Genomic DNA, 144,179 nt, shown 5'->3' with positions numbered 1-144,179 from the left:
TTAATTTGCAATGTTGTGAATCAAAGCCAGGACTTTGTGCATTCTAGGCAAGGACTCCACCTCTAAGATGCATCTCCAGCCTTGTTCTTTTAGAAGATTTGAAGCTATTGGACTTTTTTTCTTTTCTCTAGAAAGTATGTAATCAAACAACAGAGTAGAAATGTCTTGGTTTCCCCGCATGGTACAAAAATGGAACCAGGGCCTAGTACATACTATGTAAGAGATCTACCACAGAGCTATGTTTCTGGGGCTCTTTTTTACTTTATTTTAAGACAACATCTTGTTAAGTTCCCCAGGCTGGCCTTGAACTTATTCTGCAACCCAGAGTGGCCTTAAACTTTCAATCCTCCTGTATTAGCCTCCTGAGTAGCTGAGACTACAGGTCTATGCCACCAAGCCCAGCTTGAAAGTGCTATTGTCCTAAAGAGACAATGGTATTATCCTGGAGGGGCAGGCTAGATCATCTCAGGCTTAGAAAGTGACCCTAGGGGCATGGTCTTTCAGAATAGGAAAATGACCAAAGAAAGATTGAGAGCTCTGAATGAAGATTCATGAGAAATTTGGGGATGGAAGTGAATGGGAAGAGGGAAGACAAAGAGGAAATGGAGAACCAGGGCAAAATGCAGGGCATGTCCAGCTTTGGACATCTCAACCTATGATGTTCACAGAACTGTGCAACCAATCAAGTTAGGAGAAAAAAACAATGGGGCTGGGGAGCTACACTGGCAAATTGCTTGCTTGGTCATCGTGAGAACTGAGTTCAATCCCAGAACCCACATAAAAGGAATGTCAGGTGTGGTGGCACACACTTGCAAACCCAGCTCCTGTCTGGTGTGGTGGCACACACTTGCAAACACAGCACCTGTCTGGTGTGGTGGCACACACTTGCAAACCCAGCTCCTGTCTGGTGTGGTGGCACACACTTGCAAACCCAGCTCCTCTCTGGTGTGGTGGCACACACTTGCAATCCTATTGCTGGGGAGGCAGAAACAGGCAGACCCCTTAGACTGGTTAACCAGACAGTCTAGCCTACATACAGAATTTCACAACAGTGAGAGACCCTCTTTTCAAAAAACAAAGTGGAGAGCACCTTTGGTACCACATCTGAGGGTGTTCTCTGGCCTCCACATGTACATGAAGACATGTGCACCTACACACACATCATACACAAAAACAAACTTGAAAAATAACCTCAGAATATTTTAAGTTCTATCTTGGGATTCATAGGTATCTTTAGCCTTTGAAGCTTTTGAGTGTTTAGAATTCTCCAGAACTTTTGGAAGAGATATCCAGCACTGACTTTGCACTGTCATTTTTGCAGTAAAGATCATTAGGCCTCCCCAAACCTCCTTAGAATCCCCATGTGTTTGTAAAGGTAGAGTTAAAATGGGAAGTTTGGAGAAAACGACATTTTTTTAAAGAAGGAGAAAATTCCACATCTTTCTAGACAGATATATAAGGAAAGGATAGCGACCTTCAAGATGAACCAATTCAGTGGAAGAAGCAGCTCAAAGGCAGAAATGAGCCTGAGACCTGGTCCCTGAGGAGTCTACAGACAACTGGAGGCATCATTCCTCCATCTGCAGCAAGCAGCAGGGAGCTGTTCCATCTAAGTAGGGTTTGTAGGGCAAGAAGTCCTTACCAGGGCCCTGTGTGTATAAAAGCAGAGATTAACGAAATAATTATCAAAAAATAAAGATTGCAAAGAAACAGCCACAAAGTAGCTGCTTCCTTGGAGGTGTTGATCCTTTCTAATTCCATCTAGAAGAAAATCCCTTGGAGGCATCATGAAGCAGGAGGACCCAGGGAAAGAGGAGTATGGAGCAAGGGCAAATGTAAAACCTGCCCTGAGTTGCAGGGGCTCCTACCCTAGGGAACTTTGCTCCTCTCCCCAGATTTTAACCCAGAATTAGTAAAGAGGCTACCTGTGTGGCCAGCTTCCCCACTTGGGTTCAGAGGATGGGGTCATATGATTTAGATCAAAGACCCCAGGAAAACAAGCACCAAATGGAAAGCCCAGGAGTCGAGCCACCAACTCTCCTGTGCATATGCACATTTGTTTTGCCATATAGCCTAGGCAAGTGGGAGAACACATTGTAGGCGGCAGGAGCCCCCAATCCTCCCAGCCATCCCAAAAGCCGGCCAAGCAAATGAAAGCAGCACTCAGTTCCTAGCAGCAAGGAGAATGGCAGGTGCATCAAAACCTTGGGATCCAGGATTGCTGCCCCTTCTCTGCATGACAGTTTTGGAAGAACAACATGGCTTTATTCTACTCACTACCCAAATAAACAAATAAACAGTGAAGTGTTCACTGCATTACTGAAGTGAGAAGGGAGGGCTCGTCTCAGTGGCCATTTTTCATTCTTTGACTGTTGGAGTAATGAGTTCGCTTTGCTCCAGCTGCCAGAATCATTCAAAGGAGGAAAACACATGGCTGGTAATAAATGCCCTCTTGGAGAAACCATTGCCTTTCCTGTAGCAGGCTAAATCGGTGGGCATGCTGACACCATGCCCCCTTCTGAAACTGAGCTAATGATTGCCCACTGCTACACACACACACCTATGGAGAGACACAACAGAAACATGTCCCGGGAATGTTTAATCTTATGGTACATTGTTACTTGACTACATAAGTTTCATTTGAGTTTCCTCTTTCTCAAAACTGCTTAATAATGTAGTTCAAAATAATGTTCCTCTTGTGACCTCTTTCTGTGGACCCTCTACTCTCATACTTCTACAAATAGACATTTAAAAAGAAAGCAAGCAATCTTACATTTATATACTTCTACAAATAGACATTTAAAATGAAAGCAAGCAATCTTACATTTATATGGTCATGCATTCATTTGAAAGGGGCTTGCTTAATGGCATGCATATGGAGGTCAGAGAACAATCTGTGGGAAGTCCATTGTCTCCTTCTACCATGAGGGTCCTGGGGACTGTCTTCAGGCTTTGTGAAAAGCACTTCTTCTACCCACTGAACCATCCTGCTGGCCCTCAGCTCTGCAAAGTTTGCCTTTCCAGTTATATATTTTGGCATTAGTATATTATGATATTACTCTCTTTGTATCAGTGCTGTGGTGATCCTCTGGTTGTTTTTGTGGGTTGTTGTTTGTTTTTCTCTCAGTCGACTTTTCAGAGTTGAAAGACACATGGAGGATAAATCTATTCTGCTTACACTGCTTTCCTCATTCCTATCATCAGCCCAAAAAGGAGGGGAGGGGGGAAGTTGGAGGGAGGGAGAGAAGGTGGGGGTAAGGAGGGAAGGAAAGAAGGAAGGAAGGAAGGAAAAGAAAAGAAAAAGGAACTTTGAGAGTCATCACTTTATGATTTTACCTTTTGGAATAACTTCCAATTTCATTTTTTGTTTTAATTATAAACATCCCATTGCAACCTTTATATTCCTTGTTCATGATCATCATCTTCCTTTCTTTTTGTTGATCTTGTTGTTTTTTCTTTTTCCGTGAATTGTCCAGACTTAACTCACATAAATGAAGGTTTTTATTAAAAGCCTGTCACCAAGAAAATTATTATTATGTGTCTCCCCAAGCTATTCACCTCCTCATGTGTACAAAAGAGTTAAAGGATCCATTTTACTCTCCCTACGAATCTGAAGATATTAACTTCATTTGACCACAGATGACACAATAACCATCTGAGAGCTGACACAAAGACCCATGTTTGCAATCATTCCACCAATCCCATGCCTCGAGAGCAGGAACTTGGAGATTAAAATCTCATTAAAACAATATTCCTAGATCAGTGGTTATGAAATCTGTTCTCATTGTGGGCCCCCTTGGAAAGCAGAGAAAGTTCTTCCTTCATAGAGAAATGCAGGAACAGCACATATCGAACTTAAACATAGGATGTCAAGGATTGATAGACACACAGAAGCTTTTCCCTAAGCTCGGACTGTGATACATTAGAATATCATAAAACTGATTTAGTCATGAGTAATGTGAAGAAAATAAAAGGTAAAGGGTGGGGAAGAAGGGGGTGAGGAGTCCTGTCTCCTGGCCCTACTGTATGGAGGAGAGGGTGCATTATGCACTTGTGTTGACCAAAGTATAAATGTTCCTCTTCTAGAACACTGCCATCAAAAATGATTTCAAAAAGACTAACCCCTACAGGCTTACAGCACACATGGTGAGAATAAACATGCCTGATCCAAGTGCTTAAGGAGGAGGCTGTCATCTTACTTGGCTGCCCAGAGTCTCAGAAAAGAGAATTGCCTTTCATGTACGTTGTAGCCAGAAGAGTTTGTGCCAAGATAGAGGTGTCAATAGAGTGCCATTGTGATGCCCTCCAAAAAATAAGCAAGCTCTATCGGGTCTGGAAGTGAGGACTAGGGTGGGACCCTGACATCTGGAGCAGACTCCATGCCACAAGTCAAAGGCCAACAACTCCGATGTCAAGGGAACCAGGTCAATGGCACAGTGAGAAGGTTGGAATCTATGGCTGCCTGCAAGGACGTTGTTTATCTAAAGGAACAACTGGACCTGTCAGCTCTTCCCATTGAAGAATACAAGAGCCAAGGACCAAGACTTCTTATTTCCAAAGATAAGCCACTGCTTGAATCCTGATTCAAAATCTGCTTTTAATAAAGGCAAGTTAAGCCCAATGAAAATTGCTTCTAAATATGGCAAGAGCTAATACTTGAGTCAAATAGAACACCTATGGGCTAAGTAAAGCTTTCCCCCTGAGGAAGATGTGATTTGTCTGGTAGTTAAGCGGGAAGATGGGGAGGGTAAATGACTCCACAGTTGAAAGTGCATGCTCTGCAAGCAGGAAGACCTGAGTCCAGATGCCCAGAATCCATACAAATGCCAAGTGGGTATAGTGACCTGGCTGTGAGCCAGCCTGGGAAGGCGAGGCTGGACTCTCGGGACAAGCTGGCTATAAAGACTGGCTATATGGGTGAGGTCTGGTCGGGACTAAAAGACCCACCTCAAAGAAAAAGTAGAAGAGCAATCAAGGAAGAGTCCCATTATCAGCCTCAGCCTACCCCTCTACCGGCTCACACATGCTCATTCACCCACAACCCGGGAACACACGTGTCTTTGTGTTTACACACCCACATGCATATGGAAAGAAGAAAGGAGAAGAAATATATGTAGAAGGTGGACTGGGGTGGAACAAGGATGGAGACTTGAGGAAAGGACAAAGGTGGAGGATGTGCGCACACACACGGTGAACATTAATTAAGGAGTCAGAACCAACAGGACATCTCTGGTTTCTGGCTTGGGTAGCCGAGCAGAGAGGCTCTATTAACAGAGACTGGGTGAGCATCAGGAAGGCCGGACCTGAGCAACAGCTGACTATGAAATAACTGCAGATTATCTTGACTAGAAGCATCGTAAGAGACAGTTCCTGGGAGCACCCTCAAATGACACTAAGTCAATGCAACATAGAGAAAGTCGCTCATCCATGCTCATCCCTGTGCTATTCACAGCCAAGATATAGAATCGGCTTAGCTGTCCATCATCAGATGAGTGGACAGAGAAAATGTGTTACATCTACACAGTGGACTTCTATCCCTCCATAAAAAGTGAAACTGTGTCATTTGCAGGAAAATGGATGGGACAGGGGATCATGCTTAGTAAAATAATCCAGACTCAGAAAGACAAATGTCATGTATATTCTCCCAACTGAAGACTTATATGATCTATAGTTAATATGTATTATGATACAAATTTCTATTGATATAAATATTTAATACATATATAATATATGTGACATAAAAGTAGAAAGAAAACTATGGGAGGGAAGAGGACTAAAAGGAAGGAGTGGAGAAAAGACAAAGATTTTATGTTCTCTCATATATAAGCCTAGATTTAAATACACATGGATTTAAATATATTGTAAAACATATAAAAATGTCATTAAAAATATATCTGGAGGGGGGTAGGGATAAGACTAAGTCACTAAACTGCTTACCTCTCAAGTGTGAGAACCTCAGTTTGACCCCCAGAGCCCACATCCAAGCTGGCATGGAGCCAGCTTGTAATCGCAGCACTGGGAAGTGGAAACAAGGAGGACCCCTGGGGCTTTCTAGATGGTGTGTCCTGGTTGATGGGCTCCAGGTCAATGAGAGACCCTGCCTCAAAGCAGGTGGACAGCATTGCTCAAGGAGATAACCAAAGGAGTACTCTGGCCTATACACAGGCGCATATACATAAAAAGAAAACATTTTATATCACTACTAAGCACAAAAAAAAAGGAGGGGAGCTCTTTTGTAAAGATTCAGCATAGAAAAAATTAAAGAAAGAGGCCAAGAATGTCTGAGACTACAGGAAGAGGGAGGATAGATTATAAAACATGAACCCCAGGGTTGGTGGAACTTAGATGTCATGGAGAGAAAGACTCTAGGTGGTGTTAAATCCTCCACAGATGAAGTCAGGTGCCTGTGAGGTTGGAAGCTAACAGCATCAAGGGGGAGAGAAGGAAAGAGGCTCTGTGGAAAAGGAGGCATTGAATGAAGATAAAAGAATAAAGGTAACGGGGGTGGTGGTGCACGCCTTGTACTCAGGAGGCAGAGGCAGACGGACCTCTGAGAGTTTGAAGCCAACCTGGCCTACATAGAGTTCTAGGCTAGCCAGAGCTACATAGACAGACCCTGTCTTAAAAGAAAGGATGAGCAGGAGGAGGAAAGAAGGAAAGAGTGGGGAAGGGAAGTAGCAAAGAGAACCAGATATGATACTCAACAGCTTCCCACTTGCCACATTCACGTTAATGCCAGAGAGTAAGCCACCTCATCAGGGAACTCAAGTTCAGGAGTTGGATCTTAACGACTACAGTGTTCATCCTACATGCATTCTTCCATTACAATCTAATCTCTCCTTTTTCCTTCTCATCTGCTCAGATGTTGGGTCTCCCTATGATGCACAAAGACCCTGCTATAGGCAGGATCTGTGGACAAGGAGACAGGATACTCAGGTTCTATACTGTGTGAATGACCAAGAGCACATCATCCAATCCCTGTGTCTAAAGCTATCCTCCAACAAAATGAGGCTAACAGTGTTCAATGTCTCTGCCCTAGTTTGGGGTACCTAGAAAGCATGAAAATCAAAACAGAACAATGACTTGTAGGACAATTTAACTCTCACCAATAGTACTTAAAATGAAATACGTTGTGGCTACAATGGGAAAATGATAGAATTTAAATGCTTACATAATACTGAGTCTCAGTATCTTCTCTGAAAAATGGGAGCTATATTAAATTATGGTTACCTGCCTAATCAGCATTTACTGGATTGGCTGGTTGGTTGCTTGCTTGCCTACTTGTCTGGTAAGTTGGTTAGTTGGCTGGTTGGCTGGCTGGCTGGCTACTTGCACATCACCTGGCTGGCTACTTGGTAGGTTAGTTAGCTGCCTGGTCATTGAGTTAGTTGATTGGTTTGTTGGCTGCCTGTCAACCTTCCTGGTTATTTGGTTGGTTAGCTGACTGGTTAGTAGGTTTGCCTCTAAGAGATTCTCTCTGAGCTTCAGTGCCTAGTAGCTCATCTCTGCCAGGGAGTCCCCCTAAACCAGGATGCAGCCTACCATACCACAGGTATTTCCACCCACACCCTAACAATCATACTAGGTACCCAGCACCCACTAAATGCTTGTAGTGCAGGCAAGTGATTTGAGCCTCTTAGATGTGGACAGTAGCTACCCCGGGAAACAGGCTAGACAAAAGCAACACTGCATCTTCAGTGTAGACATTCAACAGTGGCAGCAGAAAAGATGAATGGTATATGAAATTTATTGAAATTTTTAAATTGAGTCTATAGGAGCAGAAATTGCTAACATTCATCTCAGATCTTGTTTTCTGGCACAAATTCATATGAATCCTCTAAAAGATAACTGGAAACCAAAACATTCTTTTCAGTTTTGCTGTCATGAAAAATATAGCGGCCACAAAGTGCAGGGAAAATGATTGGTCCCCTGGACAAACTCATAATTCATCAAGCTCAAAGGGCAAGTTCACAACCATGTCCCACAACCTCTAAATTTTATTTAGATGTGTCTACTGTGTCTACTCAGGCCTATGAGAAGACCAAAGCAGAGTTGGCTCTATCAAAGTATAACTTTTAAAAAAGTCCATAAAAATTCTTCAGAATTCTCACCAGCATATTGGAATCTTAACACAATGGAGGGGAGAGGGAAAGAAGCAAAACAAAATGAAGTTGAGTCTCATATCCTCAGCAACAGCAGATTAGAAGAAAAAATTTCATGATGTCACGTGCCTGTAATCATAGCACCCCAGAAGCAGAGACAGAATTCCCAAGTTTGAGGCCAACCTTACATGTGAGACTCTGTCAACCACCCCCCCAAAAAAGAAATATGGTTTATGTGTTTAAAGACTGAAATAAGGAGACAGAAACAAAGAGATCCACATGGCCCCAGTATGCTCATAGTAGTGCAGGTTGACAGATGTGAAAGGCAGATAACATGTGCCTATCTGACACAACTACCCTATCCCATCCTTGCTCTAGAATATAGATAGCTTCCTTATCAGGGTAGGAGCAGGGATAGTTATACATGATCCTGAACATAGACAGTAGCAGTGCCCTGGCCTTGGGAACAGAGGACAGACCTAACATCCCACTATGTAGACAGAAGCAAATTACATCACCCCCTTTGCTTCCTCATCCATAAAATGCAAATAATTACTGTCTTGTCTCATAAAATAATTGTAAAGATTAAATCCACGACAAACACTCCAGGCACTCTACATAGTGTCAGGAACATAGCAAATGCTGGCAGAAACTGTTCCTTTGACTTCAACTTAGATTTCACAGGCTGTTTGGTAAAGATAGTCTACATTTCCAAAGCAATTTGAGCAAGAACAGCTTCATATCCATTTCCATGCCACAATTTTCACTGTGTCAAGAGTGAGAAAATATTTCCAAGGGAAAATGCCACTTCTCTTTCAGATTGTAGTTGTTGGTTCATGGTCCTCTAACACCTGCTCTGATAAAATCAACAACTCAGAAGTTCTGGGAAAGCCCGAGAGTCCCAGACCATAGACATTCTGTATCTGTTGCTCCTTCAGTCATGTCCTTAGAATGAGGAACTCAAGTTGTCCACTCCCATCACAGTGCAGAGTAAAATGGATGTTGACTGATGGCCCTCTCCATATAGAATAAGGAGAGATCAAGTGGCCACACATGGTGGCATGTGCCTTCAAGTCCAGCACTACAGAGGCAAAGACAGGAGGATCTCTGTGAATAGAAGCCAGCCTGGTCTACATAGTGAGTGACAGGCCAGCTAAGGCTTTAGAATAAGACCTTGTCTACACACACACACAGAGAGAGAGAGGAAGAGAGAGAGAGAGACAGACAGACAGACAGACAGACAGACAAAGACAGAGACAGAGAGAGATGAAGGTCTTTAGCACTCAGTCTCTATACCAATTATTGTATGCCTAAGTGTAATGAGTTTTTCTCTGTCCTACCAGCCAACTCCAAAATAATGACACAGAGACTTATTATTAATTATGAAAGTTAGACCTTAGCTTAGGCTTGTCCCATTACCTCATACAAATTAAATTAACCCATTTATATTAATCTATGTTTTTTTTTTACCTCTCTTTCACCTTACATCTCTGGTTTCCTCTCCATCTCTGGCTGATCACTCCACCCACTCTTCTTCCCAGAATTCTCTCTCTTTGCCCAGACCTCCTCCTACCTAGCCAGCTCTTCATTAAACCATTCCACATTTTCCCTTTTTGTCTAAATAATAAGGAAATGTTTTAACTCTAACACAGCAAAATTATATGCAATAAGGATAATTATCAAGTAAGAATTATATTGACAATATCCAGTTCATTTGGAGAAATTATTATCTAGCTTATCTTGATGATTCCAAAATTTTACACTGAATTCACTTTCTATCCTATCTTGTATTACCAACCCAAAACTATCTTCTTATACCACAAAACATTTTCTTAGAAAAAGAATTTAAGCTTTTATGTCTCTCAGCCTTATATACTTTATATCTCTTTTGTGAGTTTCTTTTCTGAATTTGGTAACAACAAAAAACCTGTAACTATAAATATCTAGTTTTCAACTTCAGAGACCTGAGAAAGATATATTACCTGAGTAAACAGGAAGTACAGAGTGAACATCTTCCAAAACTATAGAAATGACAGAAGCAGCTGGCTACCTGGACAGTCATCCAAGGTTTCTCTGCAATGTTGGGGCATCTATCTTTGGCCCATGGGCCTAGAATATCTGGCAGATTTTTCTATGAAGCAGCAATTTTGAAGGACTGTCATACCTTGTCTTGACAAAGTTTGGCAGTTACCTTCTTTTATGTCCTGCTTATCCAATTTGGATAGTGTTCTGTCATTAGTCAAGGCAAGGGCAAATTCTTGACTAAATGGTTAGCTTTGCCACATTGAAAGAAAACTCTATATGGAGGTTCTTTGAGGCCCATCATCTTTTTTTGAAGTAGATTTATACTGCCAGGAACAGACATGTCTTGCTGTCATGAAAAGCCTTTGGTTATTAAACATCTTAAGTGCCATATTCTGTAGGTTTACTAAGTGTTTGAAGAGCATCTTCCTATTTACAATATATCGGTTTAACATCAAAAACATACCTAACATGACTGCGACTTTTATTATTACTAACCTATATTTCTTAATTACACACTATATTTTTAAATGAGCTACATAGGTACAATACCTTAAACAAGACTAGAAACATAACATACAGTACAATAAGAATAACCTTGAGTGTATATCAATATACAAAGATATCTTAAATAGAAGTAGAAACATATAAAGTATGTTCTAACCAAAAAAAAAACCCCTTCAATCTGTATCAATATACAAAAATACCTTAAATAAGAGTAGTAATATATATAGTGTATATTCTAACAAAAATAACTTTAAATTTGTATCATTATACAAATGCCCACTCCAATGTAAAAGATTTGCTTTTTACTTTAAAGTTGATTCAATAATCTACCCTTTTTATTCTATCCTTCCCATATCCTCCTTTTCCTTTCCAGAAAGAAATTCTTGAATCAAACCTCCTTTGCTTCATTCACTCCCTTCCCATGACCAGTAATAATTTGCAACCAATCCCTCTAAATAATGACAAACCTGCATACCCCACCGAATGGCCAAAAACCATCCACCCCACCTCTTGGGATGTGGGTATCATGTTATCTAGACTGCTTCCTGTTGTTTGGGGCTATGCATCTTTACAGGACCTGAGAAAACTGGGATAATGGTCAAGTCCTGGGATAGCTAGCTGTATTATTTGGTATTTGTATTATTTACACGCTGTGTGATGGGAAAGTATAGCGTTTATCTGAAGTCTTGGCTGGATAGTCTGTGAAGCTGGAACATCACACCTAGCAGCTTTGAAATTGTTCTGGATGCCAAATTTTGAGGAAACTGCAACAGAAGCATTCTGAGAGGCTGGATCACCTGGGCTACTTGTCTTCATTGGTGTCTGGGTCCTTTTTTTCTGAAAACATAAACTTTTAAAGGTAACATCTATATCTGCATTAATGCAAGTATGGAATGTGTGGTGTGTTCAAACCAGCTAAATATGATTTTTTGTTCTTTCTATGTTTAAGCAGGTTAAGAGGTCTCTGTCAACTTTATAAGTCTGTTTGGACTACATAACAAAACTGTGATATAAATCTCTACCATGTTATATGAAAGGATGGCATGTAATAATAAGTCATGAGGACTCTGCAGCCAATAAGATTTATCATACATCATCCAGTCTCAAAGCTGTCCCCATGTTGAGAGATCAGCATATAGATCATCTGTCCTGTAGTCTTTCTTGGCTTTTTCTCTGATGCCTGCAGCCAAGATCTTCAGGAGGTTTCCCATGATCAAATCTGATCTTTATTAATTTTGAAGAGGACCATAACCTTTTGCTTCCTGTGGGAGCAAAGGCATAACTTCTTTCCCATGCAACTTATTTTCTGACTTCCATTTTGAAACTAAGACATTCTTTAAATATATAGGTTGGTTTAATTTAGCAGTTTCCATAATCCAATGTCTCTAAGCAGCTATTCTTCTTGTACATTATCATTTTAAAAATTCAAAGTTAGCCAAGCACCATACAGGATTCAGACACCCTGTGTATTTCCCATCTTTATGTGGATTATTTTTTATATTACTTTACTTTCTCTTTAAAGATTTTTATTATTTTTGAACTATGCCTTTTATGACTGTCTATATCCAGTTTCCTTTTTTCTTCAGCATCTAAGCACATTTTTAAACATGTTGGACCTTTTTAGAGGTTTTCTGTGTCTGGGTCTGGCTTTACTAAGCACCTGCACCTGCAGCATTCTCTGATGGTGTGAGACGTAACTGTCATGTCAGCCACCATGTCCGCTTAGAGCATGGTGCTGGCAGCTGGCTCCAGCCCATGGGCAGCAGCCTGGAGCCATGACTCTGTACACCACAGCCCACCTAAGCAACCACAGGACTAGTAAGCCATGTCTGGCTCTGTGTTTGTGTGTTTGTAGCTTTTCTTCTTAAGCTTTCTCAGGTCCTCTGTGGAAATATTACCCCATGTTAGGCACTATATGTAATGGTCTTTCTCTGTCCCACTGCCAGCTCCCAGATAATGACACTGAGATTTATTATTAATTATGAAAGCTAGGTCTTAGCTTAGGCTTGTCCCACTACCTCTTACAACTCAAATCAACAACATTAATCTATGTTTTGCCTCATGGCTTTTTACATTTCTTTCATCTTGCAACTTTGGTCTCCTCTCTATTTCTGGCTAGACACTTCCCAGAGTTCTCCCTCTCTCTCTCTCTCTCTCTCTCTCTCTCTCTCTCTCTCTCTCTCTCTCTCTCTCTCTCTCTCAAAGTCCTGCCTATACCTCCTCCTGCCTATTGGCCATTCAGCTCTTTTTTAAACCAATCACAGTGACACATCTTCACACAGTGTACAAATTCCACAACACTTAAGTGACTTGCCTTCCACATTCAATTAGTTACTCCATGTAATCGTGTCTGCATATGCTCCTCAAAGGCACTACTGGTACTATTTTGGAAACTTCATCTAGCACCAGTTTTACTGAGCATGTCATGTAAACATTTGACTGGTTAATTTCTACACTCTTGACCCTTAAAGATGAGCCATGTCCAAATGTTTAATAAGACTATCCTCAAAGCCATGTTTCTACTAAAAATACTAACTTCAGAACAGACCATTAAACATCTTTCCTAAACATGCCTGACATTCTTAACTGGAGAGGAATTGCAAGTTCCTTTCCTGTGATACCTAGCTTTCCATCACACTGCTAGTCCCAAAGTTGAGCCTGCAGGTAGATGAGCCACAGCACAGAGACTGGGGACAGAAATGTCACCCAAGCATGGCCACACCCTTCCTCCTTCAGCTCTGCTATTCTGATTCACAACCCTGAATGCTCTCTGGAGCCCTTCCCAAGGTATGGAGAGAATTTTTTTTTAAGACCAAGGTGGGCTCAGGTGACTTAGAAAAATCTCATCATGCAGTACAGAAAGCCAAAATTAAGCCTGGAAGAGTCAGGGAACAGATGGCGGGTGGGCAGCAGGTAAAGCCAGGGGGATTCAGAACCCAGGCCCGCAAGGGGATGTCACTCCACCATGGGAGACGGCTGTTTGTAAAAGATGATGTCCACTTCACCAGATGGCCTGCTCACCTCCCAGGGTCTCAACCACCAGGGAAACTTGATGGCATGTAAGAATCCTATCTTACCTGAACAGAGAAAACTAACAGAAAAATTAAACACTCATGGAATGCAATCCTAGAGTTTAACGAGAATAGACTCCTGAAAGAGTGAAGATTTTTGAGTGTTTTCTAACAGTTCTTGGATGGCTTTGACCACAAACCTGTAAAACTTGAAAATAGTTCCCCTTTACTGCTTCCCAAAATAAAAATCTTAGGGTATTACAGACATTAACTAGATATTAATGAGCTGAAAATTTCTAGGAGGAAATAGAATTAAGAAAAAATAACTGATCTTTTATTTCATTAGTTATTGGCTTATCACACTTTTTTAAAAAGTATGGCATCTCCATACATGTACCATCACACTTTTATGATTACTAATATTTAACACAGAATGCATAGAAAACTCAAAAAATGCAAATACTGTTCAAGCTAGGGGCCTATAAAGATTCAGAAAACAGCCAGGTGGTGGTGGTGCATGCCTTTGATCCCAGAACTTAGGAGGCAGAGGCAGGTGGATCTCTGTGACTTCCAGGTCAGCCTGGCCTACAGAGTGAGTTCCAGCACAGCAAGGGCTACACAGAGAAACCCTGCTTCAAAGGAAAAAAATAGATTCAGAAACCATGATGGACTTGGCCTACAAATGTCTTACACATAACAACAACAATACTAAAGATTCAGGAAAGACACTAAGAAAGGAAGGATACAGGTGCTGTAGGTGACATGTTAGGTTGTTGGAATTACTGGATGCTTTTTCTTTCTAATTAGGCTATGAATGGTTACAAAGTGGTGACAAAGTGGTCACAGAGAGAGCAGTCAGAAAGCAGCAAACAGCATAAAGCTCATACATGGGGAAATACAGGGACTTGCTCATTTGCCATCACCTGCCGTTTTGTGACTTGACAGCTCAGGCTATCTGCCTTATCTCCATGTCAGTCCAGCCACATCCAAACTGCTAAGGGACAAGTCCACCCATCACATGCCCAGATGCCCCACGCATGTCTACAGAGATTGTTATAAACATTTCTAAACATCTAGGTCGAGAGCTAAGCTTACCCCACAGTTAGTACACAGCATGGTCCTATAACACTGGTGTGCAGAGAATGTGGGTTTGCAGTATGTTACTTTTCTCCCTGTGTCAGATCAAACCCAGACTGTCATTCCCCCTCAGAATATGCTCTACCACAGCTACTCATGCCCCCAGCCCGGATGTTACTACTAATTAGCCTGCCTCCATTGAACATTAGTACTCAGCCTGAAAGGGCTTTGTATGGTTGCAACAATAATACAATCTTTGAGTTCTCTCTCTCTCTGTCTCTCTGTCTCCCCTCCTTTTCCCTCCCCTCCACCTCCCCCCCTTAAAGACCATGTTTCATTGTATAGCCAACGATCCATCATGCCCTTCCCTCAAAACTTTATTATTACTACAAGGTTACCTGGGGCTCTCAAGATGGCTAAATGGGTAAAAGGCATTTGCTGAGCAAGCCTGAGGACCAGAGTTCAATTCCCAGAATCCAGATAAAGGAAGAAGGAGAAAACGGCTCCACAAAGTTCTCCTTGATCTCCACACAAATACTGCTGCGGCATATTCACACCTACAATCTAACACATACACAACAATAACAATGATACAAACATTTTTAAAATTAATAAAAGTTGCCAGGCATGGTGGCACACATATTTCATCCCAGAACTCAGGAGTCTGTGAATTTAAGGACAGCCAGGGATACATAGAGAGACCTTGTCTCAAAAACTTAAATGAACAAATAACTTACTAGTAGTGATTAAGTTTAATTTGTAATTTCAAAAATAGAATATATGTCTCACTTTTGGAAGATGATGAAATTTGGAGGGGAACATCTAAAGCAAACATTAATTCATTTTTTGAAACGTTTCCTTGTTTAATTTTTATTTACTTATGTGTATGGGTGTTTTGCTTGCATGTATATCTGCATACCGTGTCCATGCCTGATGCCCTTAGAGTCCAAAAGGCATTGGATCCTCTGGAAGTGGAGACACAGATGGTGTGAGCCACCATGTAGGTACTGGGAACCGAATCTGGATTCTCTGGAAGAGCAACACATGTTTTTAACCACTGAGCCATCTCTCCAGCCCCTGCTGATAGCTTTTCAAAGAACAAAAGTACGGTGCACTAAATAAGGGCACGGGAGGTAAGTTACAGAAAGAAGAAGATGAATAAATTTAACGTGGCTCCCCCTCCCCCATTCACTCCAATTGACCTGTTTAGTCTTTGTTGGGTTACTGTAAGTACAACATTCCGCTTAAGCCAAACTTTTTCATTTCATGCCCACTCAAAGACCTTCAGATTAACCAACCACATCAGAAATGCCACCTGCATGGCCAATATTACCCTTTCCTCTCATAGTGCTTCTATAATATCATATCTGTTTCTTTTGATTACATGAGTATGCCTCTCTCTTACTGTTATATCTTCTTGGGTACTTTCCTGACAAAGGGGACTGAAGTGAGTCCACAAGCAACAAGAAGACTTGCATGCCATTGAGCTGAGGCATACCAACATTCTTCTTGAGGAAGTGAGGCTGTGGTCACATAAGATTCACTTTCTGAAGATGCCCCTCCCCTCCTGCCTGTCACCTGTGTAGGGTGAGGCAGCTGACCCTCCCTCTTACGAGCTGCAGCACTCAGGAAAATGGGCCCTGGACCTTGCCTGGTCAGTACAACAGAGCTGACCCTATGGAAAGGGGTACAGGTGACAGGCCCCAGGAATATGAGTGTGGAGCATCTGACCCCACCCCTCGCCTGCAGTATGGTGGTATGGGTTGGGGAGAGATGCCCTCATGCTCCATCCCACCCCCACCACTCACCAGCTGCAACACTAGGGAAGACCCTGTGCACCTTGCCTGGGCATCACAGTAGAGTTGGTCCTGACGGCCCAAGTGAGGTAGCACTGATCCAGAGGGCATGAAAGCAGAACTGGCCACGCCCCTTGCTCATTGCTGCAGGGGTGAACTAGAGTTGGTGGGCTGACCAAACCTGCAACTACCTAGGCCCAGAACCAGTGTTATGAGCTGCCCCAACCCAACATCCACCCCATACATGACCTGCAGAAGCATGTGAAAGAGCCGCCAGACTTACAGACCCAAAGCCTCAGGCTCTCCACAACACAGGGCAACAACAGAACATCCCAAAGGAATCCCAGTAAGGGCCTAGCATAAATAGTATAGCAGGAACCAGAGGGCTCGAACCAGACCAATGACTTTATGCAATGAATACTTTTGCCAGTAAAGATATATGGACAAAAGGGCTTACCGTGTGGCTCACTGTGTCACATCACTCTACAACTTCCATGAGGAGATTTTTTTCTTTTTTTCTTTCTTTTTTTTCTCTCTTTTCTTTATTTCTCTTAAATTTTATTTTATTGGGTGCGGGGGTGCAAGAGCAGAGGGTAGATATGAAGGGACAGAGAAATGAATGGAATCCATTTCATGATGTAAAGACACAAAGAATTTAAAAAAGAGAAAGAGAAGACGCACTTCCTGTAAAGGGATTCACACTTCCTGCCTCCAGACACAAGTGTCACCACTTTAAACAGTTTGACCCTATACAATAGCAGGCAAAGATGCAGGAGCAGGGGTAGCAAGACATGCGGGAGGGGTTACTGCATTCCTTTGAGAAAGAAGAACAATATAGCCAGTTCCTTCTGCTTTGTCTCAAATGTGTTGCAGAATATTACTTTAACTGTGCAAAGGTGTGTTACATTTGCTTATGATGCAGAATATTTAACTCTGTAGAGGTGTGTTACTTTTGTTTCTGTTGCATGCGTTTAATTATGTAAAGATGTGTCGCATTTGTTTCACCTTGCCTGCCTAAGCCACCTGATTGGTCTAATAAAGAGCTGAATGGTCGCTAGCTAGGCAGAGGAGGGACAGGTCAGGCTGGCAGGCTGAGAGAATACATAGGAGGAGAAATCTAGGGTTGAGAGAGAGGAGAAAGAAGAACAAGAAAAGAAGGGGAGAGAACAAGGGATACACACCCAGGGCTGAAGCCTGGAAGCCTTCAGACAGATAGCAAGAAAGTTAAAAAAAAAAAAAAAAAAAAAAAAGGTTAAAAAAGGTCCATGGCAAAAAGTAGATAAACAGGTTAATTTAAGTTAAAGAAACAGAACTAGCCAGACAGGAGCCTAAGCTAGGCGTCTCTGTGTTGTGATTTGGGAGCTGGCTGGTAGCCTAACAGAAAACACCTGGTACACAAATGTGCCCTAGGATAAATGAGAATCCCAATAGCAACAAAACATGGCATCAAGGAGTACTGCAAGCAACAATTCAAACTCTAGGAATGATTGGTCAGACTTCAGACCTTCTACCCTGTGTGTTGTACAGTGATGAAAGACCTCAAGGTGACATCGAGAAGTAACAGTAAATTTCCTGGCAATGCGAACACAGCCCGTCATGATCCAGTTGGAGTACAGTTGGGTTCAGTGTAATCAAAGATGGTTACATACAAGAAGAAAAATTTTACCCTGTAATAGCAACCATTTATCTACCGAAACTACAAAAGATTGGATACAGTTTTATTCCATGCAAACACTCAGCCAAGAAGAAAATGTGTTACATTTTCTCATCAATTTATCCCTGGAAGGCAGTACCAGAAAAGTACTGAACCTGAGGGTGAAGATGAGATGGAAACGATTTTCACATTCACCTTCTTTCTAACCTTACAACTCCACCACTGCCCAAATCTTAGTGACTGTATCATGAGACAGGACCCAACTTCCCACAGAGGTAAACCCCAAACAAATAAGAGCTGTTGTTGTCTGAGAGTAGAAGGTCATTTATACGGTCAACACCTACTGTGTGACAGACACTGCTGTAGGCACTAAGTGTTGAGCATGAACAGAACTGATTAAGTCCAGGACATGCTGGAGCTGACATTAGAGTTTCTGTAACTCCTAGGCCTGCTGAGGTTAAACCTGGGCTACAACCTCAAATGCCCAAAAGGGCCAAGCAGAGGAAATAAATGAGTTGTGTCTAAAGCCAACTGGCAGATCATCAAACTGTCCCCATTCCTTCTGGAGAACTCTTAATGGTATTCTCCAGCTTTGCAGGCAGGTGTGGCTAAGTGGCAGAGCACTGATTACGCAGAAAGGGAGTAGATGGTCCACTCTAAGCTTCTTCTCCCTCCCATCTGCTAGAAGAGGACCAGTCCAGCAGTCCTGGGACCGCCCATTCCATGAAAGAAGGACCTTAGGTTCCTGAATTATTGCTTGAAAAGACAGCACCCACACAGGAACTCGCACTCAGTGAATGAAAAACTACACTGTGGATTTGGAGAGCTGGCTTGCTATTATAATGTGGCAAGCCACCAGCTAGCCAGGGAGACAATGTGGCTGTGACAGATGTCCTAGTAGGCACCACTGCTCAGCAGCAGCCAACAGTCACGGTGCAGAAATGTCGAACTCTTGTGGTCAATTTTGGAATCATTTCAAGAGAGTCTGGAATTCCTGATATTTGATTGTGGGGAAAACCTTTGACTTTTCTAATGATTTTTCACTTTTGGAACAATGCTTGTCTAATATGTGCAGGCACTATGTTCAATCCCTAGTAGCACACACACACATACACAATTTTGTAATTTTGTGGGACAAGTGCTCAAGTTTTGAAAACATAAATGTGAACTGCAATCAGTTCCCTACACTCCATCCTCCCATCAGAACTATGCTATCCATATATATCTGTTGGCAGAATAAGCATAGGAAGGATATAATAAGTTTTTATGTAGTGAGAACAAACCAGGAAATTCACTTTCTTGCTTCACATACACTCCCATTATCCTGTGTGTGATATGTATGTGCAAGACCTTGTGCTAAGATGAGCCAAGCAAACCCCAGCCTTGACTGTGGCTCTCGTGTGTCTGGAGTTGTCTGCTTGCCTTCACACCCTAAACTTAAGCTGACTCCATGGTTCTCCCACCTGCAAACAGCTGCAGTAGCCCAGCTTCCTGACCACCCCTCCTGAATGGTCTGGGATGTTCAGAAGGTCAAGTGTCTTGGTATTCCTTAGTGCTGGCTTGAATTCACAGTGTATTCTTCCTCCTTTCTCTGAGCAAGCTGTCTCTTTCACATGGCTCCTCATTACCCATGGGCATGGCTGCAACAGTGTGTGCCCACAGTTCTAACAACAACAGCTTATAGTCATGGATCACAGCTCTAGGAGGGCCGCTAGCCCCTCCCCTCCATGTACTTAGAGGATTGCCTTTTAAGAACTACTGCTTGGAGGAGTTCAGTCTGGTTGAGGAGATGGGACAGTGGCCATAGAGGGCGGCCCAGAGAGTTAGCAAACCACATGACATCCAATACCTCCTGGGTCAGAGTGGGTGCCAAGGAAGGCTGCTGGAAGAAGCTACACTTGAGGCCTGGAGGGCAAATGCTAGTCAGGCAGTCAGGGCTGGGAAGGGCTTCTTGGCCAGACAGAATAAAATGGGGCATGAGAGGGCTTTGCAGCAACTGTAAGCCTAGCTGTAGAGAGAAGCATGCGTTAGGGGTGATTTGTCCACAAAGGACCTAGACTGCTCAGCAATGGGATTCGTCTAAGTAATCATTCAGGAGAAGAGGCACTAAAGGCTTGAGGATACTCGTTTTATGAACCAGCTGGCTGGAGGATGAAGCTCGTTTGAAGTCATGAGCCTTCCCCCTGGTTTGGGAATGAAATGTGCTTCCTCCCACCACTGAGAGCAATGCCCATTTCTCCCTTTGGTCAGATGCCTGGCCTGCTTGCCTACTGGCCACCTTTCCCATGTTGGCTTGAATGTCACTTCCTTAGAATAGACTTTCCTGAATGTCACTACTTCAGGATAGCCTTCCCTAACCATCCTTCTCCTCACTCAGCTGGCCAGTCCCCTCCTCCAGCCTTCCCCAGCATCCTGGCCTTCCCTTTCAGAGCGCTCACCTCCACTGGTAATCATGGCTCTGAGTAGATGACTGGTATCAGGAGCAGATGTCACCTAGAGCGAGTACTGGGACAAGGTGGTTAGTGCCTGCCCATGCCAGAGGATCCATAAATTGCCTCCATTAGCACATATAAGGAAATTCACCAGGGAAACAACAAGTTTCATTATTTAAGATTGCATGGGGAGCCCTAGGTAGTGGTACACATCTATAGTCTCAGTACTCACATGGCTGAAGCAGAAGGGTCAGGAATTATAGCCAACCTTGTATACATAAGCAATCTCTCTTAAAAATAATCACAGAGAGAGACAGAGAAACAGAGATGAGAGATAGAAAGACAGAGAGACAGAGTGCACATGAAAATATGAACTCCCAGACAATGGTGCACATGATGAAATGTTTATAGTGAAATACGATGATGTCTGAAACTTACTATGAATATGTAAAGATAACATGAGAAGGCGCATGTGTGTCTAGGGTGGGAGAGTACATGGGAGGCATGCACAAAGCCATGCATTAGATCTCCAGCACCCCATACAATAGGCATAATTCTGCACATTTGTTATCCCAGCAATCAGAAGCTGGAAAAGTAGGAAAATCAGAGAAACACAGACAGACAGAGAGACAGAGGCATCAACACAGAGAGAGGGAAATAAAGTTCTTACTTAGTACACACAGGACCCTGTATTATTCTCTAGAACTCCGGGGGGAGGGGGGAATTAGAATTAATGGATGGATGATATGATAGGGTGAGTTTTGTTTTGTTTTGTTTTTATGTCAATCATACCATACCATCTACATAGTAGCAATATAGGTATTCACTGTATAGTTCTTTCAATTCCTTTCTATCTTTAAAGGCTCAATACAGTGTTAGGTGGGACATGTGATTTGGTAAAACTATAGTTACACCCCAGTCATATCTACTCTCAAATTTCACTTACCTTTAGGCCAGCTGGATTCTTTAATGTCTTCTCAATTCCAGCTTCCTCCAAACACAATGAGGAAGGGTCATCTAATGGTATTGTTGTATGCATTAAAATGAAATAAAACTCTTGACCCAGTGTCTAACAGTAGTAGCTGTTTCACAAGTGTGAGTCCTCCTGTTCTGAAGTCAACAAGTCCACAAACTAGGACAAATCTTGAGTAAGTCATAAAAAAGAAGAATCTTGGTTTTTTTTCCCTCTTGCTGTATCTCAAGGGAAATTAAAAAAATAAATTAATTATGCTATTTTTATAGGTAAAGATAATGACCTTCCAGCAGTAGGACACTGGGGTTGCATGTGTGAAGAAAGTGGCACATGCATACTGCTAACACCTCGTTACCTCCTCTCCCAGTGGCCAGGACTCTCAGCAGCTGGCCAGGATGAGCAACATGGTCATATCAGCATGATGGATGGGGAATGTGGGAAGAATTATATGCAGCACATGGAAGCCAAGGTTCCTGATCAAACACCCAGATGTGCAACAGAAAAGAGCCCCAAGATCTTCAAAGGCAGATGACATGCGTTTAATTAACATCATTATATGAACTGAGATATGGCCTTGGGGTCATGAATAAAAGCTTCCGATTAAGGCTGATTGTACATGTTCAGCTGAAAGTTATCTAATGGGCCACCACAAGCATTTCACATCTCCTATCCCCCCCCCCGAAAAAAGAGCCTGTTGACAGCCCCAAGAGGAGGTGGTGGCATCCAAACTTAAGGAAAAATTACAGCTTTCCATACCACAAGACAAAGCCAATGCTCATTTGAGAAAATGGGGTCCAGCACGTGAAAATTCACGAAAGGGTTATTTATGTGTCTGGAGTGAGACACCAGAATCAGCAGAGATGCAATTTTGTCAAAAGTGTCTCTGTGTACCTATGAGATCGCACACATATGTTGACAAACTTTAAGCTATTTTAGACCGCCTGCACCCTTTCTACCTGGAAACCTCATTCTCTGACATAATTATAAACCTACCTATGTGATTGGCCTATTAAGCCTAGGCTTTGAGCTCCTTTGAGACCTCACACACTACTATATGAGCTGTGCACATGTCGCCTATTTGTGAATAGAAATGTTACTGGGCTGGGACCCATTATTACAGCATTGCAGAGCCAATGGGACATATCACTTCTTGACTCATTGTGGCATCAGTGGCCTGAAATTAGCCACAAGAAGAGTATTTATACCAATACATTAGTCAATGCTGTGAACCCAGCTCCTTACCACTGTTGTTTTTTATAAAGCCAGCTTGGTAATGCATGGTCCTGTTCTTTGTTTTGTGTTGTTTACAACAGTCTCACTATGAAACCCTGACTGTCCTAGAATTTGACATACAGACCTAGCTAAACTCATACTTAGAGCTCTGCCTGCCTCTGCCTCCCAAATGCTGAGATAAAAGATATGTACCACCATATCCAGTGGACCTGTTTACTATTGCTATTTGAGAAGAGACAAATTTGGGATCATTTGACCCATCCTACACACCTTATTTTCAGATAAGTCCTGACTGAAGGTAGAGTCGGGCTAAGAAGCTATTATTGTGCCATATGCCTGTAGCTATCAATTGAAGGATATATCCCTAATTCCATGGGCCAGGCTGTAGCTCCAGAGTCTGCCTCTTAAGAACATGGGCCAGGTCAGAAGCTAGGTAGGTAGGTACTCAAAAGATCAATCCTGTCACCTCTTGCTATGGACAGTACCCCTAGCCACTGGAAAGTCCTATGCATAGGTTCCCTGCTGTGGAACTAAGAAGCTCTGTGAGGGTTCAGCCAAAGCTAGTTGCAGAGGCAGATGGAGCTAGCCGTAGGAAGATGGACTAAGTCCATAACATAGAAAGTCAGTATCCTCAGCCTCTTAACTTTCCAGGATGCCATACAATAAAGGAGTGAGGAAATGGAATAAACTGCCTGGGTTCAAATCCTGCCTCTGACACTTGGCCATGTGAAACTAGAAGAGTCACTATCCAGTCATTTTGTGCCTTGATTTCTTCATCTGAAGCCAAGGGATTAATGACAGAACTTACTTTATAGTTTCGAGAAGTGCATGAACTAAACCCTCACGATGCCAGCTATACATTTTGTTAGTTCTTTAGAGTTTACCTATCCCAGCCATAATTCACTCCTGTTCTGAGTACATCCAGGAGGCTGCCCTGGGGGCTGGAGGCCACACATGAGCTCACACATGAGCTACTTTGAGGAACCAGGTAGACAATCTGTTCCTGAATTGGGGGGGGGGGTTAGTAGGTTCCAGACCATCCTATGTTTCCTGAATATTCTTAGTGCAGTATGAGATTCAAACAGAAAAGAGACCGAAACTTGAATAACTAGGGGGCGTCTGCCAAACTGTAAGGACTGTTTTCTTATAGAAAAAAGTAGCATCATTATAAGAAAGAGGTTCAAAGCACTTGCTGCTCTTCAATTCCTAGCCCTGTGTCAGGTGGCTCACAATATCCTGTAACTCCAGCTCCCAGCCCTCTTCTGGCCTTCAGAGGTATCTGTGCATATGTATGCAAACACACACACACACACACACACACACACACACACACACACACACACACACAAAGTTAAAAAGAAAGAATAGACTTGGGAAAATGGTATTGCTGGACCGGAGGCAAGAAACATTCCCCATACCATCGAAGGTTTGGTGTTGGTGAGACTCATCGTAAGTCAATTAGGAAACTGCTCAAGACAGGCTCCATGGTCCTGATTTTTAATATACTTTCATCCATTTAATTATATTCAGAATAGCTCTCTTAATCCAGATCCTCTCACTCGTTTCAAAACAAAGACTCTTTATTTGATAATGAAGTGTGTAGGTTTCAAGATATTTTTGCTCAGCTCTTTTCGACAAGGGCTTATAGGCTGAACTATTCACTTCAACACATTTTCTTCTCAGACTTCCCATTTTCTTCAGCCTTGCTGAGTTTGCTGTTGACATTTGGTAAATAAAAAGACAAGTGACAGAGCAGCAGCTTTCTCCCCCCCCAAAGCCCCCCCAGGATGGAAGAGGGGCAGCTCTGGCACTCACACCCCTCTGGGCATTTACTCCCTGATTCACAGGAGTAGAGTTAGATACACCCTCGGATTTCGTATTTACTCATATTCTTAAACACCAAAGCCTACTTGTGTTTCTAACATCAGAAGCTGTCTGTTTGTTTGTTTTCCCAGCTAAGAATAGATTGAACATAAATAAATCAAACTCTAGTTCCCCTTGAGGTTAGGACACATTAGTCAAAGCCTTGCCTGAGTGGACTGAAGGCAGGTGCTGCAGTGACCTTGGGCGACACCAGCAGCAGCTACTTGGTTTCATTTACATCCGCATTACTTGGTCTAAACACCACAGTTAGCTGGGAGGGTGATGGCAGCAGCGGTGGCTCATGCCTTTAATCCCAGCATTCCAAGAGGCAGAGGCAGGCAGATCTCTGAGTTCGAGGCCAGCCTGGTCTACAGAATTCCAGGACAGCCAGGGCTACACAGAGGAATCCTGTTCTGAAAAAATAAAACAATAAACAAATAAACAAAACCTACGATGCTTATCCACTTTGTGGTGTTAGAGGATCCATGGTTTCCCTTAAAGACCTGTGGGAGTAATAGATACAGAGGAGTAGGAAAGATGGGAGGAATAATTTAAGAAAATAATACACCAGGTTTGAAATTGGGCTGGGGTCTTGAAGCTACTCTTCCATGGTAAAAATCTTTTTCTTGCTTCCATGAGAATGTTAAATAGTTTGCTACATTAAAAAACAAAAAACCAAAACAAAACAAACAAACAAAAAAAAAAAAGGAAGTGCTCAACATTATATCCTTTACATTCCAGAACAAAGTTGAGCAGAGCTGTGTGTATAGATACAAAGTTCTGTAGAAAAAGTCAGGAAGGACTCAATGCACACTTCAAAGCTCAGCTGTATTGCATAATGAATAATAATGAATCCAACAGAACTGTGCCCTGAGAAAACATCACTCAGAAGCAACTTGGGGAAGAAGTGCTTTATTCCATTTTACAGCTTGTAGGCCATCATCTCAGGAAGCCAGGGCAGGAACTCAAGCAGAAACCCAGAGGCAGTAACTATGCAAAGGCCATGGAGGAGTGTCTCTCATGGGCTTGCTCACCATGGCTTGTTCATCCTACTTTCTTAAACACCCCAGGGGTGGTACTGCCCACAGTGAGGGGGGCCCTCCTATATCACTCAAGACAGTACCCCCACAGACTTGCCTGTAGGCAATACCTCTTGGCATTTTGTCAATTAAGATTGCCTCTTCCCAAATGACTCCAACTTGTGTCAAGCTGACAGAGGTTTAGTCCATTATCATCATGGTGGGACATGGAAGCATGCAGACAGACATGGTGCTGGGAAAAGAACTGAGAATTCTAGATCTTGATCTGCAGGCAGCAGAAAAAGCCTGTCCACACTCAAGCAAAGGAGATCTTACAGCCCACCCCAACATTGACACACTTCCTCCTACAAGGCCATACTTACTCTAACAAAGCCACTCCTTTTGGGGGCCATTTTCTTTCAAAGCACCACAACAGATTAATATCTCTCATGAGTCTCGCACTTGAAATTTCCCTTTTATAACTACTAGAGGAGGGTGGACTGATGGCTCAGTAGTTAAGCTTCTCTTACAGAAGACCCAGATTCAGCTCCCAGCACCCACATGGTGGCTCACAACTATTTCTAACTCCAATGCCTCTTCCAACTCCCAGGGTACTTCACACATACTCAGGCATACATAAAATCAAATAAATATACTTAAGAAAAAACAAATAAATAAAAAAACAAAACTATTCAAATGCCAGACCCAGAAGGAACTCACACCATGGCTAAGCTGGAGTTTATGCCAGTAGCAAAGCATAGCTCAACATCCTAAAATCAGTTATGTTGCCTTTTTACTGGCTAACAAAATTCTTGTGATTGTGTTAATATAGATGAACAAAGCAGTGAACAAAATTCCACACTCATCCATGATAAAAATGCACAGCAAACTAGGCTAAGAAAGGAGCTTCTTCACCCAGATTAAGTGCTCCTGCAAGACAAAGTTGAAACTATACAGCACCGTACATCACAGAGAAAGACTGAATGTGGCCCTCCAGATGGAATCAGTGCAAGGATGCCACACTCCCAATTCCTGGTGAACAGCATGCTATCAGTGCTAGTCAGTGAGTCACGCAAGAATGAAACCCAAAACATACAGATTTAAAAGAAACAAAATTGCCTTTAATCACAGACAGAACGATTTTCCAGTTAGAAAAATCCTCAAAGTTTTACAAAATGCTACTAAAACTAAAGTGAACTTGGGACTATATAATAAAGTTAACTTGTATGCTTGTGTGTGGGGGGTGCTTTGCATGCACATAGATCTACATGCTATGTGTGTACAGTGCCCACAGAGGTCAGAAGAGGGTGTCAGATACCCCGGAATTTGAATTACAGATGTTTCCGGGCTTCAATGTGAGTGCTGGGAATTAACCTGGGTCTTCTGCAAAGCAACCAGTGCTTTTTCCCACTAAGCAAGCTCTCCAGACCAAGAAAATTAATATTCTTGAATCATATTTCTATATGCCAATAAATACATTTAAGTACTACTTAACAAAGCCTTGAAAAACATGAAATACACACACACACACACACACACACACACACACACACACACCACAGATGAAAGAAAAACTTGAATAGATGGAGAACATGTGCCACATAGAGTGGCCCATGCAAGTAATTCTAGCACTCCCAGGACTGCAGCAGAGGAATCACTGTTTGGAGCCAGCCTGATCTATGCAGTGAGTTCCTGACCAGCCTCAGCTAGAGAGTAAAACCCTGTCTCAAAAATCAAATAAACAAACAGTACGCTCACTGTCTGATTCGGAATCTATGAAGCTAGGACAGCAGAACTCAACTGAGGGTGGTTTTACTCCTCAGTAGACACGTAGAAATGTCAGAAGACATCATTGGTGTCACTGACGAGGAAGGAGCATCTAACAGGCACAGACAAGAAAAAAACACTCTACAACACTCAGCATAGAACCCTGCAGTTACGAATTGTTCATGGTACTAAAAGTAAGAAGCCACGAGCTAGAGAAATCAACATAGGTTTATGTTGGCATCAGGGGAGAGATACAGATGAGTAGACTCCAGATGCAAACCCCACACAGGTGGTGCCAAGACAAGTCAGGGGAGCAATGACTGTCTTCTCAAAACATGGATCTGGAGCAAAAATCCCTATGTAAAATCTAATCTTGACGCTTGCCTTGTATGGCACATAAAAATTAACGAGAATGGATCACAGTTCTGAAAGGTAAGAAAAAAGACATGAAACTTCCAGAAGTGTCACCTTGGGTTGGCAAAGATTTCTATCCTACCACACACACACACACACAATAACAACAATAATAATAATAATAATAATAATAATCAGCTCTTAAATTTAAAAAATTGATAAAGCTAATCAAATTTAAAACATCGCTCTTTGAAAAATACTATTAATATAAAAATGAAAATCCACAAACTAGGAAAAAGACATTTGCAAAGCACATATCTGATAAAGGCCTGGATAGGAAAATTCAAACAATAAGAAAACAAATAATCCAATTGTTCTAAATGACAAAAGATTTTAACAGACCCTTCCAACTTGAGATACAGACAGGAAAGGGAGAATGTGAAAAGAAATGCACTACTTTGGAAAAGATGACAGCTTAAACACAGGCCTAACATTGGACTCAGGATTCTACCCTTACTTATTCAAGTGGAAGAAAATTGTCCAAACAAAGCCTCCTTGGTCAAAACCTGGAAACAACCCAGATGCCCATTAACATGGGTAAACAAACTGTGGTGTGCTAGAATAATATGAAAGGTAAAGAAATGGGATGCAGACAATGGCATGCATGATGCTCAAGAATGTGAAAGAAGCTAAACCTGTAGGGCACACATGTTAGTGGTTCCATTCATGTGACCATCTAGAAAAATCAGAGTATGAGGAGGAAGGACAGACTGCTGGTCTACCTTTGGGGGACAGGAGGATACTTTGGGAGATAATAGAAATGTCCTGTATCTGGATTGTGGTGAAGGACCCAATGTATACCTCTGTAAAAAAGCTTCTTGTGCAGTATGCCTAAAAGAAATCACATGACCAGAAGAGAAAGAGAGAGGTGTGTTTGTGTGTTTCAAGATAGGGTCTCTCTGTGTAGCTTAGCTGTTCTGGAACTCACTCCATAGACCAGGCTGGCCTTGAACTCACAGAGATCCACCTGCCTCTGCCTCCCAAGTGTCCCAAGTGTTGGGATTAAAGGTGTACACCACCACTGCCCCATAAATTATATCTTTATAAACATGATTTGGAGGAGGAGAAAGGGGTTGGAGATATAGCTAGGTTAGGAGAATGCTTGCCTAGCAAGCACAAAACCCTGGGTTTGAGCATGGCAATGGTGGTGCATGCCTTTAATCCCAGCACTCAGGAGGCAGAGGCAGGTGGATCTCTGTGAGTTTGAGGCCAGCCTGGTCTACAAAGTGAGTTCCAGGAAAGGATCCAAAGCTACAGAGAGATTCTGTCTAAAAAAAAAAAAAAAGCAAGCCCTGGGTTTGATCCCAGCACCATAAGCACCATACAAACAAGGCATGATGGTAGTGCATGCCTGTAATCCCAGCACTCAGGAAGTAGAGGTCAGAGTATTAAGAGTTCAAAGACATCTTGGGCTACACAGCAAGTTTGAGGCCAACCTAAGCCACCCTGTCTGACAAACAAAACTTTGTGGCTCCTCAGTGTGCTCTCTTCAGCACAGCATTTCAAAGGTCTGGATTAGTTAGTGACCTCTGGGGGGAAAAAAAAGGTTATTGAGAAGTCAGAACCATGACCTTTGCAGCCCCAGTCCCTCGTGGGGCTGTCTCTAAGCAGGGGCCTCCCTGGACAGGAGGGAGACTTTCTGTCTTGCTACCTGACCCAGTTCATGAGGATATTTCACTGACTTGCCTCTCCACCCACCAGCTGCTTAAAGGGCAAGGGCTGGGCTGCTTTGATCAACCCTGAGTCCCCACACTGTGAGAGCCCAGGATGCCCCCAGGTGCTTGATAAATACTTCCCAACAATGCAACACAACACCAGCTGTGGTAATGCTAACTCCCAATACCCAGGTGCTGACTGCTCCTTTGGTCCTGAAATCCCCAACGAGTCACCATCCATGGCAGCCATCCCATAACCTTGAATAATGTGTCCCTCTGTGTGTTTAGAAATCGTCTCTCATATGTTGTCAAGCAACGAAAATGTTTTAGGGTCATTCCAACCATTCATTTTTGTTTGGAGAAGAGTAGAGTTGTTGTTTGTTGAAAAAAAGAGATGGGGGGAGCACAATACAGGCTTAAAGGTTAATGAAAATGAAAGGGGGTGTGGTGTGTTCCAGCACTTGGCACATTCCCAGGCCATATTCCAGGACTGTAAGGCTTGGGCTAGTGCACTTCAGGACTGGAGAGCTAACTCCTGTCCCACATCAGCCTCAAAGCACAAGTCCCCTGTTCCTGACACCTTCTTTACAGATCAGGGGCAGGGTGAGAGAATGGGAAGCCCTGAGCTGGCCTGCAACTGTCCTCAAAGCACTAATACCTGGTAAACCCAGTTAAAACTCCAAATGGGTTTGTTTGGGCCACTTATATTTGAGGATGGGGGGGGCACCAGAGTTAGTATTTCATTGTCTTTAATGCTAAAAAGAAAAAGAAAATGTGATTAGAGGTAATTATATACACAGTTTTGTCTTCATTTGCATGAGGGCGGGACTTAATTCTGCTTAGTTTATACAATGTCTTGCTGTGTATCAAGGGCTGGCCTTAAACTGGTGATCTTCCTGTACTGGCTGGCCTCTCCAGTACTGGCTGGGATTATAGTTGTGTGCCTATACACCTGGCTCTATATTCCCATTTAACTTCCGTGAACCCAAGTCGGCTGTTGTTCAACTTTATACAAAAGATTTGGTGGAGCTGGTGTGGTGGTGGTACCCACCTGCAAATCCAGAGCTCATCATCTGAGGCTACAGGAGGCCCTGCCCTGAATAAAGAGAGAAGAGGGGGAAAGGTGTTCTCTCGTTGGTCTCAGTTCCTCTTCTTCCTCTCTTGGGTCCACTGGAGATTTCTGGATCCACTGGCAACTTCTGTCCCTGCCGCTCTCAAGACCACCAAACACCTCCACATCGGCAAACCGAGTGTGCATCTATTACCGAGGCTAACACAAATACCTCAGCAGCTGGCAGCATCCTGTTTCTTCTCTTCTCCTACTCTTAAATTTCACATAATTCCACCAGCTCTGTCTCAAAGACATGGTCACACTCTCCACTCCTCTCCCCTGCTCAGTTGTCTACACCACCTCCACCCTCACCTTGGATTTCAACCCCAGCCTCCAGCCCGACCTCCCTGCCTCCCTCCTAAGCCACAGTCTTTTCCCCCACCACAGGCAAAGTGATCCTTTCAGGACTGAAATTTAGGTTGTTCTGGTGGCTCAACATCTCACCAAGAAAAAAAAAATACCATGTCCTTGTCACAGCCAGCAAGTTCTGCATAACCTACCTGTACATGGCTCCCTCTTCAGCATCAGTTCGTACTGTTCCCCTCTGGTTGGTCGGTTCTACACTGTCCTCCCTGCTACTCTTCAGCTACCTCAAGCCTTGCATGTACCTTTCCCTCCACCTGGAAACACACACACACAGAGTGGGGGGGGGGATAGAGGGAGAGAGAGCGTGCCACTGTGTAGTCTGTACTCTCTTGGCATCTCATTCCTGACGCTTCCTTTGCTATCTAATAGCAATAAGAACAGGTATGAAGGTACCAACACCAAACCTGACTTCTTCTTGCCATAGAACTTACCATATTTATTTATTATCACTTGCTACTCGAATGGGGTCTGTAGAATGCAATCATCAATATAATCTCAGGTCTTGTCCTGACCAACCAAATCACAGCCTGAATATTTTAACAGAATCTTCAAGGGATCCATAGACCCCAGTGAAGTTTAGAAAGCACTGGACCACTTTCAAATGGTATAAAGATGGGACCTTGCTTGGATTATTACTACAACCTCAGGATGTTGAGGTACTCAAAACACAGACCGAATGAGTAGATGAATGAATGGGTAGATGAATGAATGCATGCATGCATGAACAGAATGTAGAGTCTATGGAATGGAACTCCAACTTGGTGATGTGTAAAGGAGCTTGGCAAAGGGCAAGAACAACATTCAGCATAAAAGTATCTTCTTTTTGTGAAGTACTAAGCTGGAGAACTCCAGACATCAGCAAACTTCTTCAAATAAAGCAGCCACTGACAAATTACTGTGAGTTCCTTAGTTGAAATAATATTCTAACATCTACCAGAATCTGCCAAACTGAAGGGAAAGGATGAAAGAAAGCTGAAATTTTACTAGGCTCCTTTTTCCATCCTGGGAGTCCCAGCAAGCAATAGGGAAGCAAAGCTGAATGGAAATTGAATACATTGGCTAGAGAAGCCACTCCAGGAGGAGGGGGTACATGTGAGCCCCAGAGAAAGGCAGGATTCTGGGTCCTCCTCTACTCTGTGCCGTGGGGACAAAGAACACTTTACTTTTCCTTTACCTGAAATGCCACTATCAACCCTAAGAACCCACCCACCCTTCAAAGTCCTGCTTCCAACTCTCCCTAAAGTTAACCACAGTCTAGCTTTATTAGCTCTGCTCACACAGTATTAGAGTTCAAGTCCTTCTTCGTGAGAGACTTCTGCAAAATGGTGACACCTTATTCAATCCTGTATCACCTACTCCAGCATCCCATCTAGCAAAACAAACATGCCAGCAATTTCTTCCATCTTTATAAGAACAGAAGGCACTCTGTGAGCAGTTACGTGTCCAGCACTGTTGTATCCTATGGTGCTTTAGCTCAGTCACCTAATCAGTCAGCCATCCAATAAGATTAGAGATTTTATTATCCCCATTTCACACTGGGGAGAGAAACAGGGGCCCCAAAGGCCAAGGTCACATTGAGCAGAGGTCCATGATGGGATGAGCACTATGTCTGCACACAGCAGGCACATTAAATGTTTGCAGATGTGAACCAAATAGGGAGGCAGTTAGGAAGGTTGGGACATCAGATTTGCACACAACTATTGTTGCTTGGAACCCAGATGGCAGAAGAGGATGAAGGGCATCAGCCTTCAGTAACTTCTTTCTTAAAACAGAAGTGACTGCCTGCGATCAAGGGTTCCATGGGACAGAGTTCAGAGACAGTGTCTTCAAGAGAGCACTAAGCATGACAACAGATTCCCCTTTATGTAGGAGGGAGGACTCCGATTAGGGCAAAGGGGTATGAAGTCTGGTGGTGGAAATCAGCTTGGAACACACTGCAAACACCCTGCAACAAAGGTGCTAGGAATTGGTGCAGTGTTTTCTAGAAACAAACCTATTTTTGTCCAATTTTTTTTCAACCAAAGCATAATGTCGGATTTATCCCTGTTAAAAATCAAGGGCCATCAATGATGCAAATGACAGACTGGAAGGCAGTCAGGACTTGGCTTCTCAGGTAACTAACTCGGCATCAGACACACACACACACATTGCAGAGGAGAACAGCACAGAACTGCAGCTGCCCATCAGAGCGAGCCCCAGGTAAGGTGACTGGTGGAAAGCCAATGGTCCCCAGCAAGAGTCATCTATCCCCCTGCCTCCCTCCTAAGAGTGCTTTCCCCCACAAGCCCCTTCAGATGCCCAGGCCTCTCCTCAGCTGGGAAAAAGCTGAAATCGGAGAACATGTGAAAGGAGGGGATAAGGTCCAGCCAGATGCTCAGTGTTCACTCTGCCATCAAGAAGCCAGTCATAAAATGGGATCTGTGGTCAAGCCACAGGACACTGCAGAGATCAGAAACAGTCAGTGGATCCACAGGTGGTGGCCTTGTCCACAGAAAACTGAGCATCAAGGGTGACAGCAGAAAAGGCACCCCAAAGCATAGAGAAACTGAGTCTAACGAGAAGATAGAAGATAAAGGGCCTCAGAGAACAACTATTTTAATAACTTCCTCCATCATTCTAATCAGTATCTATCCTACGCTTATGTCCTCATGGAAAATGAAGGGGAGGAGGACCCCAGACTGTGACTTGGGATGAAGATGAGAAGTCCCCTAGATAAGGTTCTGGCTGACTGAGACATGAGCCAAGTGAAGTCTCAGAGGCTGGTATGGAGCCAAGTACAAAGATTAAAAGGAAGATCAGAAATCCAAAACCCTGTCAGAGAAAATCGGCTGACATGGAGCTGAACCGGGTGACAGAGGAAAGCTAAACTTCACATATCACAGAGGGCTGGACAGGTTTCGGCCTCTGCACTCAGATGAACAACATCCAAAAGAGAAAAGCTCTCACACGGTTTACAAAACTATCAACGGATTGGATGCTTGTTAACTCTGTGATTTGGAGCCGATGGTCACCAAGGGGCTCCCAGGTCTTTATTGTGACTTCTCTCTCCACACTGTGCCACACAGATTCCCCAGAAGGTCGACTACTGAATTTTGGTACCATTAGAATCACAAGAAATCCCTTCACACACAGCCTTGACACACAGACCCTCATGTCAATGACTTTTAAGTGAACCAAAGGAAAATGGCTTTAAATTAAACATTTATATAGATACAGTCAATCAGAACACGTATTTAAAACAGCTGTAAGCACCTTCAAAACTGGGAATTTCAGTCCGATGTGGGGAAAGGACACGCACAGGTGGGGAGCACGCATGGGGGGGGGGCGGTTCCTTCTTGGTCCTCACTAAAAGCTGCATGCAGCACTACAGAAACCAATTACTTGAAGTGAGAGGTTTGTGCTTGATAAAACGAATGTATCTATAGTCCAGAATTCCACCACAAACACAAAAGCTTGCCCTTTACAGGCACCACAGCAATCATTCTTACTTCAAAGCCCACTGATGGCACTGTCTAAGTTTCGAAGCACTTCGGCAGAATAATTCTGTCCAAATAGTTACAACAGATCCACAAAATTGTTCATGGAACTATAAAAAAAAAAATCTGTTTCTGAAGGATCGTTACAAGTCTGAGACCCAAGCATGACTGTTTTTAAACAAGCCTCTTGCAAATAATAGGTTATACACTTAATCAATGCCTGGACCTTTTGCAAGGTGCAATCAATTATTTTAAGTATCTCATTACCAAAAGGGGGAAAGAAAAAAATAAACCTCTTATAAGCAAAGGGAAAAGGTTCTTTCATCACAGAAATTGCTTCAAACTCTCAGGTCATTCCTTGCAAAGACAAAGTGAATATTAGCAACAGGAAGCTCAAAACACAGTGAATGGCTCCATTCCTAACATGTCCCACTACCTACGTCCCCTTTGGGGCTGTTCCAACAACACCATGTCTAGCTAAACGGGCCGGGTTTGTGGGACCATCAGGAAGCATTTGCAACTTGTCCAGGAAAAAAAAGATAAAAACGTGCCGCTTTCTTCTCCGCCCACGATGCCTTTCCACAGACAGATTTCTGACAGTTCTCCCACTGTTGTAACTGCTAAGCGCAGAGAAAAGCCCAGCGGTGCTGCAAAGAGCCCACCGCCCACCACCAACCGCTTAAGCAGCTCCAGACCCCGCCGCGGGCACAAGTGCTTACCCGAGTCGGCCCGACAGTGCCCGGGAAGGGCAGCCAGCAGCAAGAGTCCCAGCAGCAGCGGCCGCAGAGGCGGCGCATCCTGGGACCCGCGGGCCCCGGAGCTCCTCACGCCCTGGAAGCGCGCGGCGATTCGGCCCGCCCCGCAGAGCCCACGCTCCCGGGGCTGGTCCCTGGGCTCCAGTGCCATCGGCCCAGCATCGCTCGAGCCCTGGGGCTTCGCCTCCTGCAGAGCCATAGGGACAGTTCACACATCCAGGCCGCTGCCTCGTTCCACACCGCGCCGGGGAGCCCAGCCCTCGGCGCACCGCTCCTCACAGGGCATCTCCGGCCATGGCCCGGGAGTCGGAGGGAGGCGGGAGGCTCGAGCCGCTCCCTCGCCCTGCCTCGGTCTGGGGCGGGCTCGGCGGAGCCGCGGCTTCACGCGCGCGGGGACCGGCGCCGCATGGGGTTCCCACGGTGCGGCGAGGGTGGGACGGGTGGATCCCGGGTCCTCTCCCCGGGGCCGGATGCTGCACGCCGAGCGCGAGGCTGCGAGGCGCGGAACTCCGCGGCCCTGGCTCGTGCAGCCTGCCGCCCGCCGCCGCCCCTACGCCGGGATCTCTGTTCCCGCTGGTTCGCTCGATCGCTAGGCTCCTGCTCCGGCGAGTGCTACTGCAGCTCAGAGCGGCGCCTCATTGACAAAGAAATCACGTAGCACCGGAGCGGGCGAAGGAGGCGAGGCAGGCGCGCGCGCGCGCGCGCATCCCTGCGCGGAACCACCGCGCGCCCCCCGCTTCCGCGCGCGGGGCTCGAACCATGCCCTGCACGGGCGAGGTCCTTCCTCGTTGGAGTGGGGGTGGCTTCCTTCCGACCCGTGTCTCCATTATATCGAGGAGGAAAGGTCAGCGGAGATAGTCCTCTGACCAAGGAAGGGACTAGACGTGATCATGGTCAACCTGCTGAGGGAGCTAGGTCTTCAGCCTGCATCTTGTAAGCTCTCTGAGGATGAGCAGAGCTTTGTGCAAGTTGTCCACTACTTCTCTGAGGGTCTGGCAGACACCTGCATGCCAGATTTAGCCCCAAAGAACTGAAGTTGTGGCCTATTTGCAGTGAAACGCTGATGTAAATAAAACACATTATAAACATTTGTTACACCCATACCACAGGAGAGGCAATGCACTGACCTTTGGGACAACTACGTTTCCAAAAAGTCTCCCCCAATTAAGAGAGTCACTCGTAGTGGGACAAACGGGGGAATCAGCTGAATTGCCTTCTGCTCTTATCCTTGTTCTGCCTTCGTGCCCTTGAACCGGCTGCCTAGTGCGCAGGTACTTTAAGCACCCTTCAGTCAATAAGTCCATGGCTTGCCAGTTACTGTGTTAGCCACTAGGCATATAAGCAATGAGGAAAAAACATTCACGCTGACCTGGTGAAACTCATCTGTTCGTACAATAGTATTCGTTCATCCTGAACTGCCTATTATATGCCAGGCCCTATTCCAGACACTTGGACAACAGCCACAAGCATAATCCCTGTAGGTAATAAATTGACTACCAGATAGTGCTAAAAAGCCTCAGAGATAGTGGTAAGGTAAAAGAATGGAAAGTGGGAATAGGGGTTTGAAGTATTAAACAGGATGAAAAGGAGTACCCTGTGAAGGTGACATTTAAGAGAAGACCAGGAGGTCAAGAGACAAGCCAAGCTGAAGGAGCATTCTAGATAAAGTAATCCATAACCGAGGCTGGCCTGGCCTGGAGTGTTCAAGGAATAGCAAACTGGAAGGTGCTGAGAGATGGAAGCCAGCCCCCACCCCCACCTGCTCAGCGCAGAAAGCTGGCATCATTCTGGTGAAATGTTTACTCCCCCTCACCTGTGTCTGTAGAATAGCAGTAACACTGTGTTGTGGAGAAGATGCATTGTTCCATGCTGACTTTTCAGATAATGTCCTATCATGCAGTTCAGATTTGTTGCAATGGACCAGTACAGGTTGAGTATTCCTAATCTTAAAATCTAAAATGCTCAAAAAGTTCCATGGCTGGTGAGATGGCTCATGGAGCAAAGGTGCCAGGTGGTGGTGGCACACACCTTTAATCCCAGCACTCAGGAGGCAGGTTCAAAGCCAGACTGGTCGACAGAGTGAGTTCCAGGACAGCCAGAGCTACTCAGAGGAGAGAAAGAGGAAAGGAAAAAAGAAAGGAGGGAGGGAGAGAGAGGGAGAAAAAAAAAAGAGGGAGGAAGGGAGGAATTTTAGTTACAGTTTTTCCCCAAATAATAAGACTAGAGTCATTTTGAGGTGCAGAGAAGGCCCATTCTTGGAGGTTATCCATCCTTACAAGGTCTGAGGAATGGCAAGTGGTAATCCCAAACACAAGGAAATGGGATAGGGATGGTGGCAGGCAGTCTAGGAAAGGTCTAACTGACGGACATGCCACAGATTGCTTTTCAGTTTCTGATTGTTAGGTTGAGTGGCTCTGTCCTCCAACAAGGCTGGACTTGAGACCAGACACCATTGCATCCCTCAAGAAGCTCACAGTCCAGTAAGCAAAGCAGGTACACAATGACCACTTTACAGCAAGGTAAGAGTGTGACAAAGATAAGTGAGGATTGTCCATCCCCATGGGAACAGAGATATGAGAAGATCACCCAGCCCCCATGGGAACGTGGATTCTTTCTGCCTTCAATAGGGAGAAAGACACAAAACACCTAAAGTAGCAGTTTTCCAGGCACAGCAAAGGGCCAAGTAAGACATCATAAAAGGTTTAGCATCATGGTGGGAAAGGAAAGGAATCTAGAGAGGGCAGCACATGGGCCCTCGGGGAAGGGGATACCCTGCTTCAGGCAGGAGGACCACAGTGGAAGCAGATGCTAAGAACCTGAGATGCTAGTCTCCAGAACTTCCACCTTAGCCAATAAAGTGGAAGCTGTTTCCTCAGGACCAGAAATCTTGGTGAGGCTTTCAGGGGAGTGGAGAGAACGAGACAGGGTCTTCCTTCCTTCAGAACACATTGTGTAATGTAACCGAGGCTGGCCTGAAACTCATAGCAATTCTCCTGCCTCAGTTCCCAAGGCACTAAAATTATAGATATGAGTTGCCATGGCATTTTGTTTAAATTTTGAATTGATGAGTCCTCATTTGGCAAACAGACAAACCAAACCCTTATGTTGATTTAAATTTAAGATCTGCCCTCTACTAGCTAATGACTGAGAAAACAGTATCTCTGTAAACCTCATCTATAAAGCTGAAATGATCCAAGTAATTCCCACATGGGATTGTTTTAAGGATTGAGTTGATACATGTCAATCATTTAGACATACACTTGACATACAGTAAGTGCTCAATCAATCTTATTATGTATTATATGATAATCACAACCCTCTTAATCCATAAACCCTTGTATTCATTTTTAGTATTCTTAACTGGGGCTTTGGGACGTCCTTGTGTGTTGAGTTTATTGTTTAAAGAGTCAAGCGTTGTCTCAAGAAGCTTTTCACTGTGTGGGCAGAAGGCTCCACCTCTGAGCAGTGATTTCAGGCCCTGGGCTGAGCTTTCTGTCATTATTCTGGGGCGCACATCTAGACCTCTTTTTGCAACAAGCAGTTGTTGCTCCCCAAGTCATCATTTCACACCCATATGCCTTCCAATTCATTCGCAAACCTTTCTTTCCCATAGCCACGTGAGTTCTAAATGTCAGCCTCTGCAGAGACCTAAGTCTTGTGTCCACCCTCTCTGAGCTCAACCCTGGAGGTCCAGTGGGGCAGATGAGCAACCACATACCAGTGCCCCTGCTCAGAGCAGGGGAGGATGCTGGAGGGATCATGAAAAGCAGAGGGCCAGGAGAAAAGGCTGAAGGAGTGAATGAGGAATTCACCCCTCCCCCAGTGGGAACCAATGCCTATCCTTTGTTTCAAGTAGCTCCTAGAGTCCTCATTGTTCAGAATGAAAGGGAGTCTGGAAAGGTGCATCCCAGTTAAGAGCACATGCTTCTCTTGCAGAAGGACCTGACTTTGGTTCCCAGCACCTGCACTAGCAGCTCACAGGTATCCTCTACTCCAGTTCCAATGGATCTGATACTGCCTTCTGGCTTCCAGAGGAACCCAAGCACAAACACTGTAACATCCACATACATAAAATAGAAGTAAGATATAAAATATTTAAAATGGAAAGGGTTTCTTTTTTTCTTTTTCTTTTTTTAATATGGCAGTTTCTCCAGAGGCTGTGAGATCTGACATCACAAAACTGTGCAGCCTTATATTACACACTTCCTCCAAGAAGGGAAGAGATATGAAATAAAATGTGTATGTGGTTTCTCTTGCTTCTAATGCCCCTGACAAAATATTAGCTATTACTGATGCATTTCAGAGTCCTTCCTACATCTCACTTGCCTGGCCCTGAGAAAAGTACTTAATATAGCTATGTGGGTATCTTGTAGAAAGAACTGCCTGGAAGGGCCAAAAGATACAGTGGAATTAGCAATGCCAGAGGGCAGTGGGGAGTATGGGAGTGTTCCAGTCAAAGAAATAAGGAAAGTCACTCCCCACTGCACCCACCACATAGAGTGGACTGAGGAGAGCGAAGCAAAAATGTAGGCCTTCTTGGTTTCCCTTTCTTTGGATACCTCTACCCCCTCTAAAAAGAGCTTCCCAGGTTTCAGCCTCAAGGCCTGAGATGGCAGACAGGCTCACCAGGAGCAGGTAACACCCACCAGGAGCAGCTGCCAGCTCCTGGGTGGGTGAGGCTGGATTTAGTCCTCACAGAGGACCTCTGCAGAAGCCTAGCAACTCAGTGTTTGTTGACTTAAACTTCACTCCTGGTTGATAACATTTCCACACCCCCAGGTTCTAGTTAATTACCCTCTAAGTCCTTCAGGGGTAGGAGGCAGCATAGTCTATCCTTTATTTTCAAGTCATCAGGGGCCATTTTTGTCTTGATGATATCCCTGATGCCTCTGGGATTCTCCAGTCAGAGCAGAGACATGGTCACCTCCCTCTCCCTGGTGACACTATGAGGCTAGCTAATTTTTACTGTATCTCTAGATCCCTGGCTCTTTCTTTAGTTTTGTTGTTTGTTTGTTTGTTTTTGAGGGTTTTTTGTTTTGTTTTTGTTTGTTTTGTCAAGCTGCAGTGGGATAGGGACTAGGACTGGCTGTGAGAAATGTTAGTGATTTACAACTAACTTCAAGCCCTGAATCCATCAGTCCATTGCTCTTGGCTTCAGTACACCCAAGATGTCCAAATATCTACCCGAGATGTCAAGGTACCCAAGACAAATGAAAGTACATGCCACAAATATTTCCATTTAAATATTTATAGCAGCATTACTCATAATATCCGGAAGCGGAAACAGTCTAAATGTCCATCAATGAAAAGATAAACAAGTTTGGTACAACTGAACATTGTTCCCCAGAGATTAGGAACAGGAGAACACTGTTATGTGCTACTACACCAAGGAACCCAAGGACACCGTGACAGATGAAAGAAGCCAATTACAGAGGCTATATGGTTTATGACTCTAGTTATACAAAGAGGCAAGTCCAAAGAGACCAAAAAAAGGAGATTCCTGCCACCAAGGGATTAAGGATGCTATGTCACAAAAGTTTCTTTCTAGGGTGATAGAAATATTCTCAACTAGATTGTGGTACAGGTTACATCGTTCTGTAAGTGTACAAAAATTGATGTCATATAAATTCTATTGGAGATACATTGGGGATTGAACCCAGAGCCTCTCAGACACCATATGAGGGCTCTACCACTGAGCTGCATCCCCAGCCTCATAAATCATGGCTTAATAAAAACTGTTCAAAACAAAAGCTGGACCTGGAAGAAGAGGCTCAATACATTTTAGATGCTGTCACATAATTCTTTCCTGAACACATAAAAAGATTTTGTACTTAAATTTTCACTTTGAAGTACTATCTTTTTTTGAAAGTTCATTAAGAAGTATATTATAAAGATACATACATATCCTAACAAGGATATTAGCACATCAGCAATAAATGTCATCACCTGAAACAACAAGTGTTCCCTTTATTTGCCAAAATGTGTCCGTTTTATAAGGAGACCTGATTAATGCATCTGGGACTAGAGCGATCCATTTAGAAGTAACAGGCAAACTCGTAATACCACTTTTCATTCTAGAGTGCCAGCAGAGTGTCTGACAATAGATACTTCCTGTATATTAACCCAACTGTTTACCTTCTTGTCACAATGGCTGCTTGAACCCTCATTTTGATCTTCACTCCATTCATGAAATAACCGTTGTTTTTGATCTCCAGCAAGATGTTCTATGGGGTTGTGAAGATGAGTTAGGAAAAATCCATACCCTTGGAGGTCTCAGAGTACAGCAAGGGAGAAACAAAATTATAAAGCAATCACTTATGCTATAGGTGAAATGGCATATGTACTTTGAGCTCTTCCAGTGTTAGGAGAGGCTTACAAAGGCTACTGGAGAGGAGGCTTGGTAAGCAGATAAGATGAGGGCAGGAAAGAGAGCACTTCCACCATGCAAAGATGCAAAAGTAGGAATCCATCAGCTGCTAATGCAGCTGTTCTGTACAAGGAACCACAAGTTTTATTGAGGGAAGACATCATAGGGAACCTGGTGGCCTCCTCAGAGTTGGACAGTAACCCAAACACCAAACATCAAGATTTTTGCACTTTGGAGATTCTGGCAGGCAGAGCTCTCTTTTGGCCTACAGGGTATCACCTCTTCCCCTGGCCCGGATTTCTTGTCATCTCCACTGCTACTAAATGTATGAAAACTGAATTCTAGAAAGACCACTTGGGCAGGTAATGAAGCAGGAAGGCATGGGTGGATTGGGAGACAGGAAGTCAGGCACATGACACAGTTCCCAGGTCTGAGCCAAGGCAAGGTGGGGAGGGTGGAGGACAGAAGAACTGTGTTGGCTTGGACAGTGATAACTAATGATGCCAAGTGGAGGGGAAAGTCAAGGTCTGAGAATGCAGAAAAAGCAGAGAGAGAGAGAGAGAGAGAGAGAGAGAGAGAGAGAGGGAGGGAGGGAGGGAGAGAGGGAGGGGGAGGGAGGGGGAGGGAGGGAGAGAGAGAACAAGAGCCTTAGAGAACACCTAAGCAGCCACATCTCTTGGGTGGATCCAAGTATCCTAAGCATTAAAGCACATGCAAATGTCACAGGAGTTCACCCAGCATCTCTATTCTAACAAACTCCACGTGATACCAATGTTGACTGCTATGCCACACATTTGAGTAACATAGACATATGCTTTAGCTTAACCCAAGAATTTCTTTAAAATAAAGTTCCTGGACTTGAGCAGCTTTTGAAAAGCTTTTCCTGCCTCCTCAAAAGAACAAAGCCAAGGTATAGGACAATGTGGTTCCCCACAATGACTGTGTGCCATGCAGTTGCTATCTTCCCCTCCCCATGTCTGTTGTTTTTAGCTAATGGTACCACAGGAACCACTGTGTACAGTTCCAACCCCAAGAACATCATTCAGTTGGGTGCCTTTAGTCCCAGCACTCAGGAGGCAGAGGCAGGAAATCTCTGAGACCAACCTAGTCTACACAGGAGTTCTCTGCCAGCCAGAGCTACAACGTGAGACCCAGTCTAAAGAGGAGAGGGAGGGAGGGAGGGATGGAGGGATGGAAAAAGAAGGTTTGGGAGGGAGGAAAGGAGGGAGGGATGGAGGGATGGAGGGAGGGAGGGAGGGAAGGAAGGACCATGTATGTCAAGGTCCAGCTCTGCACCTTTCCCCTTTTCCCATGTCCAGTATTCCTAACTCCATCCAGGGTTAGGAATTCCTATCCTTCTTCCAGGGTCTAACAAATGAACAAGACTAGAGCCATGCACATATCTGTAGCCAGCAGCAGAGTTGCCTCAAAGAAGGGATCAAAATGAACCACAAGATAAGACTATTGTTTTCAGCTCCTAAAACTTTAGCGGTCATTTGTTACTACAGTAAATCACCCAAAGTACACTAATTAATGAAAGAACAGATGACACAGTGTAGTCAAAAATGAATTTTTAATGAAAAGTTATTGAGCTGTCAAACATTATTTTTATGGAAACCATGGAACTATACAATAAGGCTGTGGTATGATTATAACTGTCTTGGTTATGTGAATGCCCTTTCTGAGGACAATTTAAAGAATATCAACCTTGGCTTGAGAGCTCTGATTACAGTACAGCATCCTTCCAGTGAGCTAGTCACAGTCCCCACTTCCTAGTAGTTTGAGCTATAGACATCAGTGGTTAAGTGCTGAGTGCTTTATGGGTGTCTGCAGAGATGGGCGGATGTGACACGTACCAGCTTCTCAGAGCTAATGACTAAATTTTCAGGAATTTTGTGAGCTCCTTGTTAAACACAGTCATTATTTTTAAATCAAATTACAAAAGTTACAATTAAATGCCATTAAAAATCAATTGTTGACACAGGCAGTGCTCATATTCCGTGGTTCCAACGTGCATGAATTTCACTTACCGCCATTTAGTTAAATAACATTAATTTGCCAATAATACAGATTCATTTTTAGTTGTCACAACATAAGTGTCAGTGGCTACATAAGTAAACTTTGTTAACTCTTCAGTCTATAAATCACGAATACACATGCCAATCACACTACATTTTTCAAAGACTTGCAGTGACTAATCATTGCTCTGTCATTGGGTCTAGGCAGACAGCAAAGTGTGTGACTGGTTACCTTTAGGTCTTCCAGAGTAATGAGCCTACATAACATTTTTAAAAAGTGGATGATCAGGAGCTGGGAAAGTGGCTTGGTGGTAAGAGCACTTGCTGTGAAAGCTAGAGGGCATGAGTTCAAATCCCCAGCAACCATGTAAAAGCTGGGCAAAGCTGTGTGTTCCTATATATAATTCCAGCATTGAGAGCAGGCCAGGGGATAGAGAGAGGAAGAGCCAAAATGGTGAGTTTCTGGATCAGTGAAAAAGCTTACCTACAAAAATGGGGGAGGGGAGGGGAGGGGAGGGAGAGAGGGAGGGAAAGACATTTGACAACCTCTCTGGCCTCTGCACACTGTGGCACACTGCACACATGCACATATACACTACAGGGAGAGAGACAGAGAGTGAGAGAGGGAGACAGAGAGGGAGAGAGAGACAGAGGGAGAGAGAGACAGAGAGACAGAGAGAGACAGAGAGAGACAGAGGGAGAGAGACAGAGAGACAGAGAGAGGGAGAAAGAGAGACAGAGAGAGGGAAGGAGAGAGAGGAAGACTTGTCTAGCAAAGATGAAAGAAGAAAAGAATAAAGCAATGACTACAGGGTAAATGGACTCAGAACTGGTAGCTCATTGTGGGAATGTTGTCATGCACTGTTCAGATTATTCAGACAAATCTGGGGGGTTCTCAGGAAGGACAAATTTATCCACATCCATGAGCAAAGTGGTTCTGACAAAAAGCACAAAGATATCCAGGGAGGAAGCAACATGGAGGAACTTCACGTTAGAGGGCCTCCCGGACAGTCAAGTTAAGGAAATCATGAAGCATAAAATGCAAGAAGCTCACCCACACTTGTCAATAGCACAACAATTTGCCAAGGAATAGGAACAGTGTCATCTTTGGAGGGGAGTTACAGGGCAAATCAGTCTTCACAGCAGCAACGTTTTACGTAATTACACTACATGAGCTTTAGTTTCACTTCTCCAAACATTTTAGCTGTGACAGAAGACTCTGTAATACCTTCACACAGAAGCTTAAAGGTCGTGAGTGGCTGGAAGTTTCTATTGATTACAACTTTCAGGGACTAATTGCACTCACCACTTTCCGCTTCCCAGTTGTGCTACTATTCTGTTATCTCCATGATCTAAGTTATTTCTGTCCATTGGATCTCTATCAAATGCAGTTTCTCTTTTCATGTCCAACGATACCAGGCAAGTGGTTTGAAATTGTGCCTGGTGGAAGAATTTACCTATGGACCGGCAAACACTTGCCAGGCTGCTCTCTGTTGACTGTCTAGATTTAAGAGTGTTGGAAAACCTGGCATGTGCCTGTAATTTCAGCCCATACAAGGCTGAAGCAAGAGGTGTGTAAATTCAAGACCAGTCTAGACTACATATCGAGAACTTAGACAGGTAGGTAGGTAGGCAATAGATGGACAGATAGATGATGGACAGACAGACAGTGTTGTAAAACCATTAATGCAAATTCAATTTAGGAGTCTCCTTAGCAGCCACACATTGTGAACAGGAAGAAATGAGGGAGACATGTTTTAGTACATGATAACCACCATCAGACAGAACAAAGAATCCACTTGTGTCATTTATGAATGAGATGTTACAGTATGTGTGCCTTTGTTTCACTTCAGTCTTATATGGGGGGCAGGCACAAACATTTATGCCCTAACCTGTTCATGAATGACATTTAAATCAGATCACAGCTAGTATTGGATTACTCATAGCTTGATTTTTTTTTTTTTTTGGTCAAAACATGTCTGGATTATAGTCTTAGGCTGCATACACACACAAGAGTTTAGTAAAATGCAACCAACATCCTTTGATCCCATCTTATGAGAACCAATATAGAATTTCTAAGTACTCATTATGTACTAAACATTCTCTATATTGACTTATAGAAAAGCTGAGTACATATACACACACCTTCCCACGCAACAGTAAAAAAATCTATTGGACATAGAAGACATAGTCAGAAAACTTGTTGAAGGGGGCAAAACTATAAAACTGTATTCTTCTCTGTTGTTATGAATCAACTACAGTGTCTCTGGGCCTTTTCATTCTTCCTAAAAAATAAAGTTAAAAAGTAGGGGGTGGGTAAAAGAAGATAATCTAGGTTTTGATAAGTGAGTTTTTTCTCCTTCCAAAGCTGACAAATCCTAGGTTTTATTTCCTTTGCTGAAGACAAAATAATCTATATATTTCTGACTCTATGGCAGGTATGTATAGTGGGTAGAGGGATGGATAAACACATAAGGTCTTCCTTCAATATACTTGGAGTACTTTTGGTTTTTAAAACTTTATTTGTACAACTGAAAACCCCCTCAGATTAGACTATAATGTCCACAGGACACAAGATATACTGCCCTTAGTTCTGCTTTGTTTTAGATATGAAACGAACTTTTAGAGAACTCTTCCTCCCTCTGCTGGTCAGTATGGAACATCACATCATATTGAACAGAATGACCAACCATGAAATTAGATGCCCAGACCAAGTCAGGGCTGATGAGGCTTGCTTGGTTTTTGTTATGCATTTTTAAGCAATGCTTTGAATTCGTTGCCAGCTTGCCTTGTTGTGTACTTGCTGAGCCCCGGGCCTGGAGAGTTTACTTTCCATGTCCGTGTTATCAGCCTGGTCAGGTCTGTCACTGTTGCTCTGAGTTTGCAACCCACCAGTTCCTTCACTTAAAAGAGTAAACTGAAGCCCAAACTTGCTCACAATCATACATCATAACCAAAAAAAGCACGAAAGAGTAAATGTATCCCTCCAAATTCCATTCAACAGATAACTGTTAAATTAATTCCCTTTAAAAAAATAAAAGTCTTTCTACGTACGAGTATTTTGCCTGCATGTACTTCTATGCACCACCTGTATGCAGTGCCTTGAGAAGCCAGGAAAAGGAGTCAGTTCCCCTGAATTACAGCATTTCAGACAGTTGGGGACCACTGCCATGTGGGTGCTGGGAATTGACCCAGGTTCTCTGCAAAAGCAGCCAGTGCCCTTTGTTTGTTTGTTTGTTTTTCAAGGCAGGGTTTCTTTGTGTAGCCCTGGCTGTTCAGGAACTCACTGTAGATCCAGCTTGCCTCACAGAGATCTGCCTGCCTCTGCTTCCCAAGTGCTTGGATTGAAGGTGTGTGACACCATCGCCCAGCTCTTAACCACTTAACTATCTCTGCAGCCCCAAGTTTGTTTATTTACTTAGCAAATATTTTAGTACCTACTGCAGTCAGGCATAAAGCAAATGCCAAAGATATATAGTCTACAAGATAAAAATGGTGCAATTCAGAGTTTCTAATTAGTGAGACAGACTGGATAAAAGGGATGAGGGACCATAGTAAGGCCTCATATATACAAAGTTAAACAGTACATTCAACGTAAGAAATAAACGTAAATCATAATATAGTATTATGTTATGAAATGCTCAAATTTAAGCATTGCTATTTGTAAAAGAAAAAGGTGAGGCTGGAGAGATGGTTTATCAGTTAAGAGTCTTGCGGAGGGCCTGGGTTCACTTCCCAACACCAACATGGCAGTGTACAACCACAGTTCCAGGTCATATGTATGGCACCTTCTTATGGCCTCTACAGACACTAGGCATGCACATGGTGCACATACATGCGTGCACACAAAACAATCATACACATACAAAAGTAAATCCTTTTTTAAAAAAGAAAAAAAAAACGAGCAAGTTCTTTGTATTATCCATCTTTAACGGTTAGAACAAACCCATTTACTTTAAATTGAGAGCCTGGGCATGAAAAATGTTGGAGGTTTGTAAACTATGCAAAACCCTTCTTGTAAATCAAAAGTAGAAAACAGAAACTGGGCCAGCAAGATGGCTCATTTAAAGGCACTTCTCATGCAAGCCTGGTGACCGGAGTCTGGTCCCCAGGGCCAATGTAAAAGTGCAAGAAGGGAGAAACTCCACAAAGCTGTTCTGATGTTTACATATGCACTGTGGCACATGCTTTCATGTGTACACAGGCATACATGCAACACATGTAGACACACACGCACACTCACACACACCAACAAAGGTAAAAAGAAGCCTTTCTTGTATGTAAATTTTTTAAAATGTTTCTATGAATTTCCCAAGCATATTGAAATCTGTATTATTTTCTAGATGGAAAATGTATTACTTTTTACTTCCTATGACTACACTTATCATATAAGAGCATAGATAGGGTCAATAAGATAGGACAATGTCATCACAAATGGTACAAAACCTACATGACATGGACCAGAGGCCTAACAGAAAACTATAAAAGCCCTGGAACACAGGAAAAAGCATTCAAAACTTCACAATCAAGAAGCATCTTAGAGCCGGGCAGTGGTGGCACAGGCCTTTCATCCCAGCACTATAGAGGCAGAGGCAGGTGGATCCCTGTGAATTTGATACCAGCTTGGTCTACAAAGTGAGGTCCAGGACAGCCAGGGCCATTATACATAGAAACCTTGTCTTGAAAAACAAACAAATAAATCTTAAGAAACACACAGCAAAACCACAAAGGGGAAAAATGGCAGTAAGTTGGGCTTTATTAAAATTCACAACTTTCACTCTTCCAAATACTATGTTAAAGTAAAAGGGAGCTGGTGTAGTGGCACATGCCAGGGGGATCTGGAGGCCCCAGCAGCTTGAGCTACAGAGAGTTCAAGGTCAGCTTGGATAAGGAGACTGTCTCTAGAGAGAGAAAAAGACACATTAGAGGGACTTCAACCCTGTAGCCTATTCTACATGGGCCAACCAGACTGAATTTTTAAAAACGCAGACTAGCTTGCATTTGGCCACTTAAATTCCCTTTATAGGTTCTCAGTGTCTGGAATCAAGTCTACATACATCCTTTCTTCGGCAGAAGGCTGCATACCTACTGCCTCTACACTGCACCCATGCACTGAGCTCAAATATCCTTCTTTTGATTCTATTAAAAGCCCATATTCTAGGTAAGCTTTTGTGCTGTTCTCCCCTTGTGTGACTTTGACCAATGGCAAATACCCAGCATTTGGAACACAGATACTTTGTATTTTGAACGTCATGTGCCAGGCAAGATAGCAGGTGCCAGTTTAAGTGTTCACTCAAAGACATTTCCATGATGTTAACCTTCAACCCCTTCAGAAAAAGATTTCTATAGCCCTAGATCCACTTAAATACTCAGTACTCCTTGGTATTCCCCAAGGTTGAGTATACCTTCAGGCAAATTGTAATAAACTCTGTATTTCCTCTAAATATAGGACCAGTGTTTGAGCATTAGTGACAGTTTTTTGTTGTTGCTGCGGTTTATTTTTTAAGAACCCAACCTCACAACAACTAAAAGAAAAGTGTCTGCTAGGTTAGAAGACAACCAGAATGCTCACATACTGCAGTGCAAACTAGGGACTAGAGAACACTGTGTGGTCATATCTTGCTTGTTCAAATAAAGCTTTTCTGAGGGTCAGAGCTAACCATAGAGGTCTGAAGGAAGCAAGGTAGCTGGGCAGAAACAGGATATAAGCAGAGAGAAACAGGAACTCGCTCTCTTGTCTGCTGAGATGCCTAAGGAGGTAAGGTGTGCTGTGGCTTGCTCCTTCCCCCTGATCTCTCAGCCTTTCCCTCGATATCTGACTACTGGTTTTTATTACTTAGACCAATTAAGAGCTCTGTTTACATTTTGGCACCCAACATGGGGCCCAAACCCACAATCCTGAGATTAAGATTCTCATGCTCTACCAACTGAGCTAGAAGTGACATACACACACATATATAAATATGTATACATAGCCCTTATGATCTATTAATTATTCCTACACATACACTGCATATACATGTGTTCTCCAAAGGTTGGACAATGATGTCCACAGCAGCACTATTCCAAATACCTAAAAGGGGCAAACTTATCCAAACAACCATCGACAAAATCAGTAAACACATACACACAAAATACTAAAGTAACATGAGTTTAAATGCAATTATTGTTGAAAGAAGCAAACACTAAAATATTCATCTATGTTATACTTCAATTGCAAGCTTGTGGAGGAATATATATTCACAGGTGTGTTTCAGCTTAGCTCTGGATTTGACCCTGAACACCAAGACAGGGGTCCCTAATCACTGCTCTGCCCTAATGGAGTGTTTCCCCACACCCCTGCCTCAGATCTGTGTCCAAAGTCAAGGACTGGAGAATAAGGTGGTATTTGAGAGCACTAACTAAAGCTGGCTCGGGGCAACTAACATTCTTCAAAGTCTCATGGTGCACTTTTCAAAATCCATATAACTGTCCTATATTGCCCTTAAAAATATTTGAGAAAATAAAAATTTCCAGGAAAACAGGTCACAGTTAATCTGCAGTTTCAGGTGTATCTGGCATACTGTGCCAGACTACAGCTTGAAAACAAAGGAAGATGACCAGTTGGGGTAGGCCAGCTCCACCTCAGGTTCACACTCACAAACAGTCGGACTTTGGGCAAGTAACATAAACAAGTTGTACTAGGTCCTTATTCACCTAACAAAATTCCTAACACAAGGTGGTTCTATGCATCAAATGTAATGTCAGTACTTTGGAAATTTGGTAACGCCAGCCTTTCCCATCTCTGCCCTTATGAAATACTGGAGTGGAAAAAAAGTCAGCAAGCTGTTTGCTGCAATATATATATTTTAATTCAAAGTGAATCAACAGTAATACACCATAAATTCTTATTTTGACACTCACCAAAATAGTCACCTGGAAAACCCGCTTTTTGTGACAAAGTACAGAAGGCTTGGTCACATTTAAATCACTGAGAACTAGAGAGAAATACTATCGCAAACTGTAATAGACATTACATCCATAAAAATTTTCCCAGTCCTTATTGTAATATTGCACAGTGCAATTGCTACATGGCAAACTAGTGTAGCATAGAAGTAAAAGCAAAAACAAACCAAAGAGAAAAGCCACAAGAGTAAAACTGTTCAACAGTTAACAGTTCAAACTAAGTCATTGGATCTATAAGGGGATCATTAAAATGAATCTTCCTACACCTTGCAGTGTATGATTTAACTTTTACAGAACACAAGCCAAGTTTAAAATTAGCAGTAGAGATATTAAAATGAAAAGGTTTTGCTAATAGAGTAACATATTTAATACACTGAAGAAGAAAAAAAAACCCTAAATATCAAAATAATTGATTAAAAATTCACTTGCAAATTAGCACACAAATATGTAACTTGGAAATCATGCAGTGTTTTATTTAAGAAAACATTAAAACAAAACTATTAGAATAGTTTTAAAGGGGGTAAAATCCAGATTCTTCTGCCAATATGATAAATTAGACTTCAGGGGGATTCTGAAGTTTTAAATTTGAAACATACTAAAAAGCCCATGATTGCAATTAGTTAAGAGCAGTGCATTTACTGTGACACGCCTTTCAAAAGCATTACTGTGGCATGAAAATGTTGACTATTACCATCTACTGTCAATTAAACAAGGCTGCTCCAGTCATAAACTGAAATAAGGAAAATGCATCGTTTTGGGGCAGTAAGCACAGCTTACGGGCCACTTCTGTGCCTGTTGTGACACAATCAATCTTTGTACTCAGTGTTTCTCAAACAACCGTCACCAGCACTAAATCTTTTCCAAGAAGTGAGCAGACATCTGTAACTGGCTGGACCAAGTAACTCAAATGAGAAGAGCAGCAGTTACTTAAATAAGAACTCCACAGATGTGTCATCTGTAAATAAGTTAATCTCAGTCTACTCCTTTTTGTAATGTGTGTTATATATATTTTATTTGTATAAAATGCATAGAATCAATTACTAAAAACACTGAAACCTGTGGGGGAATCAAGTCCTTCATTTTCAGTGACTAAAAATGTGCTGCTGGTTTTTACTTTATGATCTAATACTGTAATTTTTAAAATCAACTTCAGGCACGCTTATGTCTTGGATGATTATTAAATAAAACACTGCTTATGTCAATGAAGTAAAGAGAAATGTATCATTAGCTTATCGTCAGCGCTGTACTGAGCTGTACTTGTGGTTTGCAACTTGTTTAGTAAAGAAATGCTGTCGATCCAAAACATTTGGAGTTTTATACTCAAATGTTTTGTACTATTTATTCCAGTAAATGCTGTAAGGTTATATTCCAGACTTTTAAGGAAAAAAGTTAAGTCAAGCCTGCAAGATACAGCTTTCTCAAGTGTCTACAATGCCAGTATGAAAATAAAAAATTAAGTTACATTGATACATCCAAGTTTTCATATGCAGTGATGAGCACAAACATTAATAGAGATAAAATACTGATGCAAATAACACACCCCAAAATAACATAGGCAATTGTTTCCATCATTTACAATACAGTAGTTACAATGACACTCCAAACAGAAAAGCAAAGTAAAAAATCAAAACCCCAGCTTCTATCTCGTGTAATTAGACTTATACAGAAATTAGAAGGCTAAATAACAACTAGTTAATCACCTAATTTCACAGCTATCTGAAGTGGCAATCGTTATATAGCAGCTTATCTATGATACATTCAAGATAAATGATACAATTTATTACTTGCCTGGAAGCTAAAACACAGCCTTGGTTTAATACCTTTCCTTAAATTCCACCTCTACACTACAATATACTTGAGGTCTATGCAAAAAGTAGCTACCTTTTCATATAAGAAATGGATGATTAAGTCTTTGGTGCTGTAAAAGCAACTTCATTTAAACATCACCACCATCACCACCAAGGGGAGGGGGGAGGGAAAAACCCAATACACACTTCCTAAGAGAAAAAGCATGTAATTTCTGTCCCTGACGGAATGTATTAAATAAGCAAACACCACCAACAAGCAAAAACGAGTACTACAATGTAAAAATACTTAAAATAACCAAAACCAAAAACCTTCTCACATGCATAAATGAAAAATTGCACACAAAGAACTCACATCTTTTCAAGCTTCAATAGTAAATATTCTGCTACTATGTATTAAATACTGCATGGTCTGCCCAAGCTAAGATGAAACCACATCATGAATCAATGAGCATTTTGCATTTTCTTTCATTATCTACTCAAGTCATGCCTACTGCACTTCTAAACATTTTATGAAGTCCAATTATACAGCAAACACTCCCAAAATAAACTTAGGTTGTATTGCAGTTTCACTTAATAGTATATAAAATGCTGTGCTGTGACAGATATCAACTATCCATTAGTTACTGAATCAAGTTTTCTTAAGCACTACTAACTGTTTGCTTTTCTTGAAGCTAGATCATTCTGAAAAAAATCAGACAGCAGAATTCAGCTATAGCAAACATGCTGCCCTCTTACTAAGGAAAAAGCAGCTACTATCTGAAATCATACCACACAAAGCCAAAAGGAACATTACTGAAAGAAAACTAAAGAGTAGGTCTGAATTTTAAGTGCTGCAGTCCTCAACATTTACAGATAGGTAATAACTTGAACAACCTCAAATATTTAAGGCACTATGTGTAGAAACGGTTTACAATGCAGCTGAGATTATTAGAACAACATTAAGAGCCAAGTCTAGGCAACATTTTGCCCATGCAAAAGACACATGCAAATGTAAAGAACAATAGCTCAATTGCTTAGGTTAAGTGCCCCAACACGTACACACTAAGACACAGACAGTACAATTCACTCATATGCTGTAATTCTGACACATGTGCATCTGTTGCTCTAAAGTCTAGACACAGAATGGCTTCCCAAATGTGGACGTGTCTTGCACTAGTTAGAAGGCAATTTTATAAAAAATAGCAGGAGCAAAACTGGACTTCTGCTCCCATAAGTCACCTGTCTAGAGTTACTACATAAGAAGATACATGACCAAAGACAAGTTATACCAAATGTGCAAAACACATTAAAAGTGAGAGTTTTTTTTTTAAAGCTCAAAGTTGTTTAAATTGCACCCAAGTCTACATGATTCAAAAATAATTTTCTTGTGCCATGGCTAATATTTATTAAATACCATGTTTTTATTTTTAATCAAACGTTTGTATCATTGAGCTTCCTCAATATACTGTTTTTGAGTTTTCACATATATGGATACTGGCTGAGTTTTGTTGGACTCAATGGAAATCCAGTATATGCAGGTGATGCTGCAATATAAGAATGTGGAGGGAAGATTGGTTTGTATTGAGTCTGATGAATGGTTGGGGATGCTAACAGACGGGGATTTATGCCCACTGGGACTTGGTGAACCATGCCACTGGGATGGGAGATGTTGTAAGCTGGATGCTGTAACATAGGTCTTGAGGTACACGGAGAGGCTAAGAGGTGGGCCACTGGTGCAGCCGTACTGAGGGTAGCTGATGACGGGTATGGAAGTAGAGTAGGCTGTCCTCCGAGGTGCGTATTTCCAGCCAGATGGGCATGTACTGCTGTGTGGTTAGGACTTCCATGAGAAAGAGTGAATGGGTTACTGGTAACACTAGTAGGAATATATGCTTGTTGTCTTCGATGCCCGAAGTTTCCATTCCACTCTTGATGCCCAGTTCCAAAATGCTGAACCTAATCACAAAGAAAAACATGACTGAACCAGCACATTCTGTAAGATCAAAGTAAAGACCAGAGGGACTGTGACTAGCAACTCACACTGGACCTTTCAGAGTCTAGCTGACTAAGGAAAAGGAAACACATTAACATTTTTCTCCTTCTTACAAGCTGTTACCAGTTATAGCTAGCATTACTGTTACTAATCCCTACATTTTATAAAGCTAACATTCATGTATACCATTCCAAAACAATCCCACGACATCCCCCTTATCTCTGCTCAATATACACACATACCACACATACACAAAATCAAAACTAAAATAATAAAGTAAAACAATAACAAAAATCACTAAGCGTAAATCCCACAAGTTCACAAAAGCACACATGAACACACCTGGCTGAAGCTCAAATGCTGCTGCTGCTGCTGCTGCTGCTGCTGCTGCTGCTGCTGCTGCTGGGATGCCGATGTGGGTTTTTGCTGACGAGCACCCGAGGCAGAAGGATGGTTCAGCTTTCCAGGGGCAGGCTGTCCTTTTATTAATGGCTGGCAGGTAGAATCTGGCAACAATAACCACCACACACATACAAAAATGACAGAGTTGTGATTTCTGCTTCTCTAATGAAAATTAGACATGTGCTTACAGATTTTATACAACAGTGACTAAAGAACCTTAATTTAAAATTTAAAGCCATGGCTTCTAAGCATTGGATGACATTTGAAGAGTTGTTTCTAGTTTTGTTTTGTTTTGTTTTTATGTGGAATAGATATGACAGGATCAAGATGGCAATTCAAACATGACTTTGACAATCCTGGTCTCCATGTTCTTAAATTCACATCATTACAGGGCAATCAGAGAACGAACGAAGTTTACCTGTGTTTGCCATGTGCTCATCGACATTCAATCTACTTCCTATTCCCACTGGTGGCTCCACAGCAGTGCCAACAGCTGGCTTGGCTTCTGTGCCAGCACAAGTCTCCAGCTCTGTGTTTTGGTGAGTATCCTCCACAAAACTGCTCTCTGCAAATGGACTGTCATGCCCCGAGGAGTCTGATGTTGGAGAGCCATCCACAGTCTCACACCCACTTTCCTGTTCATCATCTGACATACTACAAGAAAACATTTTCATATTTTAATAGTCTCCAGGACACTAATAAGATAGTTATTATATATATATATATATATATATATATATATATATACACACACACACACACATACATACATACATACACACACACACACATACATACATACATACACACACACACACACACACACACACACACACACACACACACACACATATATATATATATATATATATATATATATTCCCCTTGGCTAATGTTATTTTTTTTTTTATTTTTTGGATGTTATTTCCTGACTATTCAGACAGATAAACCAAATTCTTCCACTTAAGAAATACCCTTTTGGCACTTAACTATTTCTTCTTTCCTTCACATCAACTCCATCATAACAGTTCATAAAATTTGTCTTTATAATCCTTCAAAATAAAATGTACTGTTCTAGATGCTATGAAGATATCTCAATTGGTAAAATGCTCACTGTGAAAGCATGACAACTTGAATTTGGATCCCAGAACCTACCTAAAAACTTGAGCACAGCAGGGCATATCTGTAAACCCAGCACCGGGGAGGCAGAAACAGAAGAGCCCTGAGCTTGCTACCCAGCTAGTCTAGCAAACAGGTGAGCTCCAGGTTCAGTAAAAGATCTGAAGACACCCAGCATTGGCCTTGGGTCTCCAGAAGCACATGCACAAATGTGTACGCATACACCAATATATACACACAAACATAAAAAACAGACACAGACTCATGTATTACACAATCAACCATAAGGTTAGGTGTCCTCCTGAAAGGGCTTACTGACCAAGCTGCAGTCAACCCAGAGTCCTGAATCCCACTCTTCCCACCACCTCAGCCCTCAAGAGACCCCACTCCCTGGGATTTCTACACCATTGTCTATTTTAGTCACGCGTTTCAATCTTAACAATTTGAGGCATCTCTATACGCACACTATCTTTTTACTCTTGAACTTACATGCACATGTCCATGTTTATAACCATTTTATGTGTGCATTTCTCTTTTGGCTGTTATGTGTACATTTATGCATGTATCAGCTTCTAAGCAATATAATAAAGAATTTATAAGAAGACACATTACAGCTTGTTTGTCTTCTGAGTCTCAGCTAGTGAGTACACCAACCACAGCTCCTGACTAAAGGAAAGGAAAATGTATCAAGTAACTTTAAAGCCCAGTGTGCTAGCACACTCCTTTAGGTCCAGCACTCAGGAAGCAGAGGCAGGTGAATCCCTCTGAGTTAGAGGCCAACCTAACTACAGAGTTCTACCACAGCCAGGGCTTCACAGAGAAGCCCTGTCTTGAAAAACAAAAAACAAACAAACAACAACCAAAAACTAACTTTAAAATCCTTTTCAAATACTGTCACCAATTTTTATAATACAAAATCAAATATACTTCATAAAAATTGTTGTGGCTGCCAGATGTGGTGGCTCACACCTTTAATCCGAGCACTTGGGAGGCAGAGGCAGGAGGATCTCTAGAAGTTCAAAGCCAGCCTCGTGTACGGAGTGAGTTCCAGGACAGCCAGGGCTGTCACACAGAGAAATCCTTTCTTCAAAACCTCTTCCTATCCCCAAATTGCTGTGGCTTGTCTCTCAATACATTTACATTAGCACATTGTGCTGGTTGGGAGACACTCTTTCAGGCACTGCATGCCCCTACAAGGTAATACCAAAGGAGGCAGACAAATCAGCCACCAATAGTGGAGATAAAACTCAAAGTGACTACTCTATAAGTGGGCCACTCAGTACTTCAGCATGCAAAAATGTATTGGTACTTTAATTTTAAATTAAAGGTTTTGTTTGTTTGTTTGTTGTTAGAGATGGGGTCTCACTATGTAACCCTGGAAGGCTTTGATCTCTCAGAGATCCCCTGCCTCTGCCTCCCAAATTCTAGAATTAAATGCATGCTCCACCACAAATTAGAGCTATTTTAATGGGGGAAAAAAATGATTACTAAAACCACAAGCTTACAAAACTGATGTAGTTCAAAACCTGTGTGCAAAAGAGCAATCACTGTAGTAAACGGCAGACACCCACTTACACAAGACAGAAGAAACGAGGCTTTCCACAGACGACGCAAAATTTATGATAAGCTCCTATTAAAATTTCTTTACCTGTTGGGTCTCTTGCAAGGGGATGGGCTGGACCGCCCCGAGCTGCTGGTGCTTAGAGTGCTATCAGGACTGCTGAGTGAACACATCCGATCAATATTCAAAGTGCTTTGGCAAGCTTCACAATCTAGACTACCTTTACACCTAGTGAGGAAGTGGGAGAGACATGGGTCAAGAGTGAGAAGTTATTCTCAAACCAGCCAAACTTTACAGTTCTGAAAGGCAATACATAGTTCAGCCAAGGGACACTGACAAAAAGTGTGCCCCCAAAGCTGGCCTCTGGTACTCACTCTCTGAGTGAGTGTCTGGGTGAGGTCTCTTCGTCATCGGTGTCACTGCTAATGGTGATCACACTCACAGCAGGACTCGGGGAGTCTGCGATGATGATGGTTTGCCGCTGTTTGTCTGAGACTGAAGAGTCCTGTCGGACAGATGCTTCCTGGCAGTTCCGTGCCTCTCCTTCTGAAGTGTGACGATTGTCCTGTGTCTCTACACAACTTACTTCCTCAATATCTTTTCCATTGATTATCTTTGGAGAAATAAATGCTGAATGTGGGATATTGGTATTCTGCAATGAATTACCCCTGCAACCAAAGAAATAATTTGTAATTTTTATAATCAAGATAGAGAAATTATATTTCTTGAAGATATTTTGTAAAACCAAACAGTGCAAACTTTTATGTGTTCATGGATGTAACACAGTGATACACCAAGAGTTTCAAGAATTATAAGATATTATCTCTAAAATATTGTTGTAGTTTATATTTACATACTTTTTGTACATGTGACATCCGAATGTCTAACGGTTGCTATAGTACAGGTAGATAATGATAATCAAAGGGCAGTGAAGACAATCTTACCAACTGAAAGCATTTATTTCCTCTCTTCCTGGCTCCCATTCCATTAGTTTTACCAAAATACCTCTGAGAAATTAAGAAGGGAGCTGGCTTAGTGTTTGTATAAAAGCTACAAAAGAGGTCATTTTTGAATACAACAGTGTGACCCTTTAGTGTACATGCAAACTTTATTTTAAAGCCTAATTTCAAAATGCAGAGAAAAGAAAATACCAACCTGTTCTGGCACAGCTTATTTTTCTTGGTAGTGGCAGGCTGAGGCCAGACAACATGTGCGATGCCCACACTGATAGGCTGAGGGGCCGATAATGTTATCTGATTGGTTAGAAGAGGCTGTGGCATCACCGAGTTGTAATGACTGCTGTGTGGAATCATTTTCCTATGGAACAAGTTCAGAAAATTGAATCCTTTTTACTGTGCTCTGTTTTGCATGTAATTCACAGAGAAGTTCTGCTCTGGACTTACCCCCAGTCTCCAAGCCTCTGTGAACCAGCCATGCCTTCCGAAGTTAGTGTTGCAGCAGCAGGAGCCATGGGTGTTACCTGCTGCCAGGCAGGTATCAGCATCTGCTGTGTTCTACCAGACCATGTCTGCTGCATCAAAACACAACCCAATAAAACAAAGTTACAAATAACATGTTCCAAATTCACAACAGTTAAGCTAACAACTAGAAATTATAAGAGCTAAAGACCATGGCCTGCAAAAAGACTTATTTCCCACCACATCACTCTCATTACATGCTACATATGACTAGTATTTATGTTAAAAAAAAAAAGGGGGGGGAACACATATGTGCAGGAAGACTAAACTGTAACCAACCTGTGAAAGAACTCCAGGTCGGATCTGCAGTGGCTGTACAGCTGGGGCCTGCGTTACAAGCGGAACAGTATTGTCTACCCTTATGGAGTAACTGGTGGGTTTACCGTGTGCTGCGGGAATACCTGGGGAATAGAACAGTCGTCAATGGGGGGAAAGTTGTCTTGCATAACTTATAAAATTACTTTAAATATATGAAAGGTTTAAATTCTGACTCAGATTATACTTGTTTCTACATAAAAATAACAAAGTAATCCATTAGTAAAGACCAGTATCTCCTATCTGTTTTGTGATACTGTCTCCAACACTGATGCGAAATTACTCCATTTTTAAATGTGCTTTAAAACAGAATCACTTATTCTTACTGCAACTTCTCATTTTCATCTCAACTTTGTGATTGTTGTATTATTTCCCTCTCCATTTGTCTCCTATGAAAAGGGCTTGGAAGGATAGTATGGGGCTCAAGATTTTCTTAATAACCTGGTAAAGAAATGTGCTTCTTTTACACAAACTCTTCCCTTTGCCTAAGCCATTTCTTCAAAACTGTCAGGACCTCACACACTTGTCACCAAGACAGACTGTATATTTCACAATTAATGGACAGATACTGAGGGGTTTCAGAATTGCACAGATTTATATACTTGCTACCACATCTCAGCCTCCAACAGAGTAGCAAAAACCACTATACTGCCTAATCTGATAATCCAACAGCGCTTTACCCAATATGATATAATGGGCTGGTGTTCCTAGTAGAGAGCTGCTAGCACTACAAAAACTGTAGCCAATTGGTTGTTATTGTTAATATTTCTTTTCACTGTATCACAAGCCACTCTGCTGTTGTTATTGTTTGTTTTATTTTCAAGACAGGGTTTCTCTGTACAGTCCTGGCTGTCTGGAACTCACAGACTAGGCTGATGTCAAATTTACATATTTTCCTGTCTCTGCCTCCTGAGTGCTAGGATTAAAGGTGTGCATGGGTCACCATCATCCAATGTAAATAACAACTCTTACAATACTGAACTTAAGTATTAAGCAGTGTCACACCCAACTTGGGAGCTTTGAGAAACAAAATTCTGGAACATGTCCCAAGATCAGGAAAGGAAAAAAAAAAAAAAAATCAATCATCCTCTATATCATAATTCCAAACTTTTATAGCAATCAATTTCATTACAGACTAGTATATCACTTAATGATGTGATTCCTTCCTAGAAGTGCATCACTGGGCAAATCTGTCTGCTAAATGAGTAGTCATAGAGTAAATTCACACAGCTAGGATGGGACCCTATCACTATGCAATGTAACCTCAACAGCTAAAATTCAGCTCAAAAGCACAGGGCTGTATAACTTTTTTTTTTTTTTTTTTTAAATAAAAGTGATGTTAGTGTTTCCCTTTTGTCATAAGGAATAAAATACTGCAGTTTTAATCTTTCTTATATTTTTGGTTGTGAGCCTAGCCTTTAACAGCTGAGCCATCTCTCCAGCCTGAGTTTTAGTTTTTCTCTACTGAAAAAACATCTTAATTTTTTATTGCATAATTCAATTGTTAAGTGCTAGTCCTAATGAAAACATTATTGCTTCCTGTTTATTTTCCTCACAGACATTTAGTTTACTGTCAATGTGCTCTGTTTTCTGTGTCCACAGTGCCCCACAAGCACAATGTGAGGTGTTCTGTGTATCGTCTCTCTTTTTGGTCAAATTCAATAGTTGGTTAAGATACTAATATTTATACTGAAGTTAGCAAAACTAACTGATTAGAATTGTTTTAATACATAGGCTGATAAGAGCTGGGTATGGTGGCCCACATTGAAACCCAGCACTTGTATGGTGAAACAGTATGATTGCAAGTTTAAGGCTTCCCTGAGCTACAGAATCAGACAGTGTCAAAGAGACAAACAAAAGGACCAATACTGAAAGTTTCTAGAGATGCTGAGAACATGTCTAGGGCAAACACTACATTTAAGCCATTAATATATATTTGCTAACAAATATACAAAGTTATTCCTTAACAATTTTAAATTAAATAAAAAGATAAAAAGATGTCTTATCACACTTAAATACCTTATATCATGCAATATGTAGAAGATAGGCTCAGAAAAATACTGCTATTCCGTTTGTGCACAAAATACACTGCAGTGCAGTGGGTGACCCTCACATGTCTTAGACACAGGACAAAGGGACTGTCAGAACCAAAAACTCTGCTTGCCAACATAGACTATACTATAAGAATACCTAAGCAAGGGCATAAAGTGTACAGCTCACTTTCTCTAATACATACACAGAGAGTATATGGTAAAATGTTAGCACTCATTGAATCCAAATGGTTATGTCCATCTTTGCCTCAGTGCTTTAGTGAAAGTAATCGATGTTGTATCAAGTCACCTGGAAATACGCTTCTGATTTTGCTAGAATGCCACTTGAGGTTTAACCCTTTCTAGCATTTACAAAGGAAAATAGACCGGATAGCTCTGATCTTTGATTTATAAAGTAACTATTTAAAAAGTTTATTTTCACATTCCCAAATATAGTTCAACAAAACACCAAGTACATTCATGCTGAAAGAACTAGTAATAGCAGATGGGAAACAGTTTCAGCTAGTTATTCTCTCATGTAGCTCTCCTCTCAGAAAACTTATATATAGTCATGGCTACTTAAAGACAGATACAGTCTGAGAAATAATGTCACTAGGTGATATGGCCATTGTGAACACAAGAGTGTACTCGCACAACCTAATCAATATATCAACCCCAACCCTTGCACCCCTTGGATTGAACTCAGGACCATGGTGCATAAATGCTAGGCAAGCTCTCTATCATAAAGCTATATCCACAGCTCCAGGAATGCAATCGTAAGGGAACAATAAGAATAATTGGTAATACAGTCTTCAGATATCATTGTTGAGTGGCTGTTCATCTAAGTGTTGTCACATGGCATATCACTATATGAGGTACTTGTATCACATATTAAAAAAGTAACAACTTTCTCTCTGATAATAGAAATGCTTACATCGTAAGTTGACAGCATTCTTAGAAATACTGTGCATTTGCTTGGTTTTTTTTTTTGTTGTTGTTGTTTGTTTGTTTGTTTGTTTGTTTTCAAGACAGGGTCTCTCTATGTAGCCCTCTAGCTGTCCTGGAACTTGCTCTGTAGAACAGGCTGGCCTTAAACCCAGGCTGGGACTAAAGGCATGTGCTACCACTACCAGGAACATATGCTTGTTTTTAACTATAAGAATTTCAAACAAGAAGGAAGGAATGGAGGAAGGGAGGGAGAGAGGAAGGGAGGGAGGGAGGGAGAGAGGAAGGGAGGGAGGGAGGGAGAGAGGGAGGGAGGACAGAAGGAAAAGAAAAACTACCTAAATTATATTCTAAATGAAAACGTACCTTGAATAGCTGGGGGACAGATAATCAGGGTCTGATGAAAAGCATCACCACAACCAAACTGTGCAGTTCCTGCCTGCAGAGGTATCCCATGGTGCACAACTGAGTGAGCAGATGTGGTTAATGCCTGAAACAATCAACGTACTCCACATTATGAAGGGCAGTCTTCTAATTGCTACAAATACACAACAAACCTACCCACACTTTTTAAAATTAAAATCATAATTCCCCAATAAAAATGAACCCAGAAAATGAAACAGAAAGCAGACTGATTGACTTAAATTGTGTTTACTGATCTCTATAATGACAGAGTTTTGGTCCTAACAGCAGAGAAGGAAGATTTGAGAGAATGAACTCAACAAGATCCATCCTACTTGGTTTAGATAGAACGGAACAGACATACTCAAGGCTCACCCTTACTGCATCTGCTGCTCACACGATGCTTCTACATCTCAAAGCAAAGTGAGCAGCCAGAAGGCTTTCATAAAGCACTGACAACTGTCGATTCTTACCTGGCTTCTTAAGGTCCCGATTTTAGTCAGGTTTGCCGTTAGAGCAGCAGTGCTATTTGACGCAACTGGCCGTAAGAGTGACATTTTACTGTGATTATTTGTTTCACATGAACTTGGGTGGGACTTGCAAATATCCATAATGTGAAAACAGGACTTTACACTGCACAAGAAAAAGTGGAAAATATTGAAACATTATTTAAAATGTTTAAGACTTCCGCATAATAACAAAATAAAAATTATTTAGAAAAGAATAAATTCTATGATTTGTACTTTATTTCTTTTATTCTTACTAACAACAGTTTCTACAAGAAAAATATCAAAGCAAATATATATTATGCTGATAATATTTTTAAGAGAGCAAGGCAGTATTACACACTTTTTGATTAGCACACAATAATTTAATGATCTCTACATAAAATATTTTTGAGAGCAAGGCAATATTACATATTTTTTGATTAGCACACAATAATTTAATGATCTCTACATAAAATATTTTTGAGAGCAAGGCAATATTACATATTTTTTGATTAGCACACAATAATTTTAATGATCTCTACATAATTTGTTCTAAATTTTAATAGACAAATCAGTAAATGAATGGCAGCAAAAATATCATTATGATGTCATGTTCAAAGTGGTTATTTATGGAAATCCATAGAATAACTTCAGTGTTTAAGGGAAGTATACCTGTGTTTCATTAAAAAGACTAATACAAGGGCATTTCACAATAATGAACACTGTCATTCCTGTCTGTAAAACAGTAGTGAAGTTGCTCTGAACTGTGGGGGAGTGACGATGTTTTATGTGATGGGCTTCGCTGTGGCACTTTCACACATGGGAATTACTGTACTTCATTTTTTTCCCCCTTTCCCTTCTGCTCTCTCCCAGGCCCCTCCCTCCTACTCACTCTTGCTGGTTCACTCCTCCCCAAAACAGTCTTTCCCTCTGCTCAGATGTCACATGATTCTATTACTTTTACCGACCCACAAAGGCCACAAAAACGTTACCGATTTTATCCAAGGCCTTCAAGAATGTGAGCATTATCTTCTTCCTTACTAACCCATAAAACCCACTTTCCTTCTAGAACTCAGAGGAGCAAGAGAAGGAGAAAGAAGTCAAAAGATGGATAAGAAAAACAGACAGCAGGGTTAGAAGTCTCAAAAAGAAAGAACGCAGGGAGAGTCGGTGAAAATGGGAACCGGACTTCTGAGTCACCTCCAACATTCTTTTCCATGCCCTCACCGCTCCCATTTTCAGTGTGGCGCTTGGGGTCAGGAGTGGCACTGGCCTTGCAATTTGTTTTCTGACTCTACTCTGCCACATACTAGTCTATGCAACCTCAGCCAGGTTAGCTCCATCTTTAGACTTAGTTTATTTACTTTTAGTGAAGACATGATTTTCTATATACCTATCATTATTTAATAATAATAATAATAATAATAATAATAATAATAATAATAATAATAAAGACATCATGAAAGATTATAAGGTGACTTACTGGTTGCTGTGAGGGAAATCTAGAAGATGCTTCATATTAACGAACGGGTGGTTCAGCGTCTCAGCTGGAGTAATTCTTAAGTCTGCATCAATCAGCAACATCTTCTTCAACAGACTCACAAATTCTCTTCTATCAGCTTTCTCAGCCAACAGATCACTTCCCTCCAAATCCATCACTGTGTTCACCTACGACATCAAAGTTTCAAGCCATCAAAGAAAGAAGGGTTTGTTAAATTCACATCATAAAAAAAAAAAAATACCAGTGAACTAGTTATTTGAAACAAAAACTGAAATTCACAAATCTACAAAGTCTTCTGAGGTAACAAACAGGATTCAAAGTTGGAAATTAAAGAAAAAAAAAAAAAAACTTGCTGGGCAGTAGTGGCACATGCCTATGATCCCAGCACTTGGAAGGCAGAGGCAGGCAGATCTCTGTGAGTTCGAGGCCATCCTGGTCTACAGAGTTAATTCCAGGATAGCCAGGTCTGTTACTCAAAGAAATCCTATCTTGAAAGAAAAACAACAACAACAAAAAAAAAGCCCAAAACCACTTTATTATTATTGTGTAAGTGAATGAGTGAATGTGTCTGTATAAATGTATCTATGCTGAGTGTGTATATCTCTGTGTATGTATGCACTGGTCTCTGTGTATGTCTGTTTTGAGTGTGTGGGGGTTGAGGATGTGCACACACGAGTGTGTGTGTGTGTGTGTGTGTGAGTGTGAGTGTTGTGTGCTTGTGTGTGTATGTGCCTGTGTATGTGTGAACATGTAGGCATCTTTACAGAGTAGATTCTTCCCTTCCACCTTTAAATGTATTCAGGGACAGAACTCAGTTCACCAGGCTAACATGGCCAATGCTTTTTCCCAATGAGCCATCTCACCAGCCCAAATGGTGTTTACTAAACACAGACCAATTCCTGTTCATTTTCCTCTTGAAGACATAACAAAAACAAAAACCTTTAGAAAATGACAGCATAGGTAAATTTAAAATTTGATAAAGACAAATACAATTTGTTTGAAAGTTTGAAAGTTTGAAAACGTTGAATTCTGTTAGAAACACTTCAAAGTAAGCATTTAGAAAACGAGTAACAACTAGGTGGTGGTGATATATGCCTTTAATCCCAGAACTCAGGAGGCAGAGGCAGGTGATCTATGAGTTCAAGGCCAGCTTGGTCTACAGTGTGAGTCCCAGGACAGACAGGGCTACAGAGAAACCATATCTTGGGGTCAGAAAAGGTAGGAAATGAGTGACGTCTTGAATTCTTGACCCCCAGGATCATCTTCAGCACACAAGATTAACTAACGGAGTGGCTGCAGTACTCACGTGCACTATCTCGTCCAGACTGCTGAATATGTACTTCCTGGCTTCTTTAGACTTCATTCCTGTCTCTGCCTCATGCTCTTCCAGTGTCTTGTTTACACCGAAGAGAAAATAACATATTACTCACAATTTCTATTCCTTTAATCCTGACACATTTAACCTAATGCTGAGTATAGTAGTTTCAGAAAGAGTAGCAAGCAAAAAATGGATTTTACAATACAAATAAATGACTAAATATGAAGCCAGGAATAGTGTGCATTCCAGTAAGTCCAGTACTCAGGAGACTGACACAGGAAGATCAAGCTGGAGACCACCCTGGCCAACACAGTGAAACCCTGTTGTGCTGGCTAGTTTGTCAACTTGACACAGCCAGAATCATCTTGGAAGAGAGAACTTCAGCTGAGAAAATATCTCCATCAGAATGACCTATGGGAAAATCTGTGGGGCATTTCCTTGATTAATGACTGATGGAGGAGGGCCCAGCTCACGGGTGTAATGCCACATGTATGCATGTGGTCCTAGGTGATGTAAGAAAGCACACGGAGGGGCTGGAGAGACAGCTCAGTGGTCAACAACACTTACTGCTCTGACAGAGGTTCTGTTTCCCAGAACCCACATGGTAGCTAGCAAGCATCTATTACTCCAGTTCCAGAGTTTAACACCCTCTTCTGGCCTCCAGAGGCACCAGGCACACCAGACACACACATACATATATGCAGGCAAAAACACACATTTAAAAAAACCTAAAACAATTTTTTTTTTATTTGAAGGGGGTGTCGGGGGGAGGGGGGAGCTGAAATAGGAGTATGCCAGTGAGCAGCACTCCTCCAAAACCCTAAAACAATTTTAAACTTAAAGGTGGTATGGGCGGCACTCCCCCAGGGTTCCTGCTTGGGTGCCTGCCCTGACTTCCCTCAGTTATGGACTGTGACCAGGTTGTAAAAGCCAAATAAAGCCTCTCCTCTCCAAGATGCTGTTGGTCATGGTATTCATTACAATATAGCCAAACTAAGACACCTATCTTAACCCTATGAAAGAGACCAAAGCGGGTACAGGTAATAAACAGATTCAGACCCTGTTCTACAGTACTTATAAATGAATATATATGCATATATATATATATATATATGTATATGTATGTATGTAAATTACCTTTAATCTCCAACCAGAATGGGACATATCTGTTTCTCTGCAAAAAAATCTTGTGGATTTTGTACCCACATTTAACAATTGTTCTCCTGGTAAACCTTGAGTCTGAGAAATGTATCGAATCTGAAAAATAATTTTAAAAATTATTCTTTCATATGGCAGGCATTAATTGAACATTTTATCAGCTACTACCCTAGATCTCAGGTTAAGAAGAAAAAGATACTACCTATGTACTCAATAAATTCACATTTATTGAGGAATCTGCAGTGTTTTAAGTACACAGTAAATGTACACTGTAGGGTAAAGACAGGGATGGATACCTAAAAGAATTGTAGTCAAGAGTTCCTGAGAAAAGCTTGATCTACATTAAAGTTATATGTAAATTATTAATGTAATATAAAATATAAATCAAGAGAGGAAGCCAACATGTTCAAAGCCTGGAAATACTGAGATTCACCAGGGAGAAACAGTTAAGAGATGACATTACCTCTGGGTAAGGAGGACAATACTGGAGATTTGAACCTATGGCCTCATACATGCTATACTATACCATTGAGCAAGTACTATACCATTGAGCTATTCCCAACCCAATCACTCACTAGGAAGGAAAGAGCAGGATGTGGATTGATAGCCTAGATGAATTATTCTAGGGGGAATGTAGACAGAGAGCCCCAGTTGCCTATGTGAGAAAGCAACAGATTACAGACACATCCCCCAAGGAACACACTGAAACCCACGGAGCCTGTCCTAGGTATCACATGATCCTGTTCCTTCGGTTCTTGGTCCTAGTATCACCTTATTCAATATACCTTCCAAGCCAGTAAGCAACAGTAACTCTCTTTCCCAGCAACCCCATTCTCCCAGCTAGACTTTTCTCCACCACGCTTTTCACCATCTGGTATATGACACTTTTCCTTTCCATCTTCCTTCCCTTCAGTTTAACCTTAGACACTCTGCTTTACTAAGTAACCCATCTTTACCTTCACCTTCTAGTTATTTTCTCTATTAATTCCTTCCTCTCAGATTAAAAGATCCTCTATCTCCTAGCCTCAAAAATAAAAATAAAAAAGTTGCCTCTTTAGTAGTCACTTTTTAAAAGGCCTTCCACTGCTTTCTTTTTGTGGACAGTTGGAAGGTGGGTGTTAAGAGAGAGTCTTGCTATGTAGCTCAGACTGGCCTTAAACTCAAAGCAACCATCCAGCTGCAGCCCCCTGGAGCATAAACCATCACCACAGCTGGCTTCATTTTCTAACCAAAAGGCCATATCTGTTATTAAAACTTTTATTAATAAAAAATTAAAACAGACAATAAAGACTATTTTGCCAGTCATTTAACTCACACTCAGTACTCAGAAGGCTGAAGTAGCCTCAGATATCTTGGGGTCGAGAGGGGGAGCACAATAAAAATTCTGAGAGATAAAATGCTAACATCTCAGGGCAAATTGATAGACTAGCATTGGCTGTTCCTTCACTGAACGCAAATCTTGGAACAGAACAACAGAGCTAGTACAGACTGAGAAAAGTCCTCTCCAGGTACTGGATTGATACTATTGGGATGAGAATGGAGTCCAGAAGGTGGCCATTACAAAAAGGGGACACCAGTACAGAGCAGGTTTGGTTGTACCCATTACTTTTCATCCTTTCTCAAGGCTGCTTTGGAAGTATCACTACCCACTAGGCATGTGGAAGTGGTCTACTTTTCTGAAAGCAAACTGCCTATGTTAGTTTAGCTTTTTTTATTTTTTAACATGAACTTCTGAATAGATGTATGTATGCTTGCTTGCATGTGTGTGGGAGCACATGTGTGTGGGGGGAGTACATGTTCATCGATACTTGCAAATGCATAACTTTATCCTTGGTTGGATAAGGCTGTAGGTTTTCCACAATGGCTACACACTTCATTTACTGAGGCAGGGTTCCTCAATTGAATTCCGTCAGATACAGCTCCTGTCCCATTCTTCTGAATTTGGGATTATGCCACCCAACTCATGGAATCTGGTCCTCATATGCACAAGTGCAGCAAGGCCACTGAACCACTTCACCAACTACTTTTCTATAATCTAGAGTCCTCATCTGAAATCAGAGAATAGTAAGTATGCCAGAGATGTTGAGAGGAATGGAAAGTGTCATAATAGTAGTTTCTTGGCCAGAAGGGAACTCAGTAAGTAAACTAGAAATATTATATTGCCCACTGCCAGTGCAAGGTTAAAAAAAAAAAAATAGTAACAATGTAGTTTTAAGCTAATACCAAAGCTAAGGTTATAATTCAGTAGCATAACACAGTTAAATCCTGCGCCTGCGGGGGGGGGGGGCAGGTGGGATGGCACACAGCTATAATCTTAGCACTTTTGAGATGAAACTGGAGAATCAGGAATTCAAAGTCATCCCTAGGTACAAAGAAAGCTTGAAGTCATTCTAAGCTATCTGAGACCCTGTTTCAAAGAAACGAGAAAGAACCCATTATCTTATTTGGAGTACCTAAGTACACTGAGGAAACTGGTAACTGGAAAAGGGGAACAGACTAAGAGAGAGAAGTACATTCTACTGGTGACCTTCTGCATTCTAAATTAGGTGATCATAATCTAAGGGAATAGATGACATCTATGAAAATGAAACACTAACATTTATAAGGAAAAAACCTTCGCTTCACTGGGTAGCCCCAGCACTCAGAAGGCTGAGGCAAGAGTATTTCATTAGGTTTGGGGATAACATGGGCTACCTAATGAATTCCAGGCCATCCTTGTCTATAATGTGAAATCCTATCCCAAAGTGGGAGAAACATTTCCTAAGATTAAGAACAAAGTAAGGGTGCATATCTTTCCTTGTATTTATTTGTATGTGTATAATTAAAAAAAACTTTTTTTAAAACTACAATTATTGGTACCTTGTGATAACGACTTTATTCATTTCCGTTGGAAGAACACATTCTGAAGATATTATTCCTCTAAACCAGGTAATATCTGGTCCTGGTTTGGTTTTGTCCCCCTTCTCCTTTGTCTTTACATTACCACTGTGACCTAACAAGCCTTTCATTTTGAGGTGAGGTATGCCATTTTCTGTCCTTCATAAAAGGAGGGAGCACAGTGGGTCGTACTAACATGAGCTGCCCAAGGCATCCAAATCTACACTACACCAGCACGTCAACCTGGATTGGCCACTAGATGGCACCCTGCTCCACAGGACTACACGTTATACGCTAACCCACAAAGCTACAAGATCCTAGCAGCTAAGCTAGCTGGTGCCTTAGTGATTTGGCAGCTTGGAATCAGGGGACTTTAGGTTAAATTGCCCAGTCCTTTAGCATAGCAATAGTCTACAGCTCCATCAAAGTCCAAAATTTAAAAGTGTGGCAGAAGAGAATGTACAGAAATTTTTACATACTTTTTTTTTTTTTTAAGGAATCTGGAATATAATGGCGGCAAAACAGACACTTTAGAAAACCTGACTAAAAGAGGAGGTTCACTGGTAGAACGTTTGAACACTAGTGCCCAGTTGGTGGCTGTTTGGGGGGGAGGATTGGGAGGTGGGTGGCCTTGCTGGAGGAAGAATGTCAATAGGGGCGGGCTCTGAGTTTCAAAAGACTCTTGCTATTTTACGCTAGCTCTCTCTGCTTCCTTGTCTGTGGTCTGAGATGTGAGCTCTCTCAGCTGCAGCCCCAGCCACCTGCTGCCTCCTTCTGCAAATTGCCTTCTTCATGTTTTATTACGGCAACAGAAGAGTAAGTAATGCATTACTGGAGCAGGAGAAAAGAGCTTTTAAACCAAGACCTAACGTAAGTGGTTTGGATTCCATAAGACACTAAGTTTAGAGGCTTTGTGGAGCTGCTCACATTCCATGCATGTAGAATCATGCAAGTCTCTAAAATGGTGAAGTACTCTTATTGTCTACCAATTCCAATCACTATGACAGTTCAGTTACCTGGTCATACTCCAAGGCTCCTGGGTAGAGTGGCCATCCAAGGAACAGCTCTGCAATCACACATCCCAATGACCACATGTCTATGGCTTCACAAAATGGCAACCCCAATATAATCTCTGGAGCTCTGAAATTTAAAAACAAAAGCAAATTAGATTCCTTTTCATTTTAAATTCTCTGATTTTATTGGACATTCTAAGAAAAGTTCTAAAATGGCAGAGAACTCTTGTTTATAGTAACGTTGCTCTAAGAACTCTCCAAAGCCCAGAGCTAGGGTGAAGGGACTGAGCACAGCAGCATTCAATGGAGTCTATTCCCATAGCCCTTTCACTTAACAAGATCTGATAACACTGAAAAAATACAGACCTTGATTTTCAAGCTACAGCTTGAAATAGAAATAATACTCCAAAGAAAACTGGCAAAAACCATTAAGCATTTGTGATATCAACAGAACTAACTGAAAACCAGGCAGTGAAAGTTAAAACCAAATGAAAACAAACATTTCCCAAAGCTAATGGGGGCTTTAGCCATCCACGGGAGACTATTTCGGTGTATTCGGTTTTGAAAGGTAAAAGTATATGTATGGGGCTTGATAGACGGCTACAAACACTGTCTGCTCTTCCACAGTTCAATTCCCAACACCCACATGACAGCTTACAACTGGCTGTAACTGTGCCCTCTCCTGGCCTCCACAGGCACCAGACACACATGTGGTGCAGACTCACATGTAGGCAAAACACCAATACACACAAAAATATTAGGTTTTTTTTTTAAGAGCATAGTATAAGATAAAACAATTAAGATGGGCTTTGTGGCTCATGCCTTTAGTCTCAGCACTCAAAAGGCAGAGGCAGGGGATCTCTGCGAGTTCCAGCTCAGGCAGGGCTATTACACAAAGAAACAAATTAAAATGAATCTTACTACTACTTAAAACACTTGAGTTATTTGGGGAAAATTTATCATTCTCAGATCAATTATGCTGCTACTTCCTCCCCTGTTCCCTCGACCAACCCCCATCCCATCCCCTTTCTGCTCCCCAGGGAAGGTGAGGCCTTCCATGGGGAGTCTTCAAAGTCTGTCATATCATTTGGAGCAGGGCCCAGGCCCTCCCCCTTGTGTCTAGGCTGAGGGAGTATTCCTCTATGTGGAATGGGCTCCCAAAGTCCATTCATATACTAGTCCCAGCTATAACTATTTTGATACCAAATTTTCCAAGAATTGGCCACTTGAAACTGCCTCAAAGTGTATTCATTCACCATTGTGTCCTACTTTCAGAGATTTCTGGAAAAATAAGATATTCCAGGCTCAAGTTGTTCTTTTTTTACCTACAGCCCTAGAAGCAGCCTTTTTCTTTAATTATAGAATACATAATAATAAAATGTAATAAATTTAATCACCAAGTCTAATACAAATATAGCCAAATTATTTCTATTTATTTAGTTATGACTCAAATTTTCATACAATATGTTTAGATCATATTTTTTCCACCTCCAGTGCTTCCCAGATCATGCCCATCCACCCAAATTCTCTCTCTTAAAAAAGAAAAAAAAAATTTAAAGCACACAATAAAACATGGAGTCTGTTTTGTGTTGGTCAACTACATAGGGCCTGTCCTGGTTTGCAGTTGATATACCCAGTGTCACTCCAGTAAAGAAACACATTTTCCCCCTTCCAGCTGCTATCAGTTGCAAACAGCTTCTTGGTTGGGGACGGGACTTTGCGTCCACTTCCTTTTCTCCAAGCTGGGAACTTGTCTGACTTGAACGTGTACAGGTCTTGTGCTTGTTGTCATGGTCCCTGTGAGTTCACATGAGCACCAGCCCTGCTGTGTCTGGAAACCCGTCTCCTTGAAGTCATTCACGATGGCACACATTTTCTGCACATCATTACATGTAAAAGTGGGAAGCAACATAGTAAAGCACCTACAACCTAGATGAACCTGATGGAGATAACAAGGTTTCAACTAGCTGGCCTTGCAATAGAAAATACACTTTAAGCCAGGTATGGTGAAATGTGAAGAGTTCAGACCAGCCTCAACTACATAGAGAGTTCCAGGTCACTTTGGGCTGTAGAGGCCCTGTCTCAAAAAACCAAACTTTAACACTATGCATTGTAAGAATACATTCTTGTTGTAGTAACTAAAGTTGTTTCCAACTCCTTTACTAGAGGGGGAAAGACACTTTTGCATAAGCAGACTTCTGTATAGATACATATCATTTGTGCATTGTACACAGGAAGAATTCATTAAATATGTCTATTCAATGAACAGTCCAACCAAGCCTGAAGTCTCATATTGTAATTACTCAGAAGTCCAAAGTTGAGATTATATGGTAATAAAGTCTATATATAAAATGATGGAGGTTTTTTTCTGCCATGTGTTTTTAGTCAAGTTTATTAATGTTCATAACAAGCAAACACTTTGTTTTTTTAAAAAACTTGAAACACTGATATAAAACACGGCTTAACCCTGGAAACTGGCAAGATGAAAGGAAATTTCCCTCAATGAGAGAACAGAGCTCTGAATGGACTGGTATACTATTGATGGAATACTGGAAGAGAATGCTCGAAATTCTTCAAATAAGAATGCAGTGAAGTAAGAGTCACTCAGAGAAGATGTCTATTAATGGAACATCTCTTTTTTTGTTGCTCCATTTTTATCTACTTGCTTAAGTCAAAGAAACGCAGCTCTATTAGGGAAGAGGTGGTCTTGGTTTAGGAACTCAGTATGTCCAATTCTGGAAACAAGCACACCCACAGTAGACTGGTATCATAGGCTATCATTGGAAATGCCACTAAACTATGACTTTGTATTTGAGGCATATTCATCAAGGAAGTAATGAGCGATGGCTATAGCTCAGCTCTAGAAAGCTTTCCTAGCAAGCCTGAGTCCTGAGGTACAAGGAAAGAAGAGGGAAGGGAGAAAAACTAATAACAAAATGGCTCCCACTAGAGTGATTTTTCAAGTAGAGATTATAAATATCTGATCTTCATTTCTTTGTGTTACTACACTAATGCTGATATGCTCGTCTACTTCAGAGTTAAGCGCTCATAAGAACAAAACCCAGGCCTGATCAAGCTTAAGGCAATGATCAGATACTTTCTTAAGTATGAAGGTGATGATTCTGTCAGTAGCATCACTAAGTAAAATTAAAAGTCCTGTGCTGTGCTTCTTTTGGGGATAAGCCAAAAGTGTGCACATGCATGTTTTTTCTGCTGAGAGAATAATGACAACAAGAGAACAGTGCCAACTTATACAAGTTAAAGAAAAGGTTAATCTCAGCAAACATGAAACCACTAGACCCGGAGATCTTCTCTAAGATAGAGGTAAAAGTGGAAGAGGTCTTCAAACAACAATGACAAAAAAAACTAACGAGACAAGCACCGTGGGAGAGGCCTGTGATGCCTGCACTCAGGAGGCTGAGGCAAGAAGATAGCTAGGGTTCCAGACCAACCTAAACCATAGCAAGTTCCAAGGAAGTATATATTAAAAATTAAAAGTAATTATTATTAAATAAAAGATTTACTAAGTTATTTCACATGCCCTTTTCTGAGGCATTTCGAGACAGTCATAAAATTGTGCAACCATTACAACACTCAGTTTTAAGGACAGAGGCATAATGCTCTCAATAACCAATCATCTTGTACCATGTCTTAGCTTCATCTCATTAACTCTTATGCCTGGCTTCAAACTTTGAACATCAACTTTCCCTTTCTACATTTACTTCCCAAGTGATCAAAACAAACCAATCACCTACATTCTTTAGACTATATTAAAGAAAAGAAAGAAAGAAGAAAGTCTGACTATGTAGCCCTGGCTAGTTTAAATTTCACTAGGTAATCCAGAGTGCAGTGGAACTCACAGATCCATCTGCTACTGTCTCCCAAATCCTGGCACTAAAGGTATGGGTATGGGTCACCACAATCAGTTTTTGTTTATGTACTATATTCTTAATATTCTCTTTTTATTGCTAAGCAGTACCTATTCCATTACATACATTTTATGTATCCATTTATCAGGTTATGGGCACTAAATTATGTACACTATTTGTTTTTTTGTTTTTTTTTTTTTTTTTAAGGTACATTAAGGACTAACTTAGCTCAGCAGTACAGCACTTGCCTAGCATGTGCAAAGCCCAGCTTTGATGTCCAGCAGAAAAAGAGAAAGGGGAGCAGGCAAAGGGGAAGAATTAGGAGGGAGGGGAGAAATGCAAGGACAGGGTAGAGAGGAGATATTTATCTATTTATCCATTTATCTATTTATTCCACACCCTGTTCAAATGTCCATTAGTCATCTCAAACTGAACATCCTGGAAAAGAATTCTTGATCTCCTCTGACCACTGCTACCCTTTCACCAGCTTTCCCCATCTCTAGTTTCTCAGTCCCCAAGCCAGGACAGTCAAATATATACCTTCTCTTTCGCTTTCCACGTCTACTAGCAAATCTCAGTAACTAGCATCAGAAATGACCCAGAATTCAATTACTTCACTCCACTTTCATTGCTACACTGTCCCAATCCAGGCTGACACCTTGTTTGGATTATGTCAACAGCTAGCTGTTTTGGCTTCTGGGTTTGTCTTTTCCCACTTATCTCAATCTAGCAACAAGAGAGGTAACACAGACCAGACCATGACACCCTCACCCCAGAGTCCCCAGTAGAATCCTATCTCACAGTTGCCTTGAGGCCTCAGCTACCTGGTATTTCCTGCCATCCTCTTGAATGCTCTTGAGCCTACATTGGCCTAAATACCGCTTCAAATATGCTCAAAACCATTACATATAAGAATACCTCGGAGATGATTCCAGAGAGAAGGAGCAAGACTTGATTCCCTTCTCTTGTCTTTCTGCTTGTTATTTTATTAAAGACCCTCTCACAAACTTGTGTGGCATTTTTTGGCTTTCCTAGATCCTACTTGGTTGTTCTTTTATAGTATTTCCCAACAACTGATAAATTTGTCTGCACGTTGCCTCTTTTCCCCTTCCTCCAGCAGACTGCATTCCATGCAGGCACAAAAACTTGGGCTTTCTCAATGCTGCAATTCTGGCACCTAGAAGAATACTACTTGGCACACAGCAGGCCCTCACTATCTGTGTAATGCATTTTAACAAAGCTTTTGTAACTCAGGAAACTAAAGGATTTTCTTGTGGAGTCAAACATACATGTTCAACAAGTAGCAGCCTAGGGACTCTGACACACTAGCCACCTTGTACTTGGACAGTTGAATGTCTTAGGACATTGGTGTCACGGAAATAACTGCTAATGCACTGTATCATTTAAAGAAAATGTGCTACAGACAGACTGCTGCAGTGCTCTTCTTCCCCAAGATCAAAAACTCAGGGAAGCACAATGTCCCTCACAAAAGCACTGCTGGATCAAGTGCGGCCACCCTACAATCCTGGAAAGTGAAACATCATTGTTCTCACAAAGCTTTAAAGTTGCTTGCTTTGCAAAGGAAGAGAAGAAATGCAACACCCAGATTACCAAGGAAAGAGTGGAGCTGAGTCTTTTTTAAAGATTTATCTTGTTTTTAACTATGTGTATTATTCACACATGTCTATGCAAGTGGGTATGTGTGTGTGAGTGAGTGCAGAGACATTGCAATCCCTGGAGCTGGAGACACAGTTATGAACTGCCCAACAAGGACTCTAAACAGCTGAGTGATCTCTAATCCTCTTTCTGTCATCAAACTAACCTCTAATTATGAAACTGACTCAGAAAAATAGAAGAGCAAACTAGAAAACCTAGAAACTGGCCCAGAAGTCATTTTTAGTAGCTCTTGTTATATATTTCCACTGCATTTTAGAAAATGTACCTATTAATTGACCTTAAAAATAGGTTTATAACTTGAGGAACTACCTGCTACATGCTTTTTTTTTTTTTTTTTTTTTTTTTTTTTTTTTATGGTTAACTGGCCCATTACTTTCTACAAGCAAAAGAAAAAGAATGCAAAATGAAAAAGGGGATGAAGAAAAAATCTTGAAAGAGCACAGCAGTTTCCTTTGGTTTTGACACACCCATTGGTAGCATGGACAAGACTGGCTACAGGAACCTAGAGGAGACCATGGCTTGGTCTGGATCATGGACAGAATGATACAATAGATATCCAGGTTTCTAGTAACAGCCTTTTAACATTCCCTCTAGGCCAGGCATAGGAGGATGTCCAATGGACTCTTCCCTGAGATTCCAACCACTTCTTCAACACCTCCTCATAGTAATCTTAGAAGTGTTACTGTATCAGAGTTTTTCTCCAGTCAGAGCCCTGGCTGTTCTGGAACTTTCTGTAGACCAGGCTGACCTCAAAAACCAAGAGAGCCACCTGCCTCTGTCTCCCAAATACTGGGATTAAAGGCATGGGCCACCATTCCCGACACTATAAGTTTCTGACTTTTTTCAGTGTGGTGCAGATTCTCAAAAATTGGCCCATGTTCCTATAAGTAACCCAGTAAACCCATTAGATTACTTTGCTGAATTTGACAGAATAGTTCTCTTTTCCTGACGCAATCAACAATTCTTTATATTTTTATAATTTCATGTACACACATATACATGTATGTAAATATTTAATGTATTTGATCATGTTCACCCGTCATTATTCTCTTTAATAATCCTCCTCTGACTAAAGGCAAATTCTTTTTCTCACCACGTCACTTTCCTACTTCTCATTTTATGTAGATTATTTTAAAAAAACACATAATTACAAAAGTAACCAGAGCTAGGAATGTATTTAATATATTCATAACAAAGCCCTGAGTTCATCCTCAAAACTGCAGAAGCAAGCATAGTAGTACTCTCTTATAGACCCGGCTCTCAGGAGATGGAGGCAGAGAAGCAGAAAGTCAAGGTCATCCTCCACACCTAGGAACTCCAAGGCCAGACTGGGATATGAGACTCTTGTCTCTAACGATAAAGTGTCCTATAGCCCTTCTAAGTATTTTAGAAAATATTAGCTCATTGGTAGTCACACAAATCTTTTTAACAGATGAAGAAACAGGCACTTTAGTAAATTCCCAGGCAGGACCATGTGGCAGTCAGAAGTGCAGGTGAGGCTCAGAGGCCTCTATGCTTTTAACACGGCATATTAAGATATTTAAGTGCTGGGACTGCTAAGACTATGGAAATTTTACTGGAAGTTAAGCTTCTTAGATCCTGTATCCATTGCAGTGGAATAGAAAAACAGGAAAAATAAAGAGACATGAAAGGAAAGATGCCTCCTAAGTCAGAGTCTAGATGAAGTCACTCAAAGGCTGATAATCCCAGCACAAAATTTGCTGCTGAGACAATTTGTCATTTTTGGTTTTTGGTTTTTAATATTCCTTTTCTTGCAGATATATTTAAATGGACTAAGTGTAGTGGCAGTCAACTATAACCCCAGCACTCAGGAGGCAGGGAGCAGATGGATCTCTGAGTTCAAGGCCAGCCTTGTCTACATAGTGAGTTCTAGGACAACCAGGGCTGTTACAAAGAAAAACCCTGTCAAGTCAGACCACCTGAAACAGAGTACCAGGTGACCCTACATTCAAAACAGCTGGACAAAGCATCCTTACAGACTACAGCCAGGATTTCTGCATCTTCTTAGAATCACCCATGACAGCACTCCTTACCAGCAGGAAGTAGTTTGGAAAGAACGATACCCAAATTCCCAAATATTGTCTATAAATGTTTGTTTTCATTTAAATGGACTTCGTTATATAATATATATATATATATAAAAGAAAAACAAAAAAGTTAAAATGCGTATTGTATGCATGTAGCATTTACATTCAAACTTCCTCCTTTTCTGCTCTGAGGTTTTCTGGGAATCTCACAAGAAAGACCATGCAGGCATGCAGTTAACACTGTTAACATGTCTTGACTTCTTGTAGCCGACACATGCTTCAGTCCCTTTGATCCTTCTGACCTGGTTTTAATTTAAAGGCTTGAGATCCTCTCCAATCTCCCTCCCCCAGAAACAATCTCAACATTTTATTTGCTAAAAGTTTCTTAGAACCCTCTTAAGTTATGTAAATTCAGGTCCCTAAATCATACATAAGGCTATAAGGACTGTGTCTTGAGAAACCAATACTTGAGTGAGGACTGTCCTGTTCCTAAGTGATAATCTCTCTCCCCACCTAACACCTTTATATAAACCTATTTTAAAACGTTTTCTTTTTTCTTTTTTGGGTCTGTTGTTGTTGTTGTTGTTTGGTTGGTTGGTTATTTTGGTTTGGGTTTTGGTTTTGGTTTTTCGAGACAGGCTTTCTCTGTGTGGCTTTGGAGCCTCCTGAGTACTGGAATAAAAGGAGTGCACCACCACCATCATGCAGCTTAAAATTTCCTCCCCACTCTGCCCCTCTCTTCTGGCTTGGTTAGATTGTGACAAATCTCACATTATAGTCCAGTCTTAGAACTGATTGTAGTCCTCCTCAGGTACCCAAGTGCTGGAATTACAGGCATGAGTAACCATGTCTGACTCAAAAACTTTCAATTTAGGCTAGAGAGATGGCTTAGTAGTTAAGAGTGTGTATTGTTATTAAAGAAGACAGAATTCAAGTCCTAGCACTCACATCAGAGGCCCACAAGAAACTCTAATCCCAACTCTAGGGGATCCAACACTCCTCTGACCTTCTTACACCCACACACATCTTTAAACATCTTTTAAAAACCTTTAAATTTAAGAAAAAGTTATAAGAAGGTCACACAGTTGTAGGAGACTTTCTCTTTGGGCTGCCAACCAACTCCCAAATAAAGACACAGAAACTTAGTATCAGTTATGAATACTGGGCCTTATGTTAAGCTTGTCCTACTAACTCTTATAACTTAATTTAACCTGTTTCTCTTCATCTACATTTTGCCTCAGGGCTATTTACCTTTTTTCATTCTGTATGTCCTACTATTCCTGCTTCTTCCCTGTCTGTCTGGTGGCTGCTGGCTGACTGGCCCTGGGCATCTCCTTCCCTCTCCCCCATTCTTTCTTCTTCTCCTCTGGAGTCTAGATTCTTCCTCCTACTTATTCTCTCTGCCTAACATCCCTGCTTACCCCTCTACTGTCTAGCTATTGGCCATTCAGCTTTTTATTAAATCAATCAGGTGCCTTAGGCAGGCAAAGCAACACATCTTTATATTGTTAACAAATGGAATACATCTTTGCCTAGTTAAACAAATATTCAACAAAACACAGTATTCAGATAATAGCCCCCCAACCAAATTCTTAAAATGTTAACACAGTATCTTATTTGTACCATGTCTCTTTCATCTACACACACACACACACACACACACACACACACACACACACACACACACACACACACACACACACACACACACACAGAGAGAGAGAGAGAGAGGAATAATACTGTTTTTGAGACACTTGAGATAATGTCTGCCCCTTTATTTACAAATGTATCATTTAGTGTATACTTTCTAAAAACCAAGGTCTTTTATACAGCTATAATGTATATATCAAAATCAGGAAATTAACATTAGAATGATAATGTTATTCAAAGCCAGGGTTATATGGTGAGACTCCCAAGAAAGAAGAGGACAGGGGCAGGCATAGTGGTACACACCCTTAATCCCAAAATTGAGTTTGAGGCCAGCCTGGTCTACAGAGTGAGTTCCAGAACAGGTGGGGGTGGGGGAGAGTTTGCCAATCATAGCAATAACTTTTATCTTTTTAGCATACAAGGAAGTTTTTTAAAAGGAGATAGAGACATAGCTTAGCAGTTAAGAGCACTTACTGCTGATCTTCCAGAAGACCTGGGTATATTTCCAGCACCCACATGGTGACACTCAACAGTGTGTAACTCCAATTCCAGGGGATTCTATGCCCTCTTCTGGCACACACGAACACCAAGCATACACACGGTGCACAAGCAAAACATTATTACACTATTTATTAAAATAAATAAAAGTAAATAAATAAGGGCTAAGGCCAACAAGAAGGCTCAGCAGGTAAAAAACACTTGCATTCAAGCCTGACAACCTGAGTTCAATCCCAAGAACCCACATGGCAGAAGGAGAGACTCTCCCAAAGCTTACACTCTAATCTACACTCTCTCTCTCTCTGGTTTTTAATCCCGGCAGAGGCAGAGGCATTGGGGGACAGCCTGGTCTACATCGTTCCAGGACAGCCAGGACTATGCAGAGAGACCCTGTCTAAAAAGACAGATGATAGGTAGGTAGGTAGGTAGGTAGGTAGGTAGGTAGGTAGGTAGGTAGATAGATAGATAGATAGATAGATAGATAGATAGATAGATAGATAGATATAGATATGCACAGGACTATAACAGTAGTTACTCAAGTAGCTAAAGCAGGAGGAAAACGAGTTCAAGGATGGCCTGATCTACAGAGTGAGTTCTAATGCAGTGTGAACAATTTAGAGAGGTTTTGTCTCAAGACTAAAAATATAAAAAGGGCTGTATCTCAGTGGCTTATGGGCTTCATATGAGTGGGGCTCTGGATTCAAATCCTAGCACTGCAGTAAATAAATAAGTACAGACTTTAGCCAGGCAGTGGTGGTGCATGCCTTTAATCCCAGCACTCGGGAGGCAGAGGCAGGCAGATCTCTGAGTTCAAAGCCAGCCTGGTCTACAGGGCTAGTTCCAGGATAGGCTCCAAAGCAATACAGAGAAACCCTGTCTTGAAAAAAAAAAAAAAAAGTACATACTTTAGTTACTATCTCTATGGTTAAACAAATTAGGCATTTCACTACCCTTAATTCATTTGGATATACCTCATACTAAGATTCATGCACTGGAAATGAGACTCCCAAGGTAAAGAGGCCAACTAGAAGGTAGCCTATGAAAAGACAATGATGGTCTATAAGAATACATTAGTCTCTTTTCCATAGAGGGGTGTGTGTGTGTGTGTGTGTGTGTGCGCGCGCGCGTGCGCGCGCATTAGTCTCACAGGAAAGGATCTGTTCCTGATGCAGAAGGGTCAGGACTGGCCCTCCTTACATCGTACTGGCACTTGTGCCCTTTCTGCATGAGGCTGGTTCCTTTTCCTCTTTACCATACTGTATCAGTCATGCAAGCCCTCTCCACTACACATGGTGTTTATTAACAGAACAGAAACAGAAAGATAAATGGTCTTAAAAAGTGCCCATCCTCTTGATTACATGCGTATGAGTGTGATAATACTTGTCTCTCCTGACTGTAACAAGAATACCAATATGCTACCAATACCAGTAGCATATTATAAATCTCAACCAAAAACATATCTAAAATTAAGAATGCTACTTCCTCAGTGTTTATGAAAAACAGAGGTATAATAAAACTAAAGTATACACCTGGCAAGAAATAAAGTGAATTCTCTACAATAGTCAGGATAACACACATGTGTGTTTTGTCTGCTCTCTGGAAGAACAGTGGAAGTTCCTTAAGACCACACCTTAAAGAAATATTCACTGGGCCAGCAAATGGCTCAGTAAAAGCACTTGCAAGCTTGATAAGCAGTGGAAATAACCTACTCCTGAAAGTTGTCTACCTACCAACCACACCTGTGTCATGGTACTCAAGCATTCCCCACATGCATCATATGCACACACAGTAATAATAAACAGAATCTAAGGACATTCAATGAACATAAAATATCCAGTTAGATACAATACTCCCCAAAATACATTCCACTTCAGTGTTTTAAATGAAATTCCCATATACTGGGTACCTTACAAAATAACTAACTTTACTACATTAGGCAACTCTTGAATCTAGAGTCTAGAGATTGAAGGGAACATGAAAGCAACCGCCATGAAAAACCTCATCACCATGAGTTCCTACTAAAATACTAAGTCTCTGAGATATTTGTTCTAAAAAAAATTGTCACCACTGTGAATTATACTCTGCAGAATAAATAAGAGGATCCAACTATAAAAGCTACAGACTTTGAATGGCAACAATATGTATGTATGATCATTATTTGTAACAAAGGTTTGTTGGTGGTGCTGGAGAGGTGTATGCACCAGACTTGGGATATGTGAAGGCAGGGGTGTGTAAAGGTACCACTGCTTAGGAACTGTCTCTTACAAAGCTTACTAGGAACCTAAAACTACTCTTAAAAAAACAAAAAGCTATCTTAAATATCTATCGAAAGGAACTTAAAGCAGATGAGTCAAGAACAAGAAACAAGTCCTAGTACAAAGAGAAAACATCACTGAATTGAAACTACATTTCCTTGAGGTAACTATTAAGTTTTGGATTAAAAAAAGATGCTAAGTTAGATTATTCTTTGGGGTAATAAGTTTAATTAGAAAAGTTATTGGTGGACATGGTGGTGTATACCTTTAATCCCAGAAATACTCAAGAGGCATAGGCAAAGAGCCCTCTGAGTTCAAGGCCAGCTTGATCTACAAAGTGAATTCAGGACAGTCAAAAAAGAAAACAGAAAAGGAAAAAACAAAAGTTTTAGACCTTTAAAAAAAATAGAAAAGTTAGCAGTATGGACAAACCCGCATGCAGCACACAACAGGCTGATGCTGTTGATGGGAGCTCAGGCCCATGCGGCAGAACCGGGGAGGAAAGGGTAAAGTTTCACAGCAAAAACCTACAGCTAGACAGTCCCTGATTCCTAGGTGGCAAGGAGAGGAAAGAATTCCAGGGAAGGCATGTGCACCTCTGAGGCCTGGGCAAAGGGGGTGGGAGGTGGGAGTACAGGGGTGCATCTAGTTGAGATCTGCTCATTGTAAGGTGGAAGACGTATTGCCACTGGTATCTTTCTAATGTCTATGCTTCTGGTGACTTGGTCTGGAAGCTTCTCTGGGAAAGTGAGAATGGCAGCTGTCATGGAATCCACACACCTGTGGAGTCTGTTTACAGATGGGATCTTGATACAGTAGTAGCAAGCTATAGCAGCTGGTATCCCAGAACCAGCTATGAAGATGGAGATAGATAAAGAGGTCTAACTTGAGCAGTGTCCTATCTCGTGTTCTAACAGTTACCAACTAATATTATAATAGCAAGGCATAAAGGCTGAACAGAAAGAGGAGCCAAGAGCCTGTAACTGTCTCTCATTGACTTGGAAACAAAAAAAATTACAGCTCACAACTGCTAGGGAAGAAGGGCCCTGGCCCACGTTTTCTAACACAATCATAGAGACCAGCGGCCCTTGAAATAACACCACTACCCAACATCTACACTAAAACTGACAGAAGTCACCCAAGGAAACATTATCACACAGTCTCTATATAGCTCTGTCCAAAATGACAGCAACACTCTGTATCTTCCACCTGGACATATAGGCCACTTCAGACATGACTAATGTTACTGAGATGACTTGGTTTATTTGGTTTCAAATAATGTAAATTAATTCATACCTACACAACACCAGAGACTGCTGGCTACTATATTAAATAGCAGACCAAGAACTTTTCATATCCACAGTCCAGTGCTAACATACAACATTGTCAGCCAGGAAGAAAAAACAATCAAATGCCAAAACCCAGAGGGAAGAAATCAATGGAAGCCTTCTAGAGTCACTGAGCTGCTGAAATTATACAACGGGCACTTTAATACACTTAAGAAAATAGATGAAATAATAGAGGCTCACCAGAAAATGTTTTTTAAAACACACAAATTCAAAGGACTGAGAACATTTGTTGGTCCTGCATATTATCTGGATTTGGTTCCCAGCACTCATTTGGTTGCTCACAAACACCCATAACTCCAACTCCAGGAGACCTACGTCCTCTTCTGACATCCACATGGCACATACTCACACATACATGCAGGCAAAACGCATCACATATAAAATAAGCAATCCCAAAAGAAACTTAAAATATCTTTGAAAAAAATTAAGTGTGCCTGGCATGGTGACCCATTCCCTTAATCCCAGCCCTGGGGAGGCAGTGACAGGTGGATCTCTGTGAGTTCAAGACCAGCGTGGTCTACAGAGTGAGTTCCAGGATAGCCAGGGCTACACAGAGAAACCTTGTCTCAAAAAACAAAAAACAAAAAACAAAAAAAAAAAAAAAAACAGAACAAAACAAACAATAACAAGATGGCTGAGCAGGATGTTGCTGCCAAGCCTGATGGACTGAGTTCACTGCCCAGGGCCTACATGGTGCAGGAAACTGACTCCTAAGTTGTTCAATGGGTTCCACATGACACTGACATGCCCTCACACACTTAACTATTTAAAATAACTTATTTTTTGTCGCTAACAATACCACAGACTAGGTAAATCACAAATCTATTTCCATGGTTGCAAAGGTATCAAATGGCAAGGCGCAAAAAAAAAAAAGGTGAGAAAGACAGGACACGCTCAGTATAACTAATTCTAATGGGAGAGCCTTAATTATCTATGAAATAGTCTACCTATCATACTCAGCAGCAGACAAAATGCCTGTCTCAGACAAGGTAGAAACTGGCAACACCACAGGCTACTCTGACCTCCACATGTACATGACGGCACATCCACATCTGTACTCACACAACCATGCACACACATAATAAATGACCACATCAGTCACAGGCAGTGACTTGCCATGGGTCATGTATTGAGAATATATTTTTAAGTTGCATGAGTGGGAATATAGCACAGTGGTAGAGCATTTGCCCAGCACTCGAGATCCCAGAGGTCTGCAATTCCCCACACTAAAAATAAAAATAAAATAAAAATTTAAATAATTTCTGAGTCAGTTATAGTAGCACATCTCCCAGTACTTGGGAGATGGAAGCCAGAGGATCAGGAATTCAAGGTCATTCTTGACTATATAGTTAGTTTGGGGCCAACCCTGTCTCAGAAAACACTAATAATAAATAAAGAGAGGCATGGTGGCCCTCCCCTTTAATTCTAGCACTATATACACAGAGGCAAGCTGATCTCTTTGATCTTGAGACCAGCCAGGTCTACATAAAAAGTTCTAGGCCAAACAAAGCTACCTTGTGAGAGTCTGCCCTAAAAAAAAAAAGAAAGAAAGAAAGAAAGAAAGAAAGAAAGAAAGAAAAGAAACCTAGTAATAAGCAAATAATAAAATAGTGCACATTCATTAATCAACTGTAATAAAAATACCAAGCACATACAAACACAGATAAAAGTTTCTTCATAAAGTAAAATTCAAAGCTTGTTAATACACATGACATATGGATGTGTTCACATTATAAAACAGTTGTGGGCACACACCTTTAATCCTAGCACTTAGGAAGCAGAGGCAGGCAGATCTCTGTGAGTCTGAGGCCAGCCTGGTCTATAGAACTAGTCCCAGGACAGCCAGAGATACATAAAGGAACACTGGCTTGGGGTGGGGGGCAGGGGATGCAGACCTGCAGATGGCTCTGTAGTTAAGAGCGCTTGCTATTCTTGCAAAGGACCCAGCTTTCATTCCCAGCACCCACACTACAACAAACAAGTGTCTACTGAAACTCCAGTTTCAGAGGATCTTACAACTTCTCCCCCTCTTCTGGCCTCCAAAGGCATGGCATGTACATGGTGCACAGATGCAGATGCAAGAAAAGTCCCCTACACATAAAAATATAATAAATGTAGAAAGCCGAGCAGAAGTAGCACACATCTTTAATCCGAACACATGAGAGGCAGAGGCAGGCAGATGTCTGAATACAAGACCAGCCTGGTCTAAAGAGAGAGTTCCAGAACAGCCAGGGATACACAGAGAAACACTGTCTTGAAAAAAACATACAAACAAATAAATAGGTCTAGAAAAGAAAAACACTAGTGGATGCATGATATGAGATGTCATTTTGTAAATATGTTTCTCTTATTGGTTAATGAATAAAGCACTGTTGGCAAATAGGAAGGCAAGATAGGTGGGACTAGGAGACAAGGAGGATTCTGGGAGATGTAGTAGGGAGAGTCAGGATGTAGGGACTTGAAGGAAGAGGTCTGGACCCTCTCTCCAGTAAGATAAGACCACGTGGAAACACTTAGATTAATGGAAAAAGGTTAATATTTAAGACAAAGCTAGCCAATAATAAACGCTAGTAACAGGCCAACGACTTTATCTCTAATACAGCATCTCTGTGTGTTATTTTGGGACTGACTCGGCTGTGGGACTAGGCTGGAGGGAAAACTTCTCATAACAGATGCTTTATTCAAGCTCTTGGGAGGCCAAACACTGAAGCAAAAGGTCTGGCTAAGTTCACAGAAGGTCACCTACATTATGCTGACTGATGTGGCTCTGAATAGTAGCAGTAAGCCACCGAGATTTACCCATGGGAGAAGGTCACTGTATCACTGCACTGTACATTACTGTAAACAGCACCAGTCTTTTATGTAGTTCCTACGTGTGAAGGGCGTGCAGTGTCCTAAGACATTAAGTGCTTTACCTGAACTGTGAATTAATCTTCCCAGCAACCTTTGAAGTAGTATTAACATTTTTAAGATGAGTAAACCAAGGCTCAGAAAGTAACTTGCTACAGGTGACACAGTTAAGTAGAACCAGAATTATAAACATGTGAATTAATATAGTAACATAGTTTTCTGTCCTTACTTAGCCCCACCAATCTATGTTTCTGTTCTGTTTCATACTTAAACTCCACCCTTTTCAGAAAAGAGGATATTTAATTCCTCATGAGCTAAGACAATAAATTATGAAAACAGAGTATTAATACATTATTAGAATATAGTTACATACCTTTATAACCTTAAATTCGACAAGTTTCTTAAATTTGAAGCCACAAGCATGGATGACAAAAGAAAAAATAGAAAACTAAACTTTTAAAACAAAAAATTTTGTACACTATCAAAGGCATCTGGAGAGCGGCTGAAGAAACAGCTCTAAAGATACGAGCCCTTCTTGCTATTCTAGAGGACCTGAGTTCAGTTCTCCGCATGCACTCAGGGGTTCACAAACACCTGGAACTCATGAGCAAGCCATGAGAACAAGCCAATAAACAGCAGTGCTCCAAAGCTTCACCATCAACTCCTGCTTCGAGTTCCTGTGAGTTCAAAGCCAGCCTGGTCTACAGAGTGAGTTCCAGGACAAACAGTGCTACACAGAGAAATCCTGCCTGGAGGAAGAAAAAAAAAAAAAAAAAAAGCATTTCTTCCCCAAGTTGTCTTTGGTCCTAAAGTTTTATCACAGCAATACAAGCACTAAGGAACCTGGGGATGTAGCTCTGTGATAAAGTATTTTCCTAGCACATGCAAAGTCTTAGGGTCAATCCCTAGCATGGGAAAAGGAGATGGAGAGGTTACTAAAGGTGTTTAATACCTACCTATAAGGAAGATACAAGGAAATGTGCCTTATAAAAATGAAAGGAGGAAACTTATTAGGAAAACAAGAAATAAATCCTATAAGAGAATAATGGGGCTGGAGAGGCGGCTCAGTGGTTTAAAAAAAAAAAAAAAAAAAAAAACCACTGCTTTTCCAGAAGACACAGGTTCAATTCTCAGCACACACATGACAGCTCACACCTGTCTGTAACTCCAGTTCCAGAGCTTCTGACACCTTCACACAGACGGACATGGAGGCAAAATACCAATGCACATAAAATAAAAATAAATTTAAAAAAAGAAACCCTAAGACACACATAAAAGCAAATCTTTAAAAAAAATTAAAGAAAAAAATTACTGTACAGAGGTCCAGACCAGAACAAGACATAGTAAAAGGTGTGGGGAAAATAACACATGGGAATATATCAGAGTTAAATCAATAGGATCTGGTCACATGCTGATTACAAATTCAGTAAGAGAAAGTGACTGTTTCTAACAATGAATAAACCAGAAAATGGTTCCTTAATGTTGACCTGAGATACAGGAGGATACAAAGATGTTAAGATTAATTGTTCCTGAGGATGGTGATACCTCTATAAGATTATTCAAAAATAGTCAGAAGACGGGACATGGCTAGAGGGGAATCTCACACTTAGACATGGAGCTTTCAAAGGAAGAAAGCAACCAAGCTCTGACACCTATGAACCCCAACAGTGAACCTGGCATAAAACCCTAAAAGTACAGTAGTGGTTCGCACTTTTAGAAGTAACCAACAGCTCTCTAACCACCAAATAGGGGAGATAATGTAATTATAATCTCAAAACTAAAAATTTTTTTTAAAAAAATCATAGGGAGACAAGACCGTCATGAATTCATAGAGGAGAGGAGGAAAGGAACAAGAAAGACTGTCAGAGAGTGAAAAGATAAACCTAAGCGCATGACATCAGGCAGTACAATCCAGAAGCACCAAGTCACAGCAGATGAGCAGCCAGAGGGGATTAGAGAGGAAGAGGACGACCACATCCATATCCTCCAATAGAGGAGCTTCAGGAAGAAAGGTGAACCCCCTGAAGAAGAGTAGGACATGAGAAGGTACAACTGAGTTCAAACCACAGCTCTGTAGTTTGCAGGCTGGAGTCAGATTGTTGTTTAACACACCTGAATCTCAACTTCCTATCCATAAAATGCAGGTGATATTACTATTTTTATAGCTACCTTAAAGGTCAGCACAGTGATGGGGACAAGTACATGACACAGAAAACGGATCCATTTTTTATGCTTAGTAAAAGTGGCTACGATGTTTCAAATTAGAAGTTATATGGTGAAGAAAGGTATTGTTATCCTTTTTTTACATAAGATTTCTAGGCAAGGAAGAGAAGACACGGAAATGAAAGGGTCTGGAACATCCTAGAACTCAGTATGCAGCTGGATAATGTTAAATTTCTGGTCCTTCTGCCTCTACCTCCTGGGTGCTAAGATTACAGGAACCAAATACACAATACATACCATGGTGGGGACCAAACTCAAGGCTTCCTGCATGCCAAGCAAGCACTCTATAAACTAAGTGAGCTACATCCTAGTCCGAAAATGCCATTTTCATGTTACAATTAAACATACTGGACCAGCTTAATATTTAGGAAGGAGTATAGTATCTCTCAGAAAAAATGTACATACCCACTACCTTAGCAATCTTCCTCATAAAAATGTGAAAGTAGGCAGGATGGTGGCGCTCGCCTTTAATCACAGCACTCGGGAAGCAGAGGCAGGTGGAGCTCTGTGAGTTTTGGGCTACAGTAGCTCCAAGGCTACAGGGAAGGAAGGAAGAAAGGAAGAAAGGAAGGAAGGAAGGGAGGGAGGGAGGGAGGCAGGGAGGCAGGGAGGGAGAGAGGGAGGGTTGCTTCAGCCTATGTAAATGGAAAAAAAATGTGAATGTATACCTATAAAGAGGCAGGCTCATACATGTAGGATCCGTATGACTTTATCTAAAAATTATAGCCATATAATAGATTTGTTTTGAATAAAGGGCAAACATGTTCTGTAAAATTGTAAAATCAAAACATAAAGGGAGAGAAATGTTCCTACTTTGCTACATTCTTACTAGCTTTTAAAGATTATCATGTGGCTAGAGAGATGGTTTAACAGTTCGGGAGCCTCCTGCTCTTGCAGAGGACCTGAGTTCAGTCCCAACTCCCACATCAGACAACTAGCTCGCAACTACCTAAACGCTAGCTCCCAGATCTGATGCTCTGGCCTATTTAGCAAGCACCTGCATTCACATGCACATACCCAACACAGATACAGAATTTCTAAAAATAAAATATTTGAGGCCAGCCTGGTCTACAAAGTGAGTTCCAGGAGAGCCGGGGCTACTCAGAGAAACCCTGTCTAGAAAAAACAAGACAAACAAAAAACAAACAAAAAGCTTTATAATTTAAAAATATTAAGTGAAATAATTTGAATTTTAGATAAATATATACAATTTTTGTAACTCAGTACATTCTCCCTAAAGAAACATTTTTTTTAATGTTTGTTTCTATATTTTATAACTACCATGTGCAGAATTAAAGTCAATTTGATGAAGCTTTAAAAAACACTTTTGTCATATGCCTGGATTGCACCATTGTACATTTACACATTAAAGCTTTACACACTTTTTAATGTCTTGGAGTTTGTCTCCTCAGTAATCTCACCTCACCAGCTGATACCTAAATTATTCACCAGCACAGAACTGGCACTCTTCCATGGTAACACACTTGAGGCTAATAACATTCAGGGTACTAAATCCAGCCACAGGAAGAAGCTGAAGACACAGAAATAAATGTGCATACACGTTCTCAGGTGTGTAGAGAAGCTGTCATCTAACCTAAGTCCTCCCTCCAGTCTACTGTCAATATACACCATGAGGCTCTATGGACAGCCCAAGGGAAATGCACAGCCACTGACATCAAAAGCTTTTATTGACTAGAATAAAAGGCCATCATAAAAGTCTTCTTTTAACCTATGAGTAACTATAATAGGTACAAGCAGTTTTAGCACACAGCCTTCCAAGCCTGCCAGGACATGACTAATCAGCCTAGCTTACATGACGTTACGTTTGTTCTATATTTTATAGCTACCATGTGCAGAATTAAAGTCAACTTGATGAAGCTTTAAAAAATGCTTTTGTCATATGCCTGGATAGCACCATTGTACATTTACACATTAAAGATTTATACACTACTCCACACCTATAAGACACAGGGTGGTAAGAGTTCCCTTTGTTTATGCAGAAGCATAATGTTAAGTAGATTCCTCATTCATAGAGCACATCAGTCAATGACAGAAACAAGAATTCAGTTTCAGTGTCCTGGTTCTGCGCCACTTCTGTCATTCTTTATTCATTCCTTCTGGTTCTAATTTATTTTTTTCAACTATATGCACAAACTATCATTTTATAAAAATAATCCTGGAATCATCACACAGGAGCTATGTATAAAGATTACATGAGAAGGATATCTTTTTTTGTCTCATCAACAGAAAGATCTAACACTAAATGTATACATTAATTCCATTACTCTTTTGAACAGTATTTAGGACATGGCCAATTCATTCTGTCTTTCTATGGCATTTAGTCTCTTATGTACAATACTAAAATAGATATTGTCTAAAATATTTTCCACAGCACAGACCCCAAGAACAGTGCTTTAAGCAAGGTAAAAATAACACACTAGGTTCTAACAATTCTATATTTTAAGAAAAGAAATAATATATACACACTGAATCTGTTTACTGGCCAGAATTCTTTTTTTGTTCAAAGGAGCTACCCACTAGGTGGATAGAAAATCTGAGAGAAACTTTTTTTATAAATATGTTGGCTTATAATGCCTACATATAACTACAGCTGGGTATAGTAGCTCACGCCTTTAATCCCAGCATTCCGGAGGTAGAAGCAGGAGCAGGCAGATCTCTGTGCATCCCAGACCAGCCTGCTCTACATAGTGAGATCCAGGACAGCCAGACTTACATAGAGACTCTTGTCTCAAAAAAAAAAAAAAAAATGAATGAAGGAAGGAAGGAAAAGAGGGAGGGAGGGAGGGAGGGAGGGAGGGAGGGAGGGAGGGAGGAACTCAAGGTGTCAGAACCAGATATACCAGCATGCATCCATGTCTTTACTACATAAACCTGTAGAGATGTAAAGCTCAAACACACACCATGTATTTTCTAGTTTACCATGAAAAGGGTCTGAGAAAGCACTAATACTCTCATATCAATAAGTACATTTCCAATATAATACAGATCTTGTTTACTAAATAACCACTCCCAAATAAAATAAAGAAATTAAGCTGACAGTGGTGGTAGATACACTCAGGAGGCAAAGGCAGATGGATCCCTGTGAGTTTGAGGTCAGCCTGGTCTACAAAGAGAGTTCTAGGACAGCCAGGGATACACAGAGAAACCCTGTCTCAAAAAAAACTACAAAGAATGTATGGGGGGTGGAAGGGAAAGAGAGAGGGAGAGGGAGGGGAGAAGGAGGGGGAGAGGGAGAGGGAGAGGGAAGGGGGGAGAGAGAGAGAGAGAGAGAGAGAGAGAGAGAGAGAGAGAGAGAGAGAGAGAGAGAGTTCTACTGAGAAGTCAATCGTAGGGCTGGATCAAGCACAAGGCAAGCCAGAACATCTTGTACCAGAAAGCAAGCACTTAAAGAAGGCTAAGATCATATCACAGAGGCTGGGGGCAAGTTGAAGGGGCTTTCTTTGACTGGGCACTCTGAAGTAATTTGTACAAGATGGGAGGCAGAGATGAGAGAACAGCTGGGAAGTTCCAGGGCCAGCTAGCCTGGAGTAGGCAGTACAAGAGAAGCAACACAAGTCCCTGCCTCAACATGGTAAAAGGCAAGAACCAACTCCTTCCTGAAAGTTGTCTTCTGACTATGTATCCTGCATCATACATGTGTTATGTACAAACACAAAAACTCCTGTAAATTTTTTAGGTAGGCAAAATAAGCTCACCAAATCTGTAATACTGATGCTAACTGATGTTGAAAATTATAAGGCTAGGCAAGGAATGTCTATAAATTGTTGCTGTTGTTGTTGCTATGTATATATGATGTGTGGGTAGGCATGCATATGCAGGTCAAATGATAATTCCCAGGAGTCACTTCTCCTTCAACTTTTTATGGGTTCAGGGAATTGAACTCACGCTGCCAAGGACCCACTGAGCCAAAAATGGCCTTGAGTCTAAGATATGTATGCTGAACTATTTGAACTATTTGGAGGCAAAGGGGCTTCATATCTAAATCTCTCTCTCTCTCTCCTCTCTCTCTCTCTCTCTCTCTCTCTCTGTGTGTGTGTGTGTATGTGTGTGTGTGTGTGTGTGTACAGAAAAAAGTGTGGGAAAACTAAAAATTTGAAAATAATATAAAAGAATAAAAGAATAGCCCATTCTATCAGGTTCTCTCACTTTTCTCATTGGATAGCTACTCATCACATTGCAAGTCAGGCTGAGGCTATTTTTGTACTAGTCAATGTACCCAATCCCACTTTACAGGTACAAAGTATTTTAGGAAACAGCCCTAATCATTGACAATGTTATAAACTCTATTTCTATATTATTTTCACTGGTATTATATATTTTTAGATCTTCAACCATTCATGATCATAAGCATACAATGCCGTATATCTAAAACTCAGTAAAGAGAAATGAACTGCTAATACTTGCTACTAATACATGCTACAACATTGATTGGAGGTTGAATGGGGCTGGGAGATGAGAAGATTGGAGAACAATGACTTGGGAAAGTACATAAGCATTCTAAAATTGATTCTTCAATGGAGAACTATGACTATATTCAAAATCATGGGATTGTATGCTTCAAATTAATTATCCTCAAGGCCAGCCTGGGCTACAGTGTAAATTCCCAGCCATCCTAGGCTTATATAGTAAGACTTATCCTCCCACTCCCCAAACCTCCAAAAAGAGAGAGATGAGAAACAAAGTAGGATAGTTAAAAGTGCTCTGAAAACAAAAATGAGATGGTATAGAAGCACAGTAGTCTACTTTACAGTAGCCTAGCTAGGCTTGGCGGCACACACCCAGTGCTCAGGAGGCTGAGGCACTCCTGTAAGACAGCTGTAAGTTTATAAGGCCAGGCCTGCCTCAAAATTAATAATTGATTGATTGATTGATTGATTGATTGAATAGTAACCCATATAAAGTATCAATCATGGGTCTTTCTATATGGCTTAATTTTGTTATAGGAACTTTACCTTTGATACTTCTGGGTCCAAGAAGAAATGAGATGTGGGTATGCCCTAAAGAATTGATCATCATTCCATCTTTCTGTACTGTCACAAGAATAACAATAAGCCTCACAACCTACCCCAAGGTGGGATAGAACCACAACTGAGTAGTCTCACTAATTTACACCCTAATTCCTACAAAGAATTTTCAATGGCAATTAACACACACACACACACACACACACACCTATATATCACACACATATATATATAGTAACCTGCTAAGCAGGTTACTTTATAGCCCACTTTCCTGTCTCTGCTCTGAAGTAGCTGAGACCCACAGGCTAAAATTCTATATTTAAAAAAGAAAAAAATAACTTCATGACCTGAATATTGCCACCACACCTCATAAATACAGCACCTTCTGCTGCTAAACCTTTCCACATTCAAAAGCCCTATGTGTTCTTGACAGAAACCACGTTCAGGCAGCTGAATTTAGAACATGCTGACCTTGAACAAATCAATGCCCTTAGCATGTACTTCTGGCTTCCATCACAGCAGGGGCTAGACAGCCTCACCATCTATAGTAGTCAACAATCTCTGCCACTACGCCAGTCTATTTTAAGATATCCGTACTACGTTTGTGTTACACAGTTCAAACACATGAATCTGTGTCTAAATGCAATCCTTTACCTCGGAATCTAGGACATACCTATAGTGTCCCTATCTTAAAATATTATACTTTCACGTTTTAGTCACACAGAATCTAAGTAACCTTGTCATAAGCTAAGACAGGAACAGTAGGGTTCCAAAAATGATGTGCAAATTTTGAAGTCAAGTAATAGCTAGCTGCCATTTTCATGCAAAAATATATATCAGACATTAGGACAGTATCTAATTAAGAACTACAATGCATTTTTGCTAATCTATCTTAGTATTTACTAACTATCCTACCTCTTAAATCTAACAGCCACCAAGCCGACTTTGACTTTTTGTCAAGTCAGAATCATCTAACATATAAGCATGAGCTTTTGTTTACTAAATACAAATTCCATAGTTTTAAACTCTAAACACAGAACCTGTGACTAACCTCAGTTCTGTACAGCTTCTGAAAACCAGGTAAATAGTAATCCAAATTTTATAAATAAACAGAATGGAAATTATACTTAGAATTTTTTGTCATTTTCTTCCATTCTTGACACAGAGGCTGATATTTATGCAAAGACCTAGTGCTGGAAACCGAATCACAAACCAGTAAGCATTTTAGATTGCTTTTCGAAGGACTTGACTCTTTGGAAACATTGACTAAACCAAGAGAAATTCTCAAGTATAAAAACTAGGTTAATGTTTCTGTTGTTGTTTATCCCCACCCCACACATTTCAGTCATGGAAAGGAGAATAGACATCACCCAGCACAGAACCTGACATGGAAGTAATGCAGTGCCCAAATATAATCAAGTCATCCACTAAGAAGTGAACTAAACATAGGGCCCAGGCAGCTGGAACTGGAGTTTATATAATAAGCTAGCCGCCCAGTAAAAGCTCTGAATCCAGTCTATGGTGTACAAAGGACATGAGGAGGGAGAAACACTATTCTTTTCATTTAAGATTTCAAAATCATTTTTTTCCAGGGGAAAAAAAAATTAGCTAAAATTGAATCATACATTTCAATGAACTAGAAGAAGAAAGAAAACAGTGGTTAGGAAGACAGAGAATCAAGTAAATCTAATTATTTGAAACTAAGTCAGATCTGCTACCCTGCTACAACAGCAAATTACCCTTTGGTTATTGAAAACGCGTTTGGGTTTTTTTTGGTGTGTGTGTGTGTGTGTGTGTGTGTGTGTGTGTGTGTGTGTGTGTGTGTGTGTGTCCTCTAACAGAGACACTCTTGCCTCTGCCTCTCCAGGACTGAATTTAAACCGTATACCTCCAAATCCCACATTTGAACAGTTTTAAGAATGATATTCAGAAGTCTAATACTAGAAATAATGCAATCTAAAATATACTAAGGATAAGTTAAGACTACATTTCTAATTCCTAAACTTCTATCAATACGTTTAATTGTAACTAAATTACACGAGCATGGGATTTCTTCTGATAACTAATAGCAAGGCATAGAGTTGGTTTTGTAGATGACTGGCTTACTTCTCTTTATTTGTGCAAGGTCTTACAGCATGTTTACAGAAGACTGAACAGGAAAACCAGAAGTGGTATAAAGGCAAATGTGACACCAAAAACAACTAACCTCTTGCTGGGCCAAGTTTTTAACCCTAGGCTGGAGCAACCACTGGCCATAAACTGCATTTCCATCTATTTAGTAACTTATGAACGGCCACTCCAGGTGCCAGTACTGCTCCTGCACTTGCCCCCACTGTGTTGGCAATCACAGTGCTATAGAGGACAATGAGAATGTCTCAGCACTCATGTTGATGCTGAAATGTAAATAACTTATGACCCAATTTATGAATGGGGAACTCAAGCTATGAATTCAAACACATTTTCATACTCACAAAAGAACTTAAAACATTAGCTAGCCTCTGAGACATAGAACTTCAGGCTAGCATTACACTCATCTTGACATTGCAGATCTCTGTTAATAGCTGCATGGAAAATTATTTTTGTCCTCGATTTCTTCTGCACACTCACAGCACCAACACTAAAATAACATTGCTCATAGCATATACATAGAAAACTTCATGACAGCTATGTAAATACATGTGAATCTTAAAGTCATTCATCAGAATAATGGCCTGAATTCATAACGTCTCTAAACATTGTTAAATGAGATTGTGTCTTTATTAAATTACTTCTCCAGAACTAGGGAGATGGCTCAGTAGGTAAAGGCATTCACCACCAAGTCTGATTATCTCGGTTCAATCCCAGGGACCCACATTGTAGAGAGAAGAGACCAGATTCCCACAAGTTGTCCTTGGACTTGCACATGTATACCATGGCATGTACATATACATGAATAAAAAAGCAAAACTTTAAAAATTAAAATTACCTTTTCCAAGCACCAAAATGCTCCAAGAAATGCACAAAAACTACTTTCAACAACATTTTTCAACATGTAAAGACTTGCATTTATCATTTTACTTGTGTGTCATTCTTTCCTACCCTCTATTACTAATAGAAATAACCATGTCTTCAGCATGGAACTAGTAGAGATTTCTGTTGTCCTTGAAGCAAAAAAAATTTTTTTTTTGATTTTTCAAGTCAGGTTTTCTCTGTGTAGCTTTGTAGACCAGGCTGGCCTCGAACAGAGATCCACCAGCCTTTGTCATCCGAGTGTTGGAATTAATGGCATGCACCACCACCACCCGGCCCTTGAAGCAATGTTATGCCTTGATTTTTTCACTTCTTTTTAAAACTTCAAACCTAAATAGATCTTATTGATTTTCTTATTTAACTGAAGCAGGCTCTCTCATCACATACACATATCAAATTTCACTGAGCAGAAACCTGGCATTTGTTAAACAGCCAAAAAGCAGTTGCTGCCTACCTGTAGTACCGAGATTGTAGATACGTTGAACAAACAGTCTTTGATACATGACTGGCTGACCCAAAGTCTATCACTTTAACCCTGTATGGCTGTCGAACAGGATCCACCAACATAATATTCTCTGGTTTGAGGTCAGCATGAATTAAACCAAGACTCTTTAACTTCTTCAGCGCAGTGGCCACTTGCTGAAGAACGGGCCGGATCACCTTCAGGGGCAGGGGACTGAATTTATTCTGCTTCAGGAAGTCATACAGGTTCTGCTCCAGCATCTCAAAGACCAGGCAAGTATGGCTGCGGTGCTGGAAGCACTCATAGGCCCGCACAAAGTTATACTCATCGGCGTTCTCAGTACTGAGCCTTGCTAAGATGCTCACTTCTATCTGCCCTTGGCGTGCGTAAGAAGGGTGGTTCTTCAAAATTTTGATTGCTACAATCTCATTTGTTCCTCTCTTCCAGCATTTAACAACCTGGCCAAAAGTGCCACGACCAAGAAAATCAAGGACTTCATATGTGTTTTTCATAGAGCATAAGACTTCATGCTGCACTAACTGATAATCGCCTTCTCCGCTGGTACAGTTCTGTTTTGATCCTGTGGTCGTTGTCACAACTGTCACTGGATTTCCCATGTTCGTTTGCAACATTGCAGGAAGTATGGACAGTTCATCGACAATCTGCATCGCGCCGCTGTGATTATCCAACTCCTCACTCTTGCGCTTCAATCCACATCGCTGGGGACCTTCTAGGAAATGTAACCTGTTTCGCCACACCACGGTCCGAGGTGCCTCCACTCCAGCTTGCTGCGCTTGAGCTGCTATGACCTTTGTAGCACCGGCAGTGTCTTTGACAACAACGGCACCTGCCTGCAATGAAAAACTGTGTCCTCGAGGTTTAGTAAATGGTATCTTTGTCTGGAAAGCACTACCCTTCGTGGAAGGATGAGAGTTCCCAAAGTTTCTACCATTCACATAGGTCTGTGGATAGTTTCTTTCCTGGAAAACACAACTGCTTGGCTCTACTTTGAGTTTCTTCACACTACAAAAGGCACTTGACTGAGTTTGATAAACGTATGGTGGGTAGACCAAGACTTGTGAGGCCATACCTGCAGAAGAAGGAAAAAAAAATGTTAACCAAAAGAACAGGCTTTCTTCAACTTTAAACTGTAGGAAGAAAATTTTATGGTCAAATTCATAGTATGCTAAAATAATGGTAATTTAAAATTCCATTAAGGTTTTTTTCCTGGGAAGGAGATAAGATCCCCATTAGTTTTCAGGGTTTCAGTTATTGGGGAAATATTTACTGAACAGCTGCCCCACAAAAGCAAAAGTACAACTCCTTAAAAAAAGTGGCACAGGTGTGGCAAAAAAATAAAATATTCTCTCATCAAAACACAACTTGTGAGCCATTAGCTAGAGAGGTAGTTCAGGGTTAGGAACGCTTTCTGCAAAGAATGAGGATGGGAGTTCAGAGCCAAGCCCCCATGGAGAGATGGGTGTGGTCCCATGCATGGCTGAGGACCTAGCTGAAAAATGGGAGCTCCAGAATCAGCCTCAAAGGAACAAGGTAGAGGGTGACAGGAGATACCTGACATATGCCTCTGGACTCTATGTGTGCACTTTTATACTTGCAAACACCTCATACACACAAAATTATGAACCAGCCAACACAGTTTATAATCTGGAAGAAACAACTATGTGTTTTAAGTATATACATACAGTGATTAATTTAAAAGGGTCACCCTTTTCATAAACAGCTCTGATCCTATATTCTACTTACCAAATATAATATCCTTTGATCTTAAAGAGCATTCATTATACTACAAAGACAACTTAATGGCTTTCTATCCAGTTACCTTTATGCTGCCTAAGTTCCCAGATACTAAATGACTTTCTATGGATTTTGGTCTTACTCCATCTACACAGCCATCAAGTACACAAATGATTTTGTATATAGTATCTGACTCCAGTGTAACACAGATATAAAAGGAGATTTAACTTGTTACTGGCACATCTGACTTTCTCCCTTATGACCTTACTTCATGATGTCAGAATTCATACATTATACAATCCAGCAACTGCTAATCCATGCACATAAACTTAACATACACACAACAAATACTCAGTACCACAGCTCAAAACTCATTACACTTACTTAATCTACCTCGACAATTTAGTCTATCACACAACAACATCCAACACAAGTAAAAGTCACCCTTTGACAAAACCATTACTTTAACAGTTGTGTTCTTTCCTTGCACACAAAGTCCCACATGTTCTCTTTAGTTATATCCTCCTTTGCATCTGCCCCCAGCACACTGCAAACTTCCTTAGGATAGGACCAAAATAATTCAGTACTTGCTTGTGCTCTCATGAGACACACATATTCACCACAAACCTTCCAAGAAGAGCTAGGCATTTGGAGATTCATTCATTTCTTCTTCTTTAGACTCTTTGTACTATAACTGTCAGTATACACATAAGTCTTTCACACTAGATCGGAATCAAACTGTCTAGAATGTAAAGTTGATGTTTAATAAATTTTAGATGGGTCTATTAACTTCAAAATATTTTAGTAGGCTGAAGAGATAACTCATTGGTAAGAGCATTTGGGGTACAAGTATGAGAACCTGAGATCTGTCCAAACACTCATGTAAAAAGCTGGACCTATAGAAATAGACTTGCTAGTCAGCCAATCTAGCTGACACTGCAAGCCCCAAGTGTTCGATGAAACTTGCATCAAGGATTGAGGAGAAGAGTAATTCATCAGGGTACTTACATCCTCCTCTCACATGCCTACACATGCACACACACGAATACACACCCATACATACACATGTACATATGCCACAGACACCACACAGACACACAAAAACTGCCTTTATTCAATCTTTTGCTTTGATTTTTGTTTTTTGAGACAGGGTTTCTCTGTGTAACAGCTCTGGCTGTCCTGAAACTAACTAGCTTGAACTCACAGAGATCCACCTGCCTCTGCCTCCTGAGTGCTGGGATTAAAGGCACTGCCCAGCTATTCAACTTAATTTTAAACTGTATTGTATTAACTATGCCATCTCCTATTTCAACATATCACAACTATCAATAGTTTTTATTTCAGAAATAAGGGATTACCATCACAGTATACAGTATCCACAACATTAAAAATAACAAAGTGAAAAAATGTTTAGAAAAAGCTACAACCAATGTTTAATAAATGCTTTATAATATTTGGCTTAATGATGCTGATATCTTTCCAATTTGCTGTTAAGATCACTAAAGACCAGTGAGTAAAGGCATTTGCTGCACAAAGCTAGCAACCTGAGTTCAACTCCTCGAGCTTACATGAGCTAGATGGAGCGAATCAACTCCACAAAATTACCTTCTGGCACACATGCACAATAGGGAGCACACACACACACACACACACACACACACACACACACACACACACACACACCATGCATGCATACACAAATAATAAAAATTAAAACAAGAAAGAAAATCAAAGCTAAGAGGGACCAAGAAATTGACCCAAGGTCTCAAAACTATGATGTAAGGGAAAAAAAAGGAAAACTTCCAAAAGTTTCTTGTATTCCACCTATCAGATTCCTAAGCTGCCCTAGTATAAAGTTAGAGACAAACCTCACAGTCAGGTGAAAACTTGATATTCAATGAGTAGAGAATACTGCAAATTGAAACTCTGGGATTTGAACCTAAGAAGTTCATCTGCTTCCTTAAAATGTCCCCAGCATCTATTCTATACCTTTACCCAGAGGCATTACGAAGCTGCACTAATTCACCACATTTTAAGACAGAGTTTTACTATGCCACTGTAACAGGCATGGAATTCCCAATTTAGATCAGGCTGGCAACAAATTCAGAGAGATCCATCTGATTCTACCTCCCTAGTGCTGGGATCAAATGCCTATCTAAATTAATGAAACAAAACCACACTGAGAACTCTTTCTAGACATATCAAACTCATATATTATGCATTCTTGTAAGGCTACCCAATCATAGCTTCAATGATAACTCTACGATACTCCTAATTTTCAAGATAATCCATACCCATAGATCAAAAACGACCAATATGAAAATTACTTAATACCAATTGCTGTATACCCAACTAAACACCATAGAGTCCAAAACACTGTTTTTACACAACACTATGCCTTATTATTTTTTGATGTAATATAAACCATGTTGTACTCTGCAACCATATTACTCATGTCTTTGCCACTTGTTCTTATCAGCAGACTAAGGAATAAGGTTTTGAAATACTACCTCTTTGATGGTGGGAGCTGCCCAAAACTATTACTTTGTAGTATAGTAAAGGTTCCTGGTGTATCAACCATTAAGCTTTTATGTCTCGGGATTATTCACTTCAGATTCTTTTTGTTTGTACCTGAGGCTAGCCTAAAACCCACAGCAATCCTCCTGCCTTAGCGCCATGTGAAGAATTCCAAGGGTGAACAACCACACCTAGAGCTCTCATTTCAGGTCCTTTTTCTGAATGCTTAGTCTCTTAAAATGCGTACATTGAAGTGCTTCCTACCCACCAAGCACAGAGATTGGCATGAGTTCAAGGCACAGGGAGAGCCTACACCAAAAATACAAAAAGAGCTTTGGGAGCTGACTGGGCCATGAGGGCTCGCTTTCACAAATGGAGCCTCAAGAAGCGTCTTTGCCCTTACCATGTGAGATTACAGCTAGCTACTATATTTGGGGCAGAGAGGAAGTCTGCAACAAACTCTGCATCTGGTTGTTATCTTGGGACTCTCAAACCTACAGAACAATGAGCAACAAATCTATGTTCTTTACAAAATTTTGTGGTAGCAGACTAAATAAACAAAGACATGGGTTTTACTCTTCTAATCCTACAGTAAACTTGAAATCCTAACTGAACACTACCATCTATAACAATCAGCCAGCAATATATACAACATGAACATTCATAGACACAGATCTGTCCATTGTAAACTATTAGTAAGACATGCTCTCCTGGTTTCTTCTTATGCATAATACTGGGTCTACTAGAAAAGGAGAGCAGGATCCAAGACAAAAATACTTTGCTAACATTCAATTTATTAGCTAATATAAAACTGAAATATTTTCTGTCAAAGTTAACTATGCCTTGTACGTAACAGAACTAATTAAATAATCAAACATGAGTCAATAGTTTCTTAAAGTCTCCTAATTCAATTTCAATTCCACTTGTACAAACCTTCATTTTTGAAAGATCTTCCTTCTTGAAAACCAGTTTTATATATCTGTATATAATACATATAAAGTTTACCATTTGTACTATTTTTAAGTTTACTATTCAGTGGCATTAAATATATCCCCAATGTGGTATAATTATGCCTCCCTCCTAACACTACCTTCTTTTGCAACTGAAACAGGGACCCATCTCAAAACTCCGGCAACCATCACTTGTTTTCTATGAACTTGACTTCAAGATATACTTCAAAAGTAGACTCATATTTCCCTTTTTAGAATAATGCCAAGGTTCATCTATGTTGTAACATGCAACTGAATTTTCTTCCTTTGTAAGATTAAGTGGTATTTCATGAATGTACATATGACATTTTATTCATCCACTTATTCATTCACAGACACTAGAGTTGCTTCTATTTTTGTGTTACTTTGTTCTTTGCTATGTATATCAAGCTTGACTTGAATTGACAGAGAGCTGCCTCCCCTGCCCCTCCATAGTGCTGGGATTAAAAGCTTACATCTCTAATCTTAATAGCCTATATATTCCACTCAGGATGCACAGACAGATGTATATCTTATGAGTTCAAAGCCAGCCTGGTCCACATGTTGAGTTCAATGACAACCAGAGACCTTACCTCAAAAAAAAAAAAAAAAAAAGGAAAGGAAAGAAAGAAATCATCAACTAATACATTAAAATAAGTAGGTGGGTTTACTGATGCTTTCAAAATGAACTTAATTGTCTCTAAAGGAAAACAGGCTTGTTAGGCAGTGGTAGTACACACCTTTAATCCCAGCACTCAAGAAGCAGAGGCAGGATGATCTCTTCTGAGTTTGAGGCCAACCTGATCTACAGAGATAGTTCTAGATAGCCAGATAGTTCTAGATACACAGATAAACCCTATCTTGGGGGGGGGCTGGAACAGGAAATTAAACATGCAATTAGAAGTTGCCATATGAGGCAAAGGTATGTTGGATGACAAAACTTTTCCCAGGGAAATGATACATATGGATATGGAGTCGATGGCAGACCGAAGGACAAATACAAATAAAGCCCACCCTGGTGAACCAATGAAATTTATTGGGGTTGCTCACAGGAGTATGGGTGAGAGGTTGTTTATAGGAGCAGAAATGACTCACAGAGAGCTGTACCACCCAAGCCCATCCCAGCACAAATGACAGCTCACAAAGCTGGGAACCTGGAGCACACAGTACAGACAGATCCACAGGTTGGACAGTATCCTTTCCAGGTGCCTCAGTTGGTCCAAACCTCTGCCAGACAACTCAGCTGGTTCCTGTTTCTTACAGGCAGCTGGTCTGGTCTCAGAGTCTTCCTTTCTCATCTCCCCTTGTCTGAGAGGGGCTTTTACTGCTAACTCTCGCAGGGGTGGGCCTAGTGAATCTGGTGAGTTTCAAGGACTTCCCAAAGATACTTCAAGTTGTTCACCTTTTTTGCTTAAGGATCTTCCTGGGGGATGGAAATGTGTCAATCTTGAGGAAAATGTTACACAAAAATGAACCAATGCACAAATTAATCCCAGAACAAAATCAGCATTGCGTCTACCTTTTACTGCTGCAAATAATGCTGCGGGAGCATGAACACACAAATATCTCTTTTATTCTTTTGTGTATATGCTTGTGAAGTGTAACTGCAAGGTAATAATTTTTACTTTTTCAAGTCAGTAACAGTGTTCAATTGCAATCCATTTCTTAAGCTTATTTCTGCACAACCTTATGAACACTTTGCTTTATCAGTCATCTGAATGGGTGTTAAGTGGAACCCCTTTGCTCATCAGCACTCCTACACTGATGCTTACAGTAGCCTGATGTCATCTGGAGCTTGACAAGAAATCTGTTCATTGACTGGAGCTACTGACGGAAATGTTAAAACATCAGACCCCACACTAAGCTCTAGGCACACTCACAAGCAGAGCATCAGCAAATCACTACTGAGCTCCCCCCAGTTTCTTTAAGCCATATGCTGAAAAGTAAAGAGATCTTTTTTTTTTTTTTTTAAACACAGGGTTTCACTGTGTAGCTTTGGCTGTCCTGGAACTCGCTCTGTAGACCAGGCTACCCTGGTCTGCTCTGCCTCTCAAGAGCTAGGATTAAAGGCGTGCATCACTGCAGCCAGACTCATTAAATTATTTTTTAAAACCACACTTAGGCCAGGTAGTGGTGGCGAATGCCTTAATCCCAGCACTCAGGAGGCAGAGACAGGCAGATCTCTGTGAGTTTGAGGCCAGACTGGTCTACAGAGCCAGTTCTAGGACAGCTAGGGATACACAGAGGAAACCCTGTCTCGGAGGATGGAGGGATGGCTCAGCAGTTAAGAGCAATGGATGCTCTTCCAGAAGATCCAGTTTCAATCCAGCACTCACATGGCAGCTCACAACTGTCTGTAACTCCAGTTCAGGGATGTGATACCTTCACATCAACATACACACAATAAAGTTAAATAAAGTATTTTTTTTTTAAAAAAAGAAACCATCTCAAAAAAGAACAAAACAACAACAACAAAAAAAACCATACCTTGTGTGATAGCACATACACATCAATTTTAACCTTTACTACATAAAGATTCAAGGCCAGCTTGAGCTACAAAAGACCCTGTCTCAAAAGATTGTTTTTCAATACAATCAAGCCTACAATTTCAGGCACATGAGGGCTGAGGCAAGAAGTCACAATAGACAACTTAATGAAACACTCTCAAAATTAAACGTGTGTGTGTGTGTGTGTGTGTGTGTGTGTGTGTGTGTGTGTGTGTGTTGAACGATGGCTAGGCAGATATCAAGTGCTTGCAACCTGAGTTTGACTCCCAGAAGTCAAATTTTAAGAAGACAGACATGGTGGCACATATGTAATCCCAGCACCGGGGAAGTGAAAAGCAGCAAATCTCTGGAGCTCACTACCAAACTAGATAATCAGAATTTAAAAATAAACAAAAGCTGTCTCAAAAACAGAAGAGGCAAATGAGATGTCTCAGCAGACCAAACACTTGTTATGCAAGCCAGGCTACCTGAGTTCAAACCCAGAATCCACAAAAAAGCTAGGCAGTGGTGATAGACTCCCAGCACTTGAGAGGCAGAGGCAGATGGATCCCTGTGAGTTGAAGGACAGCCTGGTCTACAGAGCGAGTTCTAGGAATGTCAGGGATACATAGGAAACCCTGTCTCAAAAAACAAAACCAGAATCCACCACAAAGTTGTCCTCTGCCCTCCCATGTTCAGGCATTATGGCATGCATATGCCCACACATCATATGAACTAACATTAACATGCACATGCCCACACATCATATGCACTAATATGCATGCACGCACACATACGCACACATACACACACACACACACACACACACACACACACACACACAAATAAAATCTTGAAATAACATTTAAGGTGACCAGGATCTAAGAAATTATACATTAGGCCATCATCTGACCTCCATAAGCTTACCACACCCATCCACATGTCCACCCACAAATGAGCACACACAAGCAGGCAAGCACATATGCACAAAGGGCATGGCGATGAACCTAAGTGATGGAGAACTTACCTGCCATGTGGAAGGCCTTAGGTTAAATCTCCAGAACCACAAAAAGAAAAAATAAGACCACACAGACACACACAATAAAAAAAACCTAAAAATTAAAGCCAGACATGGTACCTGGTTATATAAACTTCTAATCCCAGAACTCAGAACTCATTGAGTCTGATCTGAGGCCAGCCTGGTCTATATAGTGAATTCTAGGACAGCCAAGGTTACACAGAGAGATTCTGACCAAAAAAAAAAAGAAAGAAAGAAGGAAAACATAATCAGTAGTGAAAATGTCTAAAATTGCTAGAATGAATGAATGAATAAAAAGTATGCCTTTAAAAAATATTTAGCTAGGTGTCATGAGCAGGCCTAGAAATCCAGTATGTGGGGAAGTGAAGGAGGATCATTGCTATGGTTCAGGGCCAGCCTGGATACATAAGAAAATAATGTCTCAATGGGGAGGAAAGAGATGTTTTTAACGTAAGAAAATAGCTCAGGACACTAGCATAGTATTCCATAGTAAACAAGGCTTAAAACATAAAAAATTAAAAATGAAGCCCGTACTTCATAACTCCATTTTTAAAGCTAGTAATATAACACAATTGCTTGAGGGAAGTTATCTTAGGGATATTGTTTGTTCCATTGGAAATAAGCTCAGGTAAGGAATGGTTCATTCTTCACAGTGATCCTATGATTCTGTTCCTTTTCTGAACTCACAAATCAGCTCTTTCAAACACATTAAGTAGATGTGGGCTCACTGATGCTTTCAAAAATGAACTTTTTGTCTCTAAAGGAAAAGAGAATACAACAGGAAATTAAACAATCCATTAAAGCTGCCTAATGAGGTAAATATTCCAATAACCTTTAACCTGATGCCATCCACACAGATGGATCATCTTAGGTGAAAACAGCCTGGCCAGGGTTTATGGCATATAGCAAGCAGATCTCTATGAGTTTGCATCCAGGCTGGTGTACCCTGTCTCAAAAATAAGCAAAACAAAAACAATAATAAAAACAGCCTGGCTATAGTATTATAATGTCTAAAATAAACGTGTTCAAAAGCCATATTATTTGGGCTAAAGTTACAGTGCTGCTGCACAATCTAATTTTCAATTCAACTTTTTAAGTGGTAAATGAAGCTAGCCCTCTAGGAGAGTTACATCACATCCATCACTATCAATGTCTTACCTCAACCACAATGGGTATCAAATATTTTAATATTAGTCTAATTCTACCACCACCTCACTTATCTGAGGCAAGGTTTGGCCTAGTTCTCAGAGTCACATGTGTAGTTTAAAAGTTTTATCATTTGAGAGCCAGCAAAATGGATCAGTGGGTAATGGCACTAGCCCCCAAGCCTGATGACCTGGGTTCAATCCCCAGGACCCACACAGAGAGAACTAGATGCCATCTGACCTCCACAGCATGCCCCCACCACACACACAAAATAATTGTAACAAAAAATATTACAAAGTGGACATGATGGGAAATGCCTTTAGTCTCAGCACTCTAGAAATGGCAGATTATTTGAGGCAAGCAAGATCCAGGATAGCCTGTCTCAAAAATGAACAAAAAGGAAAATGTTCTAGCATTTCAACGGTAACAGTTTTAAGTGCCTAAATTTTCATTTATGAATGACAATAAAACCTATAGTAACTGTTGCTACTTCTGACATCTGTTGTGGAATATTCCATTACACTGTGTGTGAATATGTCACTGTGATTAGTTTAATAAAGGAGCTGACTGGCCAATAGCTAAACAAAATAAAGTTTGGCAGGCGAGCCAGACTAGGAGAATGCTGGAAGAAGGGCGGAGTCTAGGAGGTTTTTAGCAAAAGCAGGAAGAAGCAAGATGAATGTGCCATACTGAGAAAAGGTAACATGCCATGCAGCAAAGCACAGATAAGAAATATGGGTTAACTTAAAATGTAAGAGCTAGTTAGCAATAAGCCTGAGTCATTGACTAAGCATTTCTAATATTAAGCCTCTGAGTAATTATTTGGGAAGTGGCTGAGACACAGAGAAATGCCACCTACAGACATCAATAGTTATTTTGTAAAAGAAATTGAAGGCTTACTAATTTATTTGTAAATTTATAATTGTGCACTATTTTTCAAATAATCAAATTAGGCCTCCCCCTCCCAAAGAAAATGGTGTGGTGGCACATACCCATAATCTCAGCACTTAGGGAAGTGCAGACAGGAGAATCAAGAGTTCAAGGTCATCCTCTGCTACACAGCAAGTCTGAAGCCAGGCTGAGATACAGGAGACTCAAATTTAAAATGAAGTTACTTGATGCCTCATGCTGTAACTACTTTGTGTCTTCTACAGACAGAACTGGCAGCTATTTCAGTTCAGTGTTGCTATCCCCCCTACCCTACACCATCCAAAAGAGAAAGAAAAACAAAAAACAAAACAAAAAAGTTGGCCAGTTAGAAAGGGCATGTTATGTTATTTTGGGTTGGTTTGGTTTTGTGTTGGGGGAGCTCAGAGGACACTGTCCCCTCTGCTTAGGTTTTGAGACAGAATCTCACCAGGTAGCTCAGAATGGCTTAACATGAAGAGGAAGTTTTTCAGGAGGGAAGGACAGACAATCTATCTGTCTTCAGTTAATGATCCCCCAAAACTGTAATCCTAGAATGAACACCTGTGGTTTAGCATGACTTTCATAATGCTGCATTTGTCTTTCATTACATTTCACTCACATGCTCATTAGTCTCCAAATAAAGCACAGAACTTCCTACAATAGGACTCATACAGACTTTACATATTCCCACCTCTCTAAGACTAAAGACCAAAAAGAATCTGAGTCTCTAAATGTCTCAATGCTTAGTGTACAATGCCCACACAGACTTATATTTTATCCATTTCACTTTAAAGTACATGCTGCAATTTTACCAAATTGATCATCAACCTCTCAAAGAAAAACCAAAGTTACAAAAAGTACATACTATGAAAGTTTGACTTTACTCAGCTGGATGTGGTGGTACATTTTTATAAGCCCCAATACTCAACAGGGAAAAACAGGACAGAGTTAAGGACATCCTTGGCTACCTAGCTAGTTCCATCCAGGCTAGCCTAGGCTATATGAAAAATCCTGTCTCAAAATCCAAAATAAAACATATGTTTTACCTAATTAAAGCTTACAATTTTGCTGTATGGTGGAAAATGCCTTTAGTTGCAGTACCCAGGAGGCAGAGATAGGTGGATCTCTTGGAGTTTAAGGCCAGCCTGGTCTACAAAGTGAGATTCAGGACAGCCTAGGGTAATACACAGAGAAATCCTGTCTAAAAAAAAAAAAAAAAAAAAAAAAAAAAAAAACTTTTATTCATCTAATGATATTAGAAATAAATTTAGCCATCAAAAGATCTAGTCATACTTTGGTAAATGGGGTAAATGATGTATGATAGGTAAGTCACATAAAGGAAATGAAAGCCAAAAGACATTTTTAAAAATCCAGAGGCTAGAGAGATGGCTCAACAGTTAAGAGCAATAGTTGCTCTTCCAGAGGACTCAAGTTCGATTCCCAGCACCCACCACAGCTCACAACTGTCTATGTCTATAACTCCAAGTTCTGGGAATCTGACACCCTCATACCAATGCACATTACATAATTTTTAAAAATGGCAACCTCGCTGATAAAGAAAATATAAAACCCACAGACATATGCCATTGTACAGCCATGAGACTGCCAAAGGGCAGTAGAACAGCACCCAAAGAGAACAAGAATATGTGTAAACGCTGGGGGGGAAAAAAGTGCACTTGCTTTAGACAGCAAAGGCAAAGATAAGCACATTCCACAGAGCAGCAGTTCTCCAGGTATATGCCCTACCCAGCTACCCAGACGGATGTTCACCAGCCCTCCAAGGAAGCAAATAGAATAATGCTCCCTTCACTGCTGCATACAGTAATGAATTCTGAAATACTCCGCTGCCATACGACTGGGTATTGCAGTTTACTCCTACAATACTAAGTAGACAATACAAATGTGACTCTTAAGGTTGAGGGTCTTAGCTCAGTGCTTAGTGCTTGCCTAGGTACCTAACACTAGAGAGAGAAAAAATACAACTGCCATATATTTGTATAACACACACACATAATAATTAAGATAAAACTGGTTTTAAAATGCACACCAATTTGTTTCAAGTGTTAAAAATGGGGAAAGTTCAACTGGGCACTGGTGGCTCACACCTTTACTCCCAGCACTTGGGAGGCAGAGGCAGGCAGATATCTCTGAGTTCAATGTCAGCATGGTCTACAAAGATAGTTCCAAGACAGCTAGGCTACATGAAGAAACCCTGTCTGGAAAAAGCAAAAAAAAAAAAAAAAAAAAAAAAACCAAAAGGGGGTGGGGTGTTCATGTTATACTAAAAAACAGAATGAACTAAAATGGATGATGTTATGAGTGGTGCATCATTTACTATGTACTATTATTTACTTTAACTAAGACAAAGCTCTAAAATCCTTAGGATTCAAAGGAGCTGGCTGGGTGCCAGATACCAAAGATGCACACTTTCAGTAGATGTTCAAGTCCCTAACACCAAATGACACGGGACTGAAGCTAGAGAAATGGCTCAGCAGATAGGAGCCCCTGCTGCTCTTGCCGAAGTTCTGGGTACCCACAACCTTGGCAGCTCACAACCATCTATAACTCATCCCAGGGAACCTAATGCCCTTCAAGACTCCATGAGCACTGTACACTCAGACACACACAAATTCATAAAATATGTAAATATTTGTTTTTGTAAATATTTTTAATATGCCTTTAAAGAGGGAAATGAAATGTTAATATCTGAGAAATATGGAAGAGACAGGAATTTTGTAACATTCATATAACTTCTCCATATGTCTAGATTTTCACTGTAGCAGTAGAAGAAGCAATTCTGTTCAGGCCATTCACTTTAACTGAACTATAAAGCACATAAAATCCCAAACTCTCAGTCAAGTCCCTGGCCAGCCTTTTGGTTTTGCTTTCTGAGACAGTCTCCACTGTGCAGCCCAAGCTGACTCATCATCCTCCAAGCATCTTACTGAATGTCAGACTAAGTGTTACCATGCCTGGACTACCAGGTCTTACTGGCCTATTTTGGATTAAAAAAAAATAATAATAATAAAGTAAGAAAGTAGTCATAAGTAGTGAATATGAATCTATTTATGTAAAGGTAAAGGGCATTATCTTAAGGTTTTTGTTTTGTTTTAGTTTTTGGTTTTTCAAGAAAAGGTTTCTCTGTGTACCCTTGGCTGTCCTGGAATTTGCTCTGTAGACCAGGCTGGTCTCGAACTCAAGAGATCTACCTGTCTCTGCCTTGCCAGTGCTGGAATTAAAAGTGTGCACCACCATGCCTGGCTCGTGACCTTTCTTTAAGGAGTGTGTATGAGGCAGCATAAGTAGAACTTGGAGAATGGAACTGCATAGCCTGTAATTTTCTGACAAAGTAGTGCCTAGTCAGTTTGTGCCACTGTTACGTCACTCCGTACATATTTACAAAAGTTAAAACGTGTCTTCTCTGAAATAGAAAATAAGCTGTTGATGTGAACAAAAGTTTCATCTTTCAATCATTAATTGTCACAATTTAAAATACCTGCACTACTTTGTGTGTCTCTTTGGCCACTACTTTATCCGGTAACTTTTATCCAGTGAAGTGAACTACTTCACACAAACATTTGCACATAACCAAACCACACAAATAAAGCTTCCTAAATGGAGTCTATTATCTGAGGTGCCTAGGAAACATTTTATTTGAAAATACTGAAGCCTTGGGTATTTTCCAGCAGTATTGTGGAGAAGGCATCTAGAGAATGTGTTGACTATACACAATCTCCATGTTAAATAACAAGCCTGATCTGACTTAGCAAAACACTCCAGCTTTTGGAATGGAAAATGACCTGTTGGACATTTCAAAGGTGCTAGAAATCACCCTACCAATCCAAATCAGTCTAAAAGGGGGACTACTCTTACTAGTACACATAACTTCCTTGATTTTTCTTAAGCAATCGAAGATCAACATCAGAAATAGAAATACTGATTGGCACCCAGAGACCTAGGATAGAACCAAACACGAAAAGCCAATGAAATGATATTCTGCTGTACTCATACACTGGTGCCTAGCCCAATAGTCATAGAGGCTTCACCCAAAAACTGATGGAAACAAATGCATAGACCTATAGCCAGACACTAGGTAGACCTCAGCGAGGGAATGATTGTAGAAGCCAGTGGGGTCAAGGACATCACAAGGAAACCCACAGAATTAACTAACCTGGGCTCATAGGAGCTCACAGAGACTGAACCAGGGAGCCTGCATGGGACTATGTTACAGTCATGTAACTTAGTCTTCTTGTGGGAACTCCAAGCAATGGGAGCAGAGGCTATCTCTGACTCTATTGCCTGCTTTTGGGCAACAACTGGATTGTCTTGTCCAGCCTCTATAAAAGAGGAGGTGTCCAGTCTTATTACAACTTGATATACCACGACTGGTTAATATATAAGGGAGGCCTGCCCATTTCTGAAGACAAATGGAGACGGAACAGGAATTGAAGGGGGTGGGGACTGGGAGAAGCTTCAGCTGGGATATAAAAACAAACAAATAAATGAAAAAAGGAAATACTGATTGGCTGAAATTGGGTTTACGTAGTACTTTCTTGAAATAAACTTAAAATTAAAAATCAAATTTAGCTCATGAAGCTGGGCATAATGACATACATTTTTAAACCCAGTACTCAGGAGGCAGAGGCAGGTGTTTCTCTATGAGTTTGGGGCCAGCCTGGTCTACATAGGGAGTTCCAGGACAGCCAGAGCTACATAGTGAGACTCTGTCTCAAGGAAGAAAACAAAAATATCAGTTCATAAAATCTCAGTTCAAAAGGCTGTTTGCATTAATATCTACCAGTGAACTGTTCAAAAGAATAAGTAGCTAGAGAAGTTCAGTTTATGAACAACTCCCTTACAAGTATATATGTAACTTTTCTACTTGTATGTGTAACATGCACACAAAGATCTTACTACAAGATCATGAAAAGATACATAGCATCATCTAAGTTATTCAATTACTATAAAATTATAAAACAATCAGAAAAAAATATTTTCTTAGTCGTTTTAATGTTCATTTTTTTCAATCAAAATACATATAAAACCTGACATACAGAGTTAGCTGTTTATTAGAACACACTATACATAACAGGTGTCATCATGACATTCTTATACATATTGTTCTCATATTCTCATAACCCTTGCCCTCTCCTGTTCTCCTCACCCCTACTAACTGCCTCCTTCCCGACTTGCCCCATTTCTCAGTCCTTTTGTGTATGTGACCCATTGAATCTCATTAGGGTGTTTACAGGAGCACGTGTGAGCTTGTACATCTTACTGATGAGCATCAGTAAGTAACTACATAGAAATCTTCAGCAGTAGAGCTCCATGAGCCCCTTTCCTTCAAATGACAGGACGTTGACAGATCCAATTCTGTGCAGAACACATGCAAGGAATTGCAGCTGCTGTGAGTTCAACAGCCACGGGGCTGGAGAGATGGCTCAGCAGTTTAAAGTGTAGTTCCCAGCACCCACTTGAAACTCCAGCTCCAGGGAATCTGTTGCCCTCTTCTGGCTTCCACAAACTTGCGACAGACACACACATGCACACACACACAAAAAAAAAAAAAAATCTTAATTAAAAAATTCATTTTAAAAAAAGGAGTACAAGTCATGCCATACCCAGAAGTCAGTGTTCCACAACCAACCCTCAAATGTGTCTCCCATTCTTTCCTCTTTTCAATGATCCCTGAACCTTGATTCTCTTATTTTAAATAATATAGTAACAGCCTACTTTCTGCATGCCTAACTTACTGGTCTGCTTTTCCCATTTGTTAACATTATAATGAATCCAATATTCTTTCTTTAGTACAGATACTCAGAAAGGGGTAAATAATATTTTGGAAAGTACAACTGCACAAATTTTACTAAAACAACCATCCCCAAAAAGCTTTTTCAGATTTAAATTTTTTATTTACTTGATTTATTTCATGTGTACTACTGTTGTGCCTACATGTATGTCTGTGTAAGGGTGTCAGAGCCCCTGGAACTCGAATTACAGACAACTAGTTGCATGCCATGTGGGTGCTGGGAATTGAACCTGGGTCCTCTGGAAGACCAGCCAATCTCTCCAGCCCCCAGATTTAAACCTGAGCTCAATCCCCAGAATTCAAAGACTATGAAATTATCCTCTTCCTCCACCCATGAGCCTTGATATGAGTATTTGCCTCCCACTACCACCCACAATAAGTACTTATAGATAAATAATGAGAGCTTGTTATGTTTGTTTTTATATGTTTGGTTTTGATTTTTGAAGACAGGGGCTCACCCTGTAGCTCCAGCTGGCCAGGCTGATTTTGAATTCACCCAGCTCTACCTGCTTCTGCCTCCCACATGCGAAGTTAAAGATATGAAATGAATAACATTTCATTTTTACAGCCAAAATCTATGATCCAGCTACCAACAAAATGCTAAAGATATTACAAACTCAATTATTTTGGGGCTTAGAATAATTATTTCCTAATTTTATATTTACAACTAATTTAATTACTTATACTATCTCTACCAAAACTAAAATTGACACACACAAAAAAATGTTTTCTTTCATTTTGTTTTAAGAATATAATGCCCCATACATACTCAGGAGTATATAGGCAGCACAAATTAGACTTGATGGGGAAAAACCAAAAATAAATAAATAAATAAATAGAAGCAAAGGCATGAGGTTGGTAGAAGCAGGAAAGTGGGGGTAGATCTAGAAGGACTTCAAGAAAGTATCAAGAAAATATCAAAATACAAGGTATTTTGGCACACACCTTTAATTCCCCGAAGGGAGTAGGCAGAAGGAAAAATTTTAAGCCACTCGGATGTAAACAGTAAGCCCCTCCAGGTCAGCCAGGATCAAATGGTGAAACACTGTCTCAACAAAGAGTATGAAATTCTCAAAGAATGAAAATATACTTCCAAAATGACATAACAAAGCTGGGCATAGTATAACATACCTTTAATCCCAGCACTCTGGAAGGACAGACAGGTGGATTTCTGTGAGTTGGAGGCCATCTTGGCCTACATAGTGAGTTCCAGAACAGCCACAAAACACCAAAACAAAGCAACAACAATTTAAAAAAAAAAAAAAAAAAAAAAAAAAAAAAATGAAGGGCTGGAGAGATGGCTCAGGGGTTAAAAGCACTAACTGTTCTTCCATAGGACCTGGGTTCAATTCCCAGCAAACACATGGCAACTTAAAACTGTAATTCCAGTTCCAGGGGACCTGGCATATATGGCAAAACACCAATGCACATAAAATAAAAATTAAAAAGAAAAAAAAAAAAATGAAGCCAAGCATAGCGGTACACACCTTTAATTCCAGCACTCAGAAGGCAGAGGCCAAGAAAGTGGATCTTTGTGAGTTCTAGGCCAGCCTGATCTACATAGAGAGTTCCAAAATATCCAGGGCTACAAAGAGGCATTGTCTCAAAGAGAGAGAGAGAGAGAGAGAGAGAGAGAGAGAGAGAGAGAGAGAGAGAGAGAGAGAGAGAGAGGTTCAAACCAGCCTACAATATAAAAGAAGCAGTGATGAATAGAGCATCATGACTTCTGGTTCTACAGCAGCATAACCTGTCATTTTCTTTGCAATTTTGTCATTACATCCTATTTAATCTCAATTAATTATACATTTAAAGCCCTCAGAATTATTTTAAACTATACTTTGGAAGTAATGTCTCTTGAAAGCAATATCCAACTTTCAATGTTATCACTCTAACTTATTAACTATTTAAACTGAAGCATTATGTATCTAAAGCCATGTAGTTTACCAAACTTACAAGACTCTGTCTTATTAAACAGCACAGTATAGCGGGTGGTGGCACGGGCTTTTAATCCCAGCACTGCACTCGGGGTGCAGAGGCAGACAAATCTGAGTTCAAGGCCAGTCTACAGAGGAATTCCAGGACAGCCAGAGATACACAGAGAAACCCTGATTTGAAAAACAAATAGCACATAACAGAAGCATAAAAAAAAAAAAAAAAAAAAAAAAAAAGTATTTTCAGACCTTCATGTATTTGCCTTCTATACTGGAAAACATTTTGTAAGCAAATAATTACCTGCAAATGTTTCAGTTTACTATTTTGTTCAAAAGAACTCTAAAATATTTTGTAAAAATTTATGAACAAACCCAACAAAATGTGGAGGTATTAAAGAATCTTAAGTTAGCTGGCTTTGGTAACCCATATGTGTAACATCAACACTCTTGCGCTGAGGCAAGAGAAGCTAGCTAGCCTCAGTTATACAGGAAATTTTAGGGTAGTCTGAACTACAGTTATATACTGTCAGAAAGTGAGAGAGAGAGAAAAGGATAAAGAAATAATTATAGGCATTTTTAATATAGTGGGGGTTTTTGTTTGTTTGTTTTGTATTTTCTACCAAACCTTCAGATAAATTTCTTGGTAACTACATGTAATCAAATATAATTTATAATAATAAACTAAAGGCTGAATGACACATATTCTACACATATTCACTTTTTTCACAGCCCAGGCTGGCTTTGAACTCACCATGCACCTAAGGACAGACAGGGTGGAACTTGTGACCCTCTGGCCTCCACCCACAAGTGGTGCTGAAACTTCAGGCATAGACCACTACAACCCTGTCTGATATTCTACTGGGGATCAAGCCAGAGCCTCATGATGCTAGCCAGCACTTTTCCATTGGAGATACATCTCCAGGCCTAATCCAATTAATATAATGCTCATCATATGTAAACAAATTTCTCAAACTAAGAAGTGTTTTCCAGCATAAAACAACTGAATACATGTGACTAACTATAGCAAGCCTTTACATTCGATGTAACCAAATATTACACTAAGAATCAGTCCTTGGGGCTGGAGAGATTGCTCATTGATTAAGAGTACTTGCCATTCTTGCACAAGACCTGGGTAGCTACCAGCACCCAAGTGTCAACTCACAAACTTTAACTCTAGTTCAGAGGGAATCCACCCTCTCCTGGACTCTGCAGACACAAGACACACACGAGCACTTACATACATGCAGGCAAAATATTTATATACATAAAACAAATTTTTTTTTTCTGAGACAGGGTCTCAACTATGTAGTTCTAAATGTTCTGGGACTCACTATGTAGACTATAATATTTAAAAATAAAAATCATCAGGTTTAATCACCTTTAATCCCAGCTCTCAGGAGACAGAAGCAGGCAGGTCTGTGCGTTCAAGGTTAGCCTAGTCTACAGAGTGAGTTCTAGGACATGCTCCCACGCTCCAAAGCTACACAGAGAAACCCTGTCTCAAAAAAACAAAAACAAAAAAAAAAAAAAGCAAAAGTTACAGCTCAAATGAGTAATACACTTCCTTTAATTATTCTTCCCTGTGGTAAAGCTTCTGGTTTTTTTTGTTGTTGTTGTTTTTGTTTTGTTTCGTTTTGTTTTGTTTTTTTGGAAAGCATGATCTTTTTGGTTTTGCTTACTAAAGAGTAGAGGAAGGGAGGAGCATGAAGACCTGAGCGTGACTGTAGGATCTTGGGGTTGAAGGAGTATAGCCTCTTAAAAGTCATCCACTGACAACCACACATGTGCTATGGCAAACACATGGAGGAATACATGGAGGAATATGCAAACATACACCATTTAAAAAAAAAAAAAAAAAAGATGGGCAAAAAAATGCAAAGTAAAAATGAATCTGCAAATCTAGCCATTTTTTAAAAAGGAGATGCTGAGTCCAGTGGAGGCAGAGGCAGGTGGATCTCTTCTGAGTTTGAGGCTAGCCTGGTCTACTTAGTGAGCTCCAGACTAGACACTGCTACAAAGTGAGACCCTGTCTCAAAAAAAAAAAAAAGGAAAGAGAGTTAGAAAGAGCACAAGTCCGAGGTCAGCCTGGGCTACAGGAATCTGTCTCAAAGGCCTGGGAGATAGGTGGTGGGGGAAGAAATTGATTGAACTGACTGTGAAAAGAAAGAGGTCAAGTATGCTAGCACTGGTAATCCTGGCACCAAGGAAACAGAAGCAGGGGGATTAGAGTCAAGGCTGCCTGAGCTATAAACAGTAAGACCCTGTTAAATACAAAAAAAAAAGGAGGCAGGCTAAAGCACTGGATGTTATTCCTGAGGACCCAGGAATAACCACATGGTGGCTCACAACCATCTGTAACCTCAGTTCCAAAGGATTTGATGCCCTATCCTGGCCTCTACAAGCACCAGGCACACAAGTGGTGCACAGAAAAAACATCCATACACACAAAATAAAGCAAAATAATAAAACTTAAATAAATAAAAATAAAATGATGATTAAACTCAGGGTATAATTCAACCTATAGAGATCATGCTGAATGTGAGATCTTGGGCTCACCCCCAGCACAGGCAGATTATAAATAAATGCATGTCTATCAGCCTTAGGAAGTGGATTATGTGACAGGTATCAGAAGCCTGGGTTTTAATTTGACTTGACTTTACTTTTTAAAACAAAATATAAATACTGTAGAGTAATTATTACTCTAATTTATTAGGAATAGTAAATTCCATGCTCTTTGCCCTTCTGATTTCAGGGAAGCCTGTAATGTGAGACTTTTTTTGGGGGGGAGTGAGGCAGGGTTTCTCCTCTGTGTAGCTTTATAGACCAGGCTAGCCTCAAACTCACAGAGATCTGACTGCCTCTGCTGTCCAAGTGCTGGGATTAATGGTGTGTGCCACTGTCACCTGGCTTTATGTGAGATCTTTTTTAAAGAGCTTAAACACCTATAATCCCAGAGGGAATGAATGAACTTTTATACTCTTTTGTGTTTGTGTTGTTTTGTTGTTTTGGGTTTTTTGTTTTTAAATCAGCCAAACCTGGTGGTATTACTTGGGCAATAGAAAACCAGGAGTTCACTGCCAGCCTGAGCAACAGAAGACCTTAGTTCAAAACAACACAAAACGAAGATAAAGTAAACCCGCTAAGACAAAGGTAACCCTAGCCATGTCATTACGGGCATTATCAGCATGCTCCTGGTTCTTTCCACTTCCACATGAGTAGCTCCTAGGTCTCCAGCACCCACCCTGGTGGCCTTTATTTAGTGACATCAACTATCCACTGAGAGGTCCCTGACCTAAGAAATTCATTACCTACTTTGACAAACATTTATATACCTCCTTCCTGTGTCTAGCCTACCTCCATCTTGCACAATGACTAAGATCCAAAAGAACAACTACAACAGAGCTCTACTGTTGTGGCTCCCCAAGCCACTCTTAACTAAACCAACCAAAAGAAACTAACTGCTTCCTTAGTTGGACACACAATACTCTGTTAAAATTTTAATAAATAATCTTAGGGTGGTACACGCCTTTAATCCCAGCACTTGGGGGGCAGGAGGATGAGTTCAAGGCCAGCCTGGTCTATAGGGTGAGTTCTAGGACAGCAAGGGGTTTATAGAAACTGTCTGGAAAAACCAAAAATAATAAAATAAAATAAACAGCCTACCCTGGTTCAAAACTTCTGCTCCAAATACATATTCTTCAAGTTATAACCTTTTAAAGATACTAGGGAAGATCACTGCTTTTAAACAGATGAATTCAGAACCAGTAAGGACATTTACTATAATTCCTTTCATCCTATTTTTACATCACACTCAAATGTGTGCTGACAAAAGTCTGCTGAGAAAGTTCTCTTTTCCCACAGAGAGAAATAATACTACATCCTAGTTAAAGTGGAGGAGGGGCAGTACTTTTAAACAAACACCAATAAGATTCCTCCTTCTAACAAAGCTCTTGTAGTCCCTCTTCAGAAGTAGCTTCCAACTTAAACATGAAACACTAAGCCTGAACTCTGGACATTAAGAAATCAGGACAGCTGCAACCCACAAATTTTACAACAGGAATGTTTACTTTGGCAGCAACAATATAAGCATGTATCAAATTAGCCTGTGTGTTCTAATAACTACAAGGCACAATTTGTGGAAGGCTGTTTTTTAAAATAGAGAATTTCCAAGTGCTTGGAACATCCTTATGGCACTGTCATGACATCTTTTCACACCCAAGCTCAGATGAAACGCAATGGAAACAATGTTTCTTCTATGCCTCTGAATCAACCAAGAGGACAATTCTTATCTGCCTTATCTTATCATGCTGGATGAACTGCTACAATGGGAACTATTAGGAAGCTGACTCCTCCACCTCAAAGAAACAAACTTCAAAAGTCAACATAGGCACAATTATTCCATTTAAATGGATGTGCATGAATTACATTTTATTAACAATTCCACATTGTGAGGTTGACATTTTCTCCTTCCTCTTTTCCATATGTCTTCCCTGTTCATGCAGCAAATATTTAAAAACAAAAATTCAATCAAGAAGGTCGTTTAACAACTATTGCTTTTTGAAGTTGCAGGAAAGCAAGCCTTTAGCACTAGCATTAAACAAACAGCTATGTGTCAAGTACTATACTTGCTACAGCAACCAACCTCTGTAATTTGCAACCCTACTTTATGGTATCCTATGACAGATCATCCAAAAAATTAACAGAGTATAATCTTCAGCTTCTTCTCAAGCCTTCTCAAGCACGTTTACAAGAATTATCTCACAGAAACCATCTACTTTGATGAGACTCTAAAAACCCCATGCCCAGAAGCCAATGGCTGGTTTATAAACAAGATAATGACTAGTTCAATGGAAAAGGCATTATGACAAAATGCTAAGACTGCCTCACCATGTTATGATCTGCTTGCCTAATATGTATGTTTAGCTACTGTAGTCAGCAATGTCCAACATTTAATGGCCAGTTCTGGTCTAGACTTCAAGCTCATCTTACCTGTTTAAAACATTGGTGCTTCCCCACCACCACCACCCCATCTATCCTCCAAAATACTTTTTCTCTTTATAAATGTATTCCCTATGATCAAAAAGGAGGACCTAAGAAATAAATTCTCCCAAAAATACAATAACATATCCAACACTGAAAAAATCAGACATTCCTGTACATCTCTACTGTAACAAATTAAAAATAATCTAAATAATTCAAGAAAAATAACTGACACTGGCTAAGCACTAAATTTCACAAGTGAGAGCCTTTATAAATACTAGCATAAATATACCAAGAAATACCTTGTTCATTTAAAAATAAAGAACTTAGGTTATTTGGCTAAATTTCAGTTACTGGTAAGAGGCGTGAAGACAGAAGAATCAATACAAAAAAAAATTTTTAAAGGTCAAGTCATATTTTGTTTACTTAAAATACTGAAGCTTAATCATGACCTGTCTAAACCTTATCATTGCTCATTGTGTAAAATTAGCACTGCACTTGCGAGCCTAAGCAGAATCTAGACTTATCAAACATATGGCGAGACTTGCCCAGTTTCTGAAATAGTAAATGAAGGTGAAGCATTAAAATATTTTCCTTGGTAAACAATAGCAAAAAAGGGGGGGGGCTGGAAATGTTTTCATAATCTAATCAGAAAAAAAAACTCTTTAAAAATTTTTCAGGCACCCAGCAATTAAAATCTTGAAATTAAGTGAAATTGTTTGAAGTACCTACACTTCAGAGGCTGTAGCTTACAGCTGAAACCTAAAATAGAAAACAGAAAAATAAAAATCAGCAGATCTCTATACAACTCGAGGGTACACAGAAATGAAGACTGGCTCTTCAGCTATAACTTTTCCAGCCCAGTACCAGAGAGACACCAAAACAAAGTTGACGATAAAACCATGAGTTTTCCCTATAAACTGGGCCATAACCTGAAACCTGGGGGGTGGGGGGAGCCGCCGCCGCCGATGCTGCTAATAGAAGCTCCTTATAAGCAGCGAACTGACAGGTGGAAAAATAAATTCCCCAGCAGGCCAGCCAGAGGTTGTGAAAACACGGTTCAAGGACCGAACATGTTGTGACTGCTCTGTAACAGGTCCAAGGTAATTTACGCACACACCCTTCAGCGCAATCCCTCAAGCACAGATAAGAATGGGAAACAGCAGGCTTCGCCCCGACAGCCACGTACCATTTTACAACAGCCGTCTCCCCCCAGACAGGAAAACAGACATTCTGGTCCCGAGTGCTTTCCGCTGAGTTCTCCCCCGCAGCGCGAAGGCAGAGGGCCGCCGCCGCCGCCCGCCGTAACGAGAGAAGCCGGCAACAGCCCCGCCGCGCGGCCGCCACGCCTTCCTCCCGCCGCCGCTGGGGACGCGGAGCCGCGGATCACATTTCTCCTCCCCAACAATCACACGCACGCACGTCCCCGGAGTTGACACCCTCCAAACCCGCCGCCCCGCGACGCGGGTGACAGGGCCACCAAGCCTCCCGGGGCGCAGCCACGGGGCTGGGCGCTCCGGCAGCGTGCGTGCACGTCGGTGTTCGCTCCCATCAATGAAAGGAACGAGGTCTCCGTAGTGACGGCCTAGAGCCGCCGAGCCCAAACAGGGGGGCCCCGTGGGACCAAACAAAACTTCGGTTGCTGGGAAGAGCCGTTGCGCAACCCTGGCTTGGGGGAAGGCCCGGACCGCCCGGCGCGGCCAGGGCGGCTTCCCGGAGGCTGCGCCAAGCGCGCGCGAAAAGCACGCGCGAGCCCCGCGTCCGGCCGCCTCGGGCCTGGCGTGGCGCCGGCCTTCGGGAACCGCCCGGGGACGGCACTCGGCAACCGGGCGGAAACGGAGCCGCGGCGCTCCGAGGCTTCCCCCCGACCCCGAGGCCCGCGTCGCCGCGGCCGAGCTCCCCGCCCTTGCCCCGGCTGCCTTACCTTCCTAGACGCCCGCGCTCTCCCCGCTTCGGGCGGCCGCAGCCCTGAGCATGTCCGGGATGGGTCGCGGGGGCCGTGCGGAGACCCGGAGCCAAGCGCTTCAGCAGGCGGCGCCACCCAGCCGGGGCTCAGCCCCTCTCGGCGGCCGCTGCCATCTTGTCCTGGCGGCTGAGAGGAAACGGCGAAACACCCTCCCCCGACCGCTGCTACTGCTGCTGCTGCTGCTCTGGCTGCCGATCGCCGGGCCCGTCTCCCTCATCTTCCTTCCCGGAGACCCGGGGTGGGGACGGCTCGACTGGGGAGAGGGGCGGTGACACGCCGGCGGGCCACCGGGGCCTACGGGCAGCGCGGGATGCAGGGCCCGCGGCGGCGAGGGCCCATCTCCCCAGCCGCGAGGTTGAGACAAGGACGAGGAGGGCCGCTGGCGAGGCCGCGACGCCGGGGGCCTGCGGCTCCGACTCCTCAGGGCGCCGCGCTGCCGGCAGTCGTCACCCGGGCAGCTGCCGCGGGCCGCCCCGATCTCGGGCCCCTCCTCCACGCCCGCCGGCCTCGGCCGCCGCCTCCGCAGCGCCACCGCCCGCTCGGCCGCGCTGCGCGCCCAGCCCGGGCGGCCCCGCTCGGCTAGGGCCCCGGCGCCTCCGCGAAGCCCCTCCCCGGGGTCCGCCCGCAGCCGCGCCCTTGACGCTCGCAGCCCGCCAGGCGGCCCGCGCGGATCCAACCCTGAGCTCTCACGCCATCCCTCCCGCAGGATTAGCTCGGGTCAGCCCTCCTCTGCAGTTCTGAGCCTGACTCCGGGCCCACTCTGCCAAAAATACACGTTTAGAGGACGATCCTAATACCCAAAGAAGGGGTTCAGAGGCGGAAGCAGGATTTTACAGGCCTCTCCAGGCCGCCCCATCCTAATCCCCCTTCCCACCCCCTTTAGAATCTGTTTCTTGGCATTTTAGGAGTTTAAAAACAAAGAAAGTGAAGATGTTTAGCCAAATGAACCGTCTCAGTCTAAAATAGGTCCTTCCCGCTCCCCCATTCCAAAACAGCAGGAGACTTGTCACACCATGTCAAAGAATGAGGGAAGGACTGTTGGAAGTTTTCCAAGCGCACCACCACAGTCATTGGGAAGCTGCCCACCTCTAAGTTGATAATTCTCCATCGAGTTAGTTCCACACCCAGGCTAGTTTCTTCGCTCCTGGAAACTAGGAAATCGACAGAATGGTCCATTTCCACCCACGTAATCATAGAACCATGGAATTTGAGATGAAAGAATCTTACTGATGCATAGCCCAAACTCTTATGCTAAGACTGGGTTTTAGACAAGTTTCGATGATGACAGCAAGGTTATAGAGCAAAGCCTTAGTCTCCATCCCCTCTCTCCTCTATCTCCCCAGGAAGCAACTCAACTCAACCTTCGAAGCAACCCATCATTCAGTAAACCTATTTCTCCTGCTTCCTTTTGTTCTGAACAAATGTTTAACGTTACAACAACCCAGGGCACCTTTGTCTCTATAATGGAAGTGTCCTTTGCTTTCTTCACTAGGAGGGTAGAGTTTACTGCTGATGTGTTTCTCCACACACATTTTCTATTGCAGCATCTGGGACAGGATAAAGGGAGTATCAACTTGCTGGGTACATACTACTCCCTTATGGCCTGTTGCCTTTCAAACTGTGAGAAGATTGTGTAGAACGTCTTCAAAAATGAACGGGGTTAGAATGCCTCAAGGGGGGGGGGGAGAAAAATGATGTCTGACTTTTAGAAAAGGCGTGTGCATGAAATGGGAATATCGATGCAAGCCTGGAATACCAGGGTTGGGGAGACTAGGCAAGAGGATCCGGAGTTCAAGGTCTATGACAAGATGAGAGCAGTGTCAGAGACATCTTATTTTCCTTAGCGTTTACTTTGGATTTTTTTAAGGCAATAATAAAACACTATAAAATCAATACCCAAAAAAAAGTGACAATGATAGAGAAATCTCTCAAAATATTCCATTAGAATTAATTATCCAGAACTTTTGCAAGCATATCTCTAGCCCCCTAATGGAAGACTTTCATGATTTTTGTAGGTTGCTACATTTTTGAAGAGGCTGGAGGTGAGGACTTTTCCCCCTTTCTGCTGGGTGGTTTGCCCCACCCTCTTTCCTATGAATTCCAGAAAGAATTTCTGTCACCTTTCTTTTAACCATTACCTTGCCAGTGACTAAGTACAGTATCTAATTTAAAAGCCTCCTAATAAAGCTTGTTGAATAAACTTTAATGCAAGCCCTTCTTCTCAGTAAACCTATTGTCTCCTAACCTACTGTTTTTAATCTCTTCCCCTCAAATCCATTCTGAACTGCAATATACAATCTTTTAAACCCTTTAAGTTGCAGTTTGTTAAGTTCATTTTTAAAGTATGGTGGTTCTCAGCAGGATGTGGTGTCTCACTCCTGTAATGCTGGTACTCCAGAGCCTGAGGCCAGAGGTGATCCACCAGGGTTCAAGACCAGCTAGGGCTACATAGTTACTTCCAACCCATCTTAGAATACAGGCTACCTTCCTAGTCTCAAAATAGTGGAGTGTGGAAAGACTACTTATCCTCTTGTAGTTCCAAATTATTTTAAATACAGTCTACTTCTGACCTGGCGGCCCAGGCCTATGACCTCAACTCAGAAGACAGAAGCAGAAAGACCTCAATGAGTTCAAAGCCAACCTGAGCAATTTCCTGTGACCCATCTCAAAAAAGTTTTTAAAAAGGTCTAGGGAGTCCTAAAATTAAGGAATTCAATTCACTCCCCAGCAGTCATATAAAAAGCCAGCTTCAGTAAGCCCAGCAATGGGGAAGAAACAGGGGTCCCTGGGGTCTTTGGCTAGCCTGTCTAGTCATCAGTGAGCTCCAGGTTCCATGAGAGACTGTCATTGGACAGGGTGGAAAGTGATTGAGGAGAACTGACTTCAACCTCGGGCCTCCATGTACTTACAAGTAACACACACACACTCTCTGGGGGAATATAGCTCAGTTGGCAGAGTGGTCCTGGCCTAGCATGCTCAAAGCACTGGTATCAATCCCAGCTCTGCAGGACAGGGTGACATCCTTCTGTAGTCCCAGAACTGGGGAGGTTTTGAGTTTTTTGTTTTTTATTTTCTTGTTTTTTTTTCAAGACAAGAGTTTCTCTGTGTGTCCCTGACTGTCCTGGAACTCACTCTGTAGGCCAAGCTAGCCCTCTGTCTCCCAAGTGCTGGGATTAAAGATACAACAGCTTCACTTGTTTCAAAAGATAAAAGGAGAGAGAGGAAGGAGAGGAAGGAAGGAAGGAAAGAAGGAGAAAAATAGAGAGGAAGAAAGGAGAGGGGAGGGGGAAATTGAATACAGGAAGGAAAGAAAAGATATGCAAAAGGCATATAGCAGCAGAGAACAAAAACCTCAGGAACTAAGAGCTTGGAATGGAAGAAGGTAAGTGAAAGCCATGGAAGGTGGAGGGAGTCCAGGCTGGGCTCAGGACTTTATCCTAGGGCAAAGGGCGCTGGGACTAGGGAGGGAGAATGGAATGATCAAAGCTGCGACTACAATCTTTGGGTGAAAGTAGCCTCAGTGGATTCCATCTGTTTTCTAATTACTCAAAATTTCCTTCCCCTAGCTTTCAGTCTTTATCATAACCAAAAGCCATGTTGGCCCAAACGGGTGTCTTAAAACCTTCATAGGACTGGAGCACCTGAAACCTCATCTACTTTCTGTCTCCTTACTCCTGTTCTTCCAGTCATTTCTTTCTTGGGTGCCCCTTTACCCTTTCAATCCAGAGTCTTGATTTTTTTCCCCCCAGTACTGGAGACTGGACCTTGTACAAAGCACTGCTCTACCACTGAACAACACCCCTGTAGCAGTAATCGTTGTTAAAAATAAAAACTCAGAGTCAGATATTAGAGTTAATTCTGAAGATGAGAGAACCAAAACAGCCAGTCACTAGAGAGTTCTTACCTCTACCAATGCTCAGACCAAAGGGCGGATCCTGTCCTCAGACTACACTGCTTTCCTGTCTCCTGCCTTATATTCCTCTCTCTACCCAGCCCTATCACTCAAGTCTCTACCTCCTTAGTGCTGGAATTAAAGGCACAGCACCAAAGTGTTGGGATCAAACTTGTGAGCTCTGTTTCTCTTTTGGACAGATTCAGGGTGGCCTTGAACCAACAGAGATTCCCTCTGCTTCTGTCTCCCAAATCCTGGGATTAAAGGTGTGTGTCACCACTCCCTGGCCTCTATATCGCCGCTCTCTGATCTTCAGGCAAGCTTCATTGGCTAGATCATAAACAAAATATCACCACATACCCCAGACTCTTTTTTTTATGTTGTGATAGTCTCGCTAAGTTGCCCATGCTGACCTTGAACTTGTGTGCCTCCTTTCTCAGCAGCCCAAGTAGCTTCAATAACAGGTGCACCAGACCCAACAGAACTCAGTTTCTTTCTGTGTCTCCCAAAGGCCAGCCATCTTAGACACACTCATGTACATTTTCTGTCTTCCTCCGTAGGACTTTTTTTTCTTTTTTATCATTTGTTAGTTGTTTGATCCCCCACAGTCTAGAATAGGAACTCAATAAATATTTATAAAATGAAAGAATAGATTTTCTATGTAAGCAGAAAGAAGCTGTCCACAAACTCAGTCTGCAAGCAGTCACAGTCCTTGGACATCACCCACACACAAGGCCTGAAACCTGCTTCTTTCTCTTAAGTCTCCCTCCGCCTCCGATAGTCCTCTGTCCAGCTGAGGCCAGTCCTCCTTGCATCTGTCTCTTCTGAACTGCACACAGGTGTGAGTAGAGAAGCGGCCTTGCAGAGCCTTAGCACACACACCACGCTAAGGCTTCTATTCAAAGCCTTGCAGTTTCCAGAAAAACATTGGAACTCTGTCAGAGCCTGAGTCACCAACCCACCCACAGCCATCTTCCTCAAGGAAGTTGGGCTTTGAGTTTCGTGGTGGTTGTTTCCTCCACTACAGACCCTGGGTGTTCTTTCTTGCCTTTGGTCCTTTTCCCCCAGGGGGTGGAAAGAGCAGAGTGTGCCAGGTTAATCAATGAGCTCCCTAACTACAGATCAAGCAGGAAAACTTTATCTGGGGGCTTTTTTCTCCTCCTCTCAGGCGGTCCTGGCTTCCTCATGCAAATAATCTACCTTCTTCCTGGAGACCAGCTTTGTATATCTGGGCCTCAGGGAGGGGCAACTGGGTGGAAAAACTCATTAAGCTGGCTTCTCCTGCCCATATTTGAATAACTAAAAAGCCCACCAAATAACTAACTCTCTGCTCTCTCTGCAGCCCCATGTTCTGCTTCTCTTAAAAAAGCAAACAGGGCAGCCAAGATGGCTCAATGGGTAAAGGAGCTGGCTGCCAAACCTGACCATCTGAGCTCTATACCAGGATCCACATGGAGGAAGAAGAGAACTTCCACTATGTACCCTGGCAATGTTTCCCCATACCCTCACCCCCCAAAAATAAGCAAACAAACAAAAAACCATACAAATAAATGTATGTGTTTGTTTATTTTTAAACTGGGTGTGATGGCACAGTAGTAAACTCCCAGGCAATCTGATGAAGCAGGAAGGTTGCAAATTCAAGGCCTGCACTGGCAACTTATTAAAACACAATCAAAACAAAGACAGAAAAACAAACAGCCAGATATAATGGCACACCTTTAATCCCAGAATTTGGGAGACAGAGGCTTTGTGGGTCTCTGTGAGTTCTAGGCCAACCAGGGCCATGTAGTGAGACCCTATCTCAAAACAAACAAATAAAACCCAGTTTCACTCATTAACTAAGGTGAAAGTAGTGTGATACTAGAAAGTTGGGAAGATCGCTCATCAGGTAAGGGTCCAAAGGAGGCCCAGAGTTGGGACCTCATCACCCATGCAAATGCTGGGAGGCCAGGAAGCCTGACTGTAATCCCAACTTGTAAAAGGTGAAGATAGCATCTCCCATGGCAGGTGGGCTAGTTAGATGGTCAGACTCAGAGAGCTCTGAGAACCTGCCTCAACATATAAGAGGGAGAACAATTGAGGAAGATGACCAATGTCAACTTCTCCACACACATGCAAATAGTATCCACACTTGTTCCCGTTCCCACACCACAGAGAGAGATACATGCAAAAAATAAGTACCACATTAATATGGAAATTCATAATCTCCTTTTAATGATTTATTTATTTCTATTTTATGTTGCCTCCATGCATGTCTGTTTGAAGGTGTTAGATCCCCTGGAGCTGGAATTATAGCACCATGTGGGTGCTGGAATTAAACTCAAGTCCAGTCCTCTAAAAGAACAGCCAGTCTCTTAACTACTGAGCCAGCTCTCCAGCTCCATAATCTTATTTTAATTTGGAGATTAGGTATTACAATAAGCAAAAAGAAAAATCCTATAGAACGAAATTCATTCTTCAAAAGTCCTAAACTTACCCATAAAGTACAGTATTTATTATTTTGGATATGCAACCTAGTATAATAATTTGTATTATAGTTGGAAGTAGACTAAAGTTTTCACATTTCTTTCTGGAGATTTAGAATTCTTATGATTCTAACTCTTTCACTTAACTCTTTCACTTTAGTGTACATGTGTGTCTGTTTATCTGTGTCTGTGTATCTGTGTGTGTATGTGTGTGTGTGTATGTGTCTGTGTATCTGTGTGTATTTGTGTGTGTGTATCTCTGTGTGTGTATATCTATGTGTGTATGTGTCTGTGTGTGTGTATCTGTGTGTATGTGTCTGTGTATCTGTGTGAGTGTGTGTATCTGTGTGTGTATGTGTCTGTGTATCTGTGTGTGTGTATCTGTGTATGTGTGTATCTGTGTGTGTATGTGTCTGTGTATCTGTGTGTGTGTATCTGTGTGTGTGTATCTGTGTATGTGTGTATCTGTGTGTGTATGTGTCTGTGTATCTGTGTGTGTGTATCTGTGTGTGTGTGTATCTGTGTGTGTGTATGTGTCTGTGTATCTGTGTGTGTATCTGTGTGTGTGTGTATCTGTGTGTGTGTGTCTGTGTGTGTATGTGTCTGTGTATCTGTGTTTGTGTGTGTGTCTGTGTATCTGTGTGTGTGTATCTATGTGTGTATGTGTCTGTGTATCTGTGTGTGTGTGTGTATCTGTGTGTGTATGTGTCTGTGTATGTGTGTGTGTGTATGTGTGTGTGTATGTGTCTGTGTATCTGTGTGTGTTTGTGTGTGTGTCTGTGTATATGTGTGTGTGTATCTATGTGTGTATGTGTCTGTGTGTGTGTATGTATGTGTCTGTGTGTATGTATGTGTCTGTGTATCTGTGTGTGTGTATGTGTGTGTATGTGTGTGTATGTGTGTGTATGTGTCTGTGTATATGTGTGTGTGTATCTGTGTGCGTATGTGTCTGTGTATCTGTGTGTGTGTGTATCTGTGTGTGTATGTGTCTGTGTATCTGTGTGTATGTGTCTGTGTATCTGTGTGTGTGTGTGTGTGTGTGTGTGTGTGTGTATAAGTCAGAGGATGACTTGTGGGAATCAGTTCTCTACACCTGGGTTCCAGGGATCGAGCCCAGGTCTCAGGCTTGTCAGCAATCATGTTCACTGGATGAACATTTTGCCAGAGTTTCCTAAAGCCCTAATTAATACCCCCCCCCATTTCCTTCTCTAACAGTGAAAACACTAGCATTCCTCCCTATGTGACAAAGATGTCTCCATGGGTAATGGATCTTTAGAATCCTCGGAACAATCATTTGTTCACATAGTTTTTGCTCAAATGTGCCTTTTCCTTTTGATTGAATCCATTGCCCACTGCATTAGCTCATCTAGACGACAGGTCTGCCAGTGCCCACACCTTCTACACTGTTCACTGTCCAGACATCCCAAGCGCTTCTTGTCTTTGTTTTGTTTTTGAGACAAGACTCTCTATGTAGTTATAGCTGCCCTGGAGGTCTCTATGGAGGCCAGGATGGTCTCAAACTTGAAGAGATCCTCCTCTGCTTCATCCTGACTTTTCTTTTGTTTCCACGTTGGTTCTCTAGTTTTTGTGGTGCTGGGCATGGTGTATAGGGCTCCAGCTCAGTGTCCCATGCATGCTAAGCAAGAGCTCTACCACCGACTTCCATCCCGGCCTCATCCACACTTTAATTCCCAGAAGTCAAATGAACTTGAGAAGCAAAACATAGATCCCATTTTCAAAGGGTGTTTTGGTTTGTTTGATTAGTTGGTTGTTTGGTTGTTTCTGAGCTAAGAGTGACCAGGGTCCAGGAACATGGATTCAGGTTGTCCAGAAAGATGACATGTTCTGCCTTCAACTTGATCACATGAACTTTTGTAACCACAGAATAAAAAGACAGTCGTAGGTCAATGCATTAACAAGTATATTATGGGGACAACAGGTGAGTGGGTCACAGCGAAGCAGGGAAACTGTGCTACACAGATTCAAGTTTCTTACTCTCCATTTGAGACAGAGCCTCCCAGTGCAGCCCTGTCTGGCATAGTCCTCAATATATGGACCAGGCTGGCCTTGAACTTGCAGTGATTCTCTTGCCTTTGCCTCTGAGTGTCAAGATTACAGGTGTGGCGTATATGCCATCTCTGCTAGAGGTGTCAGATGGTTTCATGACATTCTTAACTTTTGTGATAGTGGCAACTAGTGCTCTGCCAAAAATATATTCAGAAGAATTAGGTTCAGTGAAAGACTGTATCTCAAAAACTAAGGTGGGGCCAGTAAGGTGGCTTAGTGAGTAAAGGCGCTTGCAGCAAAACCGGATGGATCCCTGGGTCTCACATGGTGGAAGGAGAAAACCTATTCCTGAAAGTTGTCCTCTGACTCCGGAGGAGTGCTGTGGTGTGTGCACACCACATATTAGATAAACAAATAGATAAACGAAGATTTTAAAGTAATAAGATAGAGAGCAATTAAGGAAGATATTCCTGATATTGATATTAACTTTGAGCCTCCAGGAGTATCCACACAGGTCAGTGCACCTACACACATTTGCACACATGTATACACCACACACACACACACACACACACACACACACACACACATACACACACACACACAAATAAATATGTGTTTACAAAGAACATAATAATCCCTCTTTGGAAAGGCTAGTATGGAAAGGACTATGCTGCAAAGAAGCCTTAAAGCCATGAGTAAGACAAACATACTAAAAACGACAGTAGAGCTTATAATCCTCTCAAATAGTAGGTGAGACAATGACACATGTCTGTAACCTCCAGCACTGGACAGCTGTCCTCTGACTTCTACATGTGCTCAGTAGTACTGTACACCCACCCACCTACACACACACACACACACACACACACACACACACACACACTCACACACACACATGTTTTTAAAGAGACTTCTAAAACAAACAAGAATGATCCAAATTTGTGGTTTAGGCCTGGGAAGAAGGCTTAGTGAATAAAATGCCTGTCATAAGCCTGAGGACCTAAGTTCAGATCCCCAGAAACTATGAGCTCATGGCCAGCCTGGACTACATAAGACTATCTCCAATAGACAGACAGATAAAGATGGGTTGTGGCAGCACAGGCCTATAATTCTAGTACTTGGGAAGCTGACATAGAAATATTAAGTCTTAGGCTAGACTGTACTACACAGCAAGGACCTGTCACAACAAATCAAAAGCTATGAAATACTACATGGTGGAAGAGTTGCCCATGTTTCTGCTATCCTGTCTGCCTTATAAAGGCAGAACTGAAATTCAGTTGAGTGAGAATAGAAGTTCATACCAAGTTCATCACTGACCCAAGACCACACAGGTCAGATCCTCTTACCTCAGACATCCCACTAATATATCATAACTCTCTATATTCCCAGCAGAGGAACTCCTTGCTTTATCCTCAAATTTCTTCTTGTCTCTTTGCATTTAGATCAGGAAAGTAGTCCCATCTCCAGAAAAATGTCCCATTCTTTCCTCTGGAGTTCATGTGTCACAGTGTAACATATGAGGAAGTATACTGGGACTGTCCAGGACAAGCTGTGCTCACTAACAGAAGTGGCAAGTTGAGTCATGCATAGCTTTGTAACAATGACAACGAGCCAGTCACAACTGCAACAAAACCCCGCCTGCTGACATAGATCCTTCTGGGATGGCAGAACTGCCAGGCACTTAAGAAAGAGTCCCTGGGTTCAAATGTATCCTTATTTCATGACCCTTCATGTATCAGTGCAGCTCTTCTAGGGAACAGGGGACAAGGAGCTGGTCCCACAGAGCTAGTGCAGCTGCAGTTGGAGTGGATGAGCTGTGAAAATAGCTATGCCCTTAAGGCATCTAGGACAGGGGGAGGACCTCAGTTCCTTCCTCCCTCCCTCTGTCTCTCCCTCCCTCCCTCCCTGCCTCCATCCCTTCCTCCCTTCCTCTTTCTTTTCTTCCTTTTTTAGACAAGGTCTCATATGTAGTCCTAGCTGACCCGGAACTCACTATATAGACCTGGCTGACCTCAAACTCACAGAGATCCACCTGCCTCTGCTGTGTGCAGCACCATCCCCAGCCTCCGCTTTTTCTTGTGACAACTTACATTCTTTACATACCTCATCTTATCCCTACTTTGGTTAAAGTCACCTTTCCAGATTACTTCAAATTCTGCTCTAAATACAAAAGTGTCCTTTGGACATTCCTATTTACACCTGGCTACAGAGATCTTTAGCAGTGAAATTTGATCTTTGGTCAAAATACTCATTCTGTAGGTAAACCTAAATTTAGTCTTAGAAAAGATATACCATCTACTTATTTGGGGGCAGTCTCATGTGGTCCAGGCTTGCCTTGCTCTCCCTCATTCTCACTGCACAGCTGGGGATGTCTTTGAACTCCTGATCCTCTGGCTTCTACCTCCCTAGAGTTGGGATTACAAGGCATCATGCCTGGCATAAAAAGTATGTTACTTAAAACATTTTTTTTTTTAATTTTGTGTTTCAAAATAGCCAGAGTAACCAGTAGCCTAAACAAAGCCTTCAACTGAATAAGAAAAAAGACACTTTCCAAAAGTGTCTTTCCTTCCATCTGTCAAAAAAGTGTCCTGACATCCAAAGTTTGTTAACACCCTTTTCTGCCATCTGTCAAAAACTGTCATAATTAACATACAAATCTATGTGTCTGCAGCATGAATGTCCTTGCCCCTATTCAGCAGCTGTGCCGACACAGACTTCCTTTCTTATCCTTGACCTCCCAAAAAATTGAGAGAGAGAAAACAAAAAACAAAAAAAACAGCAGAATCTGTTGCCTCTAGGTCTTGGGACACATGGCTTAGCCTCCAAAGCAAGAATTCCCCTTTCTAAAAAATGTTCTTATTAGCATATATTAGTTATACATAATAATGGCTTTCATTTATGGCATTTTAATATATGTATATAATGCATTTCAACTATGCCCTCCCATGTCTATTTCTTATCCCCTCCCACACATCCCCTATTTCTTGCCAACTGGTCCCTCTTCTACTTCAATGTGCTTTTCTTTTTGTTTGTCAGGAGGGACCCAGTGAGTTTCATTAGAGTTGAATAAGGGGTTATTTAGAGGAGCAATGGCACCTTACCTGTGGCTGCATGGTTGAGGAAAATGCCCTTCCCAAATAACCACACAGAAACTTATTAATATTACAGCTTGGCCAATGGCTTAGGCTTGTTTCTAATTAGTTCTTATAACTTAAATTAACCCATTTCTATCAATTTACTTTCTGCCTAGTGGCTTTTTTACCTTTACCCTGTACTACCCATGCTGTTTTCCTGCTTCCTCTGTGCCTGGATGATGACTACCCTTCTTCCCAGCATCTTCTCTGCCCCCAAAATTCTGCCTAGAGCAGGTTTGCGCAGTCTCAGGTGACTACTCTTCCAGAGGACCTAGGTTTGGCTCCCAGCACCCACATGGTAGATCACAACCATCCCTAACTCCAGTCCCAGGGGATTCATCTGGCACCCTCTTCCAGCCTCTGCAGACACACATATATATATACATAAATAAACAAATGAATAAATATTTTAAAAATTGAAAAAGATAATCTGTCCAGATTCCTAGCGTATAATCTATGTCCGATGTTTGATCAGATCGACAAGCGGGGAAAGAAAGGGAAAGGCCTGATGTACAGAAAGAAATGTTTGCCTTTCTTTGGCATCCCCCACCACACACCCTTCTCCTTCCCTCCCATCTTTTTTTGAAACAACATGGCACTCTACAGTCCTGGAGCTCAGGCTGACCTGGGACTCACCATATAGTCCAGCATGGCTTTGAACCTCCAGCAACCCTCCTGCTTCACAAGTGCTGGAATCAGGCATAAACCACCATGCTGGGCTCCCCTTATCTTTCCCAGAATTAGTCATTCCTAAGTGTAGTCCTAGCTTCTGGCATTCACAGCATTCAACTTTGGAACAGGACTGTAGTTTTTCTTTGAAAGGGCTCTTCCTTCCTCTCTCCCTCCCTTTCCCCTCCCTCCACTCCCTCCCTTTCTCCCCCTCCCTCCCTCCGTTCTTCCCTCCCTCCCTCCCTCTATCCCTTTTTTCCATCCTTCCTTCCTTTCTTTTTATGAGAAGAGAATTACTATGCCATAAATACAAAATCCCAAATTCTAGCCTGGGGTTTTGCCCCACGCAGAAAATTTAGAGTCCTAACTGTCTGGTTCCTCTGAATTAATAATTAAATATAATACAGAATGTCCCCAGGCCAAGTCCAGGTCTTCCCTACCCCTCTGAAACTGTAAGCAAGCCACCTCAAGAAATGTTTTCCTTTATAGGAGTTGCCTTGGTCATGGTGTCTCTTCACAGCAATAGAAACCCTAAGACACAGAGGCAAATGGATCTCTGTAAATTTGAGTCCAGCTGGTCTACACAGAGAGATTCTATCTAAAATAAAAACAGCCCATAAATTTAATACTCTTCCCTTCAAGGGCATCTGAGCTGGGCATCTCCAGTACCTTTTATTATTTTATTTTGAGACGAGGCCTTGATGTATTTATTTTCCCAGACTGGTTTCAGCTGCCTCTGCCACTGAGTGCTGGAATTTCAAGCACATGTCACTCCAGTCTGGCCTGTGACTTTTGATAAGTAAATGGAGGTGGGAGATGATATGCAAGTCAAGAAGGTAGGCCGTAAAAATTCCTATGGCTGTCATATTAATACCTATCGCTTCTCCTCCACTGGTCTCTTCTCACTTTTTCAACTGATATATTACAGCAGCCCTATGGTGAAACCCAGGCCTCTGGTCAATAGCTTTAGGGGAGGGGAGTCTGAGAGATCCTGCATTTGATGCAAACCAAGCAAGCCTTCAGATGAGCAAACTATGACCAATGCTGAGTGCAATCACTTTAAAGACTGGAGTCGAAGGCTGGGGAGATGGATCACTGGATAAGGCACTTGCTGTGCAAGCCTGAGTTCAAATCCCCAGCACCCATATAAAATATGGGCAGACCTGTCAGCTGCCCATAACCTCAGGACACAGAACTTAAATATAGGAGATAGCCAGATAAGTGACCTTGGTTCAGTGAGAGACCCTGCCTCAGTAAATAAAGTGGAAAGCTATTAAGGAAGGTATCCAATGTCAACTCCAGGCCACCACACCCACACACAATACAAAACTCTGAGTTACAATCATCCAGCTCAGAATTCCTGATCCATAGAAATAGTGAAATAGGAAATTGCTTGCTATTTTAATCCAGTTGGTTTAGAGGGTAATGTGTTTCATAGCAACAGATTAATGAATGCAATTCTTCATGTTCCCAATGACGTATGAACAAGCAGACCCCCATCTTGCCTTCACATGATACTTAAGGTCTGGAGGGGCTGGTACAGCATAAACAAGTAAAGAAATAAAGCCAAGTAGCAATAGCTGCTCTAGGGAATACACAGCCACAGTTAGTGTGCCTGGGGACTGGGGAGAAACATGGTCATAATAATGAGGGTAGAAGAATCATTTTAGGTAAGGCAGCACACATTTTCTGTTGCACTTTTTAAGATCAGACTTGACTTTAGAACAGTTTTAGGGTTATAGCAAAACTGAGAATATAGTACAGAAAGTTCTCATAGACCAACCCAACACAGTTATTTTTATTTGTGTATTTAGTGAGGCATATTTATTTGTTGAGTCAGGGTCTCACTATGTAGCTCTGGCTGGCCTAGAACTCTTTGCACAGACCACACTGTCCTCATTTCACAGAGATTTGCCCGCTCCTGCCTCCTGAATGTGCCCAGTGGATTAATCACTCTTTAAGTTGACCTTAATCTCCTGGCTCAGGTAGTTCTTAGTTACTTAGATAAGTATACTTAGTTATTATTGCTGTGATAAGACACCATGACCAAGGAACCTCAGAGGAGAGTTTACTTGGCATACAGTTTCAGAGGGTGAGGCCATGACCACTGAGGTGGAAAGCAAGGCAGCAGGTAGGCATGGTGCGGGAGCACTCGCTGAGAGTTTGCATGTGATCCACAGGCAGGAGGCAGATTGAGAGAGAAAGACACTGAAAATGGCTTGGGCTTCTGAAACCTCAAAGCCCACCCGCAGTGACTCACCTTCTTCTACAAGGCCACACTCCCCAGTGCTCCCCAAACAGTTCCATCAATTGGGTACCAAGTATTCAAATATATGAGCCCATTTCCATTCAAGCCACCACATTCCACTCCCTGGCCTTCCATAAGCCACTTTGTTCATCTTCAAAACTACCCTGTCTTTTACTCTCAAGACTGTTTAAAAGTCCAGAGTCTCAGGGCAAAGTTAGGAGTACTGGCTGTTCTTCCAGAGGTTCTGAGTTCAATTCCCAGCAACCACATGGTGGCTCACGGCCATTTATAATGGAAACTGGTACCCTCTTCTGGTGTGTAAGCACACACACGAGTAGAACACAGTGTATGTAGTAAATAAAGAAATCATTTTAAAAAAAAAAAGAGTCCAAAATCTCAGGAGCCTGGAGAAATAACTCAGTGATTAAGAGGTCCTGAATTCAATTCCCAACTACCACATGGCGGCTAGCAACCATCTGTAGTGAGATCTGGTGTCCTCTGCTGGCCAGCAGGCATACATGCAGTCAGAACACTGTATACACAATAAATAAATCTTAAACAAATCTAAAGTCTCATTTGAGACTTAGGCAATATCTTAATTGTAACTCCCACAAAATCAAAAATCAAATTACACACTTCCAATATACAATGGCACAAAACATACATTACCATTCAAAAAAGAAAATATGAGCATAATGAACCTAAAAGTGCTGAGCCAAAACTCGGTAGGAGCAGGGCAGTGGTGGTGCACACCTTTAATCCCAGCACCGCACTTGGGAAGCAGAGGCAGGTGGATTTCTGTGAGTTCAAGGCCGGCCTCGTCTACAGAGTGATTGCCAGGAGAGGCTCCAAAGCTACACAGAGAAACCTCATCTCAACCCCCCCCAAAAAGCCCAGCCCCCCCACAAATAATAATAATAACAGGAAAACCCCAAGTCCTGTATCCTGTAGCACTAAGTCCAGTGTCAAAGGGTTTGGGTGGCTCTTTCCTTCCAGTTTTTCAGACTGCACTACACCTCTGTCTTGGGAGAGTTCCATTCCTTGTTCACAGCACTTCCTGTCAGATACTCCACAGCTCGGCCTCCTTCAGCATCCTACCATCTCCAATGCAGTCCCACCTTCACTTTCTCAACTTTATCAAATGGTCTCCCTGGAACGCCATGCAGGATCTCCTGACACACACATGGCCTCAGCAGCTTTCCTTACCTGAGGAAGAAAATCCCACAACTCCTTTACTTGTATCCATCCTGATCCATCATGATTCTTTTTATTGTTGCTTGGTTTTGTTTTTGATTTTTGAGACAGGGTTTCTCCTGGCTGTCCTGAAACTAGCTCTGTAGACCAGGCTGGTCTCAAAAAAAAAAAAAAAAAAAAAGTATCAGCCTGTTTCTGCCTCCCAAGTGCTGGGATTAGAGGTGTGAACCACCACTGCTCAGCTTGTATCCTTAACTTGAAAGTCAGAACCACATGACAATGCTGCCAAGTTCTGCTGCCTACTTGGAATGGAACTTGACCCCCCTCCTTGAATTAATTGCATTTGCATGAGCTTTGATTTGTTGGCAGTCTTTTTTTGTTTGGTTGGTTGGTTGGTTTTTGGAGACAGAGTTTCTCTCTATGTAGCCTTGGCTGGCCTGGAATTTGCTGTGTAGACCAGGCTTGAATCAAAGACACAGAGATCCTGCCTCTTCCTCCGTAGTGCTAAGATCTAAGTATCAGCCATGAAGTGATGCTTGTTCTTACTCTGTAGGAACAGGCCATTCATTAGGCCTTTCCTTTTCACAAACTTCAGGGTTATCTGGGTAGGATCTCACCCAGAGGATACCACTCCCTTTATTCCACTTACTTTCATCTCCTTGACCACAAGCTATGGACCCCAACATTAAATTTCCTGGTGATCTTTTGCTCCCCAAACTGTACATCTTATATTTCATTTTGCCCTGTGTGCTCTTTTTTAATTGTAGCTCTGCATAACTAATCACTAATAATGCTGTGACACAATCAATATTAGGCTACCTTGAAATCTCTGCCAATGAAATTAATGCAAAACTGTCCTATTTAGCCTCAGATTCTCAAGACAAGGACAAAAAAGATGCCACATTCTTTGCTAAAATATGGTCTGTGACCCAGTTAACTAATATTATTGTCCTCTGAGATCTCTCAAGTTGGTCCTTTATAATACACATTATTCTCAGCAATTCTATCTTCCAAGATTCTACTAAAATGGTCCATTAGATCCCACCTAACTGGGTGTTGGTGACGCACACCTTTACTCCCAGCACTCAGGAGGCAGAGGCAGGTGGATCTCTGTGAGTTCACCAGCCTGGTTTACAGAGCAAGTTCCACGACAGGCTCCAAAGCAATACAGAGAAATCCTGTCTCAAGAATCAAACATATGACAACAACAACAAAACCCACCTATATTATTCAACCTCTTTCCTAACCCAAAGTTCTAAGTCTTCTATATTCCTCAAACAACCAGTGTAGCCTGGCCTAACATAGCAATAAGTATGCTAACTCTGCTACTAGCTTTTGTTGTGCTAAAACACCATGACTATGACAACTAATAGAAGAAGGAATTTGTTGTACTTACAGTTTCAGAGAAGTTCATGACCATCATCAAGGTGGGGACCATGACAGCAGGAAGACATGGGGATGGAGCAATAGCTGGAGACAATACTCTTTTGATCTTCCTTACATGAGAGACAGAGCCAGAGCCAGAGACGGGAAGGCATGGACTATTGAAACCTCAAAAGCCACAGCCAGTGACATACCTCCTCCAGTAGAGCCACATCTCCTTATCTTTCCACCAATTGGGTACCAAGTATTCAAACATAAGAGCCTATGGGAGCCATTCTCATTCAAGTCATATGTAATGTTCATTAGATTTTTGCATCATAAAGTTAACTTTTGCTTCATTTCCTTTTTGAGACTATATTTGTTGAAAGAAGTCACTTTGTATAGCTCACACTGAAAAGAATAAAGTGTTAACTATAATCCCAGCAATGGGGAGGCTGGGCAAAAAGATGGCAGAGAATGTAGCTCAACCTTACAGACCTGAACAGCATGTTCAAGGCCCTAGCTCCAATTCCCAGTGACAGATTATTTTCCAAAACTGAATTTCTCTGTGTCATCTCTGGCTGTCCTGGAACTTGCTCTGTTGACTAGGCTGGCTTGAATCACAGAGATCTTCTGTAGAATAATCCTTCCATACACTCTGAAGATTTGTCACATGGATTGGTTTAATAAAAAGCTAGGTGGTCAGTAGCTAGACAGAAAGTATAAGTGGGACAACCAGACACAGAGACTCTTGGAAGAAGGAGAGAGGAGCGAGAGGAGTCATGAGCCACGAGCAGAAGAAGTAACATGAAGTTCATAGATGAGATAAACAAGCCTTGGGGCAGCACCTAGATCAATAGAAATGGGTTGATTTAAGTTTTAAGAGTTAGTAATAAGCCTGAGCTATAGACTGAGGATTTATAATTAATATTAAGTCTCTGTGTCAGTTATTTGGGAACTGGCAGACAAGAAAGAAAAGTCCACCTACAAAAATCTGCCTGCCTCTGCCTCCCAAGTACTAAGATTAAAGGCATGTGCTACCACCTCCAAGCCCCAATGATAGATTTTTAGAAGCTATTAAACAAGAAATTGATTGCACCAGAGACAATTCTAGACCAGCATGAACTGAAACCCAGATGAGGGAGGCAAATATAGGAAACGGTTTAGTTATCTGGGACCTGACTAGGTTTGGATTTTGAACCCTCTCCCCACCTCCTCCCAATTCTAATTATGTACTTAGTAGCTTAGTATCCTCACCTACCTGTACCAGGCACACATACCCCTCCTAACATTGCATGTGGCAACCTGTTGTCAACCTGTTGTCAACCTAGGACCCCCCTACACACACATACACCTGCTTGAAGTGACATACATACCCTACTCCAAACAATGGAGCAAGTTTCCTCTCCCCTTAGCAACCATCAAACACAAATGGTTTTTAGTAGATCACACTCTGATTATATCTAGGTGTAAGGGATGGGAAGACCATCGGGCCTGAAGTAATGTTTCTTTGCAATAACACAAACTGTGCCCTGTAAGTGAACATTTAGGGGGATCCCCTAGTTACCATCTTAGGCCTATGTATAATTGGGCATGCATGCGATTAAAATCAGATGCATTACGGGAAGGAATATAACAGTAAAAGTTATATGACTGAAATCTGTCAATCAAAACAAAGAGTGGCCCACATTGTATCCTTTAGTAACCAACCTCTCCTTCCTTTAGAGTCCGTAAGAGTCTCACCAGAATGACCTGCTGTCTGTGCATTTCTTTCTCATCTGTACTGTCACTTTCATTTTGAATAAAGTTGTCTTGCTGCTTTGCAATTTGTGTGTGTTTATTTCAATTTCTTGACTAAGATGTCCACAACCTGGTGTTCCAGTTTGTTTTCTGTTCTGTTATAATCACTGTTTAAAAAAAAAAAAAAAAAAAAAAAAAAAAAACTTGGAGGAGGAAAGGGCGTATTTCTTCTTATACCTCCAGGTAACATTATATTGAGGGAAGTCTTGGCAGAAATTAAACCTGGAAGCAGGAACTGAAGCACACCATGGAGGAACATGGCTTACGGTTTGCTTTCCATGTCTTATTCATCCCGCTTTCTTCAACGGCCCAGGAAGACCTGCCCAGGGGTGGCAGCATCCACAGTAAACTGGGTGTTCTCATCTCAATCAGTAAAATGCCCCCACAGACACACGCACAGGCCAGCCTGATGAAGAAAATTTGTCAAGTAAGTCTCCCTCTTCCCAAGTGACTGTAGTTTGCGTCCCAGTGGCCAAAGCTATTCAGCATACTGGGAACACTTGGCCCAGATACCCACTTCTGTCTCAAAAGAAAAAAAAGTAACAACATAAAAACTAGCTAACCATTTATTATAGAGATTATGAAGGACATTCCTACAGAGGGAAGGTTTTGAGCTATATCTTTAGCCCCGTTTTGTTTCTTTTAGTAAATATTGATGTAAAAGATGATAAACTTGGGCAGATTTAAAATTTTTCAATTAAAAATCTTAAAAAATTGTTTAATTTTTTTAAAAAAATAATGACATGAGCTATCCAAAAAGACAAAACCCATGTGTAATCCATCTTTAAATATTCTAGCTGTGCATAGTGACACACGCCTTTAATCCCAGTACCAGGAACCAGGGAGGCAGAGGCAGGCAGATCTCTGAGTTTGAGGCCAGCCTGGTCTACAGAGTCAGTTCCAGGACAGCCAGTCCAAATTAATCAATCAATAAATAAATAAATCACAACCCCCACTATTCTAAGAAAGATCTTATTTTTTGTTTTGTTTTTTGAGACATGGTCTCTCTATGTAACCCTGGCTGTCCTGGAACTTGCTCTGTTGACCTGGCTGGCCTCAAACAGAGATCTGCCTGCCTCTGCCTTCTGAGTGCTGGGATTAAAGGTATGAGCTACCACCACCCAGCTGAAAGATCTTGTTAATAAAATGTAATGAATTATGATTATATAATTTAAATAATAGAAAAATGCTACTCTTTTTCTTTCTTCCTTTCTCTTTTGTTTTGCTTTGTGTTGTTTTAAACAAGCAAACAAACAAAGACTCATGCTGTATCACAAACTGGCCTCAAACTGGTGGCATTTCTCTTCCCTTAGTCTCCCAGGGCTAAGATTACAGAGCTACCAAATTGACTGCCTTGGTTGATTTAAGGGAAATCAAGCAGATGATAAGCTAACTAACATTAGATACATCCACTGTGATTCAGTCTCTCTCTCTGTTGTCACACATGTTTAAAGAATGGCTGGATCCAGTTATGGCACATTCCTGTCAATCCCAACATTTAGGAAGCTGTGGCAGGAGTATTGTGAGTTTGAGGCTAGCCTTGACTACATAATCAGTTCCAAGTCAGTCTGAGCTGTCTAGCAAGACTCCGAATAAATAAATAAATAAATAAATAAATAAATAAATAAATAAAGCCACTATGGATCCTATCCTAAGCTCTTCTTCCTATTATTTACATATATAGGCATCCATGTGCATGTATACATATAGAACATGCTTATTTCCATTTCTTTTGTTTTTGAGTTTAAATACATATATTACATACATATATGTATTACAATATATATAACACACGTATGTATAATGTTTCTTATTTATTATTTAAGAATTTCATACTGTACACAATTGTATAAAATTTTGAGCATATCCACCCCTACTACCCCTCCAACTCCCTCAACTTCCCTAGTAAATTCCTCTCCCAACTTTATGTCCTCTTTTTTTTTTCTTTTTTACAATTCAGTCCAATTAGTGCTGCCTGAATACACATGAATGTGGGACCATCCACTCCCTCAGCAGCTACCAACTGCCAACAGCTGAGATGGAGCCTCATGAGCTCCTCCCTCACCCTGCTGT

General features: G+C 41.5%; 1 protein-coding gene across 7 annotated transcripts; it reads right to left on the bottom strand.

Moving 5' to 3' along the window:
- Positions 1–50,446: 50,446 nt before the first annotated feature.
- Hipk3 (homeodomain interacting protein kinase 3) lies at positions 50,447–124,455 on the bottom strand. 7 transcript variants are annotated; one of them, XM_051184047.1, is made up of 17 exons: positions 124,419–124,455; positions 97,818–98,916; positions 70,954–71,077; positions 67,040–67,159; positions 65,891–65,977; positions 64,567–64,751; positions 63,069–63,228; positions 62,560–62,683; positions 59,183–59,304; positions 58,829–58,956; positions 58,581–58,742; positions 58,370–58,432; positions 57,800–58,093; positions 57,513–57,653; positions 55,164–55,399; positions 54,686–54,849; positions 50,447–54,306 (listed from the first exon to the last, which is right to left on the bottom strand). In XM_051184047.1, the coding sequence occupies exons 1-17, from the start codon at positions 124,438–124,440 to the stop codon at positions 53,830–53,832; spliced, it is 3,708 nt and encodes a 1,235-aa protein (XP_051040004.1). In that variant the 5' UTR covers positions 124,441–124,455; the 3' UTR covers positions 50,447–53,829. The 7 variants fall into 7 exon arrangements, with proteins under 7 accessions (XP_051040004.1, XP_051040005.1, XP_051040007.1 ...); XM_051184048.1 differs by having other exon boundaries at positions 58,829–58,953; XM_051184050.1 differs by lacking the exon at positions 124,419–124,455 and adding an exon at positions 123,291–123,439.
- Between the last annotated feature and the right edge of the window lie 19,724 nt (positions 124,456–144,179).

This window comes from Phodopus roborovskii, unplaced genomic scaffold (genome assembly GCF_943737965.1).
Source record: "Phodopus roborovskii unplaced genomic scaffold, PHOROB, whole genome shotgun sequence".
NCBI classification, from domain to species: Eukaryota; Metazoa; Chordata; class Mammalia; order Rodentia; family Cricetidae; genus Phodopus; species Phodopus roborovskii.
This window is presented reverse-complemented; position numbering and strand designations above follow the sequence as displayed.

Excerpts from the sequence above, each read along its gene's own strand:
- Hipk3 (XM_051184047.1), bottom strand. The coding sequence starts at position 124,440 with ATGGAGAATTATCAACTTAGAG. Across the intron at positions 64,752-65,890 it reads GTCTGGACGAGATAGTGCAC|GTGAACACAGTGATGGATTT; the intron begins GTGAGTACTGCA and ends TTGATGTCGTAG. Across the intron at positions 58,094-58,369 it reads GAAATAAATGCTTTCAGTTG|GGGTAATTCATTGCAGAATA; the intron begins GTAAGATTGTCT and ends CTTTGGTTGCAG.